The sequence below is a fragment of the Varanus komodoensis genome, unplaced genomic scaffold (assembly GCF_004798865.1).
Source record: "Varanus komodoensis strain SLA01 unplaced genomic scaffold, ASM479886v1 scaffold56, whole genome shotgun sequence".
NCBI lineage: Eukaryota > Metazoa > Chordata > Lepidosauria > Squamata > Varanidae > Varanus > Varanus komodoensis.
This window is the reverse complement of record NW_025336169.1, coordinates 4,542,288-4,672,432: the sequence shown is the minus strand read 5'-3', so window position 1 is coordinate 4,672,432 and position 130,145 is coordinate 4,542,288. Positions and strand designations below refer to the sequence as shown.

The 130,145-nt window shown below is 53.7% G+C and overlaps 6 protein-coding genes across 6 annotated transcripts in view; 3 read left to right on the top strand and 3 right to left on the bottom strand.

Annotated features, from left to right (window-relative positions):
* Window positions 1–1,283: 1,283 nt before the first annotated feature.
* On the top strand, window positions 1,284–9,729 carry RNF215 (ring finger protein 215). The gene is made up of 9 exons (XM_044449016.1): window positions 1,284–1,407; window positions 2,477–2,548; window positions 2,679–2,764; window positions 3,239–3,293; window positions 5,138–5,242; window positions 5,977–6,093; window positions 6,183–6,320; window positions 7,456–7,558; window positions 9,150–9,729. The coding sequence occupies exons 1-9, from the start codon at window positions 1,288–1,290 to the stop codon at window positions 9,170–9,172; spliced, it is 819 nt and encodes a 272-aa protein (XP_044304951.1). The 5' UTR covers window positions 1,284–1,287; the 3' UTR covers window positions 9,173–9,729.
* A 2,221-nt stretch (window positions 9,730–11,950) lies between these two features.
* Window positions 11,951–20,139, bottom strand: LOC123032781 (coiled-coil domain-containing protein 157-like). Its single transcript, XM_044448893.1, has 9 exons — window positions 20,059–20,139; window positions 18,412–19,011; window positions 16,593–16,680; window positions 15,652–15,842; window positions 15,032–15,208; window positions 13,723–13,891; window positions 13,193–13,332; window positions 12,425–12,504; window positions 11,951–12,316 (listed from the first exon to the last, which is right to left on the bottom strand). Exons 1-9 carry the CDS (start codon window positions 20,137–20,139, stop codon window positions 12,022–12,024), a joined length of 1,821 nt encoding a protein of 606 aa, XP_044304828.1. The 3' UTR covers window positions 11,951–12,021.
* Window positions 20,140–21,338: 1,199 nt separating this feature from the next.
* Window positions 21,339–22,304, bottom strand: LOC123032801 (coiled-coil domain-containing protein 157-like). The gene is made up of 2 exons (XM_044448940.1): window positions 22,244–22,304; window positions 21,339–21,650 (listed from the first exon to the last, which is right to left on the bottom strand). Exon 2 carries the CDS (start codon window positions 21,588–21,590, stop codon window positions 21,339–21,341), a length of 252 nt encoding a protein of 83 aa, XP_044304875.1. The 5' UTR covers window positions 21,591–21,650; window positions 22,244–22,304.
* A 2,665-nt stretch (window positions 22,305–24,969) lies between these two features.
* SF3A1 (splicing factor 3a subunit 1) lies at window positions 24,970–41,639 on the top strand. The gene is made up of 17 exons (XM_044448934.1): window positions 24,970–25,110; window positions 27,789–27,901; window positions 28,090–28,294; window positions 28,433–28,690; window positions 29,623–29,697; window positions 31,402–31,552; window positions 32,230–32,423; window positions 33,506–33,623; window positions 33,731–33,916; window positions 34,887–35,008; window positions 35,202–35,444; window positions 35,553–35,763; window positions 37,001–37,030; window positions 38,851–39,005; window positions 39,274–39,375; window positions 40,213–40,284; window positions 40,607–41,639. Exons 1-17 carry the CDS (start codon window positions 25,048–25,050, stop codon window positions 40,706–40,708), a joined length of 2,400 nt encoding a protein of 799 aa, XP_044304869.1. The 5' UTR covers window positions 24,970–25,047; the 3' UTR covers window positions 40,709–41,639.
* Window positions 41,640–58,432: 16,793 nt separating this feature from the next.
* On the top strand, window positions 58,433–122,654 carry EMID1 (EMI domain containing 1). Its single transcript, XM_044448892.1, has 15 exons — window positions 58,433–58,581; window positions 73,650–73,763; window positions 76,432–76,535; window positions 88,322–88,393; window positions 92,589–92,650; window positions 93,731–93,875; window positions 98,710–98,817; window positions 104,472–104,609; window positions 105,487–105,567; window positions 107,072–107,115; window positions 107,827–107,889; window positions 109,441–109,485; window positions 110,181–110,225; window positions 121,213–121,303; window positions 122,474–122,654. Exons 1-15 carry the CDS (start codon window positions 58,433–58,435, stop codon window positions 122,611–122,613), a joined length of 1,401 nt encoding a protein of 466 aa, XP_044304827.1. The 3' UTR covers window positions 122,614–122,654.
* Window positions 122,655–127,554: 4,900 nt separating this feature from the next.
* Window positions 127,555–130,145, bottom strand: part of RHBDD3 (rhomboid domain containing 3) — a 7,995-nt gene continuing 5,404 nt past the window's right edge. The window contains exons 5-7 of the mRNA XM_044449015.1: window positions 128,833–129,150; window positions 128,491–128,670; window positions 127,555–127,706 (exon numbers count right to left, since the gene is read on the bottom strand). Coding sequence (XP_044304950.1) covers window positions 127,640–127,706; window positions 128,491–128,670; window positions 128,833–129,150 — 565 coding nt within the window. The 3' untranslated portion in view covers window positions 127,555–127,639. The remainder of the gene's footprint in view (window positions 127,707–128,490; window positions 128,671–128,832; window positions 129,151–130,145) is intronic.

Below are 130,145 nucleotides of genomic sequence, written 5' to 3'. Positions count from 1 at the left end.
GTGGGACCTTATTTTGGCCCTACCCGGGCACTCCAAAAGGATGGCCTGGAGTCTTGCCCCCAATCAGGTGGGTTCCTCCCCCCAAAAAGCAAATAAATCTCCCCCCTTGCACATCCCCCTCCACCAAAGAAAGAACAGGTCTGCTGGAGGGTGCTGGGGTGTCCCCTCTCTAGGAGGTCCCCTTCTCCCACATCATTAATCAGAGGAAAGCCGTTTAGTCTCTTTCTACCCCTCCGCCTTCTTTTCCCTTCTCTGCTCCCAAACCTTCTCTCCAGCTGGTAGGACCTCACTTCTCCCTCTTTCCCACCAAAAATCAGATGGTTGCCCAGGGGTCTGCAATTGAGGTCAATTGGTGGGGTTCCCCCCAAAATCCTTGACCCCAGAAATCAAGTGACAACTTTAATGTCTATCTGAATCTCCTCTTATAGAGGGGATCCCCTTTATTTTTTCCACCAAAAATCACAGAACAGCCCCCTCCACAGGCATCTCCTTTTGGGCCTGCAACAATGAGCTGTTCAAGTTATCCAGACCCAATCCTGACCCTGAGGGCATGATTCCCCCTTGCGCTCCCTGCCAAAAACCAAGCAGCTATCCCTTACCCGCTGAATCTGCCCCCCCCCCCCATCCAGAGGGTTTCCCACTCGGACAGCAGCCTTCTTGTTCCTTTGCCAGTCAAGTGACCTCAGCCCTCTTACCCCCCTTTTTCCTTTCCTGGGATGTACCCTGTTTTTCAGCCTTTCCCTGAAAATTACTGAGCTGGGGATTTTGTGTGCACCGCAAAAATGACTCCCAGCCCTTCTCAAGAGCTCTATAAGAGTATGGAACAACCCTCCTCATTTCACCCAGAAGTCCCCGGGGGGAAGGGTCCATCCCCTTCTCTGTCTGCAAGTCAGTTACTTTGAGATGGGGGGCACTCATCCTTAGAAGGGAACCCCCATGGATGGTATGTTAGCTGTGGAATGTTGGGGGTTATTGGAATTTATCTGTCCAAACATTCATAGGACTGGGATCTAACAAATTCTAACAGAATCGGATCGCGCCAGATTATGTTTATGAATAGCTGCATTGTATCTTTCAACCAGCATTGGTTCCTAAAGCAGAAATGATAAGAGCCGACTGCAAAGCTTCTGGCAGAAACGCAGAGTAACTTGAGGGGCAGTCCAGCCCTGCTTTCTGGGCCTGGGCCAGTAGCAAGAACTCGGGTTGAAGGCTCTGGAGTCGGCAAGGCAGCATGCGCTGTGGGTGGAGTCAGCTACAGATGCCGCCACTCTCTTTTAGGTGGGGGATATGGATCCCGAGCTTGAAGATGATGACAGCTGGATCGGCGTCGTCCCAGTTGGGGAGGAACAGGCCGAGATTGCGAGGGGCAACAAAGAAGAGTCCTTCACCACTGCTGTGGTCAACAAGGTACATCCACTGCGGGACACAAGCAGCACGTCCCTCCAGCAAGAACACCACGTCCGGGGCTTGGAGGGCTTGGCAGGGCATGGCAGAACTAGAGGTGAAGGCGAATTCAGACGAGCAGGCAAGGGTCAGATACCAGGCAAGGCAAGGCAAGGCCGACCAGAGGCAAAGGCAGGGTCAGCAACAGACAGGAGTCAAGACAGTGTAAAACTGGAGATGGAAGGCACCTCAGGGGCCTGAGAACCCTTTTACAGAGCCACCTCTAACTCCCAGCTGATCTGCAGGATTGCACTGGAAGCACCTACAGATCTGACGGCAGTCCTGCAAGTACTTGCAGTGTGGGCCAGGCTGCCATCTGCATCACTGGGGCAACAGCTGCATCACCTTGCTTACTCTAGCTGTGTCTCCCGCACTTTCTCCTGGCCCAGCGTTCTGCTTTGGGGCTGGTTCAGCTGCTTGAGGCACCTGCTTGGGTGAAGGATCCGCCATAAAATGAGATCACACCACGGTGATTCTTGCACCTCCTTTCTGAAGTTGGTTCAGCCATCAGTCCTCAGGAGCATCATGCCCTAGGAGTGCCATCACTTGTGCAGCCAGGAGGAGGAATAGGGAGGTACCAGCACGCTTGGAGGAGCCCCCAGGGCGGCAAGGACACAGACACATTTTCAGGGTGAAAACATCCCAAAGGGGAACCCTCGGTGAGGACACTGCAGTCTCAGAAGGACCCTGGGAGATTGAGGGGCACTGCAGTCAGACGCATCCCGAGGGCCTAACCTCTGAGTAAGCATGCTTTGGATCAGGCTGCTGATGCTGCCCACGGGGAAGGAGCAGTGATCAGCATCCAGCTCTGCAGCCATAGCACTTGTCCTGCAAGAAGGCTGTGCAGACCTCGGAAGGAGAAGCAAGGGGCACGCTTCCTCCCCCACCCGCAAGAGCCGTGGCTCGGGCGCGGCCTTCCCCAACTAGGGCCACACTCGAGTTGCGTTGGGCGACGGCTCTCGGCATAGCCTGCCAGCGCCGCCTGAGTGGGCAGGGCTGCCTTGACGCCTCTCTGTGGTTTCCTCTTGCGCAGATGAAGCGGGCCCTGGTTCTGGGAGCCTCAGCTCTGCTCATCCTCGCCCTGAATCAGAACACGATCCGAGAGGTAAGCTCTGTTGCTCTTGCACCTTGCACCTCTGTCGCAGGGGGCCAAGGAGCTGTTGTGAGCCCTGGTGGTCTGGAGGAGCAGGACCTTCAGCCCTGCTGATTGACCCTTTCTCCCCCCCCCCCGGCAGCTGGACGTCTCCCAGGTTCTTTCAAAGCCTGTGATTGTCGTCCAGACTTCTGAAAATGTTACCAAGCTTCTTGGAGCACTGCTGCGGTGAGTCCGGCTGGGAACGCAGCAGGTGGGCTGAGGGGGGTCAGGTCCACCCTGTACTTGCATCTGGGAAGTTGGAAGCATTTATACCTTCTCGACTTGGAGCTTTTCTAACCTGGCTTAACAAAGAAAGTTGGGCCCTGTCAGGTACAAGTCAGTTGACCAAGAAAGCGGCATTGTAAGCTGCCCTAGACTCGCCTAGGGTATTAGCCCGTTCAGCATGGCTTTGCCTGCTTGGACTGGAAGGGGCTCTGGGGCCTTTCAGACAAAGAAGTGTCCCCCCCTCCTCTGCTTCCTGATAGTTACTTGCTGAATGCGGCTCCGCCCTTGAGCCACCAGCCTCTGGCCATGCCCTGTTCTGGGCTGCTTGGGGACTGTGGTGGTGGGATCCCATTGCCGAGAGAGCGTCCTCACTGGCCTCCGTCCTCATTTCTTCACTGATGGCTCTGATCATTCTCAATTTCCTTGTGCTGGCAGGGGTCTTCAGGCCACAGCCAAGATTACGTACCAAGCAGTGCTGCTGGAGAACGTGGTATGTACTAGCCGGGCAAGGATGCAGGAAGTGGCCTTATCCTTGAGCTGGGCGCCAAATTCACTTTTGAAGATGCTCTCAGGAGGCGCAGTTCAGTGGTGGGGAGGGCAGGGGAGCAAGGAAAAAGATTAGCAGAGCTTTATGCTAAAGGTCTTCCTGCTGGAGGGAAGTCTTGGGAGAGGCATGGCTGCCCGTTAGAATTTAATTTAATTTTAATTTAATAAAACATTTTTATCCCTTCTTTTCACAAACATCTCAAGATGGCTTACAGAGTATAAAATCAAAACAATAAAAAATAGAACCCATAATATAATAAATAGCAATAAATAGATCATGATAAATACAATAATTACTAACAGGATAACATTAAACCAATCATAAAAGAGAATAAATCATAAGCATGAAAAAATAAATAACAATGGATAAAATAATAAAGTAAATAAAATGAAATAAAATAAAATGTGACTGTTAAGTTTTATAATCTAAAAACTCTAATTCTTAAAATGTCATTTAAATAAAAAGGATTTAACCTGGTGCCAAAAAGAATATAGGCTCGGTGCCAGGAGCACATTCCACAGTCTGGGCGCCACCGCAGAGATGGGTGCATAGTCCTGGCAATCACTGAGTAATGGGGTGGTCAGTGGAAAAGGGCGAGTCCAGGAGCCCCCCTGAGGGCCAGGTCTGGGATCCCCATTGAGCTGAACATCGGCACCCCTGAGGCGCAGCGAGTTTGGTCTGCCTTCCTCTCGCTGCTTTGGTGGTGTCCAGACGGCCTTAGAGCCACGTCGTCGTCTGCACCTTCTCTCGCTCGCACCATTGTGCGCACTCCCACGCATGCACTCGCACGGGAATAGCCCTGGGATTACTGCAGCCCTGGCAGGGCGGCCAAACGCTGCCCCTGCCTTGCCTGCCCTCTGGCCTCAGAAACAGAGGGGCCAGGCGGTCAGCAGCCTCTCCTGCTCAGCCCATCCGCCCAGGCCTGGCCTGCCTGTGAGACGCCTGGGTGTTCCGGTATTCCCCCTGCTGCTGCAGCAGGGCTGTTGGACCCCCTCCTCCCCTCACTCATTTGTGGCTCTGGAGGGTGGCCGGGCTCCTCAGAGGGGCTGTGGGTGCTTTCTTTCGATGCGAGATGGCAACAGATGAGACTGGGGAGAAGCTTCTGGGTTGGCCCCATGCAGGAGAGACGGCACGATGGGTGTGCATGCCTGGACACTTTGGGGGAGGGACTGGCATGCCCTGAGAATGCAGGAGCCTCAGTGCAGCAGCCCAGAAAGTCCAGCCCAAAAGCTACGGGACCACCAAGGGGTTGGCAGCTGGGAAAGGAGGGAGTGGCCACCCAGGGCTCCCTGGAGGCCCACACTGAAATTCCCGGAGTACCAGGTCTGGCCTTGGGCCTGAGGGTCCCGAGGCTTGTCTTCAGCCTTGTGCCGTATGCTATGTGCTGTCCTCTGGGAGTGGTGCTATGCACTGCATTGGTGTGCTCCCTGGGGCGTTACTGAGAGGACAATGCCTGACCTGCTGGGGAAGGTTATTAAAGGGCCCAGAGGCTGGGGGCAGAGTGTAAAACCGTTGGACCAGCCTTGGAGGGGTGCTGGGTATGTTTGCTGCAAGGGGGTTTGGAACCACCCTGGGAGCGGCTGGTCTCCAGCCACAGGCAGACAGGATAGCTAACGGGTACTCCAAGTGGTTACGGCCACTAGTCCAGAAAAAGGTCTTGGAACACTCCATTGTATTTGTGTCCATGTGGAGTCTCAAATCAGACCTCCTGCAAGTGAATTTCCTTCCTGCATTTCGGTGACTGGACTTTAGCCTAACCCCCCCCCCCCCCGTGTTTTCTCTTTAAGGGGGTGACGCTGACTCTGTGGTCCACGTGTGGCCTCTCCCGGGGTGGCCTGTATGGAGAGTGGCAGGGAGTCATTTGTACTGGAGAGAATAGCTCCCGAGTCCAGGTTTGTGAAGAAGCCAGGTGGTCTGCTAACAAAGCTTTAGCCCATAGCTGAATTGGTGGGTTGCAGGCAATGCTGCAGAGGCCTGCGATGGTCTCACTTCCCCTTCACCCTGGAAGCACAATCATGCTCTGTGTGTGTGGTGTGTGTGTAATTGTGATTAAAATAATTATCACGGTGCTGCTTCATCTGCTCTGATGCAGTGTCTGAGCTTGTCTGCTCAACAAATGTGAATTTGGTTCAAAACTGCTTTCAGTATAGTTCCTTTTCTCAAAAGATCCCTGGGAACGCCAGTTTTTTCAGGGCGATAAAATGCTGCTAAGAGGTCTCATTTAATCAAACCACAGGTTCAGAGCATCTTGTCTGAGAGACCTGTTTAAATTTAAAGGTTCTTTGAAAGGCATGTACTGCTCTTTGGAGTAGGGCTTACACCACATGGAGCGGGCACTGGACTGGCATCCACAAAATGGAAGTGACTGAGAAGCACAGCATGGCTACCAGTTAAGAGGAGGAACAATTGCATGATTAGCTGTCTTGTAAGGAAATGGGATCCTTTTTTAAAAGGCAGTTTGGCAGCTCGCCTTGAGCTGCAGTGATTACTTTGGCAGACTTGATGCCAGCATCTGTCCATCAGCCTCCCTGAGAAACAATATGCCAGTGGCAGCTTGGGCAGTGAACTCTCTCGGGCCTGGGTGGTGCCACATGGGCCACGCAGCTCATGGGGGCTCTTCTTGCAGAAGTATCTCCAGCAGCTGTGGAATGCCATCCTGCTCATCGCCTTGGTCCTGTGCACAGGCGTCATCATGCAGGCGCAGCGGCAGTCCCGGCACAGCCGGCGGGACCAGGAATCCGAGGTGGGTCCCCTCTCCGCCCTGCCTCTCCCTTGCTCACCCCTGGCGTGAAGATTGAAGGTGGGGGCTAATCCTGGACTCACCTCCCACAGCTGGATCTCAAGCAGCACATTGCGCAGAGGCTGTCTGCTCTGAAAACCCGGCGCTACCACCCTGGCAAGCCACCCCGGAGCTGGGCTCATGAGATCGACAGCTGTGCCATCTGCTTGGACCGATTCCACAAGAATCAGGTACATAGCGCTTGCCACAGAGTGAGTGAGTGAGTGAGTGAGTGAGTGAGTGAGTGAGTGAGTGAGTGACGGAAAGGGGCACGATTAATGCAGGCAGGGCCCTGTGTCCTTCATGCTTGGTCAGTATCTGTAAAGCATGTCAGGAGTTCTGGGCCTCAGTTCAGAGGCAGTTGGGTGATCATGCCAGACCTGGTGTGTGTGCCAGCACCCACACCGTGTGGGCTCGCCTTACCACCAGGGCTGCAACTTGTAATGCAGGAGTGCACAACCTGCAGCCCCCAAGGTCTTTGCCACGGAGGCGCCCTGGCCTCTCCCCGCCCAAATTCTGCCTCCCCCTGATGATGTCCCTGCTGCCTGTTCTCGCCCCTTTTCTCCAGAAGGCCTCTTAGCAATCACTTTTCCCTTGCTCCTGCCAGCAGCAAAGCATCTATATGAGGAATACGGTTGTGTGTATGCGGCCCTCACGGCCAGAGAGGTTGTGTGCTCCTGCTTTAATTAAAGGCACAGTCCCAGCATTTCTGGCTGGAGCATGCTGGGGGACTCATAGGATGATCTTCCTAAGCATACAGAGGATCACACTGTAAAAGTTTCTGATTAGATGAACTGGTGCTGCTGACTGGTCAGGTAGCAGAGCAGCCCCCCCCCCCGGCTTTAATGCAAAAGCAGTGGGGCAACTCCTTGCCTTCTCTCGGGGGAGGGGGAAGGCCTCTTCCACAGTGAAGCCCTTCTGCTGCTTATCCATGCTTACATAATATTCCAATAAAGAAATTAATTGCCAACTCACACAGGGAAGCAACAGAAATTTCTTTAATGAGGTAACAGCCCTGTTGAACATGCATCATGCTGCTGTGCCACGCGGAGGTTATTCCCTCTTGCAAATTTGGAAGCAGAAGTGAGAGGAGGTGTGAGCGCCTTGGCTCTCTCCCGCCCCCCTTCATGTGGGGCCAAGTTGTTTGAAGTGGAAAGGGGATCCAGAAGCTTTGCCCTGCAGCAGTGGGATCAAAGGTGCTCACTGTGAGGGAACAGGCTGCCTGCCTGCCTGCCTGCTCAGGAGGCCCTGTGCCGGCCTCAGGTGCTCTGCTTGAAAGCCAAAGCCGCCTCTTGCCTGCTGAGTCTGTCTCAACCTGCTTGACAGTGTCTCCGAGTGCTGCCATGCCTGCATGAATTTCACCGGGACTGTGTGGACCCGTGGCTGCTGCTCCAGCAGACCTGCCCCCTCTGCAAACACAACATTCTAGGTAAGTCCCCCACCCGCTGCAAGGCCAGCCGTTCCTGTCCCGGATTGGAATGTTAACTCAGCTGTTCCCCATCCCGCTCTGAATTTGTGGGGCCAAAGCCACAGCTGGGAGAGGGGCTTCCTCGAGGCTTGAAGAGCCTCTTTCTGATTTCCTTTGCTTGAGGAAACCCTGGCAGCTGCAAAAGCCTGTGGGGCAGCCACAGAAGCTTCCAGCCGAGGGCTTGCCTGCGAGGCGAGCGCAGAGGGGGTCTGCGAGGCAGGCTTAGTCACTGCCATAGGCCGCCTGGCATCCAGTCTGTTTTCAAAGTGTGAGTCTATCCACAAATGTAAAAACCTCTCTCATATGCCTTATTAGCTTTTCCGCAAGTTGTTGATTGCTCAGTTAGAGGGGAGGCAGGACAGAGCTGTACAAAATTATATGTGGTGTGGAGAAAGACAATAAGGCGGCATCCCCTCTGCTTCATAATATTAGAACCCACCGGGGTCATCCCAGGAAGCTGCTTGGTGGGGGAGTCAGGACAGAGGAAAGGCAGACCTTCCTCCCACAGTGCAGAGCCCAGCTCCATTTCCAGGAGATGGGATGATGGCCACCAATTTGGAGGGCTTTAAAAGGGGACTGGGACCATTCCTGGAGGAGGGGGCTACCGGCGGGTACCCGTCCCGATGGCTCTATGCTACCTGCATATCAGAGGCAGTATGCTTCTGTACGGCAGACCAGTTGCTGGGGAACATGGACACAAGGGTACTCTTGCGCTCATGTCCTGCTTGTGGGATCTTACACAGAGCCGCCTGACTATGGGGCAGCATATAAATGCAATTAGCCCACCCTACTGACAGATGACTGGCTGCTGTGAGAACAGAGCCCTGAACCAGCTGGATCTTGCTCTGCTCCAGCCTGGCCCTTCTCGTGTCCTGCTATTCCCAGAGCAACCTTCCCAGCCTGGTGCTTTCCTGGCATTTTGGACTACAGTTCCCTGAATTAGCTCTGCTGGCTAAGCTTGATGGGATTTGGTGTCCAGATAGCACTAAGTTGTGAAAGTCTGCCCCAGGAGTTACTCTGGCTATGGGGGGTGCCCAGGAGGGTCCCACATCTGCGTCATCTGCCCTGGCTGCTCCTTTTGCTGGCCTGTTGCCAGAACGTGAGGGCAGAAAGCGCCAGTTGGCTACTTTCTGTTATCCTTTCTGTCATTTCTCTACTTCCCAAGTTTTTCTTAGGAAGAAAAGGCTACTCTCTTCTGGGGTGGAGGACACTCCAGTTCATTGGCATGTGCCTGTTGCACTGGTTTCCCCCTTTGAATTGCTGCTTCCACTGCGAAGGGAAGGGGGAAACCAGTGCAAGAAGCACTTCACTCTTCAAAGAGTACTCTTTAAAAAGATAGCAAGCATATTTATCTCGCAGCAAAAGGGAACTCTGCATGCTCTCAGGTACTTGCCCTTAGATCTGAATTTCCCTTTCTGCCCTTCTGTGAGCTGTCCATGTCTGCCATGGCTTTTCCCCCACTAGAGACCCAGGCCTTCTCCCCCATCCCCTGTGGATCACTGCCCTCCCCCGCCTTTCTAATACAATCTCCCTCATCTGCTTTGCTTTCCAGGCACCTGTTGCCAAGACAGCTAGCCAGAGGGTGGCCTGTCCTTGAGGATGGACCTTCCTGTGCCCCAGGGGAGAGACTAGGCTCTGCCACGTCTTGTGCTGCCTCGGGTTGCTCGGGCCGAAGAGAAGAAACGTACTTGGCCCTTCGGGCTCCCCCTGGTGGGAACTGGGTGTCTGTAAAATAGTGTGTACGTCTGTCCTTGGGCCTGCCTGAGTGTCTGCACATTGAACTGAATCCATTATCGCCCTTTTGGTGCATCTACCGGAACCCCTGTGCAGGTTTAACATAGGCTGGGGGAAGTGCTCCGACCTGGTGGCCTGGCTGTTTGCAAGGGAGCAGGCCTGGCTGTTTGTACCTTCACAACCGTCATTTGTTTTGACACCATGAGGTGGAGAGCAGCGCTGCTCTTGAGAGCTGGTGGGAGGGAACCAAAATGCTTGCTTATTTATACTAACTTATTAGAAGGGCTGAAGGCGACTGCAGGGGCTGAGCAATGGCTGCCGAGCTGCCACAGAACCCATCCAAGAGAGGGCCCGGCATGGAAAGCCACCTGTACTAATAAAAACAAAGCAAAGAGAAACCTGTGTGAGTTTTCCTGCTCCATCCCACCTTGGGGTGCCATGTGGCTTCCTGTCTCAGGCCTGGAAGAGTCTGATGAGGCAGCCAGCCCCCAGGCCTGCTGATGAACTGCAGGAGGCAGCAGGAATCCCAACAGGGACACACACCTGAAAGGATGGAGTTCCGCGTTGGGGCTCCTGCTTCAATTAATGCTGGGTTTTTAACACAGAAGCCTCAAGGACCTGGCCTGCCACCTCCCCCTGGAGCAGGGATTGAGACCCTGGGGTGCAGGCCAGGCAAGCCCGCTCAGCACCACAGCCATGCCCCCTGAGCAGCATCGGCTTTGGCCATTCTTCCCCCACTCCACTTCTAAAATGTTGACATGGTGGTTTTGTTAGGGCTTATTTACTGGTGCGCAGAGTGTCAGAAATGGTCTGGTAATGCCGGTTCCTCTCGCCTCCCGCTCCACTGGAATGCAGCCATCAGGCGCTCTGAGGGGAAGGCCTCGGGCAGAAAGCGGCTCCTGACCCCAGCTGCCCGTGCCTCTGCCAAGAGCATCAGAGGAGTCCCTGCTTCAGATTATGATTTGATGGCACAACGTTTCAGCTGGGCTACACAGAGAAACGGCCCCCACACCTTTTGCCAGCTGAGGTGCATCGGGCACATCATAAGATGGAAAGACTCCCTGGAGAAGCGCATCATGCTAGGGAAAGTTGGAGGAGGAGGAGGAAGACCAAATATGAGAAGGATCCATTCCACAGAGGAAGCCGCAAGCTTGAGTTGACAAGTGCTGAACAGGGCCATCTGGGATGGCATATTGGCAGATGCCCATCCACAGGGCCTGCACAAGTCAAAGACAGCTGGATGGCACATGACACCACAATACACCTTAAGGAATTACTCACCTCAGAGCAGCTTCCCTGCACAAGTTTCCATCCTGGGCATGCTTCCTGCCAGGAATGTTAGCCCAAACAGTGGCTAGCACACCATAGGCTCAACTTTCAGCTGGTGCAGAGGACGGATTATGTTGTCACCTTGCAGCAGGTGTGATTGATGATCTCAGTAGACTGATGCGCATGCAGGAGAGGCTGATGAGGAGGGTGGGCCAGATCAGAGGACCCTCCTCTGAAGAGGGTCTGGGACCATCGATGAGGCACAGCACATCCATAGCTGCTTTCAGGAATTCCTGGCATAGAACCTTCACAGTGGTGGCTCCAGTTCTTGAATGCTTGGAGCCTTTCCTGTCCCTCCTCGTTTTTAAAGCAGCAGGCAACGTCCGGTCTGTCTGGAGCAGCACGGCATGTGTCTGTGTACCTCTACAGCTTACGTCTATCACTGATGTCATGGGTGCACTACATGTAGCTTCTGTTCGCATGCACACTTTGAATCACTGCCTGCCGCCCTGCTGTCCTAAGGCTTTCCTTGTATTAGTCTGACATCGTTCTCATGGCGATGCGGCTGGCTAGATGGGAAGAACGGGCTGAGTGCAACCCTCTCTGCATTCGTGAGAGACCGAAGTAGGAAAACGGGGAAGCCGGGATTCTCTTAATGCCGCCATTTCAATTTACTCTTGCTTTGGGGAAAAGAACGTTTGTCCAGCGTCTACCCAGTGTTACACAAGGGTTCCCTGCCTTCGTCACCCTAAGATGAGTGGGCCTGTTCCATTCTCCACATGGGGGGAGAACAGTATAATGGCATTGCCATTCTGCCTAAGAAAAGGAGAGTCCTGGGCTGTGTGCTACGAAGTCACAGGACCATACAAAAGGTATGTGAATGGCAGGGTAGGGAGAAAGAGGTCCCAGCAGCCCCAGGCCGCAGGATGTGTTGCCGAGGAGTGCATCTCCCTGTGATGAGATCTGTTTACACTCAGAACCCCTTGCCCCTGCCTCATCCGTGCACAGGAGCGGGTGCAAATCTGACTGGGTACTGGGAAAAACTGCTCTCTTCCCCTTCCAACCTCTGCTCCTCTGGTACTTGCAAACTGCAGTGGGATTGTAGCAAAACGATAGAGTGGTGACGAGGGAGGAGTTGTTTTGGCATGCTATGTTATGACACACTGTGCTGCTCAGAGCAGGTCAGGTTGAGGCCCTGATGAATTTCTCCCAGTTCAAGAGCTGCAAGTACCTACCCAAAAGCCTTTGCAGCTCAGAGATGCTTTGCCAGCTGACCTCAGCAGCTGTGCTGAACTAGTGGTGGCAGGCTGCTCCCATGCAGTCCAATTACTGGGCTTCTCTTTGCCACCAAAACCACTCCCGCATGGTGGAATCCCAGTGAGGACCTTGGCAACCTTCTGCATTTATTCCTCTCGGGGCTTTTATTTCTGGTGGTTCCGGGTGCAATGGGTCGGGTGGCCCAGGGCCATGTCTCTCCCTTTTGTCCTGATGTAGAGGTTGGTAGCTGTATCCTCACAGGCAAAGGTGAATGCAACTTTCTGGGCAGCCCCTCTGGAAGGTGACTTTGGCTGCTGGCTACTTGGAGCCCTTCGGGAGGCAGAGCTGTGTCCGCCAGTGCTGTGGCCACTCTGAGCTCTGTTGTGGGTTGCGCTTCCCTTACTGGAATTGGTGGAAGGCCTCGGCACAGTTCCCGGGAAACTAGTTCCCACAGAATGCCTGTAAAAGGAGCAAGGCCACAAAGCAAATGAAGAATGGGCCATCTCCATTCCTGCCCCATCCGTACATCTTTCCTGCACCATGGATACCATAAACTGGCCTCCTCACCCTGCGGAGTGGTGCATCCCCTGCTCTTCATTACCAGATTTTGCAGTAGCCGGCATCCACAACTGCGTAGGCAACACAAGCTGGGGAAAGAAGAACGCCCTGTTAGACTCAAGCATCCTAGAGAGGGGAGGGACCGCCTCTGTTGACACTGCCAAGCCCTGCAAACAGCAGTAACCACTTTTCCCGTTGAGGCACATATCCGGGAAGGAAGCCAAGGCACAGGAAGACCGACCAAACTGCAGGAGTTTGCTGTTTTCAGTACTGTGACACCACGGGGTTTTCCTACCTGGGAATTTAATGGGTGACCAGGGGCCTCATTACATAAAAGCATCTTGGTGGTACCCAACCGCTCTCTAGCTTCTGGGATAGCACACACATCAGGGAGGGGTGGAGCACAAAGTCAAGCCCAGAAAAGGTTGAATTTGGACAGCAAGAAGAGAGTGGCAGAATGCTGAGCAGCATCCTGGGGAGAACAAGTTCTTTTGGTTTGTCTGATCCAGGTGCGGTGGTTTTGCTTATCTACTGTAAGAGCCAGATCACACCTACAAGGTAAGTATTCTTGCAAATAAACGTACCTCCAAAAGAGGTCACCAGCTTGTTTCCTTTTAATGTATTCTCACATTTGTTTTACTGCATTCTTTTCTATTATGTTGTCCTGAGATGTTCAGCTATAGGGTACCTGGCTTGGGCCTTGCTTCTGTATCCGAAGTGCCTGCCTGTTGCCTCAGGACATGCCCTTCAGGTGTCCCCTGGGAATGCCTCTCATACCTTTGGGGCCTCCTGCTGTGCTGTCTCCTTCATTTTGGCCACCGCGGTCCGCAGACGAGAGTTCTCTTCCTCCAGAATGCTGATGCGAATATTGTTGGCCTGGAGCTGCTTCCCCATGTCCTCCAGGATGTCTCCAGTACCTGCAAAGAAACACAAGGGAGCTGCACGTATGGAAGCATCAGGGCAGCACGGAAGTTGAGGCCCGTTCTTTGCCCCAAGGCAGCCACCCCACAACTGCCGCCCTTTCAAGTCCGACATGTGGCTGCCCCCGCCTCTCCCCACTCCAAGCAGAAAGAGGGCCTTGCTCAGCTCTGGCAGAAAGCCTGGGGTTACCACTGTTCCCATTTCACAGATGAGGTGCTTAGATGAATGAAGAGTTCTGCCCATAGCCTCAGTGAGTCCATGGCTGTGGAGTGACTTGCATCCAGGCCCATGAGTTCAGGGGCCCATTTCCCACTCCCCCCTCCCGGTTGTTCACACCGGCACATGCCCTGACAGTGGTGCCCCTCCCCTCAGCTCCCGGTCCTTACCTCTGAACTGTGCCTCAACAGGGATGTGAAGGTCTGGGAAGGACACCAAGAGCCTCTCCCGCTCCTTCATCTCCTGTACCAGCTCGCCCAGCTCGGAGATGGTCCTTTGCAGGTCTGATGTAGACTGCTCTAAGCTCAGCTTCTCCTGCCGCATCCTCTCCGTAAGAGTCTGTGTTGAGATGGGAGTGCAGTTCAGGATGCTACAGCCACGGATCAGAATGACAGTACTGCCAAAAGTTTGCTCACAAGCCCTTAGGGGCAAGGAAGAAGTCGATCAAACTTTCATTAACTGCAGAGTGGTCCATATAGACCTAGGCTGTGCTTCTGCAGGGTGTAAGTTAGGGGCTTGCATGATGGGGTGCTCCATGCAAAAACAGCGCCTTGCAGATAGAACACTAGCTTGCTGGTGTGGACAGAAATTGGGCTGAAAGGTCCTCTCTGGCATCCAATTGTCTATATGAAGCAATTTGGGGGGTGGGAGGGCCAGTCCAGGCATTTCACCTGTTTGTGAGAAGTAGTTCTAATAGCTAATCAAGTCCAATATAGAAAGGAGGGACTCCAACCGCACCAGCAAAACGCTGTTTTGAGCAAAGAGTGCGGGGCAATTGGCTCATTTTCATCAGTCGAGTCTTGGCATCTACCCCTTCAGTTGGGATCCCCGTGCTTCAGTTTTCCCATTTGTACAATGGGCGAACACACACATGAAGCCAGGTGCTGGCACTGCCTTCCTGCGGTTTCTGCCCTTGCTGTGAACAAGTGGATTCCTGGCCCCCATTCTCTCTCCCTGCACCATCCCAGGATTTGAAGGGAGACCGTGGGGTCAACAAGGAGGGTGTGCTGAATTACCCTGGGCACCTGGGGAGAGGTGAGCGAACCGGGATGCTGAAGCTCCCTTGGACCATGGTCCTTGCTGTAAGGCTTGGTTTGGCTCACTCCCCTTCTCATTCGTCGCCCGCACTCTGGCTCATTCAAATGAGAAAAGTTGCACATTTTTCACCTGTGGCCCATTCTGAGAAAAGGTTTCAAGCACAGGCCATGACACGCGAAATGCTGAAGAGAAGTTTAACAAACCCTCTTTATGAGCGGAATGGTGAACAAACATGTTACTGCATGTGGGCCAGACTCCAGCAGGATGATTAGGGGCCAGGCAAAACTGGTCCAGAGGCCGGGAACAGTCTGCAGGCAGCCTGTGGCTCCTTGATGCAATCAAGTTTAGGTCATCTTCCCACATGGCGAGGTGCAGCCTGGACTGCCCTTGCGGCACGACCACAGGAGGGGCACGGAGTGCCTGCTCCACCTCTGCACTGACCTGCTGGGCTTCCAGCTGGATGTGGATGTCCCGCTGCTCGCCCTGGACCTTCTCCAGGTGCTCCTTCATTATGTACTGCTTTTCTTCCTCCTCGGCCAGGCTGCTCCTCAGCTGCTCACATTCCTGGTCCAGAAGATCCAGCTGCTGCATTAAGCCTCTTTGCTTGGCCTGGAGAGACTGCAGGAGGAGGCGGGAGTCATCGCCTGGGTGAAGTGTACACACGGCTGTTCGCTTCAACTGGCTGAGCAGCCAGTGCTCCTTGCACTTGGGGGAACTCAGCCCTGCAACACAACACACCAGCCCCAGTACGGAGCCTCCGCAGAGAGGGCAACCTCAGCATCAGGCCACGGGGGCTCTGGGAGAGCTCCAGTGGTGTTTGGGCAGCTCTTCAAGGATGACTAGTGTGGCTCAGAGTTGGTCTCTACTGCTCCTATTAGCTTTTGCTCCTGTCGTCATCTGTCACTATTTTCATCTTTCTTTTTCTTAAGTGCATTGTGAGCCACCTTGGAGATTTAAATCAACATTTGGAACGTGAATGGTTTTATAAGTGCATACATAAGGGAACAAAAGCACCTCTTGGCCAAAGGCAAGAGGGCGGCCTGAGGGCGGCCTGGCCCTACCTCTTTGTGCCGGAGCATGCTCTCCACCCTGGCCTTCTCCTTGTCACGCTCGGCGAGGGCCCAGTTCAGCTGCTGCTTGGCACTCTCCAGCTGGCTAGCCAGGACCTCCACTTGGTCGTTCAGCCTGGCCATCTCACTCCTGTCCACCATCTTCACCTTCATCTCCTCCAGCAGATCACTTTTGGCCTGCTCTGTAGAATGCACAACAGATCAAGGGTTTGGCCTGGACATGTGGTGGGGGGCAGGCTGTCAGGCAGGGGAAAGGGTGCTTCAGTAATGCCCCGAGTGCTCAGGTCCGTGCAAAAGTCAGTGGCAAAAATGAGATGGCCACAATCCAGTGCAGCTGTCGCCTAGGTGTTAGACCTGGGGGTGGGCGGAAGCAGAAGGATTTGTGCCTTTGGCATACAGAGCTAGTAGACAAGTCTGCTTAGGGCAGAAGCCTATGCTATGCATGTTAAGCAGAAAGAAGTCCTACCGCTCCAAGCGTTCCCAGCTTGCCACGCTCGCCTTTGCCATCTCGTGGACAAAGGAGGCAGCCTTCCACCACGCTGGCCCATTGAAGATCCACCTTAAAGTATTTCTCTAGCACCTTGTACTCAAGTCTCCCTGCATTTCATTTTCATGTGTCACATCTCTATACCACCCAATAGCCAAAGCTCTCTGGCTGGGTCACAAAAATTAAGCACTTAAAATGCAACATGAGCGACAATTATACAGTCTTTAAGATACAAAATAATGTAAACAGTTGGGAAAAGTCAGGAACAGTTACTAAAATACGCATACCTAATCAACAGACATTAAAAAGCTTCATCATGTGCCATCCAGTGCCTGGGAACAGAGGAAAGGCTCAACCTGGCACTGAAAAAACAAGATTGTGGGGGCCTGGTGGGCATATGGGGGCAGCATGGGGCCCTCTCCCCTGTCCCCTCCTTTGTTCTCACCCAGCTCTTGGATGGTGGCTTCCTGCAACCGGAGCCTCTCTTTCAAGGTGGAGACTTCCTTCTCCAAGGAAACAGCTCCTAGAAGAAGTCAAGCAACACACTGCTCTGTGTGAGTGGTCAGTCCTGCCCAAGCAGCTAACAGAGGAGGGGAAGGGTCTGTGGCGCCTTGAAGAGGAAGAGCAGTTGTGGTGGGGGTCTTTGAGGGAGAGGCAAAGAGCAGGGGGTTCTGGTTATAGGAGGGAAAAGCAATGGCAAAGGGAGTCATTCTGAGCAAATTCTGGGGGAGAAAAAATCCCATGAGTTACAGCCCTTCATGTCTGGAGGCTGCCCCACTGGGGACAAACCGCGGCAGGGGGCTGGCTGTTGGCTGCAGGGCCTCCTCATGAGCCCTCAGAGGCCTCTGGCTGGCCCAAGCTGGCTCCAAGTTCATGACAGCCCATGCACAGGTCAGCCTGCAAGGGCCCCCTGCCTCAGTGACTCTACCCTCTCATGCCAGGAACGGCTCCTTCCCGCCCACCCCACCCTTTGTTTGGCCAGCAGAGTGCCAGCAAGCGAGACAGCTGTAGAACTGCCTTCTCCCACTTCTCGTCACCTCTATGGTCCAGCAGCACAAGCAACGGAGGGACAAGTGGTTGCAACAGGAAAGCGAGGGGCCGCTGCAGGGCGTCTTTTCGGTGGGCCCCCCCTTACGGTGTGGGCTCCTGGCAAGCACCCGGCCATGCTAGCCCTGGGCTGGCTGATCCATCCACGTTGTGGCCAAAATGATACAAGGAAGGCTTGGGCTTGGATCAGTCATAGGAGGGCTCACAACAGTGTCCCTCAACGATGGGTGATGCCTCATGAAGGGGTGGGACTCGCTCTTGGACAGCCGGGAAGACAGCAGTTCTCGGATGCCTCCCAAGCGACACGCCTCAGTGGGGAGGAGATCCTGGCAGCCTAAGCACAGCAGAGGGCAGGCAGAACACTGCCCAATCGCTCCCTCTGCCCTCCACTGGATTCCTGTCTCCCTCCAAGTTCCGAGGGTTACAGGGGGCCATGTTGGATGGTGCCCCTCAACTGATTTATTGTTTTAACTGCCCCACTCCATCTGGAACAGCTTAAAAGCAGCAGCAACTATACCTGCTCCTATCACAGCCACGTCTCTTCGAGGAGGAAGGAATTTGGGGCAAGATGCTTTCATGCAACCAGAGTGCAATCAGTGCCAGGGGTATGGGCCTAAGTGGAACCCACAATTCACCCGATTTCAGGTGAACGACGTCCTCCCCAGCATCCTCAAATCAGTAGCTAAGCAGGGGGTCACAAATGGTTGGGGGTCACCCCCCCGACAACCTGAGCACTGGCTACAGCTAGCATGCGCAGAAGCACCATGTGATCAAGGAAGCAGGCCGGGAGAGCAGAGTCTTTTTCAACCCAGCCCCCAAATTCCATTTCAGAAAACTGCCCAAGAGCCACAGCAGTGGAGCCAAAGGCAAAAGGGGGCGGGGCCAAAAAAGTCCATGCAGGGGGAGGGGTGCGGCCACCTGGGAAGCCCAGAGGACCCAGGGCCCGCCGTCCCCAACTCTGGCCTCAGCGACAGGGAAGCAACCCTAACAGACCGGCCCATTGTTCCGTGAGACAGAGATGCCTCCCTGTTGGGTGTGTTGAGACAGGGCCCTGGCATCCAACACCCGGGAGAGCCTGGCTCAGAGAATGGGGGGGGGAGATATTCACTGTTCTGGAGGCCCTCCTTGTCCTTCTCTAGCACAGACACCAGCTGCAGGGTCTCTGTCCTCTTCTTTTCAAACAGCAGCTCTGCTTCCACCCTCCGCTGCTCCTGGGCCTCTCTCTCCTTCTGAAGGTGGCTGTGGAAGGTTTCCAGTTGTCCCTTCAGCTCCTCCTTCTGTTTGTTGGAGCATTCCAGCTCCTCCTTCAAAGGGTTAATGAGCTCCACCAGGGTCCAGAGGTGTTTATTGATCCGGGAGAGGTCCTTGCTCTGCTCGGACGCCCAGTAGCTGAGGTCCATAGCCGTGAGGGGTTTGTGCCCAAGGCTCTGCTCGACCATCTCCAGGAATCTGCTCAGAGAGGAGGGGAGGTTCTGGCTGCTGCAGACGGTGATAATGGCATTGCCCACTTCCCGCAGGCTGGCCTGGGCCTCCTTGCATGCATCACAGGGCATCAGAGATGACTCGATCGCCTGAGCGTGGATGCTCTGGTTGCTGCCTCTGCAGACTGACTTTGCCTCAGAGAGGTTACTGTACGGCAGTCTGCTGCTGGCCGACAAAGTTAAGGGGGAAGCTTGGACGCTTGGTAATGACACACCCAGCTCAGAATGCTCGGAGGTGGAAAGCCCAGAGGAGCAGCTTTTCAAATGCTCAGTTTCGGCTTTTGCTGCCTGAAAGGAACCTCCCAGGCTGGAAGCATCTTCTTTATTGTGCTTTTTCTAGGCATGAAAGAGAAAGGGAGGCATAAGCTGTCTCTGCCTAGGCTATTGGTTTGGGAGGTAACTGTGCTACTGGGTAGGGAGGGAATGGCATATTCCACGATTACACAATACCAGCCTTCCTCAACCTGGTGCCCTGCAGATGCATCAGCCTGCAGCTCTCCTAATTTCCATTTGATTTGGCCATTGGGAGTTGCAGCCCAGCACCTCTGGACGGCTGTGGGGTAGCTAAGGCAATTTACATCTTGTCTGTATTTTCGGTTTCTCATTCAAGCAAGATTATGGTGACCAGTGCTTGTAAGTGACAGCACCTCTCCTGCGCACTGATTTCCACAGAACGGGATCAAAAGCCTGCATGCCTGCCAGGTAGCTAAGGGACAGGAAGGAAGAGAACAGCATGCGGGAAAGCCGGCAGCAGCCCTGTGTTGGGCCTGCCCAGCATTGCAAAGACAGGTTTTCTTTTTCAGAGGCTTCCTGCAGTGTCACAGAAAGTACTAAGTAAAAGATCCTAAACAATTTTGGAGAGTAGTTTTTAGGCCATGTGGCTTTTATGTAAGAAAGGGTTTTTTTTAAAGCTATGGGCAGCTCCTAAAGGAGGGGACCTTTCTCTGGAATCTCAGGAAGGTGAAGCACAGTTATTTAGGCACAGATGCGACTCTCTCTCTCTCTCTCTCTCTCTCTCTCTCTCTCTCTCTCTCTCTCTCTGTGTGTGTGTGTGTGTGTGTGTGTGTCTATGTGTGATTGGAGTGCCTCCCTGTCCTTGAAATGAAGGTAAACCTGAAACACCTCAACACCTGGCTCTGCAGCCCCCATGTTTCAACAGAAGCCTCCCCTTGTGTGGTTTATCCCACAAGGCAAGGATCCCTTGGGATCATCTCCTCGGCTTGCAACCTGTAGACATCTAGGAGAGAAGCTGCAAGGGGGTGTGTACAGGAGTGGGGGAAGCAAAGCTTCTCTGGCTGCACATGACCAGAGGAAAGCTTGCGTGGTGAGGTGCTTGGAAGATGGTGACCTCCCTGCCCGCCCGCCTGCCCACCCACAGCTTACCTCAGCCACTAGCTGCTGATGGAGGATGCCCACTTTCAGCATGCTGCTCCAGAACTTCCTCACCGCCAGCCCAAGGGACATGCAAGGCCTTTTTGCCCTGGATTGGGGCATGACTTGTTCGCCGGTTAGGTTTTCCATGTATCCTGTGAAGCTCTGAAGCAGCAACAACAGCCTTTGCAGGGCAGAAAGGAAAACCCATTCTCATTGCAAAGTTTCTACCCTGCTTTCCCACCCAAAAGGAAGCCCAAAGCAACAAACAGTGACACACTGAGACAGATGAAATCATATAAAAACATGCAATTCAGTGGAAAAACAATAAATACTTCAGTAACCTATCCTTAAAATTTCAACTAAATACAGTGGTACCTCAGCTCAAGAACACCTCAGTTCACGACCAAATCGGGTCATGAACAGAAATTTCTGAAAAAAATTGCCTGGGGTCTTGAACTCCGCATTGGGTGACGATTGTTATCATGCCTGCCTTCCCCCCAGTGCACCCTCAGTCGCGCCCACCTCCCCCCTGAGCGCCCACGATCATGCCTGCCTCCTCCCCTCAGCGCTCCTGCTTCAAATTTTTGTGATTTAAAAAAAATGGTTACAGAATGGATTAACCTTATTTACACTGAACCTTATGGGGAAATTTAACTTGGCTCACAACAAATTTGGGTCATGACCAAAGTCCTGGAATGGATTAAGTTCGTGAGCCAAGGTACCACTGTACTTTCAGGAGGAAAAATAAGAATTTAATTCATAAACGATTTATAATTCATAAATGTTAGACCAATAAATTGGGCACAGATTTCAGTGAGTAACAAACCATATGAAGCAATATGGTAGAGCCGGTGGAGCAAGGAGGGCCAGGGTCTGATATAAAGAACTGGCCATGCAATTTGCCAGAAATAACAAGCCCCCTCCAAACTACTCACACAACTGCCAAACTGCACCCAGGGGTCTGAAGACTGCTGGGTCAAACAGGTATGCCCAGGTAACAACTCTTGCCTCCTGAGGTAACCAAAGTTTCTAAATGCTCATCCTAGTCAGTCCTCAATATAATGGACCCCAGAAATATAGCCCACAGCACAATCCAATGTATGTTTAAACAAATGTTAGCCCCAATGAGTTCACTGGGACTTACTCTCAGGTAAGTGTATTGTTTACATTATTTATTTGTTATTTGTAAATCTCAATCAAATCTCTAAGCAGTTCTAAGTGAAGGTGAGATTGTTGTCCTAGAGAGGTTAAAAACAGCTCTGAAGATGATGGAGGAACAAAGTGTACCCTCACCTGTCAATCACAAGTTCCAGGAGAACCACATGGGAATGCTGGGTGAATTCTGGGTCATTCTCTGCAAAGTCGTAATGCTCCAGCAAGGCCACTAAGTCCAGGTCGCAAGACACCTTATCAGGAAACTTCCAGGAAGGATAGCGCACAGCTCCAGCCTGAGAGAACACGCTGACGACTGTCCCTTGCAGATCAGTGATGTCCTTCCGTAAGCTTTCCATGCAGTTGCGATTAACCAGCAAACTCACCATGTTGCCACCCCGATGTCATTCCCCAACTGGCAACACACCCAGGTCTTAGGACAGATGTTCCTGGGGTGGGGGTGGGGGCAAGGAGAAAGCACCAGGTGCAGAAACAGTTACACATTCATCACGTGTTCCTAAAAAGCATATCTTTGCCCTACTGCTTTGCAGCACTGAGGATTCCTGACCTGTGTCTGCTGCCAAGCAATGGTTCCAATAAACTGGCATCCCTGTAGCAGGAGTGCAGAACCTCAGCTCTGGGGGTCAAATCCAGCCCTCTGTGTAACCCCGAAGATTAATTGCATGGGTTGCATTTTTATACTGCCCAACCAAAGTTCTCTAGGCAGCTTACAAAAATACCTGCCTCTTTCTGCATTTAAAAAGAGCTTTAAACTACAATTTGCTTGTTTTCTGTTCCACCCTTTCTGCCACTGGAAAAAAAGCTTCAACAAAATGGAATTTGCCCCCTCCCACCCCAACTTGAAAAAGGTTCAGCAGCCAGCATTACACTTGACCATGTACATAAGTCAACCTTCCCCAACCTGGTTCCCCTCAGATGTGTTGGATTACAGCTATGGTGACTAGGGCCAATAGAAACTGAAGTCTACAATATCTGGCAAACACCAGGTTGGGGAAGACTGGGCTAGAATTACACTACTCACAGTTAATATTTTGGAACTTTGTATTATCTCCTGATGTTCTCCCAAGCCAGTCCCAGCTCACTTTGACGTATGATTTCTGGCTGTAATCACACATTTCATGTTCTTTGATTTGAATGCACCTGGAGGGAATCAGGTGAGGGAAGGCTGCTATAAGCTGTAGACTTATTTTATATTGTTATTTCTAGTATTTTAATTTTATGTTGTGAGCCGCCCCGAGGCTTCGGCGAATGGGGCGGCATAGAAATGTTTTAATAAAAATAAATAAATAAATAAATAAATAAGATGTGAAGTGCTGGGCATGCTGGGAGCTGTTGGCCTTTTTTCTATATCTGAATTTGCATTGGACTGTGCCTGTAAGGTACCTGAGATGTGCTTCCTAATGGCTATCTGAAAATACATATAGTCAACGTATTTACACCCTAATAATTGTGTTCAGGATTGCAGCCTTAATAGCTCATCTCTTAAAATGCACTCCAGCATTTGCCTCAAAATATTCGAATTGCTACTGTGTAATAAAAGCAGCCGGTCTGGTCCTGTATATATTTTCCTAGGAAGCACTCAGCAGCATCAGGAAAAACTCATTCTCAGGAAAAAGGACATAGGAGAAATGGTGTATATGGGATCATTTTACTAAAATGCCAAGTTGGCATTGCAATAGCCAACAGCTTAATTTTATTGTACACTTACAGATTTATAATATGCCTGACTTTGTTGTTGTAGTTTATAGTTTTAAGTTTTACCTTGCAATAATAATAATAATAATATTTTTAAATTATATTAATATCCTGCCTGTTCCCTCCTCCTGCAAGGAACCCAAGGCAGCATGCAAGAGCCGCCTTTTCTCCACTGATCCTGACAACCACCCTGGGGCAGGCCGTGGACTGCCCGGTGCCACCCGGAGAGCATCATGGCCGAATGAGGACTTGAGCCTCCTGAAGGTCTCCTCAGCACTCTGACCACCGCAGCACACCGGATCCCTCGTGCCCTTGCTGGCGGCAGGCAACAGTAAGGGAGAGGAGGAGAGCACTCTGCACATGCTCCGAGGCACTCTTCCTTCAGTGCCTACGAAGCGGCTACTTTGAGGCTCGGACGCCGAGCACCGGCCCCGATTGACGGCGGCCTCCACTAATGGGGCTGCTGGGGAGGGGGGAGGAAAGTGGGCCCGGGCTCGGAAAGGGGCAGCCCCGGAGGGCGCTGGCAAAGGCAGGGACGAGCTGCTCGGGTTCCAGCCGCAGGGAACGTGCCGAGCCCCCTCTCAGAGCGGACGCGGGGCAGACCCACCTGCCCTGGAGACTCCGCTGCCGGCGCCCGGCGCTTCGCGGTTTCCAGGCCTCGTTGCCGTGGCAACCCGAACACTGTCTAGGCCCCGCCCCTAGGATTACGCCCCGCCCATCAATCGCCATAGAAATAGGAAAGGTTATCCGTTGCACGCGCATAACATCAAAGTCTTGCAGTGCTTAGCAAAAAGCAAGGCTCGCCAACCTGTTTCCTGGGGGGGGGGGAATCCCAAATCTCCATTTAGGCGGGGAGGAGGGTTGGTCCAATCGATTTGCCACCAGTGGGTGGCCAAGCTTTCAAGTTCCCCAGAATGCTTTATCAGGCTAGACAGAGGGAGTTGTGAAGAACTGTGAAGAATTGTGAAGAACACAACAAGTGTTGTGGCATTTTGGTTATTCTCTAGGAAAGTGTTGCCCAGATTCGGACTGCAAAGGTTAAAAGAACAATCCTGGGAGTAAGATGCACTGAACTCAATGCGAGTTAGTGCTGGTGAGACATGCATAAGATTGCAGGGTAAACGCACAATTCTATGCATGTGTAGACAGGGCTTAGCTTGATTGCAAGATAGGCATAATTATTCATAAATTCAATTAATTGTATTAGCCACAATCCTATATTGAAGACAGATTAAAGGTGCGATCCTATGCATGAATACACGAAATAAGCCCTGCAACAGCCCGCCTCAGGCAGATCCATGGTGGCGAACCCACGTTGGAGATGTTGTTCAGGACCGTGGATAGCTCAGCAACTCCGGATAAAAGCGTCAATGGGTAAGGAGCCCCATTGCCATAGGAGTCACCCGCTTCTTCAGAGCTTTTTGCATTGGAGAGGCAATCCTAGATATACAGACGGAGTCAGCGTGGTGCAGTGGTTAAGAGCTCGAGTCTAGGACTCGGACGATCCGCGTTCTGGTCCCCGCTTGGCCATGGTGCCAACTGGGAGACTTGGGGCCAGTCAGAGCTTCTCAGCTCAATCTACCTCACCGGGTCGTTGTTGTGGAGATCAGGTTGAGAGCAGGAGGAGTATGATGCAAGGCGCTTTGCGTTCGCGATAAGGAAAAAACGGGATAGAAATCTAATAAACATAAATGAACACACCAACTTTCATACCAGCGAGCGGTCCCTTTAACTGTCTTCCAGGAAAACACCAGGAAAGCAAGATCGCTTCGCAGGAGTGGATAACCTGATCAGGTCATTGCTGGTTGTTTTTAACGTTTCGATTTGTAAGCACACAAATAATCGTTGGGAGCCCGAAAGTGATAGCGGGGATTCTGACTGTATTTGACTGAACTCTATAGGAAAAATATGCGGACCGCCCATCCCGGCGTCTCGACCGCGCTGCGCTCAATGCGGGCCTAGCTGGAAGCGCGCGCATGCGTTCCTGGGGTTGCCTCCTCCGTTTGCCCCACCCCTGGGGGCGTAGCCGCTCCGTATGCGCGCGCATGCCCTTCGGCGCCGCCATTTTGTCGCTGAGCTCCGTGTTTTGTCTGGCGCAGCGGATCGTCAACGCCAAGCGAAAGAGGCACCATGCCGGCGGGGCCCGTGCAGGCGATGGCGCCTGCCCAGCCAGCGCCACCTGAAGCGAAGCAGGTACTTTTCCTTCGTACTCCTGCAACAAAGAACCCCTCTCCCGCGCCCTAATTTTCCGGTCATCTCCTCTCCCCCTCCTGCTTTGACGTTTGAGGCCTTGACGAGGGAGCCTCTCTGTCCCAGAGGATTTGCAGGACGAGCGGTGTCTGTTGGGAGTTGTAGTCTGTAGCATCGCGGTGCGTGGCTGAAATGGAAGGGAAGTTGCTTTGGCCGGAGGCGAGCTCTTGAGTGGGCTATTTGTGGCCCTGCAGATGTTTTGGCCTACATTTCCCATCCTCTTTCACCATGGGCCAGGGAGCCTCTAAGGCTGCTGGGAGTTGTAGGCCAAAGCCTCTTGATTGATAGGAGAGGCTAGGGCTGCTGTGTGTTGGTCATCAGTTGCCCACCTCGGCTATAGGGACAGAAGTCAGTCCACGGTGGGAAACTCGTGGCCTTCCAGAGCTGGTATTCTTATCTTCCCTGCCCATTGGCCATTCTGACTGGGGGTGATGGGAGTTGGGGTCTAGCACCTCTTTTGGGCATATAGAAGCATAAAATGAGGTTTTAATCAAGATTTTTCTCATAGCTGATTAAAAAATTAAGTTATATGAGAATTCTTTATGTATGTGAGCGATTTTAAAAGGTATTTGTGAGGTTTAAATTTCTGTAAACTGCCCAAAGAGTTTCAACTGTGGGAGGGTATGGATGCACGAGGAATAAAATGAAAGAACATCTGGAAGGCACTGGAATCCCATTCCTGGTTTAGTTCACCTCTGTCTCTTGCCTCTTGATTAGGGGAGGGGAGGCATCTAGTACCCCTTATGTGCAAAGGTGGGCAGCTTGTGGCACTTTAAATAGGCTTACAGCTTTCACTCGCCCCTAGCCAGTATAGCCAACAGTAAGGGCTGATGAACCAGAGTGTAGTCACAAGCTTCCCACCTCTGCTCCAAGGTGTGTACTTGCATATTTGGATCTGCTGGATGGTCCTTCCAGTTGCTGGTCTTTAACTTAAGCTAGCCTCACCCAGCTTGGTATCTTCCAGATGTGCTGAACAGAACTGCCATCAACCCCAGCAGTTGTAGTTCAATGCCTCTGAAAGGCAGCAGGCTGAAAAAGGCTGATCTAAACAAATGGCCATTTTGCCAAATTCCACTATAAAAGAAGGTCACATGGTCATTGCGTGTGCATAATATGGATGTTATCATACATGTAGCATCATGCATGCTATATGTATGTTGGATCACTAACAATGTTTTTATAGTTCTTTAGGACATTCAGCGTGCTTCAGATACTATATAATAGGTTAGCTTGTTATTCTCTGAGGTTGTAGAATACCTGAGCAATAAGGATTGAAGTGGAGTGAGATTTTGTGATAAGCAGCTCCATTTCTTATTCAGTGAGTGTTATCTGACCACTGCTGTTTGACAGCCTTCCTATCTAGTTTCTGGAGATGAAGGTGGAAACTTGATAAAGTTTTGGTCCTGAGTTACTGTGGAGCTCCAGATGCTTCTCGACCATCCGCAAACCATTCCCCTGCTTTCTTCCCCCGAGAAGCATCCATGCAGTTGCTCTGGGCTTCTGCAGTGCCCGGTTTGGTTGATCCCTGCTCCCCTGCCCAGCTTCAAACCTGGAGGGCAAGTGTAGAATGGGATTCTTGTAACCAAAGCTAGCCGGAATTTGTGGGCCCTTGAATAGAAATAAATACTAAGTACATAGAATTAGCCATAGGTTTACAAATATTGGCAGGCTTATGGGTCCAACCAAGCATTTGTTGTCACCAGAATCCCTTCACAAAGAGAGGCACACGAAGTCAGGGAAAAGTCCCCTGCTCCTTTCCCCTCCCCTAAGCTTGGTGCAGGGAAGCAAGGGAGGGGGAGTCTGTTCCAAGCTGGAAGGGGATGGGTATGTATCAGTTCATGCCACCTGTGCTTTCCCCAGCATCATGTTGGAGGATCGATAAGCACAGATCCAGAGTAAATCCTACTCTTCAGCTGGACTGTAAGGAGAGGGAGAGGGCAGGGGCCACCCTCTCTGAAAGTCCAAGCTTTGTGGGAAGTGTCATCCTTGTCCTGCTTTCCGTTACTCGATTCCTGCCATTGTATGGTGAAAGGGCAAGCAGTATTCTTGAACCTTGAAATTCTGGGGAGCACAGCCTCTTTCGCTCAGCAGGCTACCTGCTGCGATGGATCAGGGCTGTCCTTGCCCACGCGGACACATGCTCACTTGCCAGTCCTCGTTGGTAGTGGCAGCAGAGAAGCAGCGGTCTGTATAAAGGAGAGGGAGTGGAGAGTAGGGGAAGCGGGGAGGGTATGGCAATGGCAGAATGCATAAGGGCAGGCCACTCGGGGGCTGTAGCTTATGCACCCCTGCTATAAAGTGCAGCGGTAATAAAAAGCACTTGACTGTTCAAAGAACTTGGCAAGGCAATCTTGCAATCTTTTGAACAGCTTTGTATGGGAGACTAGTATTACTCCCACATTATAGGCATGCCACTGATTGAAACTGAGGCAGTGGAGAGTTTTGAAGGAGAGATTCGGATTTGTAGTAGTCTGTAAGTTGCCATGTTATACCATCTCTCTCCCAACAGAACAGAGTGTTTGCACTGTTGAGGATCCATGCATGTTTATTAGCCTCCAAATTGATTTTCAAAGGCCTTTGGTATGCACTTTCATGTCTTGCTGTGTTAATTCTCATTGCAGCCAGAAGATGAACCAAAAGAAGAAACAACACCAGCCAAGCCTGTTGTGGGAATTATATACCCCCCACCAGAGGTTAGGAATATTGTGGATAAGACAGCCAGCTTTGTGGCCAGGTGAGAGAAACTGGAGACTGGGTTCCAGGATTATCTTGCTCTTGCAGAGCTGGAGGTTGATCCTAGCAACTTCAGAATGTACAGCTGGTCAAATGCGTTAAAGGGACACAGGCAATGCAAGTCTTTAATGGTTTTTCAGGAATTGCTTGATTTGCTGTGGTGCTGATGAGTGTTGTATAACTTTCCAGAAACGGTCCTGAATTTGAAGCTCGTATCCGTCAGAATGAGATAAATAACCCCAAATTCAACTTCTTGAACCCCAATGATCCTTACCATGCCTACTACCGACACAAAGTCAATGAGTTCAAGGAAGGGAAGGCCCAGGAGCCTTCGGCTGCCATTCCTAAAGTCATGCAGGCACAGCAGAGCGCACAGCAGCAGCTTCCGCAAAAGGTAAACAGTCCGTCTCTCCCCTGTGTGGTTGTCATCATCTTCTTGTTTTCAGCTGAGCCTTCCTCTGCCTGCAGGAACCAGAGAAAGGCTAGTGCTGCAAGACATCAAGCAGAGCGTGACTGTCTGTTCCTTCTCTAGGTACAGGCACAGGTGATCCAGGAAACGGTTGTTCCCAAGGAGCCCCCTCCGGAGTTTGAGTTCATTGCAGACCCTCCCTCCATCTCTGCCTTTGACTTGGATGTGGTTAAACTGACGGCCCAGTTTGTTGCTCGCAATGGCAGGCAGTTCCTCACCCAGCTGATGCAGAAAGAGCAGCGGAACTACCAGTTTGACTTCCTGCGCCCTCAGCACAGCCTCTTCAACTACTTCACCAAGCTAGTGGAACAGTACACTAAGGTACTGCCTGAGTGTTTTGCTTTACAGTAAGGCAAGTTATAGGCTTTGGGGAGCCCCTTCGTGCCCATGGGTTAAAAAGAGATGCTTGGAGGGATGTTGAGGGGAAAGTATGCACATTCCAGACTTGAAAATGCTTTTGCTCTGATGGCCCATTTTTTCACCAAAATAAAAATCTGTGCCTTAATGTATAGTGGAGAGTGGAGGCTTTGGTTCTCACATGTTATTAGACTACAGCTCCTGTAATCTCCGAACATTGGCCAAGCCATCTGAAGCTGATGGGATTCAGAGTCCAACAACATCTGGAAGGCCCCAAGTTCTCCACTCATGGGATATAGACAATAGTTGAGATGGTAGCAAAATAATTCTACTTCCATTCAGGGTTAGTAGAAGTGTGATTGCATGCCTGCCTGATAGGACCCATCCTTGCAAACTGGAACTGCTATCCATTGTCATTTGTGATAAATGGTTGCCGTCTGTACATGGGTACTATACTCAGCACAGTTTCCAGTTACAAACAGTGCTTTTGTTCTTTGCGCAGAAAATGCAGTATGACCATATTGGCTTTCATTTACAAAACGAGGTTTCCAGCCCTTACGGCTATGAATAGATATTGCCTGCTGAACCTCACAGGATGGCCGAACAAGGTGCCCAGTTTGCAGCTCCAGTGCCTTGCTTATTTCATTGCTTGTTTCTGTGCCTTGCAAAATCAGCATAAATTTTACAAAATAATCGATGTAAAGGACACTTGATCAATTTGCATAGTTTTTACAAGCTGCATGATTTTCTTGGCACAGTGCTGGGTGAAGAAGTGTTTTAAAGCATGGAATACATACAGCTCATGGGAATAGCTTCTAATAGCTTCTATAGAAATATGAAGAAAATGCTACTTAGAACTGATTCCTCAGTGATGCCTTGAAAAATCTGTTCTTCAGATCTTGATTCCACCAAAGGGCTTAATTATCAAACTAAAGAAGGAGGCAGAAAATCCCAAAGAAGTCTTGGATCAGGTAACTATGGATATATTATAATAATTTTTGCTAGGATTTTGAGCTCTCCATTATCCCCTCATGAGCTTTTGTCTCATAGTAGTGGCTTACAAATCTAACACCAGAAGGTGCAAACAGTGCCAGTCTGTGTATCTGTTTAGAAGTAAGGCCCACTGGGTTCACAGCACTCACTTCCAGGCAGGTGTGTGTTGTGTTGCAGCCTCAAAATATTCCATCAGTTACATGGTTGTATTTTTTTTGTATCTGTTATTTGATAATTCATCATTTTCAAAGAATACTTTAATTGTCAAACTCTGAACCGAGATTTTGTTTGTTTGTTTGTTTGTTTAAAACTTTTCTAGACCGTCCCATTACTGAAGTCTCGGAACACTTTAACAATACAAAATGTAAAAAAAATTAAAACACAGCGTCCTAAAAATTCAACTAATAATAAAATCCCAATTAAAACAGCCAGGTCTTAAAACATTGGGAAAATAAAAAGATTCACAGATTTGAGCTGGCTTTTGCAGCCCACCTGTGGCTGCTACTGGCCCTGTGTCCTCCCTGTCAAGCTGAGTTTTGGAGGCACTCAAAACAGTCATAGAGTTGCTGAGCTGGAAGGGATCACCTTGGTGGCCAAACGGGCCCCCACTTTGCTCAGTGCACAATCTGAGGCGCAGGACGTGGCTGCAGTATTGCTAGCTTAGGGTGCCTCAGCCTCAGCTTCAATATCTGCCAGCTCCTGAAGCAACCCATTCCACTGCTGACCAGCTCTGTTAGGAAGTTTGTGCTGATGCTTTGCAGAAATCTGCTTGCTTGCAATATCTGGCCTCGGTTCCAGTCCTGCCCCCAGCAAGTAGTAGCTCTGTCTTCTGTGTGGTAGCCCCCGAGAGCTAGCCAAGGATTGCTTACTCCGAGGTCTTCCTCAGCCCTGCTGCTAGAACTCTTTTAAGTAATATGCCTGGGACTCCACCTGGGACCATCTCTGTATAATGCACAGGCTCTGTCTTTGGACTAAGCGTTCTCATAAATATTTATGTGAGGTAATGACTGTTTAGATATTTGAAGTCTCTCACATCTCCAGGCAAAAGCTTTTTTTCTTTTTAGTCTTTTGCTTTCTTAGCTGCCCCCCTGCTTCTCCTGTGCCTGTAGAAGGACTGGGGCCCCTTAAGACTTTATGAGGGGCTTCAGAGCTCCCTGGGCAGCAGGTCTCTTGCATTTGAGTGCTTCCAACGTCCAGCATGAGCCCTGAGGAGTCTCCATTTACCCCTTTTTAGATTAAAACAAAAAGATGCACTTGCCAGACCTGTTCAAGGTCCTTCCTGAGTGAATTGTTCCCATTTCCTCTGCTGTTGCCTGGAAGTGGTTTAGTATCCGGCTACAGATCTTTGCCTTGGGAAATCAAGATTAAAAGTTGTCAAGACATTCTTATGGAAACTGGAATAGGAAATGATACTTTGGGGCTATTGATTTGATTTAACCAAGCCTCCAAGAATTCTTGATCTTGACATTTCTAACATACAATAGAAATGTACAGATGTCAGACCAATTATTAAATTCCAGGTAATTAACTCAAAGTGCAGGCATGCTAGAGGTGTGCCATACTCTTCCAATCTATTTCCTGTGAGAAGCTGAAATGTTTAATTGTCTCACTAGTGTCAAATTACACTATGACTTAAAGAACAAATATGGTCTTGTTTTATAACTGCTTGATGCATCGTGCAGGCCTGCTACAGAGTGGAGTGGGCCAAATTTCAGGAGCGAGAGCGGAAGAAGGAAGAAGAGGAAAAGGAGCGAGAGCGTGTTGCTTATGCCCAGATTGATTGGCATGATTTTGTGGTGGTGGAAACAGTGGACTTCCAGCCCTCTGAGCAAGGTTGATTTAATTACGCTGTTTAAACGTATGACTTGATCAATGCAAAATCAAAATATTGTGTGTATATTGGATGGGAAAACCTCCACGATTACCCAAAGGATAGAACAGTTAGTCTATTATCCTCAAAAGCAGCAGCCCATAGCTCTCGGTTTCATCTAGCTTTTGAACAGGTGGGTGTGCAGTGTGAATTCTGCTGCAGCCAAGTCCCTAGTTTTCTTCAGAAATAGATGCAAAGAAAAGGAAGTGGGTGGCTTGCAAGCAAGATGTCAGATCAGGTCCAGTTCTTGCTGATCAGCTCTGCTGACAGAAGTGAACTCCCCTGAGTCCTCCTTCCTGTCACAGCTCCTCCAGCTTCCGGCAAGCACTACAGAAGGATTCAGGAGACCCTCTGAAATGAGGTTGTTTGTGGTGGATGTGAGAAGGGAGGATCCCCCCAACCATGCAGAAGGAGCTTCTGCAGGCAGAGCCCTTTCTCTTGCTTAAGGCAGGTCCTGGATCCAACCCCTAGTTTTAAACCCTGTGATGCTCATAAGATAAGACTAAATAGACATTTTCCAGTCACTGACCTTTAACAAAGTATTTGGTCTGAAGAAGCTGTGCAGTGCCACAGGCTACAGTGGCAGCCAGCTCTGTTCTGTGATGATGCTGGAGCTGATCTTTTTTCTGCTCTGCTGTAGGGAACTTTCCTCCTCCAACCACCCCGGAGGAGCTGGGAGCTCGAATTCTGATCCAGGAGCGCTATGAGAAGTTTGGTGAAAGTGAAGAAGTAGAAATGGAGGTGGAGTCAGACGATGAAGATGAGAAGCAAGAAAAGACGGAGGAGGCCCCATCACAGTTAGACCAGGATACCCAAGTGCAGGACATGGATGAAGTGAGTAGTTAGCTTGAGTGAAAGTTCCATCTGTGGCAAAGCTTGAAGTTTATTCTCTCTTTTTATTCAGCACAATAATTTTGGTAAGCACCTGGTTCTTAGGCTTCTTGACTAGTGTCCTTGGACCTCCCTGTGCTTCTGGTCCGGAAGGTCAAGTCTATGGGATAATTCCAAGAAGATTGCTGTGCGGAGAAGGCCCAGAAACTTCTTGGAGCATCTTGCAGTTTGCCCACACATTCAAAGGGGCTGAAAAAGCTGAAAACCTGTTTGCTCAGATCCCTCTGCATTTAGCCTACATCCATGCCACACATCTGTATTTCAGTTAGTTAGCCACATTGGTCAGGATTCAACCTTTCACAAGAAATTAGTAGTCCTGCTTAAGCCAGATATGTTTCTTACCAAGCAGGTTGAATCAAGAACTAAAGAGGAAGAAGCCCCTCTGCCTTCCCCTCAGTATTGTGCTGCTAAACTTGCCTGAGTGTTCGGGATGTGTGTGGTGCTGTTCTCTTCTGACCCCCCAGAAAGCAGTTGGGTGATCTCTGAGCCCAAGGCCAGTCCTTTCCACCAGCCTTCCCCAGAAGGAAGCTCATGTTTCTCCTTGCACAAAGCACTTTAGCCTGGCTTGGGTTTGGGATTGGTACACTAGCTGCATTTTCTTCAGTCTTGGGACCAAGGGAGTGCATGTGTCCCTTCCATTGCCTTAAGCGAGGCTTGCTGCTATGAGCAAGCTGATGCTGGTCATGGGAAAACCTCACCAGGCCGTGTTTACGATCTGTGATTTTAGCTGGGGTTGGCAGAAGTTCCTTCCAGTCCCTTAAGCATGAAGAAACGGGAAGGGTAATGCCTGCATCAGCATGTGCTGCTTGCTTGTCCATCAAGGCCCCGTGTGTCAAATAGGAGTGCTGTAGCATTATGTAAGTGTAGTTGGGACTAGAGCGGCAGTAACCCAAGGAGAAAGCGCAGCAATTGACTGATGGTCCGAAACTTGGCTCACTATCAGTTGCAGCATAGAATCAACATCAGTGATTCTAAGCTGGCGTGAACACCCCCAACTTGACGATCTTTCACTTTTCAAATTGAAGGGCTCTGATGAAGAAGATGAGAGCCAGAAAGTTCCACCCCCTCCAGAAACTCCGATGCCACCCCCTCTTCCTCCTACTCCAGATCAAGTCATTGTCAGGAAAGATTACGATCCTAAAGGTAAGCTTGGGGCTACCAACAGATGGTGTGTTTTTTACTTGGACATACTTACATTAGATGTCCTGTGGCCAGATAAAGCATTTCTAACCATGTGACTTCTTCCCCAGCTTCTAAGCCTTTGCCACCAACCCCAGCCCCTGATGAATACCTTGTCTCCCCCATCACCGGGGAGAAAATTCCTGCCAGCAAAATGCAAGAGCACATGCGAATTGGGCTTCTGGATCCCCGCTGGCTGGAGCAAAGGGATCGCTCTCTCCGGGAGAAGCAGACCGATGATGAAGTTTATGCCCCAGGTCAGTCCAGTGAGGCTCTTAGTGGTGGTTATTGGCACAATCTCTTCCTCTGCTCTCTTTGATCTCCTTATATATTTAATATTTGATGGAATTAATGAAGGTGGACACTTTGATTGCTTTTAAAGTGCTGTTCTTAAGTTGCTAGAGATAGATTCCTTACCTGTGAAATAGATAGACCTATACTTTGTTTCACGTGAGTTTGGGAGGACAGCTGTGTGCTGTGTTGCATTTCATGGGCCTGTATTTATAATGTATATTTTCTTCTCCAAATGGAGACATTCAGAGTATCTGACAAAGGTAAATCCAGGAATAAGAAAGCAATGAAAGCAACTAAGTAGCACTCCAGGACTAAAAACTAGCCTAAAATACCAATAGGGTGAGAATTCAGAACCTGTAGTCTAAACATCATAAAATTCACAGTCTGTGTGAAAAGAGACAGCCTCGCATGCTGGAGGCAAAGAAGAAGTCTTCTGAAACCAGCAGGGTGATGTTGAAGGAAGGCTGCTGCATGTGCTGCTGCCAGCAATACTTGCAAAGACAGGCGGCTGCCATCAGTAAAGTTGAGCAGGTGGGCAGATTTGGCAAACACGCACCGCCCATCAAATAAGTCATCACTAGTAAGTTCAGAAAATGTGCTTGGTGACATGAAGCCCAGAAAGTGGTCCAAGGGTACAGGGCACAGTTCTGTTGCTGAAGTTCGCTGCTCTGTTCGCTGCCCTGGATGAGAGACCACCTGGGCACCAGACAAGTTGCTCTGAGCTCTCTGGCGGCAAAACTGGGTATACAAGTGTAGCAGAAGTTCCTGGAAATGCCAAACTGGGCCTGGCCAAGAGATGAACGCAAAGTGTTCGGCTTTTTCATGTCTCCATTTTAGTGTGGTTATATATGGTTTGGACATTTGAATGGCAATCCATTTTTAAGGCTAAAACCTGGTAAATTGCTTTTTTCCATTCTGTTTGTGCCTGTTTAGGCTTGGATATTGAAAGCAGCTTGAAGCAACTGGCTGAGCGCCGTACTGATATTTTTGGTGTGGAAGAGACAGCCATTGGGAAAAAGATTGGGGAAGAGGAGATCCAGAAGCCAGAAGAAAAGGTATGGTCAGAGCCAAACTGAACTAGCTTATCTGTAAAAAGCTCAGAGCCTCAGCCGTTGGGCAGTACAGAATTGAATGAATGAAATGAATACACTTGTGCTGTTGCCAATGTTAAGGGATGGTAGCCTTCTCTGAGTTTGTGGTCCTTGCTATAGACAAGGCACTCAGATTGTCTGTTTTCTGTTCGATTAGGTGACCTGGGATGGCCACTCCGGCAGCATGGCCCGAACGCAGCAGGCAGCTCAGGCCAACATTACCCTGCAAGAACAGATTGAGGCAATCCATAAGGCCAAGGGGCTGGTGCCAGAGGACGACACAAAGGAGAAGATTGGTCCAAGTAAACCCAATGAGATTCCCCAGCCGCCGCCTCCTTCCTCAGCCCCAAACATCCCAACAAGCGCACCACCGATTGCATCTGTGCCCCGTCCTCCCTCGGTAAGCGCGGCTCTTTCCATGAAATTCTCCCGCTTCTTCGGAAATGTCATTTGCTCCTGCCCCAGAGGCGTATGTTGCTCTTAACTCTGCAAACGCTCTGCCTTCCAGATGCCACCTCCTGTGCGCACAACCGTCGTCAGCGCTGTCCCAGTCATGCCTCGTCCCCCCATGACTTCCGTGGTTCGTCTGCCGCCAGGCTCCGTCATTGCCGCTCCCATGCCGCCCATTATACACGCCCCTCGGATCAGTGTGGTGCCAATGCCACCCTCAGCCCCACCCATTATGGCTCCACGGCCCCCTCCCATGATCGTGCCGACAGGTCAGTGTCGCATCCGGTCTCTTCCGCCTTGCCATAGTTCTTGGGAGACCAGCAGCCCTCCAGAAGTGCTCGTGGTCTTGTCAGTGGTTCATTTTCGTTGGCCAGTCCTGACTGCCCTATTCAGAATGAAGAGATGTTACATTTTATGTGCAAACCATCAGGAATCTTCACACAGAAAAGTAATTTCTTCAGTGCAATTAGGCCCTTAGATTCCATCGCATGAATCCTGTTTGGCTTCACCTGAAGTTTCATCCTTGTGTTTGCTGAGTGGGTGCTGCCAGTTGTATCGATTAGCGATGCCACTGGTTGGGATACAATGCTATAATGGCCCCTAGTTCTGCCCCGGCTGTCCTTTGTGGCCACCTACTGTTCCATCTTTTTTAGATCTGCAGTTGCTCTAGCCTGAGGTTTGGGCATGTAACAGCATTCATACATGCGTCTCATTTGCCCCAAAGGTTCAGATCCTAGGAAAAATAGGAAAGACACAGTGCCTAGTGGCAGAACTCTTCCTACTTCTTTCTGTTCAGTTGTCATCCCTACCCCCAGCTCTCCCAGTAAACTTGCCATTTCCTCTTCATCCAGTTCACCCGCTGGGTTGCCTCCTTGTTCCCACTCCTACACAGAAGGTTAACTTTGTATAATCAAGCCATTGCCTTCCCTGGCCCTCTCCCGCACAGTCCTTTTTCCTCAGAGGCTTCAGGAAGACTGGTTCAATTTTCTTCTGGTTCAGTAGCCTTCCTCCTGAAGTAACTGATTATCCTGGTCCAGAGGGGGAGCATAGACTCAACCAGAAGAGGTCTTGCATTATGTGATAGTTCTTCAGGATTTTTGGTTGACCCTGAAGAGACGAGTACCAGATGTTCATTCTTGCAGTAGTGCTGGCTTTCTGGTTCACACAGAAAACTTGAATTGTAAGGGGGGGTTTCTCGTGTTTATACCACAAATGCATTCATGTAAAATAGGTATGGACAAACAGGTGCTGTCTCCGCATTTGACCTCAATTAAATCAGTCAGGTGTTGTGACAGCTCGTGTTTTAAGCATTAAGTTATGCTATGTTTGCCAGCATTATAGTATGTACCCAGGCATTATGTAGGACAGATTAATGGCCTGGGACCCATGTGCTATCTTCATATAATTTGACTTTTAAACGTGACCTCTGAACAGGTGTTACTTGATTATCATAGGTTGCAGTTGAGCAAAGCCATTGACTAATTTCATTTAATTGTCACAATATAGGATACAGACAGGGACCAGTCAGCAGTCCAGGTAACTTTTTAAGTGTCGTTGTGACCTTGGAGGTAAACTTGGCTAATCACTAACCTTCAAGTCCAGCTCTGATTTGCATGCATTCACTTCTCTTGTCTGTCCAGAGTGGTGTCAGGAGGATCCTGGCTGTGGTGTTTGTCTGTTTGTAAATAACTCTGACCTTGTAGACTTCCTGGCTTGACTGTCGCCGCTCTTCAGAGACTTCGTGGCTGCATGCTAGCTTGAGTGCCAGTGTTCAGATACAGCCCCGGTTGTCAGAGAAGCGCAGCCCAGAAATAAGAAATGCTGTAAGAGCCACATGCCTTTCCTTGCTTTTCAGCTGCATTGCAACACTGTGGTCGTTGTGACGCACCTGTAAGCCCAGCTTACCTAGCCAGCAAGGTCCAGCAGCTGCGTGTGTGGAGGTGACTCTACTTTCCACGATTCAGGCAAAGAGCTCAAGATCACTCCTGAGTTGGTTCAGATCCCTGGCTGTCACATGCTGGCGCTTTTGTCTTAAGAGTCTTGTAATGCTCTTTCTTCTAAATACTCACCTCCCCCCAGTAATTCCAAGCCAAAAATGTCCAGTGGAGTTGATGAAAAAAGGGGGACCAATAACCTACACGATTTTCAAACCAAGCATTTGAAACCCAGGCAATATAAAGTGTGAGGAGATGCATATGCTACATGCTTAGATGCATACTTAAAAACATAATGTGTGAATGAAAAGCATGTCTGAATACAAGTACAGTTGTCAGGGACTCGGGATTGGCTGCCGCTCCACATGCACCTGTAGAATGAGGACCCATAAAGAAATAGAGGCATCCTGGCAGTGTGTGTGTGTGTACATCACAAGCACAAGAATAGCACCAGCCCTTCCTCGAGGTGACTGCAGAGCTGAGGAGAAACCAAGGAGGGCTCATCTGTATAATCCAGGATAGCAGTTCATACACATCCGTCTCCCCGTGTATTTAACCTTTGTTTTATTGCTACAAAGCAGTGGTTCCCACATGCCCAAACTCTTCATTTGAAGCATCAAAGCTTAGACTTCGAGCAGGCACGATATCCTGGCTTCTGCAATGCTTGGACAGGAAAGGAATGCAACTTTCCTGAGCTTTTAGCATAACTAATCTCATTTTAACACAGCTTTTTGCCTTGGAGTTACAACTGATAACTTCCCCTTTCTTGTGTCTTTCTTTCCTTAATGGCAGGGGTGTCAAATGTAGCTCCTTCTGAAAAGAGCTGGAACCCACCTCACTGGGACCTGTGGCCAGGAACTGCCTTTAGGGCTCGGTAGCTGCCACCACCCGGAGGCCATCATGGTCATTAGTCCCTCCGGAGGAATTACTCTGGTTGCTTGTACAAAGCAGCTCCTTTCTTTGCACTGTTCTTTATTTTTCCCCTTCACATTTAAATTCTGCTAAAAGACCGAGTAGGTGTTCCTCGCTTTCTCCTCACAGCAGCCACCTGGCAGGGGTAATAATGTGACTGGGCAGGAATGCAAAGCTGTATCCTCCTGATAGGAGCCAACTCCTTCCAGTAAATGACACTGGTTCACTTTGTCTGCCACTTTTGTTCACCGCTCCTTCAGGCTGCCCTCATTCAGGCATAATCCTTGGGGCGAAGGGAATTCCCAGCCCTCTTAGCTGCTCCAACCTCTGTGAACTCACAGTGAGCAATGCCATGGTTGCACTCAATTGGGATGCCCTCACAGGTTATGCAAAACAGCTTTCAAGCAGAAATGGTGCTGGTGCGCCACTGAGCTGTTCCTACACTTGACACCTGCTGCTTTAGGGTCTGGCCTTCCTGTTCCCAAGACTTAATATTTTCCACGGCTTCAGCCTTTGTTCCAGCACCCCCTGTAGCTCCAGTCAGCGCTCCGGCACCTCTGCCTCCGGTTCACCCTCCACCCCCCATGGATGACGAGCCGGCCTCTAAGAAACTCAAGTCCGAAGACAGCCTCATACCAGAGGAGGAGTTCTTGCGCAGAAACAAGGTGCACCATTACCAGCCAGAAATGCCCAGGGTTGCCTTCTGTGTGGTCTTTCCATTTCACGGGGGCTGGTGCTATTCATGGTGCCTTTGCAGTCAGGTGCAGGCTCGCTCTGATGCTCCCCACGTGCAATTAGAATACGTGATTTTACGGAGAAAGGGGGTTTGAGGGGTGGGGGAAGCAAAGGGTTGCTGTTGCATTCGGCCTTTGTTGTGTCCTCTGATTTACCTTTTCTTCCATTGTGTGTCCCCCATTGTCCTTATTTCCTTAGGGTCCAGTCACAGTCAAAGTCCAAGTTCCCAACATGCAAGACAAGACAGAGTGGAAGCTGAATGGCCAGGTGCTGGTGTTCACCCTCCCGCTCCCTGACCAGGTATGTGGCCCAGACGTATCCTAAGCCACGGCGGGGGGGGGGGGGGGGGGGCAAATTCTAGATTCTCAGGAGCTGTTTTGATCTTTAGACAGAGATCTGGGGCCAGCATTGCTGTTTTCTGCTCATCTGGAGAGGTCAGGCTACAGCAATGAAGTGGGCACCATTTGCCAACAAAGCAGGAGCGCACATGTTCCTGTGTCACATTACATACAGTTGTGTAATGACACACAAAGAGGTACTGCTAAAGCGCGGTTTATCTCTTTCTCTCAGTATTTTTCTAGCAAAGGAAGTGTTGGTTTGACATGCCCTGATGTAAAATGCCTGGCGGCCACAAGCCAAATTCCTACCCTTTGCTGTAGTGCTAATAAACAACATTTGCTAGTTCTTTGCTAGGATTTTTCTGCATACTGGTTATAAGCATTGCAGGGTGGTTTGCACTGCTCGGGAATGTCCCTTTCATTTGAGAAAGTACCATTTGTTCTCTTGCTTGGGCTGAGGATTTTTTTCCCTCACACAGGAAAAGCAGAAATGGAATTATTTGTCTTTCTTTTTTCTCCTAACGGTATTCTGATAGTAGATCTAATATGCAATGGAATCCCCAGGATCAATTGAATTCCTCAAAATTTGCTTGCATGAAGTTTGCTTAATGGGCCATTGTTTTAAAATGGCCTAGAAGAGGCTGAGAGTTGTAGCATGACTCACCTGGAGGGCACCAAACTGGGGAAGGCGATTCCCCCCCTTACCATCCGCCGGGCACTGTTTCTCCCACATGAGGCCACTCAGGTCCCTGGCATACTGACTCTTTTGCTGAAAGTGCATTTTTCCTGTGATTCCTAGGTCTCTGTTATAAAGGTGAAAATCCACGAGGCCACCGGAATGCCGGCAGGAAAGCAGAAGCTCCAGTACGAGGTGAGTTTGAGCTCGGGGTATTGCCGTTCCATTTGCTTAGGTGCTGCAGGGCCCTTGTGGGACGATCCCTCAGCTCCTCCTCCCACACCTCGCTTTCCATTACTTCGCTCTCGGGGGCTAAGATCCGGCCCTGGACTGTACCCGTTTGCTTAGCTTGCCCAAGTTTCCTAGCAATTTCTTGACCAGCTTCCTCCCTTGGGTGTTAAAGTGGAGGACCTGTGGGTGTTTTGGAGCAGAGTGGTTTGTGCTGTGGGGTGCATCCTTTCCCTTGCGAAGTTAGCGGTGCAGTGGGTAGCACTGATAGCCTGTCACTGTGTTGCAGGGCATCTTCATCAAGGATTCCAACTCCTTGGCATACTACAACATGACCAGTGGGTCTGTGATCCACTTAGCACTCAAAGAAAGAGGAGGCCGGAAGAAGTAGGAGCCTTCAGCCAGCAGCCTTCCTCCACAGTGACGCAAGGCCAACGGCTCCTGGGCAGTGTATGCATGGCGTTCCCCCTGGGGCTGCGTTTTCGGCCCCTACTTCTACCTGGTGGTCTTGAAGGCTGGATCAAGTTACTTCTGCTCCTGCAGTGGCTGTGGGATTTTTGAACCGACTGTGTTTTGATTTTAGCATCTCCTGTTATATTCGCAATGCCACGAGCACTGTCTCTTTGCTAGCATTCCTTTCAGTGGTCCTCTGTTTAATTTCCTGTAGTAGCGGTTTGCCTAGCGAAGATCTAACTGAGTCATGTTTCAACTTTCAGAGAAGCTTGCTAGCATACAAAGAATTTTACCTGTTGGTTGGAACATTTCAGTGAACTCTCTTGTTAGAAATAACTAGTCTAATAAACCTGTTTATGATTTTTTTCCACATGAAGTTCATAAGCTAACCTCTGTTTGGTAACTGATTGTTTGAGGGTGGCCTGGCTGTAAAGAGGGAAAGGGGAGGCATTTCTAGGTGAGGCAGTTAATTATCGGCCTTCTGACTGGGATGAGCAGTGCTCCAGAGCATAGTGAAGGAAAACAAAAACACCTATCTGTGGTCAGGATTCAGGCGCCGCTATTGAATTTTCAGTTTCTCCCCACACACAGCAGGCTTCCTTTGGAGCAGCTGTCCATCATGCTGCCTTGCATACGGCTTTTATGACTCCTGTGTTTCAAAAAGAGCCAGCTGCAGCGTACCGAGGCCATGCTCATTGTGGGAAAAGCAGTCCTGTTTCTTAGCTTGTGACCTTCATTCTTCAGATCAGGCTGAATGTCATCAGCTAAGATCCTCAGAAGCTTGTCTTCCTTTTCAGAAGAAATGTGACCTTCTTGCCTGGCTTTCCCATTTTTGATGACTGATCAAATAAATGCAAATGTGAAAAGTGTAGCATGTTCAGTTATATTTCAGAATATTGAAATAACTTGAAATCAACATTTGCCTGTCACTTGAAGTCTTTCAATCCAAAGAATGTTTCACATGTAGACAAAAGATGGATGAATTCCTGAAGAGGACAGTAGATGAAGGCTGCAGTCTTGGGCCTTACCTGGGAGTGAGCCTCCTGAGTGGAGGTGCCCAGATGGCCAGAGGCAGTTCTTTAACCCTGCATCTTCCATATTGAACTCTTGCTTGTGAATACATGGGTGCAGTTTTCCAAGGTAGACCTTGCAATGTTGAAAATTAGAGAGTTTGGATAGCCGTCGGTAACATTTGGGGGGTGGCAGTGTGGAGCTGGAGCATTTGAGTGCAGGTCACACAGTCACATCTGAAACAATTCATTGCCCACTGATGGGCCAGGGCTTGCTTTTAAGGAGGGGAGATGTCTCGGCAGTAGCATTACCCCATGGCACATATCTAGGGGTCCTCAGATGCAATTAATGGTGAGTCCTGGGTCTACAAATGCTGTATGTGGCTTCCATAAAGGTTGTATGATGTCTATCCAACCTTTGGCACCTCTTTCGGACCCCGTATCCCTGCTTTCTGAACAGGAGAGAGCTGCTCCTTGCCCTGCTGCCTTGTCCCAGGAAAAGGGAAATGGCCGCTCTTGCTTCCCCCAGTTCTCACTTCCCTGCCCTCTTGTGCAGACTCAGCCAGCTCTGCAATCCCGCCCCATTCTGTGGGCTGAGGCGATTTCCTTGTGGCGGCTGCTGGTGTCCCAGATCGAGCCATGCTGTCTCACTGGCTTACTGTGCACTGAAGGCTAATGAGTGGCTGCGGGAAGAGCGAGAGCCTCGGTGGGCCGAGTGGGCTGCATTCCAGGCCCCAAAGAATGAAGAGAGTGCAGTTTGTGGAGGCTCACATCACGTTTTTATCTGGCACTTAGAACAGACGTTGCTGATGCACAGAAGTGTGCTGTGCTGGGGGAATGGAAGAAACTCCAAAGTGAGGTTGCTGCTGAAGCCACCTGGGATCTTTTCAGTCTGGAAAGTTTGGCAGTGGATTCCAGTCTTTCCCAAGGCTGCCTTGAAGCCACGTCTTGTTCCTTCTCAGCCATTGCCACAGAATTTGGACTTCTTAATTACTTGCAGTTCCTTCCTCTCCTGGGATGCTACCAAAATCAAAACGTTACTGTGCTGGCTGGGACATCCAAAGCCAGACAGTCTGCTCAGGCAGGAGCTCTTTGCCCAACTCTGGGTCCCTGAGACCTCTCTGGAAACCTGATGCTGGGGGACTGAACCATCAACGTGCCAAGCGTGGATTTTGTCATTCTGCTGGCCTCTGGTTTTCCTTTTGAAAAGGAGGGATTTGCCAAACAAATGTGAGAGGCCAATAAGAAACAAACAGCAAACATCACTGATTAAGTCTTCTCTTTACTCGATCTTCCTGGTCCAACACTGGGCAACTTTACAGGATGGTTGTGCCCCCCCCCCTTCACTCTTGCTGCTCCCACCCTGCGGAATTCCATGGGGTGGCATTTGCCTCTCCAAAAATACTGATTTGTCTTCCCAAAAACTCCACCAGGGCCAAATTTAGATCTGCTTCCAAACAAGCTTATTTGGAAGATACTGCAGTGTTCTGTAGCTGTTTGCCTTTGATTTTTGGCAAACTCATTGTTTTTGATGACAGTCCAGCAGGGCCTGCACTAGGGTACACGCTGCCTGCACCTTCTCTGGCCCAAAGATCCACCAACTCTGGTGTTTCTGGAGTCAGCCAGTTGATCTCTACAACTCCGCGAGCAGGGTGGAAACATGCGAAAAAGGCATGCTTTTGCGTTTTAGCTGTTCATTGCTTTTTAGGTGGAACTGCAGCAAATGCTGTTATACATTTTTTTAATCCTGTGCATGTTTGGAAAAGGCCTACAACTCTCAAGCATGCCCCAGGTGTTTTTCTGTCTAAACATGTATAGGATTGTGCTTTAAATCTTTCTTTCACTTCCTTATAGATCACCTTTCAATGTCCTGCTTCATTTCTCCACTTCTGACAGATACTTAGCAGAATCATGGAATAGTAGGGTTGGAAGGGGCCAGGAAGGCCATCGGGTCTACCCCCCACCCCCATTCCAGGACACCAGTATACGCCATCCCAGTCAGATGACTGGATGAACCATCTGAGATGGCCTTGGTGGTGGTGGTGGTGTCTAGACTGGAATCCTTTACATGCTTCAGATACCAGCTGAAGATTTGCCCACTCAGAGTGCTTATGGAGTATTTGTTGACCTTCCCTGTTTCACCTGAGTTTCTCTTCCTGTGGTATTGTTAAACTGACTGTTCATTTCTTATATTTAATATCCTGCCTTCCACAAGAGAAAACTCAAGGCAATGTGAAGTTTGGATTGAAGCATTCTGGGATTTTTTCCCCGTCTAAAGATTCATTGGACTGTACCCTAAAACACTCTACTTTTTGGCATTAGCCAAGTTTGGCCATTCCTGAGCTATTTTATTAAGGGTTGCAAATCCCTAAAATGTAAGAAGCATAATACCCCACCCTCTGATATTGGAAGTAGTGCCATCAGGTCCCAGTGGCACCACTCACTAGTTTTAAACCCTGAATTTAATGCCCCAACATTTTTCCTGTTCCCCACACCACTCCTTTGCATGCATTACAACGACTTCTGCGTTCCTGATAGCAACAACAGCCACAGCAAGCAAGACTGCTGTTTGTCAAGCTGGATTAAAAGGACAAATACCCTAACCTGTGCAGTTCTGCAGTTTAAGCTCACAAACAGTTGCATCATCACGAATCCAAGGGAAAATGGTATTTGCTTCCTTTGCTCTACTGCTGTTCATTCCCGAGTAGTATGTTAAGCCTTTTGTGGCCGAAGAAGACGCAGAATATTTTTAAGACCGGGAGAAGGAGGCGGGAGAGCTACAACAGGTGGCATGAGCCTCAGTGGGTCCTGAGTTGCTCCTCCTGGGGCTGTAGGGACCCAAGTCCTCATATTTCCAGAACTGCTTTGTCTTTTGCTTGTAGCTGATCCCCATGTAGATGCTCTGGCATGCCTCCTCCTGCCTCATGCATCCCAGACCTGTATTTGAAAGAGCATAACCAAAAGAGCAGCCTACTGAGATGATTAGTGGGGGATCTTTAGGCTACATATTTCAACTGATTTTATTAAACTGTTTTGGCCTCCAGTGCAAGGGAGAACAGGTGGGTATGAGCAAGAACGGTGGGGCTTCCCAGGCAGCCCCACCAGGCTGGGTGCTTTCTGCACGGTTAGGCTTTTGGCTGTGTGCCCACAGTGTCAGTGCTGTGAGTTGTGGATTCTCCCCACCTTTCCCAATTAGCAAATCACTGAAGATAAACATCTGAAGCAGATGCCTATCTGCGCACCAACATCCGCCAGGGAAAGGCTCCTGTGTTTAACAGTAAGAATTAGAAGCACCCTCTGACTGCAAAATTATGTTTTCAGTGGAAGGAAAACTCCAGGCAAAGCCCTCAAGCAGGACCTCAGCATCGCTCCTACGTGCCTGTGCCAGGATGTGCTGAGAGGACTGGAGGCAAACATATAGCTATTCTTCACATGTGAACTTTGCATAGACTCAGAGGAAAATAAGCTGCCTAGGGTGAGTCAGAACCTCAGGCCACCTAGCCCAGGTTTGTCAACACGGGCTGGCAGCAGCAGTCCAGATTTTCAGGCAGGATAGCTTTTCCCCGCCATATCTGCAGGTGCTGGGGATTGAAATGGGAAACTTCTGCATACCAGCAGGTGCTCTCTCACATACCTATGCCCCCCCCGCAATGCAGTGTGCATGATCCCATTTCCTAACATCCATCTCAATGTTCTTACCTCGGTAAATTCCTGCCTCCTTTGAGGAGGCCCAGGTACCTTTAGAGCAGGTGTCTCAAACTCAACTTACCTGGAGGCTGCTGGAAGTAGAGTCTGGGTGAGGCTGGGCCGCGTCAAGTATCCCACCACCACGGTGGTGGGGGGCCGCTCATCCCGTGGCCGGCCCGGGCACTGCCGGCGCTTTGGAGGCCGCAGGGCCCCTCTCCTGTGCCCCACCCATCCCGGCAATTGGCCCGCGGGCCGCGCGTTTGAGACCCCTGCTTTAGAAGGTTTGCTATGAGATGTTGCAAGTATTCCATGGCTGGCCTTTGTGGCTCTCCAGAAGTTAAATCTCAGCAGTAGTGAGAGATACATGCAAGCTGTCCTGAGGGCACATGCATGAACACCACAGTTCAAAGGCATCCTTTGCAGACAGTCTAGTGCTTTTTTAGGGGCACTGATAAAGCAAATATAGCTTTGCACAGGACTAGGAGAGAAGAGCCTCTGAAGAGCTGGATTCAACCCAAAGGCTGGATTCAATTTTTAAAAATTCACAGGGGTCACTTTCCCGTGCTGGGCAGGACGGAAGTGGAAAGGAGTGGGAACAATAATACCATCACATTTTAGTTTACACCTTTGCCTGCCAGTAATTAAGCCTGGAAGAGACATTTCAGCCTTTTAGAATAAAGGAAAAGGGCACCTAACTCAGGAAACCACAACAGAGGGCACGGCTACCTGGATTAGGCCCCCAGGCCTGAAGTTACCCATGCCTGGAATAAGTGTATAATAAATTTCTCTTCCATCTGTTGGACTTTGGATGGTGTGCCTTTGGATGAGAAGGGACAGAAAGGGGACAAAGGAATGGTCCCTTCTCCCAGGTCAATTTGCCACTTTTTTTCATTTTTGTACTGGCCAGAATGACCGCTTTCTGGGCAGTTCACAATTCATAAAGTGCAGTGCACCAAATACAATAAAATCAGCACAAAAACAACATACAGTTTTCCCGCTTTTTATCTTTCTGTTACATGTATAGTCCACCTTTCATCTGTCATGGAACACAAGATGGTCTCCCACTGGCCAAATCCAGACCTGCTAGTTTCAGCAAAGTGGCAGCCTGGGATGCAACGTACAACATGAAAAACAAAACCAACATTATTTCACAAACTAGTTTCAGAACAACTATGGTGCCAAAAATGAATACACATTTTAAGAAAGGAAAAAACTGCATTAGAATGGGCGTACTCAATACATACTGATAACAAAAGATGAATACAAGTTGCGTTGACTTCTGCAATTCCAGGAGGCACCCAGAGCAGTTAGCGTCAGCGTCCAGGCACTTCTGGTTATGGTGAACTGTCGCTTGGGCAGCGCTGACCAAAGTATCCACTCACATTGCTGTGCGTGCCATTCCAATTTCTTCCCGAAATGCTGCCATCTTTTGAGCGAACATACTACCACACATTGCTACCGTAATTCAATTCAACTTCAACAAGTAATACATAGGTAACATCTCGTAAAATGTGTACATTGGCACCCCCAGTATGCCTGTTAAATGCAGCTGACATAAGCGCCTCACCATATGGTTGTGTCCTTGGGAGAAGAGGTGGTCTCTCTCAGCCTGATGCCAAAGAGAGAACATAGTGGGGGGGTTTCAGATAATTTCATAGATGGGAGGGGGCCACCGCAGAAAAGGCCCTCTTGCCACCCTCCCAGGCAGACTTGGCGCGTCCAGGTGGGCCCAGGCTGGGAGCGGCACTGCAGCCCATTCATTGCAGGTTTGCCTGTTTTGACTGGCAACCGTTCTCTGGGCTTCCAGCCACAGGGAGGCCCTGGCCAGGGATGGAGCACAACGCGTCCCTCCCGCATCAGAGCAGCTCTTCCCCTTCTGATGCCTCCTCCGCACTTGACAAGTGACTGCCCACACAGAGCAAATGATGCCAAGAAGGCATGGTCCTTGCGGATCCTCGCCCATGGGTGCCCCGAGGAACCTCGGGACCTGCGAAGCATCCTGGGGGAGTGTGGGACTGGGCCTCGAGAGATGCGGTTCCAGCTGCCACTCAGACGTGCAAGGTCACCAGGTGGCTTTGAGCAGGCCATGGCCCCTCAGGCCAACCTACCTCACAAGGCTGGATAAAACAGAGAGGAGGAGAACCTTGTAAGCTGCCTTGGGCCCCTGGCAAGAGGAAGACAGGTGGGGTATAAAGGTGACATCACATGAAGCGCGTCACAACGGATCTGCCTCATTCACACACCAAAGAGGGCTTTGGAGCAGGTGGGCGTGCTGGGGACAGGGATGGTGGTGACTCCTGTGTTTACCCCTTGCAGCTTTTACCCTGAACCTTATCAGCTTTAGCCATGGCAGTTCACTTTTTTGGGGGGTGGAATTCAGCGCTCTGGATAATTCTTACTAAGCTCAGAGTAAAAGCTGCAATGTGTAAGAACCCCCATTGCTGTCGCTGTCTCCGGCTCCTTTGGGGAGGATCTGGTTTTTACAACCAAATGAACTGAACATTGATGAGCAGAGTTGACCCCTCCCTGATCCCCCCCCTTTCATTTTAGGTGTTTTTACTTCTGCCTGGCAGTCCCGGCTACATCCTGGTAACAGATTGGACTGAGAGTAAACCACCCACAGAGATGGAGAGCGAGGAAGCAAGATAGGGGCGGGTTTGGGATCCTCCATCCCCACACCTTTGGAAGCAAAAAGGCCCTTCCCTCCTCTTCCACCTGCTTTAAGTAAAAATGCAGCAGGTGAGTGGACGACCGAGGTGCCCGCCCCCATCTCCTTTGGCTGGAGTGGGCATTGCAAAGGTCTCTCGAGGGCTGGCGTCCCCTTAGGCAGCCTTTTGCGAGCCCAGTCCTCTTCCGTTTGGAGGAGTGTAAGGTCCAAGGCCTGGCTTGCGGCAAAGCATCCCTGAGGCAGGGCAGCTCGGGGTCTTTGGAGCTGCCCACCTGCAGTTGGCACACAGACCGGAGGCGCAGCAGGCATGCGCACTTCCCCACTATGGTGATCCAGGTTGTATTTCATGTTGAACAATAGCCATTGTTTCTAAATGTGCATCTATACATATAAATGAGCCTAGGCATCGTTTTTGCAAATCGAGCCTTTTTTGGTGATGCTTGAGTGGCCACCCGCTCTCTCCTGAGTTGCAGGGGAACACCCCCAACAGAAACTTGGCAGCCATTCCCAACTGTCACGAAGAACTGCGGCTAAGCTTCCAAAGGTTCCTAGGGCTCCCTGGAATGCAGTTTGGAAACCACAGAGCTGATGAATGCATCAGATACACACACAAAAACCCATTAAGGTTCCCCTCCTCAGTTCCATGAATGCACCCTTTGACTTTCTGCAAGGTTCTTTACTCCTCTTCACTGGCAATAAATTGTCACCGTCGTGCAACATTGCGTTCCGCCAACATATGGAATTCGTCTCAGCTCAGCCATTCGTCTGCAACTAATTTGGAGCACAATAGAATTGGGTATGGTTTCCCCCCTTTTCTTTTCTTTTCTTTTCTTTTCTTTTCTTTTCTTTTCTTTTCTTTTCCTCTCTTATATCCAGTCATCCATAATAAACACCATCTGCTTTCAGTTGCCTTTTACAACCATCTGTATGAGATATATTGAAAAGAAGACGACAAAGGGCCAGCTTTATGACCCCGCACTTTCTTCTGTATACGGGGTTCCATTCTTCCAAATACCTCCTCAGAATGGGTGTGTGAGAATTTGCTCCTTTATGGGCAGAAAAAACAGGATATATAAATATGGCACATGATCCAGCCTGAGTTGAAGTTCTTCTGTCTGCTTACCCCAAACATACATACAAGGAAGTACATTCTACTGAAAGCAGGGGATTAATTCTAAGTGAGGCTGCATAGGATTTCACTGTACATCTCGATCACACCTAGCTTTTCCCATGCAAGGAAAGGAGACAAATGCAACCCAAACTAATGCATTTCTGCTTGGATGTGAGTGCAAGGAAGGCCTTACTCTCAGGTAAGGCTGCACGGGACTGCAGCTTCAGAACAGGCACAGGCAACAAGCTGCCGCCTGGGCCAAGCAAGGGCCTTGTCATGGAGGATCACTCCCAGCCTCCCCAACTCACCAGGTGGAGTTTGGCAGTTGTGGCCCACTAGGCTGCTTTGGACTGCAACTCCCAGCATCCCCCAGCATCAGCTATATGGGTAAGGGGTTGATGGGAGTTGCAGGCCAAAACTTCAGGAGGGGCATAGGTGGCCGCTCTTACCTCAGTGCGAGGCAGAAGAAGGATTTTCCCCATCGTATCTAGAGAGCTTTGTGAAGTCCCTCAGCCGGCAGAAAGAGAGGCTTGGGTCCCAATCAGAGCAAGGCAGAACTTGCCCCGGAAGCCAGAGTGAAAAGCTGAAGCTGCTACACTCTGGGCACCTTATGAGAAGACGCCTCGCTGCAAAGGAGAGCCGTGCCAGGGATGGTGGGGCAGAAACAGGAGGACCAGCCCTGGGACGGTTCGGCTCCATGGAGGGAGCCCCAGCCTCCAGTTTCCAAACGCTGAGCAGGGCTGTCGAGGGTGGGACACTGGGGAGCATTCCTTCATGGGCCTGCCTCCCCTGGGGGTGACTTGACCGCACCTAGCAACAACAAAACTTGCGGGCAGTCCTGCAGAGTGACAGTGCGGCCTAGTGAGCACCGCATGCGAATATGTGAACCTGAGGGCCTCCCAGGGTCTTGCACAATGCGTGGGGTTCCAAAACCAGCATGTTGATGGGGAAAGTGCCCAGAGGACAGACGACCCCCTCACTTCAGTCCAGCACCCGGAGAACTTGGCAACAATCAAAATGGCTTCTGTCCCTCACCTGCCTCATGACTGGCTGCTTCTGGACACCGGCATCCTGCCTCTGAATTTCCCACATGGCCTTTTAAAAGCTGCCATCTGAATGGGGACAGAGTTACAAGATCATGTAACACTTTTCTGAGAAGAAGAGTGTTTTTATACCCTCGGGGCTGGTTCTTCCTCACGAGCTGAGCAGCTGGCACTCCCGGCAGGCCAGTATTTTGCAGTGACACCCCAAGAAGCAAAAGAAGCCCCCTGTCACAACAGCCCTGTCAGGTTGGTCGTGCTGAGAAATAACAATAGTGAACGGCGCAAGGGCTCATGGACTTGTTTTGGGTTGTGTAATTGCAGCAGCTTTCAAAAGCTTCCTGGGAAAAACAGGGCTGGAGGAATTTTAGTTTGAGGAAGGCCTCTAAGACATGGTGGAGGTTGGGCACGGCACCCGCTCTTGGCAATTGGTTCAGGAGAGAAAAGACAGAAATGGCAAATCTCAGCCAGTCAGTCACCCCACAGCTGCACCTGTTAAATATCAATGTGACAGCTGGAGTGGGAAGAACCACAGGAGCCCAGCCAAAATAAAAGGTGGCCACTAAGTCATGGGTGGGCAGACCCCCAAGCCTGGTGCAAAATAAAGTCACGATTTGAGAATTCTGAGCCTGGGAATTTGGTGAGTGTCAGAAATGAGCAGCGCTCTCAGTTCTTCTGCACAGAAATCTCCTGGCTACACCAAACTGTCTTCATTGCAGAGGGCAATTTCAAGACATTTTGTGGCTGCCGTTGGGAATAAGCTGGGAGGCAGAAATGGTTGGTGACCTCCTGCAAGGATCCCAGAGCGAGACCTCTGCAGATGCTGCACCGGCCCAGCTGTCCAAAGACAGAAATTCGGTAAGGGCAGGTGTGGAAACCTCCTTTGGCTGGACGTGAGCCCATCTTGCAGTAATCCCAAAGCTTGGGACAGGCACACAGCCAGAAATGTGTGTGTGTTGTGTGTGGAACCTGTAGGTACATTTAGAGGGGTGAGGTCTGTGGGAGGGGGCCCTACATGTCTTGGATTGCTTGCTGAGATTATCTGCTCCATTAAGCTAATTCTTGCACGCTTGTTTGGTTCAGTTTCCAGTCAGCTGCCAAATTCTCATCCCCAAATCAGGCTACTTCTGGTTGCAGCACAATCCCCCCTCGTGGAAATGGCAGAAGGTGCCCCGTTCTGGGGCCAATGCCAGAGGTCTCTCAGCACAGACGAACACCTGCGCTATCGCCAAGCGCGATCTGGCTGGGTCGGGATGAAGTTATGTGCTCCGAGAGGGGAGGCACCGTCTCTCACCCCTCGCCGACTGGAGTCACATCTTTCTCCGTGATCCTTCTTACTCTATCTTCTTTGGAAGGCTGCTGGAGAACAGATGCTAATAACATTCAGAGGAAAAGGTTGCCAATGTTTTGAATATGTGAAGCTGTCTTTGGTGTCTGCTCACTGCAGAATGCAAACGCAAACCTCCACACTCCTCGTGCCATGCAGCCAGGGAATGTTCAGTAGCTAATAGCCGCCAGCCAGCCATGTTAATTTAAGTATGCCTTTTCCAATGTTAATTCAACTTGGTCTCTTCCAAACATCCACACCAACTAAAGACTTACTTGTTGCAATTAATTTTTACCAAAGCTTAGTGGAAAAAGTTGGCATCTCCTCACTGGATGGTCTTAGCAATACTATCAGACTAGCTCCTTTTTTCCTCGGCCAGTTGCCGGAAGATGAGAGATCCAGAATGCTAAGAAAGGCACCTGTGGTAGGAAGGGTGGGCACAGTGCTCCTCTTTGTAGGCCAATTCTTCCTGTGTGTAAGCATCTCTGCGACAGGCATTGTCTGCAGATACATCTGCTCACACCACAGCTGGGTCTGCACCAGGCCTTCCACACACTCCCGTTTCTGTCATGCCCTGCGCACGTGGATTCCATGGTTTGCATCTGCCAACAGTCGCATCTGCCCAATTTCTCCCTTGCTATTGTGTCCCCCTCCAAAATCCAGTGAGTGATATTTTTCTGCCTCTTGTGCTGCATGAACTTTTCCAGTAGGAAAAAGCAACACACGATTCCTACACACAACCAGGAGGAATGGCTGAAACGGCAGCTGGACAGCCTCCCTGTCGTGGCTCCATCTCCGGCATCTCCTTCTACCTTGTCCTGCCCTTCACCTTCCCTCTCTGCAACCCCTTCGTCAGGGTGCAATTTGGTGCACCTGTTGGGGGGGCGGGGGGGGCACAGGAATCTCTGGAGTTCCAGCACTGCTCTGGCAGCCACGTGCCTGTCCCGCCCACCTCGCAGCTGCCGTGGAAAGTACCTCCCGGCCTCCCTGAGGGTGCAGCTGTGGTGAGGGGGGAAGGGGGTGCCCCAAGGCACGGAAGGGAGCGGCCACAGCTGTCTCCCCACACTCATTCCTGCCTGGTGTCCCCACGGCCTTCTCTCCCTGGCCGGCCACCCAGATACAACATGTGGCTGGAGAGGTGGTGATGTCAGGCACATGCCACTATGCCTTGCCCTGGTCCTTGGAGCACCTGCGAGCTCAGAGGCTCCTGTGCTTGGAGGGTGGGGGCCCGGGGGGGCCCCCAGTGACCTCTGTGCTGCCTTGCCCATGAGTTTGTTTCTTGTGCTCGCCACTAGGGGGCAGTGTCTCTCTTTCAATGAGCGCTCCTGGCACACTCTTAATAAGGACCCCAAATTCCCTATTGCTGCTGCAGAATGAGATGCCCTCCAGATGTCGTTGAACCGCAAGACCCACCATCCCCAAAGCCCATCATTCCCAGGGATCATCTAGCGGTTTCCCATTTTGTGCATCCCCCCCGGATTTTAAAAGATTGAAACTCCTCTCCTAGGACTGAATGACTAGCAGGAAGAGCTATAAGCTGAAATTCCCTGAGTTACTCTGCCCCTCTTGCCTTTGGCCTTACCCCCCACAGGAGAGGGGCCCCCGAGAGCTTGCCTGGACCCTTGGCTGAAAGGGTCCCCCACCCCTGCTCTCCTGATCTTGAGACCAGGGTCTTTTCCAGTCCTGCTTGGAGGCTCAGGAAGGAGCAGCGGCTGCGAGCCACCCTGGGCCGGTCATCCAATGCTCAGGAAAGCCGTGATGCTCCAGAGGTTGGGTCCTGTGCTCAGCGTAACATTCTGCACCACTGTTCGCCCTGCAGCCAGAACTGGGGGAGCGCGGTGGGTAGGTGGCATCACCGCCTGGCTGTGTGGCGAGCTCGGTGTTCCCTCCCCAGCAAGACAGACTCCCCAGCACTTCTTGTAAGCACATTCATTCTACAAAGAAGTCTCTGAGCATACACAAAGGGAGATATTGAGCCCTCTCCGTCCCTTTCACTCACAGCGCCGCTTATGAACCCTTCTGGGCCTGTCTCAGGAAGGAGGGGTGCCGTGGAACTGGGTGGGTTCGCATTCCTCACCCTGAGCCCTAGCTGAGCCAGCCTGCAGCCGTGGCACAGCTGCTTGGGTCCACCTGCTCGGGAGGCTGGAGGTCTCCCTCCGAGAGACCACCCATCTCCAAATCCCCTCCAGCTGGATGTTGCTCTTCCTCATTCCCATGGGAGGGTGGACTGGGCCTCGTGGCTGCCCTTGAACTAATCTCAGCTTGAGCAGACACAGACGGGTACCGAGAAACCATTACAACAACGGTCCCGTTATCAGAGCTCGCGTTCTCAGCCTTGTCTGGGTCAACCAACTCCCCACTGTTCTCGGACTCGGAGCTATCAGTCCCACCAAAACAGCCAGCTTTTCGTGCGCACCTGGGAATCCCGCCAGGTGGAGGAGGCCAGGTGGTGGCAGAAGGAAAGTAGGGCTGGGGCCACAAGTGGGTGGGGCCCGCAGCCCAGCAGGGGCCCCAGGCTGAGACCCTCAGCGGCTCCTCCTCTTCCCCATCGCATTCTGCTTGTTCGCCTTCCCCTCACGCCAGTCCAGGCATAGGGGGCTGCGAAGGGGGAGCTGGCAGTGTGGCTTTTACCTAGTTCCCTGGGCCTCTGCCTGGCAGTGCTGGTCACGGTGAGAATGAGGAGATGATCTTGGTGAGAGGCACAGCCATGGTGGGGTGTCTTGGGAAGGGCCCTCAAAATCTTTCAGACAGCACTGGGGAAAAGCGTAGCCGGAGAGAGGGGAGGCGAAGGACTCCTGGGCCCAGCAGAGCTTTCGTTTAGGGCAGCAACCCCTGGCCCTCCATGAGGGCGAACCTATTTGGGGGATGTTGCTCAGGACCACGGACAGCTCCTACAGAGCTCAGAGGAACAGCTGCAATGGACAGCAATCCCCAGAGATGAGGCACCACCACCATCCCCTGGCCCGGAGGCGTCCTCAGTCCACGGCTTTTGTCCCAAATGCTTGGGAGGCAACATGCTACGTCTCAAGTCGATGGAAGCCACATGTAGGCAACCGAGTGCAGAGAGCCAGGAAGGCTCTTGGAGCCGTTACAAAGCAGAGCAATGAATGAGGCTTGGCTTGGCTTCCAGCAACATTCCTGTTGGCTCTCCCCCCCACCCCCCGTCCCCAAGAACAGATAAAGATGTTCTTGTTCCCACTGGGATGGGACGAAGGGCGCAAGGAAAGCAAAACAAAGTGGGCTTCTAGGATGCCCAGGAAGAGGGCTTCCCCAGATGGGCAGGGACAGCGCTAGGTACGAAAAAGAACTGGGACACAGGACCAAAATGAGCATAATGCACAAAAAGGTGCTCTGAAGCCTCTTTTTGTGCGCGTCCTTAAAGGGCTCTGTCTCCAAGGGACCCCCTTCTTTGAGGCACGTGATGTACAGGCGGGCGGGGAGAGCGCTGGATTCCAGGGGGAGAGCCTCCGGCAGAGAGATCCGCGTGGGGAGGGCAGCAGCAGGTGGGGCCGAAGGCTTGCTCGCTTGTGCAAGGGGGCAAGAGGCAAGGGAAATCCCCAGGACCCCGGGCCATTTTTCCAGCAGGTGCTGATGGACAGCAGGCTGGGGGGCCACCAAAACAGGATTGGGGCTCCCCACTGCCTCTGCCGAAGAACATACAGCTCACATCACATGGGGCTGGGCAAAGGCGCTTTCCTGCCTGACTTGGAGCACCAAATGGCACCTCCTTGCACGCACACACAATCCAATCCAAACGGCGTAAGTAACCAAAGCCCCCCAAGTTATTCCTTTCTTGATATTACTAAGAATGTCACTAACATGAATGATGTTTAGTAATTTATTTACTTGCTATTTATATTTATGGATCCTTTACATCCAGGACATTTCTAAAAGTTGCAGAAAAAATAGACTCTCTACATAGGAGATATTTTATCTTCCTAGAAATGCCAGTTGGAAGAGGGATGCATTTTTTCAAGGGGTCCCCCGAGACTGTAGAAGGCGTGGTGTCTGCTGGGAGTTCCAGGAGTTGCCGGGAGTTCCAGACAGTGAGTGCTGCGACCCTGCAGGCCCCATTCCAAGACATGAGCAGAAATCCCACAGAAAACCCTCCCAGTTCCTTCACCTGGTAGTAAAGATACTCTAGTAACAGATTAGGGGCTGGATTCTGCACATTTGCCCAGAAAAAGTCCTAAATTCCCCGCATGCTGCAACCAGCATGGTAGGACTGCCTCCTGCCTCCTTATGCACAGGACTATGTCAGGAACAAGCACTTGCTGTGCATGACACCCACGTCTCATGCTTCTGCTCCCCCCCCCGCCCGTTCCCCACTCTGGCAGACAGCAAGGCAGCTCTGGATCTCTGCAGGGCCGCCGCCTCTTCTTTCTACTGCTGCCACGACTGACTCTGTGCGCCGTTTCCAGCGCTGCCCGGGGTGATGCACACTTAGGAAGCGGGTTGCTGATCCCACGCACTGCTCCGTCCCTGGAGCACACTGGGCACAAAGGATGCTTGGCGCACCAGCCCCTTGCTGCACGCCCCGAATCCCGAGTCCTCCCCACAGGCGTGGGCCAGTGCTGACTCAAGCATCCCCGAGGAGTGGGAGAGCTTGTCCGTTCTGCCCACAGCCACATCCAACCCCTCTTTTAAAAGTCAGTCCCCAGGGAGCTTCGGCTGCGTGGCAGAATAGAAAGAGAACCATAATAATAAGTTGCAGTGTTCAAGAAGTAAACAACAGAGACTCCTTACCCAATTTGGATCAGGAACGTGGCTGGGGAAGTGAGGGGGCTTCAGGCTTTGCTTCAGTCCAGAGCAAGACTGGGGGCCATGCCTGCTATTTGCATTTGTATTGCTAGGAAAGCTTCCAGGGGTGCAAATGAGAACTTTATTTCCAATGCAAACAGCAGGGGTGGGCGCGTGCATGCGTGCGTGCGTGCGTGCGTATGTGTGTGTGTGTGTGTGTGTGTGTGAGAGAGAGAGGGAGGGAGGGAGGGAGGGAGGGAGGAGGAAGAGGAGAGATCTGAGTCAGAACTGCAGGAGGTCAAAGGGTTAAAACCCCTCTCTTAAATCTGGCTGTAAGTGGAGAAAGTCTAGGTGGGGCAGAGAAGAGGGCTCTGCAACCCCCCCCTTCTGTTCAAGATGGCCTCCTCCACGCTGTAGTTTGTGCATCATTTGGTTTGGAAACTGCACTTCGTCCAAAGCACAAACGCTAGATTACTGGGACTGGGCAGTTAACCATCTTACCAACACTTACACCATTTCCAGGCCCAATTTCAAATATTTAGCTTTTCAGACCTTCAATCAACTTGACCCCCTAGGTTACCTGAAGGATCACCTTTCCCCACGTACATTATCCAAACCTTGGCCTACCCACAGCACCTTCACAAAAAGAAGTGAGGCAGGCAAGCATAAGGGGAAGCTGTGGCACAGCCGTTCCGTGGACCAGCCTTCCAAGCAGCTTGCCTGGCACCCCTCCCTGTGATCTTTCTGGCGCCCGATGAAAACCCTTTGTTCACTGGGGCCTTTTCATTAACTTATGTATTCTAGGTCTCTCCATTTAAAAATCCTTGTTTTTAATTCTGAGGTTACACTTTGATTGGTTTGCTCTTGGGTGCTGCTTTGGCTCCTATGGTATTACATTCCCTTAGGCATCTAAATTGTTTTTGTCTGTAAGCCACCTAGAGAACTCTGCACTATGGGGTAGCCCACAAATGCTGTAAACTTAGTGGCATAAAAAAATGAACACTCCCTGCCCTGGGGAAGACACAGAGAGGCGATGCCACATTCTGGCAAGCTGCTGGTCCGTTCCATGGGACTTGTGCAGGGGATCCTCCTGCCAGGGGGTGCCCCTTCTGAGCAGCTGTCTGCCACCCCATGCTTTGCTCTTTGTGGCACCCTCCCACCTCACCAGGACGGGGCCGTTGCTCGGGCAGCGAGGCTATGCTTGCATGCAAAGGTCCCAGACTCAAATCCAGGCTGGGCATAAAAATGTCCTGCCCAACACCCTGGAGAGCTGAAGCACTTGGCCAGGAAAGCGGGTGGCCTGGCCAGCTCCAAGGCGGGTCCCGGTGTCCCCAGAGGGAGACAACCCCAGGGCTCGGTCTTCAAGAGGCACGGGGTGGGGGCCTACCGAGGACTGCGCGCGTGATCCATTTTCCCGCCGCACAAGGCCGAGAGGCGCAAGGGCCCTTTCCAGGGCTTGACCCGAACGTGCAGGCGCGCACGAAAGGGAGGCGAGCGGAGCGGAGCGGGAGCGCCCTTGCGAAGCCTCCCGGCTGGTCGGGGGCTCTCAGTCCCGCGGAGGGGGCAGGGCAGCCGGGCGGCGCACCTGGAGCAAGCCGCAGGCGGGATGGCAGGCCCAGCAGCCGGGCGGACGCTTCCCGACGGGAGGCCCAGCCCGCGCCCCGTGCAGGGACTGGGCCCCTGGGCACCGGGAGCGCGCGCCCCTCCCTTGGGGCCGCCTCGAGCGCTCGCAGCCGGGCCCCCGCCGAGGAGAGGGGCGCCCGCCCGCAGCCCACTCGGGGCCGCGCGCCGGCTGGGCCCCCGGCCCCCGCCCGCCTCCCCGCTCGCTGGCAGCACGCGGCGCCGCTCGCCCGGCCTCCCTCCTCCGGCTGAAGCGCGGATTTATTCCGGCTGCGCTGGCCCGGAGCCACCAGCCCGCCCGCCGCCCGCCCCCTCGCCAAGCGCGGACTGGGCTCTCCCGCCGCTCCGGCTGCTCTCGGCGAGGCTGCCCCGAGCCGTGCGTCCCTCGGCACGGCCGGCGAGACGCGGCGACCTGGGCGCCGGGGCCCCGAGGCAGCGCGCGGCTGCCCGCGGAGGCGCATGGCGAGCGCGGGGGGGCGCGGCCGGCCCGGGGGCCTGCGAGCCGCGCTCCGGCTCTGGCTCTGGCTGTGGGGCTGCTGCTGCTGCGGGCTGCCCGGCGGGGCCGGCGGCACCTGGAGCCACGCGGGGCTCCAGTTCGCCAGTCGCAGGTAGGCGCGGGCGCGGAGGGGGCGCGTCTGGCGCGGGGGCGCCCGGGAGCCCCAGGCTCTGCCCCGGTACCCTGCGCCTGAGCGGGGAGGCTCCACTCGCGCAGGGCGCCGTCCCCGGCTGGCTCCGCGGGGCAGGGGGGCCCCGCCGCGCCCCCGCGCGTGAGTGCAGGGCCTTTCCCGCCCGCACGTGCGGGGGATTGCGCTTTGGGGGAGGGCTGTCGCCGTCCCTGAGCACGGGCCGCGGGCGCTGGGGCTGATGGGAGCTGTGGTGCCCCGGGCTGGAAAAGCAGCCGCAGTTGCGGTCTCCTCACGAGTTCTGCGGGGTCCAGCCGAGGGGTGTTTGCGCCCAGCGTCGTGTGGCTAAGGGGCCTCCGGGACGCCCGCTGTCATTTGTCCCTGGAGTATCTGGAGGCCACGCGAGTTTCATGCGTCGCGCGACCCACTCGCGGCCTCTGAAGTACAAGTTTTATTTAGCTGTTATAGCAAGCGTGCCTTATCTGCAGGCCGTCCCCAGATGTGGGACGCTTTCCCCGGAGAGGCCCCCTTGGCACCACTGTCTTGCCATTTTGATGCCAGGCAAAGGCCCTTTTATTTTCTGACTCCGCTTGCAAGAATGTTTAACTTCTGCTTGCTTTGTTTTGAATATCTTTCATGCTGCATTTTAAAATCATTTCCCCCATGCTTTTGGCAGCTCATTTTTTAAAAAAATCACTTTATAAAGGTTTTTAAAAAGTTTTGTCACTGGTTTTTATTGTTTGTTATTGTATTATGTATGTCCCCATTAGAGTTTTGGCAGTGGGTAGCTGACACAGCATTGGATTGAATGAATTGCAGTGGACAGATTCATCCAGCAGAAATTTGTATAAACTTTTGAAAACTGCCTAAAATAGTGGTTGTCATGGGATCCCATGGCAGTGAGTTCCATAAGTTAGCCCTGAATGCAAGACTTCATCTGTGTGTAAACTTTAGCCATGCCTTTATACTTACGATCCAGTGAATTAAAGAATAGTAATTCTCCTTTACGGAATTGGCCCTCAGAGATCGGGGCTGAGTGTCAGGATGAATTAATCCCAGAGTAAGAGATTTGTCTTGGGAACACATTGGGAAAGCTAAGTGCCTTTTGGGGAGGGAGGCTCTGTGCAGGCAGCCATTCCAGTGGAACTTTTCTGGGCATGGAGATGGGAATGCAGAACGATGTGGGACACTGCAGTGGTTGACTTCCCTCTGCCATGCTATGTGTCTGCAGCTGTGAAAGGTGGCAGGTGGAAAGCGCGGCTGCCCTGTCTGTCATGCCTCCCTTAGGTAACTAGCATCGCCCAGTGGTTAGTGCATGGAATCAGCTTTTGGAAATGCTCTTCTCATTTCAGGCTTGCCACTGATTATGTGACAGATGAAGTGCTTGTTTCAAGATCAAATCCTCGATCAGCCCTAAGGCATCTTGGATAGGTGTAAACGAGCAGTAGCTAGTCCACTTAAGGTGCTCCCTTATGCATGATTGAAGAGAAGTAAGCCCAGCGGCTCCCCGCCTGCTGGTTGTAGAATGTTGGAAGTCATGGGAGTTATCCTGGTCTAAATGTGGCCAGGACTATGCCCTTGGGCTTACCTTACAAGGTTGTTGTGTGGATGGAGCGAGAGAAGAAAGAAGGCAAGCAGTCTGAATGTGTGCAGCATGACCTTCACGAAAGAACTGGGGAATTGGGCTTCTTCCCGTCTGGGAAAGAGCAGCTTGCCTCCGATCTAAAGAGCTTATGGTGGGAATGGAGCTTGAGGTGCCTTAAGCCCTGGGAATTTCTCTCCCCTGCAAGAGCTACATTACCATGTCAAAATTGGGAAAGGCCTGCTTCCCTCTGTCTGTCCTTGGCATGGAAATATCTTGATTGTGCGTTGGAGTTCATGCATTGCATGGTTCTGAGGGTTGCAACAGTTTTCCCTGTTCCCTGCCAGCAGATAACAGATGCATCTGATAAATTGGCATCCAATCCATGAAAGTTTCTCCCACAATCATTCAAGTGACATGAGACTTTTTGTTGTTTTAGTCTGGCTTTCCCCATTCAGATGCCCTTTAGCTGTTTAGACTGCAAGTCCTATCAGCCTGTGGCAGCTTGGCCAATGGCCAGTGAATACTGCCTGGGTGTGGAATAGAGACTCCGTGCACTGAATGCAGCCTGCTGGAGGTTGTCCATCTGGCCCACAAACTCTGTCCACCGCTATTTTTGAAACGTGTTTGGAGATTAGAGGTGATCTAAGGCTCTGAAGTACGCTTTTATCTCCCATCCCTGAGCTCTCTGCACTTTGCAGGCTTGGAAACTGTTGCATGGAATTCTAGTGAAACTCAGCAGAAAGAACATTATGACTGCAAAACAGTGTTCCTCACCCTTCCAGATGTGTTGGACTACAAGTCCCATCATTTCCATCCAGGATGGCCAGAACTGATATGGCTGGCTTGCACCTGAATTAACATGTATCAAGAAGCTGACTTGGTTTGCAAGATCAAATTAGTCCATGGCCTGTTGTCGGGTTATCTGAGGGTTGGTTTCCCCTCTAGCAAGCCAAGCCACACCTTGGTGGGTAGTTACGGAAATGGTAGCTGGCACGTACCACAGACTAAAACAAGCCACTGTGGTATGGTGGTTTGTGTGAATGAGGGCTAGTGACCTGTGGCTTGTATTGAGATTCTGGATTTTTATCCCCACGCATGGATTAACTTTCCGATGGCAGGCTGTTTGGCAACATTCCTTTTGATTGGTCACTGTAATTGGTTTCTATCCATCCAAGTGTCAATGCAGTTATAATTATCTATTTTTCTTATATACCATTACCCTCTGATTGGCCTATTCCTGATTGTTACCTTTACAGTATTGTATTTATCGTTTACCATCTGTCTCTCTTTCAGTCTATCTCTCTGTGATTGATAGACAGAAGGACAAACGGACAGCTCGCCATTCCGTGCATCTGATGAAGTGCTCTTTGGTCCAGGACAGGCCTTGCCAGAACAAATGTGTTCAAAGTGCCGCAGGGCTCTTTGCTGTTTCCGCGAGCAGCCACTTTTGCTCCCGCTCTGTGATAGTCAAAAGACAGCGTCTTTTCAGTACCGTTTGGACGCCTTCTGAAAATCAGACTGTCTTGCCCACCCCAAAAATGCTTCCAGAGTTTCTGTTAATAAAGGGATAATTTGTAAAAGTGAGAATTCGGTTGCTTCTTGAGGCTGCAATCGCACGACCCCTGAAATAACCTCATGGGCCCCTTTTTGCAGGCGGAGCGGATGTGTTTCCGCCAAAGGAGCAGGAAGGCTGTGCTGCTTAGCTTACTCTCTTGGAGGCATCGTGCTCATGTAAGCCCGTTGCTGGGGAGCATGGGCAGGAGGTGTTATTACGGTGATACCCTGCTGGTGGGATCCCACGGGAGCACAGACCTGGCCTGGATGGCCTTGATGTTCCAGCAGGGCCCCATCTGATGCAGCCTGGTGTCCCTGCAACAGCAGGGGCTGGACCCAGTGGCCTTCATGGCTCCTTCCAAGTCTTCTATTCGATGATTCTGTGATGCATCTAGTCCTCATTTCTTCTGGCCTCTCTGTTCCTGTCGTGGATGCATTGAGTCTTCCATCACTGCACCCCTGGGCTAAGAAAAGTCTTGGCTGCCCGTGCGCTACACAAGCAGAATACAGAGAGGATCCACCTGTGAGACCATCTTTACTCACAGGCCTGCTGCCTTTTAAAAAAATTTTTGGTAATGGATTGAGTCCCTGATGTATTTAATAGTGGCATGCCAGGCAGATATTCTGCATGTGTAGCCTCTTTTAACCCCCCCCCCCCCCAACCTCTGTCCCTTCCCCCGTATTCCTCTTCATGCTTGGAGTCCTTTCTCGAAAAACAGTGCTTCTTCCTGTGTGGCTGCGCCTTGCCTTCTGCGAGCCGGTCCTGCCAGACATTTTTGAATTCTGCTCCTGTGAGCCCCGTTGGCACGTTTAATGGTCAGGAATGCTGGAAGGGGTGTTCCCAGAGGCCCAGACTGTCAACCCAGGTGGGCCAAGCTGAGTGTTTCTTCCTTCTGCGGTTGGGCAGCTCCCCTATCCAGAAAACAGCAGATTCTCTGTCCAGAAAAAAGGTGGCCGTCCTATCAGAAGCACGAAGGTTGCCAACTGATCAAAACCCAAGCTCCTGGCCTGCTGCAGTTCTTTTCAAAAGCTGAAGGGAGCTGATCAAAGCATCTTGCTGCCCTGAGGGAGGCATGATCCCCTCCATGCGCTTGCAGGTCGGGCTGGAGAGGCAGAGCAGCAGGGGGCTGGCTGAAAATTGAGCCCCCCTGGCAGTGACTGGGGCTTGCTTGCTTGCTTGCGATGCTGGGAGTGCCTTGTTCATCTACCAAAGCGAGCCTGTTTTCATTCTTCTAGGACAGACTAAATTGCCATGTTGGTGGAAGCCCAAGGCAAAATCCAGGCTCCTTTGTGACTCGTATTTTTGTGGAGCGAATCCCAGCACAAGGGTCCTTCCAAGGGCTTTGTAGGCCCATTGGCTGGCACTGGGTGAAGCGAGCGCCTGCCTCTAAAGCCTTTGGCTCCAGGTTGGAAAGAGGGAGCAGTCGTCCTCGCCATAATTGGGAGGAAAAGGAAGCACACGGTTTCCTCCTCTTTGAATGGAAGGCCGTTTCTAATTATAGGCGTGGCATTTGTGACCGGGGGGGAGAACGGGTGGGCCGGCCCGGTCCCTGCGAGGGGGCAGTGCATGAATCAGGCCGAGGCAAAACCCCAGGTGAGGCCACGCTGCGTTCCGAACTGGGCAGCCCAAATGCAGCCATGCGCCACGTCGGTTCATTAGCTCATTGCAAGAGACCTGTGCCCACCCGTCAGTCAGTTTCCAGATGATGCTGGCCCAGCATGCATCATGCTCTGCTGCAAGACACCTTAGACCCCTTTTCCACCTGCTGCTGTCTTAGAAAGGTGCAACGCAGAATTGTCATGGTTAGCAGAAGCACCTGCATAGGGCAAACAGGATGCATAATGCATGCACAGGGCCATCGCTCTGATTTTTGCCCACACATCCTCTAATGCCGAAAGTACAGCTCTCTGCACCATATACCCTGAATGCAACGAGTGCTTGGTGCAGTTGGCACATCTTCTCAGCTTTCCCCTCCTCTCCTCTGATGGCCAGGTTTGCACAATCACCGGGAAAGTCTTGTGGCGTACGACCGTGTGTGCCAGTTGTATACCAGGAGGTATGTCTGATTACCTTGCGGTGTGCAGGTTGTCCTGTCATCCAGATCTGCTGAGGTTCATCACAGGGCTTGGCTTCCGAACCGCCCCAGAACTCTACCACAAGCCATGGGTTCTGGGTAGGTTTCAAAGCAACCTGCACTGATTGCAGGGACCCAGCCACCAGCTTCCTTTGTGGCACTTTCTGGATGGGACCAGAACTTGCCCTTTCATTGTGTAAAGTCACAGTAGTACGTGTAGTCATGATTTTAAAAGGAAGCCCTTCAGTCTGGATCATTAATTCCTGCTGTTCAGTTGGATGACGAGCTCTGTGTAACCCAGAAGCTTGTGCAGTGCTTCAGCAGTAGAAAGTGGCTTATTTCTGTCGGCATCCCCCTTTTCTCCCTTAACTGTAGCTGTGCCACACATTATGTGGCTGTGGTGTTTGCTGTCGGTACTCCACTTTTGTACTTGTGCTTGCCATAGCTAATGTGTCAAGTGTGCAGGATGCCTACTCAGTCATGCACGCGCAGGGATCCGTGTTTGGTCCATGCATGCGCACACAGCTATTTCATGCCATCTGTCAACAGTTTGCACTCTGTGCGTTAAGGGTGGGAAACTCCAGGGCATTCCCCAGTGTGAAACCCTCCGGGACTGGGAATTGTAGCCCAGCATGCAGCGGCAGGCATGTCATGAGTGGAGCTGGCTGGAGCTGGGGGTCAGACTAGATGGCCCAGGAGGCCCCTTCTGACTCGCTCTGTTTTATGGCTCTATATTTCTGCATCTGGGGGCTGCCAGAAAGCTGGCCTGGGGCTGCAATGGAGCCGGCACCAGGTGGGCAAAGGGGTGCTCTGGCGGAAAAGCTCTGTGGCTTGGCTTCAGTGGCAGGAGCGGCCCCCCTCTGGGCTTTGCTGGCACAGCCTTGGCATTTCTTTCTGCAGATGAGAGTGTGCAGCCCATGGAGGGGACGTCCCTCTGCCAGTGCGACTGGCTCAGCTTCCTGGCTGCGGACACACCTGTGCGTGATTCATGCAGCCGCGCTTGTGTCAGCGCCCGGGGCAGCGGCATGTTCCTGGGCAGGGCGGCGGCGGGGTCTCTTTGGGAAATCCTGCCTCCGGGAGGCCATCCATTTCGGCAGCATCAGCAGCCGGCCGGGCCAGATGACGTGACTCCCGAGACTAGGCAGTCTGCCTGCAAGCGTCATGGGAACCGTGACTGGGGAGGTCGCACAGCTGGGAGCAGAGAGCATGGCGCCTCGTGGCAGGCTCTTGCTTTGCGCCGCTCGCTCGCTCGGTCGCTCGCTGGCCCCCGTCCTGCGGTGGGCAGGGATCATCACCCGGTGCTGAGTGCTCGACAGCGCTTCCAGAGGCCGGCCCTCCAGCCCCCTAGGCCGGCCAGCCGCTCCCCCACAGGCCGGCACATCAGGCCCAAAAGAGGCCAGATTATGGGGGGAGGCGAGGCATAAAGAGGCTTTTGTGCTGGACTCGAGCGCCCACCGCAGTGTGGGGTACGGCGTGGCCCTGCTCCAGCGGGCTGGTGGGATGCAGCTGGTGCTGCCCAGGAAGCAACAGGAATGTTAGCGGGGGGGGTCACCCCAGTGCTGGAGGAGGGGGCATGCTGGGCCGGGAGGAGGCAGCTTCACCAGCCTTCAACATCTTCGTTCTGCTGGGGGGCTTGCAACCCCTCCGCTCCTCTGAGTGTGCGCGTGTGAAATCTTTGCACTCAGACTGCTCCTTTTGCAGCCCAGCACCCGTGTGGGTTGAATTAATGCGGGATGCTGCTCAGGCACTCCGGCTGCCGCAAGGTGCCTCTCCTGCAGCGCATGGGCTCGCCAGGAGCTTCTCCTGCACAGACTTCGTCAGGAGCTGGGAGTGGGGCTCTCGCACAGCTCTTGTTTCCGCTGTACTCAGAACTGAGTCAGGCCAGCCCAGGGGGTCTCCGGGGAGTGGCGGGGGGGGGGTAGGAAAAATTATCTTGTAGGGCAGTGGGATTGGAGCTCAGCAGCACGTTACCAGGAAAGCACAGCTCAGTCACATTTGGTTTCAAAACCTCTTTAAAAGGAAGGGATTATTGAAAAGGAAGGAAGGAAAGAAATCAGATCGCTTCTAAACCCTTGGCAATTATTTAACACTTCCGTAATAGAAGCTAAGCCGGGGCGTGTGCTGCAGGGAGCCAGTGCGTTGTCACCGGGGCCTGACCGGGGGTCCTGGCTTCATCGCTCCGTGAGCTCAGTGGGAGACCCTCAGCCGGCCACTCCCAGCTTAGCCAACCTTGCAGGGCCGATGCACAGATGGAGTGACAGTGTGTCTCATGAGTTTCAGCATAGGCAGTTCCAAACTAATGCATATATTTGGCACTGGGAGCAGAATCCCCTAAGCTTATGCATGTGCTGATGTGGTTTCAATGGGCAAAAATAGATCTCAGTCTCACCATGGACAATTTGTTGAAAAGAACACAGGACTCGGACCCCGGAGATCCAGGTTCTAGTCCCTGCTCAGCCGGGAAGCTAACTGGGGGACTTTGGGCTAGGCAGTTTCTCAGCCCAGCCCACCTCACAGGGCTGTTGTTGTAGGGATAAGATGAGAGCAGCAGGAAGAGAAGGATGTCAGTGGCTCTGAGTTCATTGTAAGAAAACAGGTGGCACATAAATTAATAAATATATGATGACAAAGATGTCTAAAATGATGCATGCTATGGAGAATGTCAATAAAGCAACATTTTTCTCCTCTTTTAAGCAGTGCCCTATTGTGAGCCTGTTGCATGGAAATGAATGGGCTCTGGATTCAGGGTGCATAAGAGAAAATTACTTCTTCTCCCAACACATTAATCTGTGGAATCTCCACCCCAAGATCTGGAAATCCTGGTGTGCAGACGCCAGGCATCTTGTCTGCACACGGCTCCCCTGGGCCGGCGGCTGCAGCTGCCAGCAGACCCTGTTCTGCACGTGCCCAGCCTGCATGGCTTACAATGGCAGAAGAGCCCCAGGCCTTGCATGCGACGCCAGCCTCACCTGCGAAATGGGTATAATATGTAGCAGTACAATTGTGGAAAGAGAGCGGACTCTTCCCCTCAGTTCGGTGGTGCAGAGAAAGTCACAGGTTCAGTCCGTGGCATCGCTTAGTGGCCCCCACTGCTGAATTTTCTTCAAAATAAGGAGCATGGGCATCATCCTGGGAACATGAATCTGCTGCTGCCAGTGCACGGCTAAATTTCTGGGGCGGATTTGCCAGCCGTGGGTTCGCACCCGAGCTGTTTCCTTGCAGACTGGAACTCGCCCATCCTTGAGTTAAAGGGAGCAATGGCAGGCAAGTGGAAAACCGCTCCTTCTCCCCGAGGCGCTGCCACGCAGAGGCCAGTGTTGCAGGGCTTCAGGGGAAGATGCTCGGGGCAGGGGGGGTGAAGGGCACCCCTCAGGCCACGGCCAATCCACTCAGGACCACAGCCGCCACAGCCGCTTGCTTTGGGAGTGGATGGAGCCCTCCGGTCGGCGGTCCTTCTTGATCACGGCTGTGCCGGGCTGCATGTGCCTCTCGTGCCTCCTGGCACGGCGCAGGGACCGCTGGGGCCGTGGCGGCTCGCCCAGCTCGGCTGAGCTCCAGGGCATGTTCCTCGGCTGGATTTGGCCCTGCAGCCTTGCCTTTGATCCCTGCTCCGCAATTAGCTCCTGTTGGGTTGCTGAGCCTCTGAGGTTGTGTGTGTTTGTAGGTGTGGGGAACAAATCCTAGTCTTTGTTAAGCCGCCTTGTGCTGAGGCCAAGGAAGGAAAATTAAGCCTTCAGCTGGAATTAAGTAGAGGCGGTTCATCTGGGTGTGTCTGGCTTCCCCAACACAGTGCCCTGCAGGTGTGTTGGACTGCAAGTTCTATCATCCCCAGCCAGCAGGGGCATCGGGTTGGCTGGGAGCTGTGTGTGTGAGAGAGCGAGCGAGCGAGCGCGCGCACAAGTCAGTAAAGCCTTTGTCAGGAACAACTTTTTTCCCTCCTCCCAGAATGACCATTTTTGGAATGTTTATGTCTTAAAATAAGTGCTGTCATTAGCGGTTGTTCGTCTGCTTAAAAGAGAGCGAGAGAGAGAAACCCTTCCTGCCTCTTCTGGATGGGTCTTGCCTGATTTCTCATGCTCTCTGCCCACTCTGGGAGCAAAACAGACGCAACATTGTTCAAGAAGTTCAGGGAACAGTCGCAAGTGAGTTTCGCCAGAAGATTGCCTTCAGCTCCCCGCCTTTCCCCTCCCTCGGCCACACTTATCTCAGAGGGAGAAGGCGGCTGGGAGCTGTAGGGCTTCCTTTCTGTTTCAACCTGCACGGGGTCAAACCCTTCAGAAGGACTTGGAAGAACCCCGACGGCCCCTCCAATATGCCACAGCACAACCCTTCACACAACATTCACGTGCACACAAGGGAGAGGCCAGATGGATGCATTCTCTGCCATCCCTACAAAGTATATCATGCGAAGCTTATGATGAAATAGACCCTCTTGGGTCAGTCGGGCTTATGTTTAAGTATTTATTTATTTATATTGCGATGTATATCCTGCCTTTTTCCTACAAAGAGCTCAAGGCAGCTTACATCATTCTCCTCCTCCATCTTATCCCCACAACAACCCTGTGAGGTAGGTTGGGCTGAGAGTCTGTGACTGGCCCAAAGTCACCCAGTTGGCTCCATGGCTGAGCGGGGACTCGAGCCCAGATCCTCTGAGTCCCAGTCCCAGCTCTTAACCACTATACCACACTGTTAATAGTCGCATTCCCCCAACCCTTCATCCCCAACCATTGGCCATGTTGATTTGGGGCTGATAGAAATTGTCACCCAAAACATCTGGAGGGCACCAACTTGGGAGGGCTGGTCTGGGGGGATTGCATCCTTAAATGCGAGGAAGCAGGGAAAGGCAGCTTAAACCGGAAGCCATCCAGAGGGACAGCGGTTTTAAAGGCATCCCTGTGAAAAGCAGGTTCGCACGGCTCTTTCGGCCAGATTCCGTTTTGCAGTCACTTTGTGGACTGCACTGCACCGGGGAAGGCAAAAGTGAGTGGAGCAAAACTATTTTAAAATGACAGTAAAGTTTAGTTTAAATATCTTGCCCTGCCTTACCAAGCTTTAGGAGAGGGAATTCAGCCATTTAGAACAGGGAAAAAATGCAGATATTCTCCAGAAGGGGAAACACCCCCCCCCCCCAAATACTGTTTGGGGGGGAAGCAGATGTGGCCAGGAAAAGCGGGGTGGCCACGGGGTGTGTAGGCAGCCGTTCCAGTTGAGGACTGTCCCTTCTGAAGGGGGACACGTGGCTTCTCTGCTGCTTCAACTGCAGCCATTCCCAGGCTGAGCTCACATGGCCCAGTGACCCCTACCTTGGTAGCTTCCCAGCTGGGTTACTAAAATGTACAGTATGTGAGTCTGCCCTTGAAGAGGACTGGGAAGCTTTTGTTTGCACAGAAGTCACCTCGGTGGGGTTTGTTCACGTCACTCCAGTGTTAAAAGAATGGGATAGGCTGCCCGTTTGGTTCCAGGCCCGATTCAAAGTGCTTTGCTTTTAAAATTCTCAGTCGTTTGGTTCCCAAATATGTGGAGCAGTGGCTCTCCGAGGCAGCCTGTCCGTGTCTTAATATATTCTGTTCAGCCCCTGTTCCAAGCCCCTTTCTTATCAGAAGCGTGCTATGAAACCGGAACAGAGAGAGTCTTTCAGTGGCAGCAGCCTGGACCACGCCTTGCAGAGAGAAGCCCAGTGCCTGGTTTAGAGTCCTTTCAGCACCTGGTTGCCGAGTTTTTATTTCCCCAGGAGTCACATTTGTAGATCCCTCAGTCCTCCTGGTTTACATTTGCCATCTTTTATTTTGGTCGCCTGATGTTAAGTGTGTAAAGTTTTGAATACTTTATGGTCTGCACTGGTCTGCCTGGTCCTGGATTCTGGTTTGATGAAGGGCCGTTTTGAAAAGTTTTAAATAAAGCAAGGGAAATGAAAATAAAAATTTGGGCTGCTGCTGTCAGGGTCTTGTACCAGGAATTTGTATCAGGGCTGACCCAACGTGTGCCAAAGGACATGATGGTGCCTTCCTCCATTCCCTGTCCAGAAGCCAGCAAGAATTACCATTGAATCCACGTGGGGCAGCAGGCCAATTTGGGGGGTGCAGCACGGCACATCAGGGGGCGGCAGGGTGCTGGGCACCCGGGCCTCACTCAGTCTAACGGTAAGTGGGAAACTGTTGGAGAATGGTGGCTTAGCGTGTTTGCTGTTCCGGGGGAACCCCTAATTCTGGCATTCAGAAAGGCCAGCTCAATGCAGCCAAAGACCCACCGTGCATTCCTAGTACAGTCACTTTCTCAACATGGGAAAAAACTGGAGCGTAGAAAGGTGGGAGAGATAAATGTTTCATCCATCTCGAGGCCTGTCCTTGGGCTTCGGGAAAAGGAGCAGAGACAACCTGTCTGAGATTTGAAAAGCAAAAACAAAACACATTCCAAGGGCTGTGGAAGGATGTGGCTGACTGGAGGAGTTTCTGGTTATCACCAAAAAACAGGAGGATCTTGACCTGGCAGCCTCCAGCAGGGCCAAATGAGAAGGAAAATATTTCCCCTCAAGGACACTGAACTTGGGTATAGAGCGACTTGAGAAAGTTTAAGCAAGCCCGCAGTGGAATTTCATTGGTCCTCTGTGATGTGACTGGAGCATTTTGTTCTTTCTTATCTATGTATTGGTGAAATTGGGTATGGACGTAAAAGCCATCTTTGTGTTCAGATATGTTTTTATATTTTGAATAAAGGAAATGCACTGTGAATGTCCGGTGCATCTTTGTTTTGGTGGGATTGGCTTTGAGAAGATCCCGATAGTATTTTGGAAGTGGATCCATTTAGGTGAGAGCCTGGCATGAAATCCGCTCGCCAGGTTGCACACGCTTCGGCAGCATCAGAAGTTCACGATACCTCATCGCTTGCAGGCTTAGTGGGAGAAACTTGCCATCTCGTGCTGGAGTCCAAGGACTCGAATGTGTGTGTGTGTGTGTGTGTGTGTGTGCGTGCGCGTGCATGCGTGCGTGTAATGCCAGACAGACGGCCAGGGTAGCACTGCTGGGTCATGTGAACCCCCCACGGGGTTAGCGAGTGTTTCCTTTCTCCTTCCCTCCAGCCGGGGATTTATGGCTCTGGCATGGAAAATCACAGACCTCTCAAGATCGGGACTTGGCACCAGGATCCCGAGCTGGAGGGAATTTCCCTTCCTGTTTGCTCTCCAGAATGCTTAATCACCTCTCCAGGGCCCTTTCCAGCCTTTTCAAGTTCTCTGCCTGCCCTGCCTCCCCATGTTACGCTGGCTCGCTCGGGGCTCCTTCCTTGCACAGGGCGGGGAGAGGCAGTGTGGTTCAGTGGTGGCAGGAAGGACATCCAGCAGCCTGGCTGTTTAGCTCCTTGGGTGTCTCTCACTCCTGCGAGAGATGGAGTCAGGAAGCCTGTGTGGGCCGCTTTTGGCTACGTAGCACTGATCCAGCGGTTCCCCCACACGGGACACGCAGGGCCCTGGCTGCCTCGGGGGATGCCAAGTATTTCTGAGCCCTGTTTTCTTTCTATTGGGGAAAAATGTCTCAAATGGTAAGGACCAGATCAGAGGATGCACTCTGCGTCCTGGCCAGGATGGTGGTGGAGGGTGGTGGTGGGAGCTGTGCCCTCACCCACAGGATGTGCTGCCCCGTTCCCCTCTGCCAGCCCTGCAGGAGCGCATGCATGCGGGGCTCCTTGCGAGCCAATGCCACTTGCATGTTCCGGTGCGCAGCCTGAAACTGGCAGACCAGCAGCGCGACTCTGTGTGGGAGCTGAGCTGTGGGAAGGCTTGCACCGTGGGAGCTGAGCTGTGGGAAGGCTTGCACCGAGAGCTGTAGGCAGCCTTGGGGTGTCTTGCCCCGCTGCCTATGCGCTGGGACAGCATGGCGGCATGCCGGGTCTGTGGGAAAGAGCCACGCACATTCACCCCCCTCCCTGCGTTGGGAAAAGTCAGGGGGAATGGGTTGCCCCGCACGACCTTGCGCCTCTGTCCTGGGGGTGCACCAAGGCCGCCCACTTGTGCATCAGCAAAAATGGGGGCCAAAGAGGACACCAAATTGACAAAAAGAGACAAAACAAGTTTGCCTTCTGTGTTTTGTCTCTTTAGATTGTAAGCCTGGCAACTGGGGCTGTCTTCTTCTTGTTTTAATTGAACTGATTTGTGGAGCCACCATGGCAAAGGCCCTGCCCCTTCTGCTCACTAGCCTAACTGCTCTTGGCAGCAGAAAAGTAAGCTCGCCCTCAGCTGATGGTATCGGAGTGTGAGCCGTCTGGTGGGGGAGAAGGCTTGCGTCCAACACACATGCCCATGCTGAAGGTTCTTCGGTGATCCCTTATTCCTTCCCCCTGCCCTCTTTACTCCGGCCTCTGCTCGTTTCCTTTCTTCTGTCATTTCCTTTCCGTTGAATTTCAGACTTTAAACTCCATGTGGTCACAGCCTGTCATTTTGCAATCTGCAAAGCACACTGACTGAGCTGTATAAGAAAATGAATAAGAAACGGGGTGATCGTGGGTGGGTGGCAAGTATGAGGCAGGGTCTTCTTGGTTGTGGCACCACACCTGTAGAACCACCACTACCCATTGAAGGGCATTTCTGTACCAGGAGAAGATGCTGCTTTTCATGCAGGTTGTAACAAGATTAAGACTTTCATCTGGCAGCTGTTTAAAACTGGACTTTTTGCTTCCATTTTTAATCTCAGCTTTAATAGTTGTTGAATCTTTGTGCTTGCAGCGTATAATTACTGTGAAGAAATGAATTGGCTGGCATGTTTCTTGGGAGTTGCCTCAGAGATCACACTTGTGGGGAGAGTGACAAATGGTTTCCAACAGGGTTTTGAAGTTGGGCGGTCAATGGCAAGGAGGAATAGGGGCTTCTGTGGGGTGAGGGATCAAGAGCCACTGGCCGGAGCTTGGCCATCCCACCTTCCCCCCAAGGCAGCCCGGTGGTTCGGCAATCGTCACTAAGAAGGACCTGAGAGGAGTCTTGGCAGGTCCGTCCTCCCCCTCCTCAAGGGGTCCGCCAGGACAAAGTATTTTTATTTATTTATTTATTTAAAGTTTTTATATGCCGTCCCCTTGCTACATAGCCTCGGGACGGCTCACAAAAGTAACAAATAAAACAATAACAATTACAATTAAAACCTGGAAACACACTGGCTGCATCATAAAATATATAAATATTAAACATGATTAAAATACTGTTTGACTAAAAAGGTCTTGGCCTGGCGCCAAAAAACAAATAAAGACGGCGCCAGGTGGACCTCTCTGGGGAGCGCATTCCACCCTGCAAGGAAGGGCAGGCAGGGCTCTCTGCTGGGGCTGGGGGCAGCATCAACTGCCCCGCCCCCCCAAGTCTTGCTTGCAGTTCCCAACCAGGCCCTCACCTTGCAGGAATGCCTCCAGCTGCATGAAAGCTGTTTTGAGGAAGGTGGGGGTTGCCAGGCTATGTCTCTGAGGCCGGTTTTCTTTGAATGCAGGCAGCCTCTCTCCCTCCCACCCGATTGTCAGAACTGTATAAAATTCAGAACTGTTTAAATTAAACCAGTGTGCCTGCACGTTCTTGCTTTCCTTCTCCCTCCTCTTTGCCTTTCCTTCTGTGCCGTGCCTTTCTCGATCGTAAGCCTGGTGGCAAGAGCTGTCGTTGCTGTTGTTTTAATTAAACTCTGAGTTGTGTGGGAACTTTTCCAACTGATGAGCAGGGTATGAATGCTTTAAATACTCAGAAATATAAATATAACAGAGGCCTATCTGGTCCAGTATCCTGTTTTGCCATGCAGCCAACCCCAAGCGGAGTGTGGACATGGCAGAATCCCTCCTGGGGTGCCCTCCTGCAGCATCCTGTGCCTTTTTTCTTTCAGGAACTGGTGCTCGTACAGTGTCACCAGGACTGTTTCCTGCCACGTCCAGAATGGCACCTACCTCCAGAGAGTTTTCCAGAGCTGCCGGTGGCCCATGGGCTGCACTGGAGGCAGGTGAGGAAGCAAGCGAACGTCTCAGATTCCCTTCTTTCTCCCTCATGTTTGGTCTCAGGTCTGGGCATTTGCCCTCAGACGGCCCCTGCCTCATCTCTCCTCCTTTATGGTCTTGGCAGAGGCTGTGATGTGCAGGACATGGCAAAGAGCCAGTCGTGGCCACCAGCCTCCTAAATTCCTTCACCACGGCTGAGTTCCGACAACATGACTGCCCACACTCAAGGATTAAGTGTGGGTTGAACATGGCTGCCACTGAACCAGGGGTTGTTGTCAAAATGTACATTGTTGTATTGTTTCTACCCAGCTGCACTAACAAACCTGGTTTGTTAACCAGGAGCAACCCATAATCCACCACCCAGCAACAAACCATGGTTTCTCTTCATGGGTTGTTTGTGGGTAATTCAGCTGGGTTCGGATAACATGATAACAGCAACCAAAGGTTTGGCACTGACCAGAACTCGATCTGTACGCAAGCCTTGGAAAGGCGCCCTGGATGCATTGTGGGGGAATTAACATGGAGGACGCACTGCTGCAGGCTTCTGTGCTGCTGCCCCCAGTCTCCATGGGGGGAGGGGGATTTGCAGTTGGGAGAGGGTCTCCATCATCTGGGCAGTGGGGGGATTGGTGCAGCTACAGGCCCTGCTTTTACCGGGGTTGCCGAGGACCTTCTGGTTCCCATGGCAACGGAGGAACAAGTACTTTGGAAGTTTGCTCCCTCCCCACCCCAGGCATAAGAGGAGGCTCCTGGCACACCGCTTCCCTCTGCCCCCGCTTCCCGCTTCCCAAACACTTCACACACGTGGGGTGCAATTACTCCTCGGTTGCCAAGGAAACCACGGCCAGGCAACGGTACCCAAGCCCCCCCCCCCCGAACTTCTCCTGCTGCACATCAGAGCGCGAGGCTGGCAGGCGGGTTAGAAAGGCGACCTATTTATACCCTGCCTTTTTCTCTCCTGCAGGGAAGCCAAGGCAGCTCACAAAGGCTTCCTCTCCCGTTTATCCTCGCGACGACCCTGTGAGGGAGGGTCGGCTGAGAGTCAGGGAGTTGTCAGAGGCGCCCGTGAGCCTCATGGCCACGGGAAAGAAACCTGGACCTCCCCGGCCAGGACCTAGCCCACTGCACCACACTGGCTGCCAGGAATGTCTGGAAAAACTTTCTACCCCGCTACCACTCTTCTCTAGAAATGGAAAGTTTTCCCTGCCCAAAGCTCGTCTCAGAGGGATTCTGAAATAGCGTGAGGTCTTCCATGGTGGCTTTCCCACAGCGGGCTGGGTGTGCAGACCCGAGACAAAGGACCTCCAGAGGTTGCCTGGACTGCCCCTGGAATCTCACTGGGATGCTGGCGAGGGGGTGCCCCCTCTGCCTCACCTGAGGGCAGCAGGAGGGCCCAGGCCCACCTTCTCAACACCCTCCAGGTGTGTGGGACTAAAATTCCTAGCATCCCCATCCAGCGCAGCAAGGCTGCTTTCGGAGGCGCAGGAGTGTCTCTGCGGCATACAGGGGTCTGTGCTTCATGGAGGGGGGTGCTCTGCCCCCGGATCCTTGCCGCCCCCTGCCTGACACTGAGTCTGGCCCTGCAGATTGGAAATGGTATCGGCACATTTCTGCCACCCTGCTTCATCCTCGGAAGCCGCCACCCACCCAGCCCCCAGCCCCTTTCCTTATCTCTGTGGGAGCGACTGCGAGTGCCCTCAGGAAAGCTCCATCTCCCATGGTCCCCTGTGCAGGGTGATGGTCAGGAGCGGTGGGGAGGCGAAGAGCGCAGGTCTGGGACCTGGCAGTCCACTCAGCTATAGAGCCAACTGGGTGACTCTCGGCCCAGCCTACCTCACAGGGTTGTTGTGGTGGGATATGATGGAGAGGAGGAGAATGTTGTCAGCCACTTTGAGTTCTTTGTAAGAAAAAAAGGTGGGATATAAATGAAACCAATAAATAGAGATGGTTTTTTGAGCCCCCAACTTTTCCTGCACGTGGAGCGTATGAAAGCCAATATCAATCATGCCTGCAAGAAAGCGACCCGAGCTGCATACAATGCCGTGAACATAGCTGGGTCCGTTTCTGGAAGGAGGACCGCAGCTGTTCATTCTGGGCGGCCTTCCTGAAATGGGTGGCAGCATGGAAGAAACATTTCGGATGTTGTCTGAAGGGTGTGTTGATACATAACTTCTTTCTGAGATGGAAAAGATGCACACAAACATTTAGGTGCCTGCGAAGCCGAGCCGTTTTCCTTTTGCCAGTGCTGTACTCCCACGGGGCTTTCCAGCCCTTTGGCTCTGCATGACACCTCACTCCACTTTGGTGCCCGTCACAGAATCCCAGGATAGCAGAGTTGGAAGGGGCCCTGAAGGCCATCAGTCCAACCCCCTGCTGTTGCAGGACACCAGGTGACACCATCCCGCTCAGAGGGCTGCCCAATTTCTCCTTGAATGTCTCCAGTGTGGAAGAGCCCACCGCCTACCTAAGCAAATGGTTACTTTGTCATACCGCTCTAATAGTGAGGAAATCCCCCCATCCCTTCTGAACTTCCCTTCACAGCCTCACACTCCCCTTCCCTTCCCTTCCCTTCCCTTCCCTTCCCTTCCCTTCCCTTCCCACTGGTTCCCCATGCTAAATGCTCCTGCAGTTCTGATCTCCTGAATTACTTATTTCTGCTTTCCTCCCCTCCAGCTATAGAACAATCGTCAGACCAACCTACAAGCAGGCATACAAAACTGTCACAGCTCTGGAGTGGAAATGTTGCCCAGGACACACAGGGGCAAACTGCGAGGCAGGTATGGGGCGGCAAATGGAGGCAGGGGCACTGCGGAGGGGTCCATGGTGCTAGTTGCTACTGCCACAGGGTGGGCAGGAAAGGGGCAGAGCAGTTGTATTTTGCTGGGGATGCTGTGTTTGGAATGTGTTGGTACATATTCCTCACATCTCACAAGTGCATAATGGTGGTGTTGTTTATATGGCATTTATACAGTTCATGGTGCTTTGTGGAGATGCAGAAACAAAGAACAGGTCCCTGCCCCAAGGAGATTACACTCTAACAATGGGGAGAGAGAATGGAAGGACAGGTGAGGTGAGGTGAGGTGGGTCTACCTAGTGCCACCTGTCGCCTGACTTTCAGAGACACTGTGCCACACTCCCTTTTCAGTGCTATGCAAGAAAACCTCTGGCTTTATTTCAGCGGAAAAAGCAAATTTTCTGGTCGCTTTAGTTACTATGGGCCAGAGTCAGTGGAATCTGAGAATATGCATCATTAAGCATCATGTCCAGTGATGAGGAGTTTGAGTTGGCTTGTATGTCCCCTCGGTCCAGCAGTTCACCTCACTGCAGAGGTAACACAACTTGGCTTGGAAATTAAAGATGATGTGAACAGATCCGGTGTAAAAAGAGAGCACACTTTTTACATTGTGTCAGTCTGCCTTTAAAAAATTAATGTGTATGATGTGATGAGAGCTGAATGAGGAGAAGCTGGGACATGCCTAGATCCCAGATTCTGAATGGCAACTTTTTCTGTGGCAGAGGAAGTTCAATGTCCGTGTTGTTTCGGTTTAAGGAAGCAGTGACTCAGGGTGGGAGCCAGAACGATGCACTCATCCCCTCCCCTCCCCTCCCTTCCCATGCCCTACCCTCAAAGCCAGGAAGGATACAAGGCTGGCCAGGGAGTCCCAGCTGGTGAGGCCAGTCGGGCGCTGGGTGCGCACAGTCCTCCTGGCGAAAACGGGAGAAAGACAGAGCCAAAACCCAAAAGGGAGGCAGAATTGTAGAATCATAGAAGAATAGAGTTGGAATAGGCCATGAAGGCCATCGAGTCCACCCCCTGCTGTTGCAGGACACCAGTTACACCATCCCACTCAGATGGCTGCCCAGTTTCTCCTTGAATGTCTCTAGTGTGGGAGTGCCCCCCACCTCTCCAGGCAGCTGGTCCCACTGTTGTATTGCTCCGACAGTGAGGAAGCTTTTCCTGATGCCCAGACTGATTCTGGATTGTTGCAACTTGAATGGATTATTCTGTGTCCTACACTCTGGCATCAGCCAGAAGAGACCTTGACCTTCCTCTTTGTGACAGCCTTTGAGGTACTTCTAGAGGGAGCTCATGTCCCCCCTCAGTCTTCTCTTCTCAAGGCTGAACACACCCAGTTCTCTCAGTCTCTCCTCCAGGGCAGTGTTTCCAAACCCCGGATCATTTTTGTTGCCCTCCGCTGGACCCTTTTAATTTACCTGCAGAACCGAAGGCTCGCGTGAGGCCTCTGTAGGGACAAGTGGATGTTGTCCTCTGAGGCCCGGGGACACCCACCCCGTGCCCAGACGCGTGTGTTGGCCGCGTGAGATTCCTTGGTGACTGGGGTTCAGAAGCACTCGTGCTGTTAGCAGAGCCTGCCAAAACACGTTCCCAGACTACACATTGATGCAGTGGTATCGGTGCCAGGTTTGGAAGGCGCTTGGGCCTGCCCCCCCCCCCATGAGCCTGCCTTCCCCCCACCAGGCTTGCCATCCGCTCTTCCCCCTTTTCTCGTCCTGGGTACCACTTGCTTGCTCGGCAGGCAGAGAGGCGGCAGCACCTGCTCTGCCTTCTCTCCCTCTCCATAGTCGGTGTCAGGATGAGCAGCAGATGAAGGTGCTGGTTGCAGTGGAGGAAAGGAAGAACAACTTCTGGGGGGCCCCCGCTTGGGACTGGGCCCCCAGTGGGCACCCACAATCTCTCTTTTTGACAGAGCCCCACAGAGGCCTCCCGAATCCTAAGCTGTAAAGGTTGCCAAAGGGGATGTGGATCACACAGCTCTTCTTGGCCTTCTTCTAAAGAGCAAGTTTCTAGCCCTCAAGGTTGCAAATATATGCTTGAAAGTTCTGGGTCCTATCTGCTGAAGTCCCACAGACCTGGCATGGCTGTGAATGTGGTGAGGACCAAGAGCTGATTCTTCCTGGCCTTGACTGGACCTCTGCAGCGGTCACTGAGAGTCCCCTTTTGAGGAAGAAGCAAAGAACTTGTCGCGATGACCTTGCAGCTTCGTCCTCGAAAGCCCTGTGAGGTTGCTTTCCTCCCTCCTTGTCCAGCAGAAGAAAGAGAGCAAGCATGGCCAAGGGTGCAAGAAGGTTTTGCTCACTCTGCATGTTGAAGTCGGCCGCCCGTATATCCCCAGCTAATGTGCAGATTGAAGCGCAGTTATCAGTTGTGCAGGCCGGGAGTATTCCTTGCACTTCCCTGAATTGGCAAAAGCAAAAATAAAATGCACCACACTGTTTATTTTAAGATAAAATAGTTTAGAAATATGCACTTCGAGAGAAAATCCTTTCTAAAATGTGTATTCAGTGATATCATACATTCCAAAATACATATTTTAAATATTAATGTTCATGTAGATTACAAAATCGAGATTAGTGTGAAAGTGAGAAGTGAATTGCTTTAAGAGTATCCACCTGAAAAACTGACAGGAACTGCAAGCTGACTGGTTGGTCTGTCCATCCCTAAACATGGAATGATGGCTTGTGATAAGATGCAAGCAACTGCTTTTGCTTTGTATAATGTGTGGAGGCTGCAGAATTCTGCCTTAGAAAAGAACGGGAACATCTGGTGTGTGTGCGCGCGTGCGTGTGTGTGTGTGTGAAGTGTTTAATGCATGGGCAGAGAAGCTGCAGCTCTACCGAAGTTCTACCTCCTCCTCGCATTCCACCAATCCTGGCAATGCCTTTCCAGAACGGAATGGCGTGCCCGGCAAGTGACTCGCTCCGTGGCCAGCTGGTGCCAGGGGCGCTGCTAGGCTTGGACCGGTGGGGTCCTGGCCCTGAATCGATTTATTCTATGGCAGCCCGAGTGTCCACTGCTGCTAATGGATCTTTTTCTTGGCTGGACTGAGGTGCAGGGGGGCGATTTCTGGGGCTCTTCCTATCCCACTTGCTGTGGCACATCCCCTGGAAGTCTTCCCTGCATTAATTACTGTCTAAAAAGTCCAGTGGTATGGGATGGTCTGAATCAGGTTGCAAATTAGTTGAAGACTTACTTCATTGAGATGATTTGGATGAAAAATTAAAGGGCTGGTTTGCTTCTTGTGAAACTTAAGCCCTTGTAATTATTTGCAAATTTGCATAGATGGGTATCATTGATCACCTGCAGATTTTCTGCAAAGCCATGTCAAAGGCCCTGGGTCCCAAATCTTTTACCTGTCCAGCATTGCCCCTGGGCAAGATGCTGTCGGCGGCATAACATTTTCTTTGAGTTTCCCTTTTAATTTTGTTTGCAAAGGTTGCAAAGGCTTTGCGAGGGGGAGGGCAAACCAGCCGTGTCAGGGAATGGTGTGTGTGGGGGGAGCTGCTTGCTGCTTGGCAGTGGGGCGGACGTCCCTGGCCAAGGGGGCCGCTGGGCTGGACTCCATGCAGGGGGAGAGCAGAGCAGAGCAGAGGGCTCGCGGGAGGCTGCACACATAATAGGAGGCAGCCAGCCAGGAAGTCAGAAACGATTCGTAATAAAAAAGGACACCTGGTGTGAAATCCCATTATTGTGAAATCGTACCCCGTAGATGGATACTGCCTGTATTGTGCTTGGCAGGACACAGTGGGAAATGTGAGAGGACTTTGGCCGCAGCCGAGGGGCTGGTGTGGGGTGAGTGTGGGGTGGGAGAGAGAGGGAGAAGTGGGGCAGCTTGCATGGGGAAAGGTGGAGGGAGGTGTTGGCGGGAGAGAAGCAGGAGGAGAGATTAACCGAAAGAGCTGGGTCAAGAGTGCTTTTTCATGCATGAAGCCAAAATTCCCCCTCCTGCGCTGACTTTGGCCACGTCAGTGCTGCACGGGAGGTGGAAGGGAGACGCTTCCAAAGGAGCGTCTTCTATGGCAGCCTTCCCCAATCGGCATCCTTCTGATGGTGCACTGCAGTCCTGCTGTCTGGGGATGATGGGGGCAGTAGTCCAGCATACTTGGGGGCTGCTGCACCGGGGAAAGCTGTTCTCCCCAACGTGCATTTTTCTGCTCTTGGTGAACTCTTCCCATCCGCGTTCGTGACATTCCTTCCCAGCCGTCCCGCACGGGAGAAGCAGAGCAAACCGCCGTGGCAGAAGGGAAGTTTGGACGCTCAGCACTGGTGCGTGAGGCACGGCAGATGTGACTGTCCTGATCTGCAAAACAGTCCCTTGGGGGTCCTAGTTAGGGTTTGGTTGCTTGTGTGGATGGTTTGGGATTGAGGACAGCCATGGGAAAAGACCCAGTGCAACAGTGTGCAGGCCGGATGCTTCCCAACGAATTTAGGCGTCCGCTTTGGGATGCTGCAGTGTGATGTTTCGGTTTGAGACATTTTATAAGGAATAATAATGGAAAAGCCTCCTTCATTTAAGGGTTCTTTGAAATGCATTGGGAACCCAGCCAAGGTGTGCAGCTCTCTTTGGGTTTGACAGATCCTGCCCCGGGGCAGCCTGGGGGTGGAGTGGATTACAGGCGCCATTGAGAGCCTGGCATCCAGTGGGGGGGGGGGTCAAAGCTGGGCCTAGACCTCTGGGTCATGATTCACCAATTGGAAGCCCCTCCACTCATTCCAGGGAGATTTGCACAATGAGAGTTGCCTGGCAGAGGGTTCCCCGTGCTGATTTATGGCCCCAGATATCTTGCCGCCTGTGGTGAAAAACAATTCCATGTGAAGCCAACTAGACTGGAAGGCTAATCTTTCTGCAAAGCTGGCACTGGGAGAGCATCCCGACTGGGCAGGTCTCGGGGGTGCTGGCTGGGCTGCGTGGCACGTACAGCTCTTTCCCCCGAGGCTGCCTCGCTGCTCTGCCTCGTGCGGCCAGCCGAAGGCCACTGCTCGGTGGCAGCGGTGGCAGCAGCCACGCAAGCAAAGTGCCACGTCCTCGCCCCTCGGTCAGCGAGGCTATCCCCACAGCAAGGGCTCAGGGAGAGGTGAGGGACCAGGCTCCCCCCAGCTGTGCCCACGTTTCCTCACATGGCAGAAGAACACCGGGAGGGTCGTGCTTCGCCGCACCAAAGGGCTACGAAAAGATCTGTTCAGGGGTTGGCCCTAAGCGTTCTCCGATTCGGCAGCCTCATTTCCAGCGACTCCTGCCCTCCCTTCTGTTGTCAGACCGTGTCCAGGTGGAAATCCTTGCCAACCGCCTGCTGATCATCTGGAGGAACATGGTGGACCCCAGTCTGTCTTCCTGCCTGGTCGGGGTAGAGCCCCTTTCAGCCAGAGGCCAAATCACGTTTAGGAGACGCATCCAGAGGTCCCATACCGGCGGTGGTGGGGGTGGAGGCATGCAGAAGCGGGTGGGGGTAGCCAAAGGCGACCGGGATGGGGCCCACATGCTGGAATACGAGGAGGCAGCATCTCCTCCTGCTCTGAATGGGAGGAAATGCATTAAGCAGGAGACCAGCAGCAGACGGGCAAGAGAGGGAGGCCCGGGGGAAGAGGGCATGGCCATCTGGAGGACCCCAGAAGGCTGGACTGGGACCTCGGGAGCCCCAGACCTGAGGCTTGACACCCCTGTTATAGTGCATATCCCAGTCCGCACACGTGTGGCCTGCTCGAGAGACGCCAGGGTGCATCTCTCTCCTGAAATATTGGAGTCCTTGCAATTATTTACAAAAACAAAATGGGGAGCGGGACATCAGCCGTAAGAGAAGAGCCGGCGCCTGGGTGTGGAGCCCTCCCCCTCCCCAGTGACAGCCGGCTTCCCGACCCCTGAGCTCGCCCTGCAGCGCCTTCCCCCAGACCCAGCTGCCCCCGCCCCCTTTCCCTGCAACGGTCCTCGTGCTTGCTGGGGTCATCGGGCTCATCCATAGCCAGAAGGGGGATCCCTGCTCAGTCCCGTTCGTGCCCCAAGGAGTGGCTGCTGGAGCAGAGAGAGACTTTCCCTGAAGTTTGGGGGGGGTGGCTGCTGGTACCCCGACGTTGGTGGCCTGCACCTCCTGCCAGCTGCAGCCAAAGTAACCAAGGGCGAGGGATGATGGGAGTGGCTGTCCAGCCATACCTGGAGGGCCACAAGTCGCCACCAAGTGTGCCACCTTTCTAAGAATGGTCCTTCTGAAAAACCCTCTCCCCCTCTCGTTGCTGCTTGCCCCGTACCATCTCCTGAAATAAGCTAGACATGCTGCCTTTGATGCTGTGGCAGAGCCTTCCGGACCTGCTGCTCTCTGGGCGTTTGGAACCACAACTCCCGTTGGCCAGGCCTCCACTTGCCTGGCTTGCCAAGTTTGATCCAAACAAGCACGCTGACCGCCGGCTTCCTTCTGCCTCCGTCCAGAGCAAATATTTACAAGGCCGACGTCAACTAGAGTGCAGATTGCAGGGGAGCGAGAGGTTGTTGCCCCGAGATCTGGAGAGCGGTGGAGAGATGCACCGTCCCTTCTTGGCTCGGACTTTGCGGATGGCCGGACCTGCCTTGCAGAGAGAGGATGGTGGGAGAAAGGGAGCACGGAAGGCGTGATGACAGCCTGGGGCAGCGCAGAGAGCGAGTGGCGACAACATGACCCAGGCTGAGCTTAAGGAAAAATTCCCCCGCCAAGGTTCCCAGATCGCAGGTGCGTCCTGGCACATGTGGTTCTGGTGGGCCTCCTCGGTGAAGGTGGCAATGTGTGGCAGACGCACAGGGATCCGCAGAGAACGTGGGTCTCCAAAGCGCCGGTGTTTGGGCAAGCGGAAAGTCACCATCTGCGCAGAAAAGGCAGGCACCTGTGGCCCCAATTTTCCTGCAGAACTACAAAAGATAATGTTTTTGGTTGTAAGCCGTCCAGAGATGCATAGTGATTGGATGGGGATGAAATATCCCCAGTACATACATACATACATACATACATACATACATACATACATACATTTAGGAGGGAAATGCTTTGTAGGGCACCCCACTCCCCAATACCAGCCCAGTGTGGTTTGAGCATGCTCTTTGGGGAAGGAATACTGACTTTTTGGGTGGGTGGGAGAGGAAACATTTGGGATCGAGGTGGTAAATGGAACGTTACATCATTCCTGATTCTGAAAAAGCATGCTTAAACTTTTATCTTGGAAGAAAAAGCAGCCCTGCTCTGTAGCCCTGATCTGGACTAGGAGCAGATGCTGTGCTGGATTCTCCCTCCCCACATCACCAGTTTGCTCCCCCAGTCTGCTTTTTCATAAAAATAGAGAGGCCCTTAAAAGAAACACCCCAAACATCCTGTTTGTCGCTGAGTTAGTGGCCATCAGCACTTCCTGTCATTGTGTGCCAAAATTTGAGCGTGCTTAACCAAAAGGTACCCTCATCCTTCTGCCCCACTCCTCCCCCTCCCCCAGACAGCACTTGGGCCATTCCGAAGAATTCCACTGTCCGGATCATGTGGGTGAGTCGGAGCCCATTTCCTCTAGCTCCTCCAGGTGGTCTCTGTCCTTTTAGGGGTCCAGGGACTTGCATCCCCCGTTGGGCAGCACAGTGAAGGGTGGCTGAGTGCCCACTGGCTGTCTTCCCACCCTCAGCCAAATGGATGGCTTTGCGGGGTGAGCTTGCGTTTGGTTTCCAGAGGCCGAAGGACCGGACGCTATGACACTCGCCCAGCGATACGAAACAGTGGCTTCAGTCTCCTGAGGAGATCTGTTGAACTCAAAGTGGCTTACTTCTGAGTAAGCACACATAGGATTGTAATGTGTATAATATTCAGTATTCCATAAAACAGAATGTAGCAAATTCTGTTTTATGGAACACTGAATATTATACAGGCTTGGCTTGGCTGTTTTGTATTATGTGCAATTGAGTGGTCCTGTATTTTCAAAACTGCTTTCTTTCAGGCATCCTTTAAAATTCAGAGCCCCCAAATATATGAGTTGATTTGCAGGTTTGGTGGAGCTTCCTGAGTTCGGAAGCCTGCCTTCAAAACAGCCCCCAGCCTGGTTTTTTCCTCTGCTACCCTCGGGGCTTGACTGAGGCAATGACCAATGGAACAAATATTTTGCAAGGCCGTCCAGGGTCTTTATCTCCCTCTCCCATTCCAGTGTTATCGGGACTCTTCCTCCTAACAATAATATTATTATTATCTTTTTGTGTGTACTGTATTCAACAACCTTCACCAAGGGGTTGTTTCAGCCCCTCTTGCCCAACCTGGAATGCCAGTGCTGTTTTTGTGAGCTCAGAGAAGTCTTGCTCTACATTTCTGTTCTCTTTAGCCCAGTAAAGCGAGCTGAAATTAGCGTGCCTTTTCTTTTAAGTGAACTTGACCATGTTCTGGCCTGTGCAATGAGTCGATGCAACTTTGATATCCCTAAAACCCGTTCAGAAACAGTCTCCGGAGCTGCCGGCGGGATTGCCAGATGTATTTGAAAAATAGCCGGGGAGCCGTGGGCCGAGGCAGGGAGTGAACGCCGTGGGGGAAGCGTGGGCCGAGTTGTGCTGGCCGGGGCCCGCACAAACCCTCCTCTTGCTCAATGGAGGGCCTTGTGCTTTTTTCCTGGGCCAGGGTGTGTGCGTGTGGGTGCGCAGGCAGCACTGGCTCTGGGTCCAGAGGGCGCTTCAAGGCATCCCACGGTCCCCGCTGCTAGCACCAGCCTCCCTTGCTCGTCCGCCCTCGTCACTGGTTCCACTTGACGGCAGAGGGCCGGTGGGCTGGCCAGCATCTTCTCCCCACATCCTCATCCCTGCCACTGGCTGGGGAAGGGCAGCCTCTGGAGGCTCTTGTCTTTGACCCCCAGCAGGTGCCCAGCCATCCCTCTGCAGAGCGCCTGCATGGCGTGGTGGCTAAGAGCACAGGGCTGGGACTCAGGAGGTCCGGGTTCGAGTCCCCGCTCAGCCCTGGAGCTCAGTGGGTGACTTTGGGCCAGTCACAGCCTCTCAGCCCAGCCTGCCTCACAGGGCTGTTGTTGCAGGGGTAAGATTGGGAGCAGCAGGAGGAGAAGGCTTCCTCAGAGGGAAACAGGCGGGATAGAAATATAATAAATAAATGAATACCATTGTTGGTGACCCGGGGGGTGGGGGGAGAATCTTTTTGAGCGTTTGCTGCATTGACGCGAGCTGTTTTTGTTGAGCTGCTTGGCTGTTTTGTTAAGCTGTTTGGATAGGAAGCACCTGCCAGGTGTGGGGCACATTTGCGAGAAAACCTAGTTGATGGGAGGGAAGGGGAAAAATACAGGGGGGAAAAGCAAAAACCTGGCTCATACTTTCACACACATAAACACACAGATGCTGAACACAACAGGAAAATACCTCAATTGTAGGCGGAATACCCGGCCCTTAGCAAGACTCATTGCTGGTCAGGACTGCAAGATCGCAGTGCTGTGCTTCAGGAGTGAAATCACAATGCAGCCTCCTGCTTGAAACTTTCCCTGTTAAAACATGCCAGCAACTGTTTAAAGGTTTTTCTGCTCCTAGGGCAGTTTATAGGTTCTCGTAACATAGCTCACGACAACTACAGACCTGCCCCGAAAGCTTCCCTTGCGTGTTCCGTGCAGCTCCTTTCCCTCCGCAGGGCTTTCAGGGAGCTTCCCGGGGGGCCCAGCCCCCACCCCATGGGGCTCGGTTTGCCCGGCCCGCGTGCCGCTAGGTGTGGGCCCAAAGATCGGTGCCTGCAGTGCCAAGGGATCACTGAGGCGCAGGGAGGGGCGATTCTGCACGAGGCTGCTGTGGCAGGCTATCTCGTTTTGCGTGCAGTGTTGCTCCTGTGCTAAACCCTTGCCAGTCTGTCACAGACCATCCAAAAGCCATGCACGTGTCCAGAATGGCTGTCTGACAGCCCTGGAGCAAGATATAACCGGTGATCTGAGTCTGCAAAAGGAAACGGAGCTGATTTGGGGGGCTTGGTGCCCACACCCCTGCAGGAAGTCCGTGGCCGACCTGAGTCTCGTCTCTAGTGGGGCGCGGCCTCATTCGAAAGCCTCCATTACCAGGCTGCTGAGATTTCTTTTGGTGGCAGCGTCTTGACAATTAGGAGTTTTTATTCTTGCGGGGCCTTGTGGAAAGGAGTCTCGCAGACTCAAGACAATTCAGAAACGGAGGCGTGGTGGAAATGAATTGCCCTTGTGACCGCGTTTGGTCACCACCTCTGTGGGACAGCTTAGGGAAGGTTTCTTCGATGCAGATTTGATGGCTGCGGTGGGGTCCCTTTGTGAAGGGTTGTTCTGCTGCTTTCGGAACCCATTTGGGTGCGAATCCTGCCAAAAGATGGGTCTGGCTGTAGAAATGTGCTTGAACATTAAGTCGGTAGTACAAGAAGCCATTCCGATAGGACAGAAGCCAGCTAACACGGATGCTTTGCTTTTTATATGACCTCTTTTTGGATAACAAATGCTACTTCTTGGACAGTCTTGATCAGTGAGACATTTTCCTATTGGAGAAGGGGGGTTCTCATGCCAAAGACCCCCCAGTTTAAAAAATGCCTTGGTTATCTCATTCTGTTTGCTGCGATCTTGCCTCGTCCGCAGCTCTTTTGCCTCCAGATTGGCTGCCTCATAGAATGTTGTATGGGATGCACCTTGATTGAATATGGATGTTAAACAGGTAGTAGATAACCTGTGTCCCTCCAGTTGGTTTGCCATACTGTTCTCATGATCTTTCACCGTGGGATTTGCTGATGGAAGTTGCAGGCCAGAACATCTGGATGGCCACAAATCCCGCCCCCCCCCCCATTAAGCCTTGCATATTTCACCCTGCAATTCACTCTATATCTGCCGAGGTCAAATTCAGACCTCCTTCCCCAGCAGGCGTGGCTATATCCTGTAGTTTTGATTATTAACTTTCCTTCTAGCACTAAAATCTTTTAATATCTTTCGATGTTTTATCATGTTGATATTTTAATGGTAGTATTTTTTTGCTTTTGGCTTTCCTGTTATTCCAAACTGCCCTAAGGGCATTTGCCAGTTGGGTAGTAAGAAAGAAACAGCACCCTCTTATGCACACCAGCTTCAGCTAAATCCAAACCCTGGTTAAGAATCATGGTTCTTCGGGGGAATCTGGCTGGTTTTGCAGAGGTTCCGGTGGAAGAGGGCACTGAGCAGAGGCTGCATCAGGCGAGGAGCTGCCAGAGTTTGAGTTCAGCACAGCTGAAGCAAAGGCAGTGAGGTCTGGGCAGAAGGCCAGCCGGTTGGTGGACAGGAGTGCAGCACAAACGGGCTCGAGGCCGGAGGGAGCTTTATGCTGGGATCGGATACCAGGTGGGACGGGTGAGGCAGGCTGGCGGGGACGCCAGGGGGCTCTGTGCCGCTGCCCGAGGCATGGAGCTTCCCAGAGGGAGGATGTTTCCCGGAATGGTTTACCTCCAGTGGGCCAATGAGCACAGCACCCAGAGCCACGGCACCCCCATTCTGTGGCACAGCTTCCCCCAGCCTGGCGCCCCCCAGATGTGCTGAACTGCAAGTCCCTCATTCCTCAGCCAGCTGAGCTGGGCTGATGGGAGCCGTAGTCCAACATACCTAGCAGGCACCCGGGTGCTGTAGAGCATAGCCTGAGGGTTGGTGGTGGAAGGGAGAAGTCGCCTGCGACTGTCCACTCGCTGCAGGCCCCGATTCGAGACCTGCCTCCCTCGGTGCCTTCGGGTTCTTTAGCCGGCTCTGTCCTTTAGAGCCTGGCTGTGGAAGGTCTTGGTAGGCCGCGCCCTAAACAATCCTCTCTCCCTTGGCCTTTTCTTTTTCCAGAGACTGTCAGTTACCCGGAACCTCAGGATGTCTCTCTACGCAGACTCCCCGTCCGACCTGCGACTTATTCCAGTAAGGTTTTCATGTGGGGGGGGGGGGCAGGTAAGGCAAGCGTCCTGCTTCTTCTGATTAGCTCGGCTCCCAGGTGCACAGTTGCGTCCGTCATAATGGCTTCCTTTATTTAACTCGCTTCCTGGCTGGGACCTCGCACTCCCAAGGTGTCTGCAATCGTTTAAAACACCAGTAGTTCCAGAACGAGAAGACAGTGACCAAAAGAAGGCAGTGACCAAAGCACCTAATCCCGCAATGAACGTGCTCCGTGCTCAAACATCGCAAGCCTCATCGCATGCAAGTGTAGGCAGAAAAAGGGCCCACACCTCCCACTGTGCCCCAGCCCAGTTGCCAGCCTTTCTTTCTGTCTAAATTTGCATAGGTTTGCAAATGTAAATCACATTTTAGCGCCCTCAATAATCAGAGCACCAGGCGAAGAAAATGAAATGCCTGCTGAAAGGGGAAGGGCTTAACTGGCTGGACACGCGCAGGGAAGATGGGAGGCAGATCTGGGGAACGGCGTTCCACGCACGGAAGGTCCTTCCCGGTAACCGCCATTGTCTGTGATGGCACCAGAGAAGACGCCGCGGAGGTTACCTTGGCCACTGGGCAGCAACATGTGGGAGAAGGCAGGTGTTTGTCAAGAGCACAAGCAGCAAATGCTTGCACATCTTTGGCATATCTGAATGCCAAAAACATTGTCCTATCGAGGAAACTTTTGTTAGCCTCCACGCAATTCATTATTTGGTGCAAAGACAGACACACAGGTCTGAGCTGAGGGCATTGCAGGGCTGGGTGAACCATTTGTTTTCTGTCTATGCTTGCTCACCAGCCTGTGCTATCCCATTTTTTAATTAATCTGATTTTTTAAAAAATCAAACAAAAATCTGCATTAAAGTAAGGACTAGTTTAGATATAACATTAATCCTGGTGTATGTTACATGGCTGAGCCTGGCCTTCCTTTGGGCTCTTCTGTCCTGCCCTCTCAAGCTCAGCCTTGAGAAGTTCAGAAATGTTTGCTTCCACTTTTGGTAAACCACTGCATGCCATGTAGTCTGAATCTGGAAAAATAGTCGTTGAATCATAGAATTACAGAGTTGGGAGGGGCCTAAAAGGCCATCTAGTCCACCTTATCTTAACTTGGTTAGCAGAAACATGCCAGCTTCAAACCATAGGATAGTATCGAGTGAGACTTAAGTTACTCCTAACTAAAGGCCTGTTCATTTCAATAGGTCTGCTTTGCATGGGATTGGCATTGGATACAACCCATAGTTTGGAAGATGGCTTGTCCTCAGTAAGCCTAGTTATGACTAACCACAGTTTAGGGTTCAGATGACACAGGTACCTGCTGCTAATCTAAAACTGAAGTGGACATTTCCAATTTAATTCTCATGGGCATACCAGAGGAGGAGAGGGCAGTACCTTGTCCTGGGGCATTGTACAACATGCAACCCCCTTTGTGGTTACACTTTAAAAAATCAGCCATCTGGTACTCCATATTGTTCCTGGGATTGTTATAGATCTCAGTGTTTCTACAGTTGAGGAAACCCTACACTTTCCACAGGGGGAGTGACCCTTAAAAGCATGACCACCTAAGGCTCTGATGCTGTGACTCCCCACTCATCCGCTTGTCTCTTGGACTTTGTTTACACTTCTGGGCAAACATGCAGTCATCCCTCCAAAGAAGAGTATATTCTAAAGAGTACCAGCATTTCCAAACGACTCCTTTGATCTTCCCATCAAGTGCTCCTGATGCTCTCTCCTTATTTACTTAGGTTTTTTGCACATTCAGTTGGAAGAAAACTGATTCTTTTTTTTTTATTTGCTTCACCTAGTGCTTGTTTTAAGATCTTACAAGGGTATTTTCTGTCATGCATTTGTTACATTGCAAGCTTAGCCTGTCCCAAGAAATCTGGAATGCACCTACAAGTTCTCCGAATTCTCCATACTTGGGAGTATGGGAGATTTTTCATTAAAATGTACAAGATGATAACTCGTGCATTTGAGAAAGGAATTCATATCTGTTGCTTTCTTACTCATAAGCATTTGTAAATACACTTAATTGTTCCTTATTTGAATATTCAATAAATGCATTTTAGCTCTGTCACATGCCAAGCCAAATTATGTTTGGAATTTCTAAATCTGCCTCAAGCAAGATTTCTGCCCCTTTCCGAATATAAAAAGTATCCTCCAAATATACTTTGCCCATATCCTATGGGCTTCCTGTAAGACTTACTCTCGCTCAATGTGAATGTGCAAACCAATTCATGAAAAGGTTAGCCAATTCCAGGGCAAAATTGGCCGCATCGGGAATTCTCCAGAAGATCTGATCCATACAAGTAAGTCAAGGAAGTTCTTCTTTAGTAGTATTTCTGCTAAAGGACAGCTGGACACCACCTTTTGGCCTGGGGGCTGGACTGTGCCTCATCAAGAGTGGATGCCATCAGGTCCCCTCGTTTTTCTCCCGCACCGAGAAAGGGACTTGTCCGGCCGCACTTACTCACAGGAGCCAGATCCTGCACATGCCCGCTGCGTCTCGCTGCTTCCTGCCCTGCGCATGCCCAGCTGGGGCACAAGCAGGAGCACAGCCCGGTGCGGGGGAATCACCCTTTCCTCCGTTGCTCCCGGCCAGACTGGTCCAGCAGTCATTGTACCTCCATTCAGAAACTGTGCAGTGTGTCTTAAATAATGAATTAATAGATATCCCTAGAGATTCAAAATTCGCATCACCATCCGAGATAATCCTGGATCAGGATGAGGGGCCTGATGGATCACAATTCCATTCGTATTACGTTACATCAGTTAATTACATCAATAACTCTTTTTTATTTCAGATGAAACGATGGCATTCTTTCATCTGCTTTGGACAGGAATCCATATGTCGATTTCAAACTATGCCCCCTCTTTAATAATGGGCAGAGTTTCCTTTTTCCTACATGGTGTAGGGTCAGAATGGCAAGGTTTTCTCAGCTGCAAAGGTGCGGCGAGGCCACTCCCATCACAAGTGGAGTGCCAGGTCTGCCTTCATGGCTGGTGTGTAACAAGCAGTCATAAATGTGTTTATCTGTTTTTATTGGCTGTGTCAGCTGATGTTCCCACTGCTTGCCATTCAGCGTAGAACAGGCTGCAGGCACCTGAAGATCTTAGAAAACTTCTGTAAAGCCGCAATCTTGTTATGAGCCCACGGGGGGTAGAGGTGAGAGTGAGGGACTGGGACTCCGGACATCCGGGTTCAAGTCCCCACTCAGCCATGGAGCTCCTTGGGTGACTCTGGGCCAGTTGCAGCCTCTCAGCCCAGCCTGCCTCACAAGGTTGTTGTTCTGAAGATAAAATGGGGAGAAAGAGAAGGCTTGTATGAAGCCCTCTTGGCTCCTTGCAGAACAAGGGAGAGAGAAGGAGAGAGATTTAAAAAGTCCACAATGCCCGTTTCAAAAGAGATTGCAGTGCTCAGCCAATCAGGAGCAGAGATTCACCGTGTGTCACGAGGCCTCTGGCCCACTCTGGTCACTTGAATACTCCCTGAGCACTCAGACTAGCTGTGTGTTTCCTCCAAGATCATAGGAAACAGCTGTTTGGGCAGCACTGAAGTGCATGGTTTTGGCTATGGTAAAGGAACCCGAGAGCCACTCTCCCCACATCCCTCTGGACTCGGGCAGCGCTGGCTCAAGAGGGTTTTTATGGCCGGCCCTTGCCAGAGCCTTAACAGAATTGGTTCTGGGGCAAGACGTTAATCCCCCCACTGTGGGAATCACACTGAGCTGGCCCGGTGAGCTCGTCCGCTGCGTGAGCTGAGAAATGCACACGCCACGGCTCTGCTGTTTTGTGAGGCTGCCACAATATTGCAATCGGAGATTGTGGAAGGGCCACCGGGCTGTTGCTGCGCGGTCAGGACAGCCTTTGGAGGCCAGGGTGGGCCCGGACATCTCGCTGAGCCACCAAGCCCAGTTGCAGCCCACGGGGTGTGTCCGCCTCTCGCTGCCATCCCAGGCCGCAAAAATGGGGTGGTGCCGGCCACGAGGTCGATGCAGATCTTTCTGCTTAGCCCTTTGCTGCATTTCAGGGCCATGCCTGTCCCCAAAGGGGAATTAAAACATGCCTACACAGCCTCTTCATGCTGCACATGCACTTCTGCAGTTTCCCTCTGGACCATCCCTGACTGCTGCTTTTAAAGTCCTGGAGCCACTTTTCACATGCTGCTGCCTCTTTTGGCCCGTAGGTTGTTTAAATTGCAGCAGATTCTCAGAGCTGTTGGAGCGACTCAACTTCCTGGAAGCCAAGGTCAGGATCTCTTCTTATTTTTGGAAGGGGAGGGGGCAGCAGTCTCAGCAAGGGTGCTCTGCCTGGTAAAGCTGTCCTGCCCCTCGAGAGGAAGCCGCTGGAATGGGGCCAGTCAAGAGGCACTTCCCCTTCCTTTAAGAAGGCTTCCTGGCCAGCTGAGCAGCCAGGCACTGCTCTGTAGCTACTGCTGCTGGGAGCAGCCCGATTCCAACCGCCACCTGGGAAGGGACTCCTGGCCCTGAAAAGTTCCTCCAGGGCAGACCAAGACTCACAGGGTTATTGCCCAGTCCCTGAAGCAGCGGCTTTCACAAGGCAGCTCGGTGAACTCGGTAACCCAGGCGTGAACGGCCGTGTGCAAAAAGAAGACAAGGATACTAGAAAAATAGCTTTCAGCTTGAAAAAGCCGACACGTTTCGGCCCAGATTCGGGGCGGGGGGAGCCTTTCTCAGGAGTATCTTTAAAAACATCTTCAGAGAACTTTGGAATATGTATGTATGTATGTATGTTCAAACCCTGGTAGGTAAGAAAATGATTGAAAGCAGGTAAAGCCTGCATGGAGGGGTCTCCTGGTGGCCAGGCAGGTGCTTGGATGCAGCCCCTGGTGGTCCTACTGGCGTGTTGTCCCTGATGCTCCAGGGAGCTGTGGGGCAACAGAGCGGAGTCAGAAACTCCGCAGGGCCTGGGGCAGGATCCCAGGGTTCTCTGGAGCCTCGGGGAGTCATCCCTGCAGCAGGGCATCTTGGTAGCTGTGAGATTGGCTGACACCCCCAAATCCACCTCTTCCGCAGAGGCCTCCCTGGCTTGGCTTGGCCAGGAGCCCGGCAGGTTCATGCATGGCGCACCATCCCAGGTGGAAAGTGGCAGAGAGTCCGGGACCCCCTGAGGACTACCCTTGTGTTCATTGCCATGGGTGGGGCGCGCTCGCAGAGCTTTGCACCGCGTGGTCCCTTTGCACAGCCGTGACACAGCTTTCCTTCAGGGGTTTCCACCACCAGGTTTCTTGGATTGGTTGTGAACATCTGTCTTTTCCCTGCCTTGCGGAGCATCTGCATTTCTGGAAACGTTCACTCTTGCCTTCAGGTAGCAACCATTTCGACCGCGGAGTTCATCCCCTCTGCAATACCCAGCGGACAACTCCCTCTTAAAGGAGGTACCTCTCCCGATTCCTTAGCACTATGGGGCTCTCTACCCGCCCAAGGAAGCCCCGGAGATGAGAACACCAAAAGTAAGTGAAGGGAGGAGATGGCTGGGTTTGCCGGTGGGTGTGCGGGTGGGGAAATGAACAGCTGGGAAGCTGAACTTCTAAAGGTCTGCCTAGCTAGCTGGTGTTCCTAGCTCTGTCTCTCACCATCATCTAAAGACCAGCACGTGGGAATGCCAAATAACTCTTGCTTGGTGGAGGCACCTGGTGTCGGAGGTCCTTCCTCATTGGCTTCCCTTTCTGCTATGTTCTGGTCAAGGCCAGCCTCCTCTGGCCTGCTGCCCTTTTGTCCCGTTGTCCTGCCCTTTGCGTTCTGTGTGTTTTGTTCTGGTCATTAGCTGCATTGGGGGACCCATCGGGACAGAGGGAAACATGCTTGGATGCATAAGACCAGAATGGACCAAGACACCAGCTGTTTGGACAGTTGGATGCCTGGATGCTAAACTTGAGGAAAGGCAAGGAAGCATCTTGAGGGAATGCCCTGTGTCCTCTCCAAGTGTCCCGAAAGGAAGGCGTTGGGGGCGGACGAGGCCCGGCCTTCTTCTCATGAAGGAGGCTGATCCTGACACTGAATCTTTACACCTTTCCTCTAAAAGCAGCCTTCCCCAAGTTGAGAATGTCCAGATGTTCTGGATTACAGTTCCCAACACCCCCAGGCCCGATGGTCCTGTCTGTGCTTGATTGCAGTGGTAATCTAGCACGTTTTAAAAGCAAGCGAAAAGTAAAGCAGGGAAGCATGGGGGGAGCTGAGGGTCTCAGAAAGCAGCCCTCCATAGCATTTCTGCGCTCCAGCCACATCGTGATTTGCACCAGCTTAGCTCCGGTGAGAAAAGCTTTGCCGGTTTGCCAGAAGTGTGGGGAAGCCCATGGGGGTGGGCTCTTGTCGTCCCAGGATTGAGAGAGGGTCCGGGGCGCTTTGCTTGTGCCTGTCAACTCCAGCCAGCCCCTCCGCCTGCCCGCCTGCCCCGTCCAAGTCCCGTGCCAGGATTGCATCAGGGCTGGTGAGAAGCACACCAGGCCAAGGGGCCGCAATTGAAAGCAGCTGGGGCCATCCCGGAGCTGGCTGGCAGCGGCTCCAACTTGGGCTGAAGCTTTCTGCAGCTGGAAGGGTTTATCGGGCCTTTCCTTGCTCTGATGGAACATGTGTTTCTGGTTTGGTGGGTGAGGGGAGGGGAGGGGTGGGGAGGGAGCAATTAACGAAGGAGGGCGCCTGCTCCTGCCTGATTGGAAGGGAGATGCGGGCAGGACTGGAGCAGCTGCTAAGGGCCGCGCATTGCGGGGGGAGAGGTGGTCCCTGCGCGGAATGCGGACAGCGCCTCCCATTCCCCAGCTGTTCGTCACGGACCTCAGAAAAGGTGTCGTGAGCTCTGCACACGGTGCTTGATCAGCAGGCGCTGCTCCCCAGCCGCGTTTCCCCAGGCACAGAACGTGATGCCCGTGCAGAGCTCTGGGTGCCAGAATTGGATCCTGGGGAGCTTCGGAGGCGCTTCGCAACCGAGCCCAGTTGACGGTGCTCGTGTGGGTGAGGCCGCAGAGTCAGGGCTCTGGCACAGCGACGTGTTGTGCCAGCACGTCACATGTTGAGATCACAGACCCCCATGTCTGCCAGGGAAACCTGGAGACCCTTGGAAATGCACTTACAGAAGTTTGCAATTTACAGACTGGATTTCTTTCCTTCTTTAAGGACAGTTTTTCTAACCCTCATGATTCTCAGGGGAGAGATGGAGCCAGCAGGCAGTATTCAGGGAGAGGGAACCTGAACAGTCCTGATAAAAGCTCTCAGCTGCCATTCTTCCATGCTCTATCCACTATCCAAGGGGGAACTGCAGCAAAATGTTGCAGTGTGTTGTCACTCACTCACATGGGGCCAGCCAGCTGGCCCCTATCCTCCTCCAGGACAGTCTAAGCTGTCAGAGGCTCAAACAAGGCCATTTGCTCTCCGGATCAACTTTTCCGTTCTATTTTTCCAAATGGCACTCAACTTGGGATGGGCAAAGCTATCCGTTTCATTTTCTTCTTCAGAATGTTTTATTCCCCAGTCCTTTGCAATCATTTGTGACGTTCGCAAAGATGGGAAAGCTCTTATTATAAAAATGAGCTGGGTAAAATGGTCACACTTCTGCACTGGCCACATGAAGCAATTGCCACTATTCCCCAAAACCATCTGTAGCTGTTAGAGGTATGGAACCTGTCAGAGAAAAAATGGTGTTCGCTGTAATTCAGCCATCACAGAAAAGGTTAAATACATGCGGCTCCAGAGCCAGGTGTTTGAGAGCTAAGTGCTCAGATCTTTGATAGGATGGACAAAACTTCCCAGATTTGCTTTTCTCCCACCTTTTCATTTTTAAACTCTTTCCAGCCTATCCATGAAGACATGGGCAAGTTTTTCAAAGACAAGGTTCTCACGCAGCCTTATACTGAACGTTTTCTTATCCAGCCACAGTGAAAGATAAGGTTCGATTACCATGATGGGGCTGCCATTAACGTGCCTGGATCTAGCCGGGTTCTTATGGTATAATAAGAGTCAGAATTCAGTGGCTCAGGGCAGGGAAGCCCAAAGGCCAAGGCTTTCATTCTCCCGCACCTTGTGCATTTACTTGCACGTGCTGATGGCTCCCTCCTGTTTTCCTTGGATCTGGTTTTGGCTGCGGTCTGGCGGCCATGCAGGTGCTGCGTTCAGTGCTGGGGAGAGCGATGAGCCAAGGACCTGAGACAATTTCCTGTATTGGATATTCCAAATTATTGGCCAGCCGTGGTTGGGACTAGGGTTCGGTGATGCGCTCGGTGGCCCTGAGCCAACAGGACCTGCCTGAGTTTTCTTGGGCACGCAAAGTGATGCATGAACCTCCTCGTTTTCACTGTCGTGGTGAATTGTACCCTGAGCAAATCCACGCCCAGTCCGCTTGTCTCCTCGTAACGTTCCAAGGATGTGCCGTGCAAATCGGCAGCTTCCACCTGTGCGGCCCACCGGCGCTCGGGCAGCTTCCACCCAGCCCAGCCTGCACAGGGCCTCCGGTGCGCTCCCTGCAGGCACCGCGGCTCCTGCAGACACGTCTTTTGCCCCTGCCCAGTTTCCTGCCCCTTGAGATAGTTAATGTTGCTTGGTTTAAAAAAGCATGGTAATGAGAAGGCTAGCACACTGCCGTACGAGGGCTGCCTCCCAGGGATGTGTTTGCCTGGGGTCAAAGCGGTGGCTTTGGGTTTACGCTTAGACCGCATCCTTACGCTCTTGGGCAAGTCATTCCCCTGTAGTCTCACCCATTCACCACTTACGAATGGGCTGCCCGCCTCTCCCCACAGCAGCCCTTCTGAGAGAGTGCCCACAGCACTCCCTCGCAGCTCTAAATGTATCCGCCAGCCCCACATGCTGGACAACCTGTGTGGGGCTCCCACTGAGGGTCACTTCTCCGTGTTCTGCAAGTTCTCCAGGTCCCAGGGAGAGACCGAGGACAGCCACCCCAGGGCGGGATGGTATGTACCCAGGCGGGCCTCCTTATGTCCTAGCAGGCATGGCGCTTCACGAGCCCAGCCCTGTGCTGCTGGAAGACGAGGTGTTTTTGCGGGGGCGTTTCCAGGTGTACGAGGCCAGCCGCCGACACCCGGCGCCATTTCCACGAAGCTGCGCTTCCTGATCCCCCCGAGAGGCTGGATTAGCCCTCTCCCACCTCCTTTCCTTCAGAGCTGTTGGAATGCAACCCCATTCCCTCAGCCAGCATGGACAGGAGGACCAGTGTGGGACCTCAGGCAGACTGGATTTTGCCCCCTGGCTTTTAAAAATGGGCAAGTGGGGAGGGATCCTGCATGTGCCCGATCGCCCAGTCCGCCCGCACAGTGGCCGCGGGCCTGTTCTCTGCCCCAGGTAAAGCTTCCAACACATCCTGGGCGTTGCCAGGCGAGGGAAGGCCAGGTGCCCTGCCAAGGAGCAGGCCCTCCCGCTGGGTGGATGTGGCCACGGCCACGACTGCGTGGCTCCTAGAACAAGATGCAGGCCAGCTCCACAGGCCCGGGGGTTGGTCCAGGGAGCCGGCGATGGGCCGTGGGTCTCAGCAGCCCTCTGTGCAGCCTGGGCAGCCCCTCGGGGCATGCGCAGAAAGCCTCCCCTTCGCTGCCACCCCACCCGTCCTTGTCCTCACACAGAGTGGAAGGGCATGTGGGGGTCGGCAGCAGCAGGGTCTGGGGGGGAGCCGTCGGCCCGGCCAGGCTGGGTGCAGCCGACCTCAGGCACCGTCTCCCCAGTGCCGGCAGCACGCACACGTTCGGCTGGCCGGCTCAGCCACGCTCCGTGGCACAAGGCCCTGCTTGGGCTGCAGCCTTCGCCTGAGTGCTGGCCACTGGCCCGGAAGCGCCTGCGCTCTTGGCGCCCAGTGCAGAGCCCCCAGGCCTTTCCCTCAGGGCTTTCGAGCCACCTGGGCAAGCACAGAGCCTCTCGGTGCCAGGCCAGCCTTGCTCTCCCGGCATGCCTGGGAGTGCCCTCCTGCCTCCTCCTTCCCGGTGGCCCAAGGCGGGTGGAGCCTGAGTCACGTGAAGCGCAGGGCAGAGGCCTGAGGGCAGGGCAGGGCAGGGCAGGGCTCTGGCCATCCCACTTCGCCTGGGCAGGTTGCTCGGACTGACTTGCGCAGGCAGGTGCGGCAGCGCCTGCCAGGCACACACCATGGGGAAGGCAGGCGTGTAAGAAGTCCTGGTTCCAGCCAGGGTGCCTCAAAGTAATGGGGGGCGGCGGGCAGGGGGAGAGCACGGTCCCCGCTGCTGGTGCCCCACTTTAACTCGAGCCCATACATGTCTGCCCACTGCCACGGACGCCCTTTCACCCACATGATCCGGAGCAGGCGTGACTTCCCTCTTTCTCTCTCCACTTCAGGGAAGCTGGCCTCACAAGGACCTCCAGGCCCCATGGGCCCAAAAGGAGAGGCTGGCATCCGGGGCCCCTCAGGGATTCCTGGGGTCAAAGGTCCTGCCGGACCACAAGGTAAGCCTCCACCCTGGCAGGGACTGCAGCTGGACAGCGGTGCCTCACATCGCCCTTGTCTTAGCACTGCTAACAGATCAGCAGTAAAAGCGTCCCTGCTTACAATGTAAAAGACATGACATAGGAGGAAAGCAGAGTGGGGACGAAAGAGAAAAAAGAATAGTAAGTCTTTCAGCAGGAGCGATGCGAGGGCCTACCTCCTCCCCCCGTCTAATTAGGGCAGCCTGATAGAACTTTCTTTCCTGATACAGTCTGGATTTCTGCATTTGTTTTCACAAGACACTTTGGGCCACAGTGAGTGACTGGCCCAGAGTCACCCAGCAAGCTTCAAGATCTGCTAGCACTGGAGCCGGGTCTCCCCAATCCCCACACTGGCTCTCCAAATTGTGCTGCTTTTACCTAAAAGAAAAGGCACCGGATTGGGGCCTTGATCTGGATTAGGGCCCCAGGCCAGTTTCCTGCTGAAAATGGTTGCTCCCCCCCACCCCATCTCAGTTGCTTTCAGCCCTCCAACGTTCGACGTGTTATATTCTGTATTTGAGCAGTAAGGGCATAGAAGGAGACACCCAGTGTTTGTGCAGTCAGGGAATGTGTGGAGGGGTATCTGGCAGTGTCCGGAGTAGGAGACTGAACCAGGTCAGGAGCACGTAGGCACTCTTTTTTGAAAAAGAGCTGAATAGCAGGACATGTAGTTTTGCCCTTAACAGCCTCTTTCCCAGAAACTCAGTCCGCAATCCTATTTGTGTTTAGACCAGAAAAGTGCTGCTAGTCCTCCTATTTTCACAACTCTTCTATAGCAGTAATAGCAAAATGGTACAACTTCCAGGTGTCAGAGAACTGAGTGATAAGTGAAAAATAATAAGTTGAAGTTTAAAGAGACAGATAAAATAGAGAGACGCATCTATAGTTACAGAACTATTTGGAGTGCTGCAGCTTGAGCTGTCTTCTCCGAGGCCATTTTTCCTCAATGGAAAAACATCCTAAACTCCCAGCATGCCCTAGCCGGCCATGCAGGGTAGGAACTGTTGGCATTGTAAGACTTTCGTCTGCCTAAACATGCAGGACTGCAACCTTAGTTCTGTTGGCCTCTCAGAGATGGCACAGGGACAGGAAGAAATTGGTCCGATAGGTTCAAACCAGTGCCCAAACTGAAACTCCATCCCCTTCTGAAATCTGCACGTCTCTGAGTGTTGCAATGGAATAAAAATGCATGTAAAATTTGTGTGTTAGGGAAATACACACACCCGCATTTGTATATTTATGAAAGTAACAGTAAAAATGCCGTATATGTACACATGCATTGTTGCTGGCAGATACAAGCTGCGTGCAAAATGGAATGTGTACTGGCAAAACAAAACAATTACCAGAGATTCTCAGTTCAGAACAAACTGAATTTAAGGATGGATGAACCAGAAGCTGAAAGGGGGAGCTTCCTCCGTCAGGCAGATATTCCAGGCAGTTGCCCTCTGGGGTGAGGATCCGTGCTGAGCAGCCTGCAGGAACTCTTCCCTCTGGGCTGGTGAGCGGAGGCCCCAAGTTCCTCTGGTGGGAATTCCCAAAACTGCTTTCCCATGTGGAAACCGGTCGGGACCACGAGGCGACTTTGGTGCACCAAAAGACCCACCTGCGCAGGAGTCACCCTGCCTGTCTCTGTATGACTGTGTGGTCTTTGTAAAATCCTTTGTGTGTGTGATTGTGTGGCCTCTCCTCGTTTGTCTTACACTTTAGACACGATGGATGCAGCGGTGCAGGGGGAGAGGGAACATGGGAGTGGGGGGAAGCAGTTTGGGGGCTTTTTTCAGGACAGAAGGACGCCATCAGAACCCCACTTGCTCTGGCAAGTCAGTGAGTTGATAACGAGGCTTTCAAGCTGTGTTTCTGACTGCTCAACAGAAGTCAGGACATGAGGACAATAACTGAGCAGAGACTGAACGCGCCTTCACTCCTTTTCCTTGACTGAGGTCCCTGCTTGCCAGTGCAGCTGAAATGGCAACACCTCTTCCCAAGACCGGGGTGCTTCACGTTCCTGATTGAAAGCAGAAGGCTGCACTGCAGCTTTTGGTGAAGTCCGACGTGTTTTCCAAGTTGAATCTATGTTGGCTTTCCCCAATCTGGTGCCCTCCAGATGTGCTGGATGATCACTCCCAGCATATCCCAGTCATCTGGCACATCGGGGAGGCTCCAGGTTGCAGAAGGCTGGTCTGTGGAGTTGGAAGGGAGCATGTGGTAGGCATGTTGTGAGCAGAGCCAGCCAGAGCCGGGGGTCAGACTAGATGGCCTGGGAGGCCCCTTCTGAGTCGCTGTTTCGATGTATCCCTGGGTTCAGCGGAGTTTTCTCCTGGACAACTGGCACAGGAGCGCTGTCGCGCTGCAACAGAATGGCTCAGACACTGCTCACGAGGGGGGGGGGTGCATGTGTGCGTGTGCTTCCCACTCCACCGGTGGATGGAACGGGACTGCCCAGGGCCGGTGGATAGTGGGTGGCCATCATTCCAGGTTGCCTGTCTTCTGTTTAGTTTGGAGTCAGGCTCATTCCAGAAACACCAGGCAGAGAAGGGAGCCCCTCTGGAGCTCTCCTCCTCTGTAAAAGCCAACCTTTTGGGGCAGAAGAATGACGCGTGCCTCCAATTTTAATTCAGGGAGGAAAAGCCTGCCTCCGCTATCAAATTCTGGATGCCTGAGGCCTTCAGTTGACGAGCGCCAAGACTACACTGGGGATGAGTCCCTGTAGCTTTGGGTTTGCGGGGTGGGTGGGGGACACATGAGGGCATCCCCATGCAAATTGGGCCAGGGAGTCGAGCTCGCAGGGGGGCTGGAATTGCTTTTGGCAGGGAGGCTGCCACCTCCGTGGGCCTGCTTAGCATTTATTGGGTTTGGAAGCCATCCCAAAGAAAGTCGCCTCCGGCCCTTTGGAGGTCTACACGAACCAGCCAGCCCAGCCCCTTCCCTTCCCTTCCCCTCCCCTCCCCTCCCCTCCCCCAAGTCCCCCCCCCTGCCCGCCCACTCTCCTCCCGAATCCCCACTCCTTTGTTGTAGACCTCCCTGGGCTGGAGGGGGATGAGCAGGAAGGGCCGCCTCTGCCAGATCCCACCCCTCCCTGCGCCCTCCTGCCTTTAGCTGCAAGGGGGACGGGGCCAACACTGCCTCTTTCCCCCTGGTAAGCCTGGAGCGTTTAACAAGCAGCGCAGGCCGGATCCAAGGCATCCAGGCCAAGCTCCCGCTTCCCCAAGTGCCCGGCCACACGCGGCCTCCTTCCCCTCCGCTGCTCTCCAGCGCCGCCTGAGCTGCCTCGGAACACGCCTGCTGGCCCTTGAGGAAGAGTCCATCTGCCTCGAGCTCATGCGTTGCAGATGACCCTTCCTTTTTGCTCCCCTGCAGTCCTCCCGCCCACAGAAGTTCCGCTTTGGGTCATCTTGGGTCAGGCTGCAGAACGAGGAGCCGCCGCTGCTCCTCTTGCCGAGTGGGGAGCCAGCGTGTGCTGCCGGCAGGTGCCCCACGTCGGCAGGGCTGTCGCTGCCTCCCGCCTGAGAGGATCTGCTCCTGCGCAGGAGGTGGGAGCTGATTCGGCCCCCTGCCGCCCTGGCCGGGGAGGTCCACTCTCAGGCAGTGGCTCTGGCTGGCTGGGCCTCCCCTCAGGGCTCCGCCTGGCCCCTTCCTGAGCCCGGGGCTCTTGCCTGCTCTGAGGTAGGAACTGGGGACCATGGAGCAGTGTGGCACTGCTAAATGCCCCCGGCCCTGTTCAGGCAGGAGGCCTCGGCCAGCGACTGTGGGGTGGATCAGGCGCCCGGAGACAGGGTGGGGCAGCGCTGTGGGGTGGATCAGGCGCCCGGAGACAGGCTGCCCCATCAGCTCTCCTGTTCCGCCCTGAGTGTGGGCCTGGGACTCCAGCAATCTGCCTTCTGGTTCCTGCTCAGCCATGGAGCCAACCGGGTGACTCTGGGTCAGTCACAGGTTCTCAGCCCGGCCTGCCTCTCAGGGTTGTTGTTGTGAGATCAAAAAGAGGAGGAGGTTTATGTAAGCTGCCTTGAGCTCCTTGGAAGGACAAAAGGTGCGATATAAACATAGTAAATTAATAGAGATTGCTGTTTGCGCAAGCATTTGCTGCCATTGGAGAGAACCATGTCCTGTGATGGTGCCCCCTGGCGGTGCTGCCGGGGGGGGGGGAGATGGGGAGGAGGAGCCCAGCAGCCATGATGCGTGTGATCGCCTCTCAGGCGCCTTGTGGGTGCTGGCCCCGGACCACCGTGGCGCTTGGCCGGCAGCAGGGGCCGCCGTGTGACCTCCCCCCCCCCGCCATGCCGCTTATCCCCTTTGTGTGGCAGCCCTAGCTCCACCCCAGGCAACGTGTGAAGGCCACGTCCTGGGCATGCGCCTTGGAAATCTGGTGGGAGCCTTGTCCCACTGGGTTGTCTCTTAGAAAATCAAGATGAACTGTATTCCCATCGGATGCAGTTCAGTTGCACGAAGCCTTTGGGGGCCATTTCTTCATGCTTGCCTGGTCTGCGGCGACGGCCTTAAACCAGGCGCCCTGTGGCCCCGGGGGTGTTTTGGCCTGCAGCCTCCACTGGCGGCAGGGCCCATCGCGAGGGTGCCGGGAGTGCGTCTCCAAGGGCCAGCTCCTGCCTTAGCAGCCTCCCACAACTGGTGGCTGGGAATGCTGGGAGTGACGTGCCCCGCTCTTGGGGGCGTTTAAGAGGTTCACAGGCCCAGCAGCTGCCCAAGGAAGCAGGATGCAAATGCGGCCGAAAAATCTTGTGTCTTCTTTTCGTGCGGCAGAATCTGGGCCCTTCCTGCAGTGCCTCGGGTGCGTTTGGACAGTCCTGGACGGTTAGCCTGTATTACCAGGGGGTGATCCTGGGGCTGCTGCAGCGAGAGATCCAAAGGGCCCTGCCGTTCTCGGGTACGGGAAGGGCAGCTGCTGGGACTGGCTGTCTTCTAGCCAGTTTTCAGAGTCCTTGCTCCACCCATTGTTACTTTCCTTTCCCTTGTTTGTTTCTTCCGAGAGGCACAAAGCAGCAACCTGAGCATCCCTTCGCTTCCATTTTACCCTCACAACAGCCCTGTGAGGCAGGCTGGGGCTGCAGATCCCTGATTGGACCACAGTCGCTCAAGTGAGCTTTCTGGCCAGGTGGGCAGTGCCTGGAACGCCCCCTTGGAGCCTCCTCGTGCCCCCTTTGGCCTCTCCAGGCTTCCATGCGCACCCACAAATGATGGAAACCCCATGCCCTGGTACCCTTAGCTTTGCAATACAAAAAGCAACACCCTCGTTTCCCATACATTATGCAAAGATGTGCAGTTTCTCAAAGTGTGCGCAGGGGGTCCCGACTTCACCCAGCGCTGCCAGGACAAGGGATGGGGGGCTGCCTCAGAGCCTCTTGTCCCCTCCCCCGGCTTCTGAGCTTTCTGCCAGGTCCTTCCACACACTTTCAAGCAGCTCTTCCCAAGAGGAAGGGCCTATTGCTTGCTTTTATTTTCATCATTCCAAAATGAAACCTGGGAGTCTCAGGGAGCTGGAAGCTTTGCCTGCAAAGCCGCGACGGATCCTAGCGTCCTCCCTCTGTGGTTCACTGAGGCCGCTCTTTGCCCTGGGCAGAGCCCCCAAACAGTGGCAGCTGCTCCTGCTCTTCACCTGTCCTTTTCATATTTTTGCCCAGGTCCTCCTGGCCCCCCGGGTCCTCCCGGAAGAGATGGCGCAAGAGGGTTACCTGGGGAGAAGGGCCCCCCTGGACCACCGGGGCCTCCAGGCCCACCGGCCCCAGTGGGACCAAAGGTGGCACCGATCCCCGATCAGGGTAAGTGAGGGGCATCCCAAAGGCTGGCTTGTTCAGACCCTTTAACTGTTTGGGTTTATGGTGAGTTTTGCTCCCCCACAGGTGGGCGGGTGGCTGAGGGGCTGCAAGTGGGGGATTCTGAGCTGCTCTCGGAGGGGACGGGTTCCTGTGATGGGCAGGGACAGAGACAAGCAGGGTGCCCTCAAAATACAGAGACAGCAGCCTGTGGTGCGTTCGAGGGCCCTGGGGCAAGACGCCCCTGGTGGCCCTCTCCCCAGTGCATCGCAGCACCACGGTCTCCTCCTCTTCCTCAGGGGACCACTGGCTTGCCTGGCAGGCAGAGTGCCACAGAGCATGGAGGCCGTGGCATCCCGCACCTTCCCACCACCGCTGGTCTCAGCACGAGGCAGGCTGACCAGCAGTTAGTCCAGCAAGAGAGGAGGAGCAACTCCGGGGGCCCGTGCTGGTGCCCAGCCGTACCTGCTGTTGGCATCGGCTCTGAGCTTTGCCTCCCTGGACAAGCACGTGTGTTCTCCGTCCTTCACGAGGATCCCAAAGCTCGCCAGCTGGAGCTGACTGCACCACACTGGCCCAGGCCGCGGCTGAGGGACAGGAGCACGGCTCCTGAGTTGCTACAGATCAGGGACCGAGCAAGCCTGACATAGCCGTGAAAAGGCTCTGTCTGCTGCTGCTGCTGCTGCTGCTGCTACAGACTGTCTTGCAAAGCCCCCGGCAGCCTTGTGCTTGATCCTCGTCACCCCCGCCAAGACGGAGGTGCAGGCTGGCCGCGGTGGAAGTCAGCATCTCTTCCTTGGGAGCCTGTGCTGCAGGGTGGCCTTGCTTCACGCTCAGGCTCGTGTCCTCCCCCGCACCTGATCTTGCCCTCTCTGTGTTGCAGGGGACCCCCTCCTGTCCAACACCTTCACTGAAACGGGCCTCACCGGGCCTGCTGGACCTCCTGGGCTCCCCGGACTGACCGGTACGTCTCTTCTTTAGCCATGCACTGACCCTTCCTTGGAAAAAGAGAAAATGAGGGTTTGTGCAGTGTGTATGAGCAGGAGCGGATCAATGTGTGAGAAATGCTTCTCTGCCTCTCCAAACCCGCAGAGTGTCGTGCCGTCCCATGAAACCAGTTGGCAGCTGACTTAAGATTGTGAGCTTATGGCATTTATTACTGCAAGGCAGCAGCTGTGACCGTTTTAGTTTTACCAGTTAGACAAATCTGTGGAAGAAAGAGATCTTATCACAGCCTCACTCAGCTTGGTGCGCTCCCAGCATTTCTTACCGTTTTCTGTGCTGGCTGGGGCTGATGGGAGTTGAAGTCCAAGTGTCTCGGGGCGGGAAGGCTGGCTCATCAGCACCTTTGGACCGCTGCAGCGCTCTCGCCCTCTTCCTGCCACCTCTCCCTTCTCTCCCCTCCTGTCTCCCCTCCTTCCTCAGGCTGCTGGGGAAAGCGTGTGACCGGACGGCTTGCAGGGGCTTTGAAGGGTGGCTTGGTGGCCCGTGCAGCCCCGTGGCTGCAGGGTGGCCTGCTGGCGGCTTCATTGGGCCTCCCGAGCGCAGTGGCGCGCTCTGTTCTTAAGCATGCCAGCGCCTTCTGTGCCCGAAAGGGTCTGCAAAGGAAGGTGCCTGACCGCCGGCCGGTGTCCTTGCCGGGCCCTGGAGCCCAGCAGACTGCTTCATGCGGCAGTGGGCGCTGCCTTTCTGGGGAGCTGCCCGGGCAGGTGCCTCCTGGGGCAGCCCCGGAGGAGCCGCCTGCCAGTCGATCCACCACAGAGGGCTGTGCTGCCTTCCCCCTGCACAGCTGGGGTTCGACTGGCCTCTGGTGGTGCTTTGGGTAATTGCGCTTCCCGTAGCGGAAAAGTCGTGGCCAGGTGCAGGGATGTGTGGAGCTTCCGTGGGATGCGAGAAAATTCCTGCCTGGATTTCCTCGGAGGTGCTTGGATGGGTCCCGTGAGTTCACAATGCTGCAACGAACGATACCATTCTCTTCACGGGTTGTTCCAAGCACGGAGTCACCGTGAGGACTAGGAACCTCTGGTTTGCTTTTTCTCTGGAACTAAAGGAGAGCAGGAGCCCTCCCCAGAATGCCCTGCCGCCTCTCCCTTCTGCGCTGTTTCTGTGCTCTCCCAGGACTGCAGAAAGCCCAAGAGACCCTCAGCTCCTGGCCCAGGTGGCCCGGACTCTGTGCCAGTTGCGGAGCTTGAGGCATCCTCTCAGCGCCCCCTCCCCAAATGCCCCCTCCGTGGTTGTGGTTTCATTTGCTGCTCCTCTGGGGCCATTCTGCCCGGCTCCTGTGGAGGAGCGCCGAAGGCACGGAGGGGTCATGTCTGTTTCTCCTCGCCCCCCGTGCCACTCCCTTCTTGGAGAAAGCAGGCTTGCTTGTATCCTGGGCCCCAGCCCAGCCCTTGCAGGCGCAGCTGTCTCGCCTGCTGGCCAGAAGAGTTGCTGAGCGGCACCCGAAAGCGTCTCTCTCCTTCTAGGGCCCCCGGGGCCGGCTGGAGCACCTGGTCCACCAGGACAGGACGTAAGTACGCCACTCCTCCGGCGAGGGAGCGATATTTCCAGGGGAGGCGGGGCATGGAGTGTAAATTTGTCTGGGTGGCACGTGAAGGCAAGCCCACCAAGGCTGCACTCCCTGAACCTGCGTGTGAACTCAGGTGCAGAGAGACTGTGGTTTTCTCATTGTCCCAAATAACTTGCAGAGCACGGGGAGAAACGCACACGTGTTAGGAAAATGCGCGCGCCTGGTGGGTGAGATATGGGGCTGAGGAGCTACGTGATGCACGGCTGGGGGCAAAAACCCCACGAGGTGTGGCTCGAGGTGCAAGCCTGCAGGGGGGCCCCGGGCTCGGTGGCAGAACACGAGCTGTGCCTGCAGAAGACCCTGGAGTTAGTTCCCAGCACCCGGCTTCAGCTCTTACTGAGCTTCCTGAGTCGCGTTCCCTGCACTCGGCTCCAGGCAGTTCTTTCTCTGTTCTGCATGAGCCAGGTGGATTTCTTGGGCAGCCCCACAGACGAGCCCCTGCAGCAGTCCCCAGTGGTGCTGCTCAAAGAATCTGGATCCCCATGGCCCCGGTTGGGGCCTGGCGCATGGCGGCCGCATATGTGGCCGCACGGAGAGCATGCCCTTCGGAGCAGGGCTCAGCAGCAGGAGTTGTCAGCCCTGCTGCCAAGTGGGAGGGCAGGTGGGGCGGGAGGAAAGGCGGCTTGTTAATGAGGTTGCGGTTCGTTTCAGGGAAGCCCCGGAATGCCCGGTGCTGACGGTGCGGCTGGCACCCCTGGGGAAAAAGGCGAGAGAGTGAGTACCCACCTGCCGCCCCCGCCCTTCACCAGGCCCCAGAGGACCCCTGGGGGACCCAGTCCCTGGAAGGGCCCAACTGGGCAGGCACGGGGTCCCTGGAGCCTAGGCGGGTTACGCCCACCACCTTTGGGCTGGCATCCAGGAGAAGGGAGTGGGGCCATGTGAATGGAAAGGGGCAAAGCTTTATTCAGAGGGATGAAGGCAGGGTCGGGGTTTGCTCTCTCCATCTCTCAGGCCCTGCCGGGGCCCTTCGGGGGCCATCACAGACGCTTGCCCTTGGCCCCTTAAAAAAAGGAAAACCAGCCTGCCTAGGAGTGCAGGTGGCCCAGTCGAGCCTCCGTGTGATTTCCAACAGTGCTCCAGGTGGGGAGGCACCATGTCGGTCGCATGCTGTGCCTTGGCGCACAGCGACAGAGGATGCGAGGTGGGAAACAGGAGTCGTGCTGCGCTCTGGCCTCTGGGGCTGCTCAGGGGCCCCTCCAGAGCGCCGCTGCTGACCCAAGCCTGGCCACCAAGGGAGCCTGCCGGGTGCCCCAAGAGAGGAGACGGCTCTTTGCATCTGGCTGCCATGCACGTGAAGCCGGCCCTGGCTGAGGAGCGGCGTCCCCCCAGCCCTCTGTGGCCTTCAGCGAATCAAGCTTGCAGGGCTCTTGGGAATTCTTTGCAACCCGTCTAAAAGAGCAGACAGACAGACGGGGGGACAGACAGAAAACGACCTCTCCTCTTTTTATTTTACACAGGGTTCTCTGTCCAGTGGCCTGAAGGTTCTTCTCAGTAGTCAGAATCAGCCAGGCCATCTTGGCAGACAGCCCCTTTCTATCTTCCTGCAACAGGGGTGGGGAACCCCAGGCCTGTGGGCCACTTCTGGCCTGCCTAGCTCTCGGTCTCTGCCACCTCCTCTGCCCCCACCCCTTCGGCCAGCCAGCAGGTGCCTTCCTGACCTTTGGACATTTCCCTGTTTTAAAAGGCTGAAAGGCCTCCCTGATTAGCAGCATCAAGGCCTCAGTGTGAAACAGCCTCAACATCTCTGCCTTAGCACCTTCACAGCTTCCTGGCGCTGCAGGTTTCCGATTCGGGTGCACTCCCTGCCCCACAAGATTGTCGGAAGAAACGGCTTCTCTTGCTCTTACGGCCTTGCAACAGCAATGTGCAGAGCAGGTATCGCTCGTGCTGCTGCCTTGCCTTAAAAGCATAGCTGCAGCGGTCACATGCAAGTTGGCAACCCACATCTGCCATGCAACCCAGGTCAGGAGCCCCAGCTGCTTCAGCTGGAGTAGGAGAAGCTGTCCCCAGAGCTTGCTTTCCGAGCCAGAGCACCTTAAGGAGCAGACGTCTCCCTCCAGGCTGGGATCCAGCCCTCGCACGGGCTCTCATGTCCGTCGGTGTAGCCAGAAGGGCCAGGGCAGGCTCCGGGCCGCTCATGCCAGCAGGCCGGGCTGCCGAGCAGAGGCGGAAGAGGCTTTAGCCAGGCGCCCGCAGTCCAGGGAGCGAATCGGGGCACCCGGCAGAGTCTCACCTTTGCTTCTCTCATCTTCACCTCTCTTGTAGGGGCCACAGGGGTATCCTGGCCGCAGAGGTCTGGACGGAGAGCGGGTAAGTGGGTGGGGTGGTGGAGAAGACGTACTCTTTGAGGAAAGACCAGAGGTGCCCGGGCTGCCTGCGGCAAGCCCAGCCCTAACTGGCACCTTCTCTTGGGCCTTTTGAGAAAGGTGACCTTCCGGGGGGAACCTTTCCCTTGGGACGCCGTCTGCCAGGTCCCTGCCCCAGCGGAGCCTTAACCCTGCTGCTTGCGGGGCGGGCAGTCTCTCCTGTACCTCCTGGAGAGAGGGACAGTTCTGCTGCTCCAGAGCCCCTCCCACCTTGGGCCTTGCATGCTGAGCGGCATAACTTCTGCACGGTCCTCCCAGCCGGTTGCGCTGGCCTGCAGTTCCCATCAACCCCAGCCAGCCAATGGCCTGGGGCCCTCAAGCACATCTGGAGGCCAGTGTGCCCGGGAAAACTGCGATAGCATGTGGAATGGCCAGATGCTGATCGAATGATCAAAATGCGGGACGCCGCTTCCTCGCCAGCCCTGTTCACCTGTCTCTTCTTTACCCCTTCTTCTGTGCCCCTTCTGTACCCCTTTTCTGAGGGAGATGCCCTTGAGATGTGGCACCCCCGGCAGCCACCGAATTTGCCCTAAACGGTCCCCTGGCCGGGCTGAGCTCCGCCATTCCCATCGCTCCCTGTAACAGGAGGAGCAGGAGTGCCGGCTTCGTCCCCTAACACCTTCTCTTGCTCGGTTGCAGGGTGATCCGGGCCCCAAAGGTGAACCAGGAGAGAAGGGCACCTGGGTAAGCTCTGGGCAGTAGCAGCCCCCATGTGTCTCCCCCTCCCCACTTCAGCCTCCCCCCCTCCGTGGTTCTCAACCCCGCCATGCCCTGGGACCAGCTGACCTTGCAAGAAGCACCCCCCCAGGCCAGAAGGCACTCGCTTTGTTCAGCCATGGGCCTGGCTGGCTCTCCCAGGGGTGGGGGGCATAAAAGGGGTGGATCAACAGGCCCCTCCCCATCCCTTGAGGCCCCTCCAGGTCAGCCTGTTGCAACTGGAACTGCAAGAGTGCCTGGGGCATTTGGAACACTAGTGGAGACTGAAGTGTCAGACACTGTATTGATCCGAGCACATGACAACCCCCTCCTCCAAAATTATCCAAATTCTGGGCTAAATTTAGTGGTCCGCCCCAGGAGCATTGACCTTCAGGTCTGTGGCCAAAGCTGCCCCTCTGGGGTGCCCCAGGGGGCCACGTCCCGAGCCACTGCCCCCGCCCTCACTTTTTCCTGGCTGCCACTCACTGGCGATTTCCTGGACTTGTGCCACTCCCCCCCCCCCGAAAGTTGAGTCGCCTTTCCTAGGAGTACGTTCCCAGCAAGAGTTCATTCCCATTGTGCAGCCCCACTGCTCCTGCCCTTGATCCACCGCCCCCACTCCAGGGAGATTTGTGGGGTGGGGGTATGGATTATGCGAATGAAGTCCCTTTGCAGAGACTTTTCCACCTTCCATTCTCCTCTTGCAAACTCTAGAGAGAGGGCAGGTGCCTCTGTAACTGCCCGGACACAGTGCACATTTTAAGCCTCATGACACGGCCAAAAGGACTAGAAACCCTCTTTTTAAAAAACCAAAGCAGAATAGCTAGGGGATACTAAATGCCACATTTTGCATGGTGCCAAGGAAAACCGAGCACAGCGCTCCTGAAGCCGGCAGGCCGGAGCTCTGGGTTGGGAAGTGTGGGGCTCTTGCTGGCAGGCACAGAGGAGAGCCTGAACTTACCGATGCTTTTAAGAGCCGCTTGATGATCGGAAGTCCCCAGGCTGTGGAAAGCGTCACAGTTCAAGCTTGGGGTGTCTTGTCTTCTTGGCCACTTGGCTTCCCTAGTCTCAGCCTCTTTTGTAAGAGCTCTCCCCTCCTAGCTCTTTCAGGTGGTGCTCCGCCTCGCTGGCCCTCTTGAAATACGGCCAGTGCTTGGGCTGACCGTGTCTCTGGGGCGAAGACTGCAACCTGCTCCTTTTCCTTGACAGGACCCCTGCCCTTTGATGCCTGCACGGCAGGCAGGGATTCAACAGGCGTTGTTATGCATTTGTGCCGGCTCGTGTCTCAAGTCAGAGCCTGCTGGGGAAAAGGGCACCCAACCGATGGCGGGATGCCTCTTGCCCAAAGGAGTAGTCCCTGTTGCATGGGGGCTTCCCTCCCCCCCGCAGGGGGAGTCAGATTCAAGGGCTGCCGTCTTCCACCCTCTCCGACGAGAGCTGGCCCAGGGATCCCTCTCGCTGCGGCTCCCTGAATGGGCACACAGCCTGGGCCGAGCTCGTCCTCAGGGGGCTGCTCTTCCGCCGGGACAGGGCTGTGATGGGGAGAGGGAGGGCTCGGGGGCAGAAGGCCCCGGGTTCGGTCCTCGCCGCCACTGGCCCAAGGGATCTGGGTGGAGGAAAGTCCTCTCGCTGTCCCAGCACGCCGGAGACGCTGCCAGTCCAAGCCCGGGAGCTCTGCTGCCATTGGGCCTGGCTACCTTCCCGCACTAACCAGATGCTTGGCCCGTCTTGCCCAGTATTGTCCATGCTGATGGGTTGTTGCACTCTGGGGTTTTTTCCCAGGCCCCCGAGACCCCAGAAATTGCACCCGTTGCCCCTTCAGGGCACTACCAGCGAGCCACGGCTCTTCCTCAAACGCAAAGGGACACTTCATGCATTCGTGACTGGCTGTAGCTGCCATCCGGGACATGGCTGTGAGCAGGAGTGCAGGCCAGAAGGCCCAGAGCGGTGGCAACAGGAGGGGAAGCGCCTGGGTGGGGATTTCTGGGTACTCCTGCCTTGGGCGGTGAGGCGGGCGCCATCACCGTGCCCTTCTTGGCCCTGCGACAAAAGCCCACCTTGCCCCAGGAGGCCTTTCCTTGTGCACCAGGCCTGGCCTGGCGTTGTTGGCTTTCAGAATGCTGCCGACGTGTTGTTGTCTCAGCCTCATACCGTCCTCTGCTCTAGAATCCGCGTGGATGTGGAGCTGCCCAAAATGCTGCAAGGGGATGGGTGAACAGCAGGCCGGGCGCGACAGACACGCGCCTCAAGCTGCCCTCTGGGAGGCTCTGCAAACCATCGCACGCCCCTGGCATGGGAATGCGCGGCACACACCGCTTTTGGGGGGGGGGTGAGAGAGAACCGTGGGCCATGAGTCCCTTGCAGCCCAGGCATGCGTGAGCCATCCCTGGGGACCTCCTGCCTCCTGCCCACCTGCCCGCCTCCTGAAGGTGCCCCTGGCCCAGAGCTGCTGGGGCTCGCAAGGGCGGTGGGTAGCAGCACCCAGGAGGGGAACTGGGCCGCAGTGCCGTGAGAGTAACCCTGGGCAGATGCTGCTGGGCTTGCGTCTGAGTAGACGGCTAGGACGTGCACTGTGCGCTCAGCAGGGCTGCCAGAGTGAGGGATGCAATTCGCTCGCACAGAAACCAGGGTGGAGCCGTTGGGTGCACTTGTCTGGGGACTCTCTCTGCCTCTGTCTGTCTGTCTGTCCGTCCGTCCGTCCTCAGACCCACTCTTCCATTCTGCACTGGGGAGGTGTCTGGCACCCAGCACTCCTGCGTCCTGCCTTTCCCCCTGGAGGAAGGACCGATTTTGTAGGGTGCTTCTCCACCCACACAGGCCGCTGTGTTTGATTTTGCAGATGACCAAGGGGAGAATTTCCTGTAGGGCAAAAGTAGAGCTTCGAAAAGAGACTAAGAGAGCCTCAGCTATGGGGTGGTATAAAATTAATTAATTTATTTATTAACCTTGCTTGACAGACATCCTTTCCATTTAACAGACAGTCGTTCGTCCCCCCTCCCCCCCACTTTTGCCAACTTTCAGACTAGGCAGAAATTGGCCAGACGATGGCTCTAAGAGTGAAGAAGACAAATACTTTCTACTAATGCCCGAATTTCCATGAGGCCGGCGTTCTCCAGTATGGCACCCTCCACATAGGCTGGACTGCAGCCCCCATAATTCCTCTGCTAGCTGGAGGATTATGGGATCTGGATGGTGCCTTGTTCAGCATAATGGAAAGTTCCTCCAGACTCCCAAAAGGAAGAAAATCTCTGCACAGAGAAAACCAGCCGGTCAGGCAGGCTAGAATTCTTGTTTTCTGTGTGGAGGGAATATTCCGCGTGATCCCTCCTTCCGGCTGTCATCTGAGATGACAGGGGAGGCCTGTCATGTGAAGCGCCGACAGGCATTGATACAGCACGATTGATTGTTCTAGGCTAGTCTCCCCTACGGATGCCAGTGGGGGCAGAGACAGCTGACCGGAACTGTGGGGCCACGGAATGGGGAAGGGACAGTGGGGCTCGTGCCCCCTTTGCTCACTTAAAATTGTTCTCCAGCCCCTGGTGCTGCGACACCCTGCAGAGTAGAGCTGGTGTGTCTCGTCCAGGTTGCTGCGTGGCCTCTCCACAGCAGGGACCAGTTTTTGGGCTAGTGGAGGGTGCTGGCCCAGCTCCAGTTTGGGGAGCCCTGTGCTCGCTGCTGGTTTTCTCAGGAGGCCCAAAGAACCATGCTCTTGCATCCCGCCCAGCTGCCCTTCCATGAGACCATGGTCCACAGTGAGGATGGATATGTTTTGGGAGGGGTGCTTTCTCCCTGGGAATTGGTGGTGGTGGTGAAGCTGACACAAGAACGAGCACGTGGAAAACAGAAGCCTTGTGTGAGTTTTCAGAGTGCCTCCGGAAGCCAGCTGGAGAACGTGGGCTTCTCTTGTCTAGAGATGCACCGAGTCGCATCCTCAGCCTCACATATAATTTGGCCCTAAGATGGAGTTTGCCACCTGCAGTTTTTCCGAGTACTTTTATTTATACTTTTCCAAAAAACCCGCTGCCCCGCCCATTAAGGGATACCCTTTTAATCCATTGGAAGGACTTGACTCTTGTTTAATCGCATCATCAAACCGACTGCGCATCTCAGCCCTGCTCAGACTCCTCGCTTTGGGAGGTGAATGCCACATTCCGCCCTGGGCTGGATCGCTGGGTGCCCCACAGCTCTCCCGGACAGCGGGATTATCCAGAAGTTTCACTACGGCACTCATCCTGCCCAGCCAGTGCGGCTGGTATCTGCTGCCGAGGAAGCCCATTCCGGGGCGCTGTGACCCCTGCATCATCTCAGCGCTCCGTGGGGCAGCACTTAATGGCCAGCCGTGCCGAGGGACTGGAAATGGGCACTTTTGCAGGGGCGCAGGGTCGGAAGGCCTCCTGGGGAAGGTTCTTTTCGCAGCAGAAGTGCGAGGTGCCGGCCATGCCACTTTGCTCCCTTCCTTGTGTGTTTGTGCTTGTCCGGCGGGTGATCAGCTGCAGGAATCGGGTTGCTCTGCCTCTTTCCCCCCCCATCTGTACCACCCATGGCATCGCTACATTCCGCCCCACCGCCGCAACTAACCCCACGCATGTGCCTCGCACCCTTTCTGCCTGCACACCTGCCTTGCCGATTCCGTGGGGATGGAGACCAAGGCCATGCCGCCTCGTCACCCTCCCAGGCTGCCGCGCTTGGGGCTCAAGGGCTCCCTGTCCTCCTCTGCTTTGGAAGTGGAGGACCGCGTGGTGCCTTTCAGGGGGTGGAGTTTGTTCCCAGCACTGCCATCTTCTGGTGCTCAGTTTCTTCTTTAAGAAAAGCCCATCCTGCCACCTATTATGTTCCATATCACTCATCATTTTCGAGGCTCTGTGGGTGTTTTTGAAAGAGTATCAAATTAACATTCCGCAGCGAGGAAAGCAAAATTCTGAGACCTACATAAGTGAAGCTGACTGAGGAACACTGGGATGTTGACGCTCTGGGGAAAAGAGGCTTTTCCATTTTTGCTACAGCCCATCATTTACACGCATTCTGTGCTTCTGGAAGCGTGAAGTGATGTGTGACGTGGGCAGCCCATCCCAGCCTTCTGGAAGTCATCTCCAGCAATCCCTCCCGTTGCTGCATTTGCAACCGTTGCCAAGGAACGCAGCCTTATCTCCACAAACACAAGGTCCAGCAACATGCATTTTAGAAAGAAGGCCAAGGCTCTCAGGAGGTCCACTGCTGCACACAGGGCTCATGATGTGCTTACCCCACCCCTGCTGAGGAATCACAGGCTGTGCACAGTCCAGCTGGCACGGCTTTGGGGCAGCCGTTTCCCTGTCCCGCTATTTTTTGTGTAGTGGGGGCATTTGGGAATGCTTCTCCCATGAGCCTCTGCATCCCTCTTGAAGTGGAACAGCTCTGTCACCTCAGAGGAGGAGGAACATGCTGCAGTTCCAGCCTGCCACCTGGATTTTTTCCTGCATCTTCTCTTTTCGCTGCCCTCAGCCCCTTTTGCCAAGTCGGATGAGAACATTAGCATGCCCTGCCGAGTCGAAATGAGCACCCACACCGCAGTTAGGCTGCCGTTTGCCCACTGATGACACGCTCTTGTTACATGTCAGAGATGATGCGGAAGTGGCGGGGGTGGGGGGCGGTCCCGCAACTTTGGGCAACCAGCAGTGGTGTAGTGGAGGCAGGGCTTGCAAGGACGAGGCCTGGGACTTTCTGACTTGCAGGGGTGAGGCTGCCATCTGCCATCCCTCTTAAACTCTCCTGCGCCCTTCAAAACCCCTGCTCCCGGAGGACTGGTGAAGTCCCAAAGGACTGGACTGGGGAATTACAGAGCAGTCAGCCTGACAGCGACCTGTGGAAAATTTCTGGAGCAGCGAGTAAAGTGCTCAGTCTCCAGGTACACTGGCACTGCCGCAGCCGTCGCTGAGAGCCGGCATGGACTTGTCAAGAGCAAGTCCTGCCAGACTAATCCTATTGCATTGTTTTTAATCCGGTAGCTTTCTTAGCAGATTGCTGTGAGTTCAGCACAGCATTTAACAAAGTGCTCTGTGATATTCTGATGGTTAGGATATCAGCTAGTTAAACTTGGGCTGGGTGACTCTACTGCCAGGTGGACCTGTAGCTGGCTGGAGAAATACACTGGAGAAGGGCTCCTCCATGGTCCCGCATCCAGCTGGAGGGAGGTATTGAGTGGGGCGCTGGAGGGCCTCGTCCAGGGCCCTGCACTCTTCGCCATTTTTATTAGTGGCTCAGAGGAAGAGGTGTGTGTGTGGGGAATATTTCTCCAATTCATAGATGACACAACTGGGCAGGACAGCTAATGCTTTGGAAGGCAGAAATAGAATACAAAACAACCTTGATAGGTTAGAAAACGAGGCAGAAAATAACAATGACATTTAACAGGTGCAAAGTTCACTTAGGAAAGAAAACCCAAATGCTTGCTTATAAGAAAGGAGGTAACTGGCTTGACCAGACACATGTGGAAAGGACCTCAGAGCTGATCCCATGGTGAATATGAATTAGCTGTGTGTGATGTGGTTGCCAAAAGGGAAATGAAATTGTGGGTTGCATCAGTGGAAATGCAGTTTCTGTGTCCCGGGAAGGCTGCACTGGTCCAGCCTCACTGTGTCCATTTCTGGACGCCTCACTTCAAAGGGATTCAGTGCAGCTGGAATGAGTTCAGAGAAGGGCAGCAGAGATGATCGGGGGACCAGGACCAAAGAGCGAGTTGTGGAGAAGACTGAGCTGGCCCACAACATCCTGCAAGGCTGCGAAGGACTGTGGTGGAGCCGGTTCTTGGCATCCAGCGCCGCAGGACACTAAACGGTGTGCTTAAGGCAGAGCCGGGGGAACCCCGGGAGAAGCTTCCGCGGTGCAGTGCTGGTGGAGCAGCTGGAGCTTTCCGGTTGTGACTGTGCAGCCATCTGCCAGGGATGCCTTCACCAGGACTCCTGCGGTGAGCAAAGGATTGGCCACGGAGGGAAGCGAGGCCGTGGCGGCTGGTGAGCTGCCCAGCTGCGTGACTGCCTTTGTCCAGCAGGAATTGTAATGTCCCAGCCTGGCGGGGGCGGCTGGCCTGGGTCACGCACGGACTGCCCTGGAGCCATAGAGCCAGGCTTCTGGGTTTTGTCGCGCAGGCCCTCCAGCCACCCCTCCAGGTCCAAATGGTGGGACGCCCCGTGCCTGGCAGAGGCATGTGTGGGGAGGGGAAATTAGCTGAGAGCAGTCTTCTGCCGCCATGGGCCCTCCTGACCATGGTGGACCACAATACCCATCAGCCTCAGCCTGCGGAGCATTGCACATACTGCTGGGGGACAGTGGGCATTGTGGGTGGAAGGCGGAGCCATGCTGAGAAGACCAGCTGGTGTCCATCCAGCCTCCCCCAGCTCTCCTGCACGCCCCGCCGTACTGGACCTCACCTTTGGCCCAGAGAGGGGGCAGCTGGCACTCCGCAAGGGCTCGGACTCGCCCCGCAGGTGCTGAGCGGCAGCCGCATGGTCTCCGTCTCAGTGGCATCGGCAAGGGCAGGGGGAGGCCAGAGCGCCTCCAGGCGGGATGCTGCGGCGGCGGCGGCGGCAGAGACTGTGTTGACAGGGGGTGGACTATGTGGCCTCTGCAGTCCTTCCAGCTCTAGTTTCACGAGGGACAGCCAGTATGAGCGCGGCGCCGGTTTTAGGAGCGGAGGGGGCTTGGCCAGCATGCCCTTCCTGTCCCCCTGCTAGCTGAGTGTGCCCCCCAGCCCTGGCCATGCCCACTTCCCCGCAAGCTCCGCCCTCCGGACGCCTGCCTGCTCGACCCTGGCAGGGCTGAAAATGCATGGCACTTGCTAAGCCACTCTCTTGCAAGGACGGGTCTCCTTGTCTTCCTAATTGCACTCGCGTGCCTTGCACAGCCGCAGGGGCCGGGCGGGGGCCGCGGGTGCAACAAGCGGGGGGGGGCGGTATGGAGGGAAGGCTGACGCCCCCGCCCCCCTGCTCCTTGCACCCCTCGCGCCTGTGTGCGTGCGTGCGCGCGCGCGTGCCCTTCACCGCTGTGTCTGTCTCTTTCGTCCGCAGGGGGAGGGGTTGCACCAGCTTCGAGAGGCTTTGAAGATTTTAGCTGAGAGGGTTTTAATCTTGGAAACAATGATTGGGCTGCATGGTGAGTAGTGGCAGAGAGGAAGAGAGTGTCTCCCAGGCAGGAGGGTGCAGGGCCGGTGGGATCCAGCACCGTGCAGGATGGGCTGGGCATAGCCTGCCAGGGGACCTCTGCAAGGGGTGGGCTGCCCCCCCACAGCGGGCCACCGTCTGTGGCTACCGGCTCTGTGGGGTGGACTAGGGCTGGAATTGGGGCGGGGTGGAGGTGTCTGTAGTGGCATCGTGGCCAGACGGCTGAGCTGTGCTCACCTGCTAGCCACCCCCGGCCGCCCACATGGCCAGCAGAGGGGGAGGGCGGCAGCCCCCTCATTCCCCGCCGGCTCAGCCACCGGGCTGGGGAAGGCCAGGCCCAAGGACCCAGAGGCTGGTTCCCTGGGGCTGCCACCGGGGAAAGCAGGGTCTTGCAACCCCCCCACCTCCATGCCGATTGGAACGGCCGGCTGGGCCTGCTCCACAGCCGCAGGTCAGCTGCGCCCACATTACATTGGCAGTGGAAGCAAGGCCGAGGGGGGCAACAAGCCTTCCCCCACCGGGTCAGATTTTCTTACCCTGGGATTGCTTAGCGGCCCCACCTTCACACGGGCTGCCTGGCATCCTTTCCCAGTCCGTGCTTTTTACGATTAGGCTACCAGAACCAGCACATAGCCACATTTTCCGCTGCAGGAGCTGCCTTTTCAGATCCGGCTTGGCATCCAAAAACATGAGATCTGGAAATGCCCCTTAATTTAATCTTCTTCTTTTTGGTTGGGGCGGGGGGGGTGGAGAAGTGTTACGAAATCTGATTTCAGGTGTGGGCAGATTACAGGGCAGTGGCCCGTCCTGAGCGTATGCAAGATGCCGCACATGCTCGGGGACACTAAACTGGGGAAAGCAATGCGGTGGCTTTTTTGTGGCTGTCGTTATGAGGGTAGCCATGGTGTGCTTGGCATTTGCTGAGAAGGGACTTCTGAGGGCAGCAGAGGGAACCATGGCTGGTTTGCACTCAGACTCTTGACACAGCGATCCTAGTAGCGTTTACTCAGAAGTAAGTCCCATCAAGTCCTAGCAGGTTTACTCCCAGGTAAGTGTGCAAGCGATCGCAGCCTAACGGCTAACCAAAACCACAGCCATTACAAGCAATATAAGGAGTATTTGAAGAGCATCGTTTTATGGTGGACTGCAGCTCTCATCATCCCCAGGCATCATAGCCATTGTGGTTTATGGGGATTGTAGCCCAAAACATCTGGAGGGCCCCAGATGTGGAAGGCTCCTTTGTCCTGTGTTTGCTCCACGCTTTTCCCATGGAGCTTTCAGCACTGTAAATCGAGGAGGGTGGACAACCCGTATGTCTCCAGAACTTGGGGAAGTGGGAAGCTCTTGAAACAGGGAATCTTTAACCCAAGAAGTCCGGCTCTGGTTCAGTGTGTGACCTGCAGCCTTTCAGGCTGAGGCTGTGCCAACTTCAGCTTGTGGGATCTACTGTGCTTTTTACTGGCTCTCTCCTTTCCCTGAGATCCACCAACCAGTACCTGGTGGAAAAGAGTAGAATTAAATGGTGGGCATGTTGTGAGCCGAGCCGGCTGGTGCCGGAGGTCAGACGAGATGGCCCGGGATGCCCCTTCTGACTCGTTCTGTTTCTATGTTACGAAATAATTCTCTGCCCCAGCACATGTTTGGAGAACTGGATGGAGCTCATAGTCCTTCCAGACAAATTCCAGTCCTGGTTATCTGTCCCCCCTCCCACACTTTCTTCTTTTTAATGGCATGATTTAGGATCGGGGAGTGTCATGCAGGGATCTGCCAGTAGGGCCACTCCGCCTTCTGTGCTTCCCCGTTCTGGGCGATTCCAGGCACAGGGAGACCTGGGGCAGGGGAACCTTGCTGGGCCCTGAGCCTTGCCCACCTCGTGCTCCCTTCGAGATCCAGCCTGTTGGGGAGGTCGGGGGGGGGGAACCTTTCTAGAGTTGCCCACTCCCCCAGACTGGCAGCCGCTTCACTTACTCTGTTTGGTGCTGGAGACTGCACAAAACCCAAGAATTTCCTTGCTGAATCAAAGCACGAGTTCACCTCCCAGTGTTCTCTTTCTAGGAACGGCTAAGAAACTCACAGTCACAACACAAAGGACTCGCTCTTGCATTTGTCCCCCAGTCTCTGGCATTTAAAGACATATGTCTCTTGAATGCAGAGTCTGCTGCGATAGACGTCTCATCTGTGCCTCTTGTCAGTTAGCCCCCCCCCCCCCGCCCCTCACAGTGCCTGGTTAACCTTTCCCCAGCCTGGACCCTACCAGATCTGTTGGACCACAATTCCCAGTACCCCTCAGTTAGCCATGGGACATGTAGATCAGTACATCTGGGGTCACCAGGTCAGGGAAGCTGTCCTCCACTGATGTTTTGTGGGGTGTCGGATGCCCACAACCGCAGTCTGGTGGGTGTTTCTGTGCACCCATTCTCTGTTTGATGGCAAAGGGCTGCAAGGACTTGTGCCAGTTGCACCGGATGCCTCAGCACCGTCTCTCTCCTAGCAGAGGAGTCTTCCCTGAGCTAAGAGATTCCCCCGCGATTGTTCTACACATGCCTCTTCCTGTTGATAGTGGAAAGGGAGCAAAAGGCAACCTCACCCCACCCCTTCTTTTCTCGGTGGACGGAGCTAGGCGTCTGACAGGTTGGAAAGCCTCAAGCTTCTTTCTTTGGGGAAAGAAGAGGCCAGAGGGGTGGGCAGTTGTGTCCAGTTTCTCGCCCCTTCCAGGACCCCAGAATCCCCCCCACACCCACACCCCTCAGAAGGGCCTGGGCGTTCTGGTTCCCCCGCCCCTCCTCTCCCTGTGTGGGGCGTGAATGAATTTGCACTCTGCTCTTCTCAATCTCCACCAGGCCATTAGCTTACAAAGCTTCCTAGAGCAGCAGGCCCAGCTGGAGCTCCTGGCTAGGAGGGTCACCTTGCTGGAAGCTATCATCTGGCCAGGTAACAAGCCACGAGGCTTCCCCCTCCTCTTCCCCCTCTCTGTCCTTCCTCCGCATGATGCATCCGCTGGCCCAGAGACCCCACGGCAAGGAGATCCCCGCTGCAGCCGCGGGCCTTCCCTTCTCTCCGTGCCCAGAACTTTGCATGCCCCGTCCACAGCGGCCAGCGTTCCCCTACGCTCCCGGAGGAGGCATTCCTTGGGGGATTCTAGCATGGTTTGGCCCCTCCTGACCCATGACTGCCCTCGCGTGGGGGTGGGGGGAGACTTAATGGGGAGGAGACCCTCTGACCTCAGAACTTGCGGGGAAAGGGGCATGCCTGGCTCTCTCCCCTCCGCCTGAGTGCCAAGGCAAACCTTCCAGCTCCCCTGACAGGTGGCAGGACAACGGGACGAAGATGTGCAGGTTTGCAAAATGGCCGGAACCAGGTGCAGCCTTCCCCCGCTGCTCCCCGGCCCAACACAGGCTCCTAGAGCAGCTGTTAAAATGCTGTAATAAGACAGTTCCTGCCCACCAGCTGACAATCCGAAGGACATGACGCAAGAGGAAATTGGGCTGTCTGGGTGTGGGACCGTGTGGCCTCCCACTCGGCACATCTGGGGGGTTGCAGATTGGGGTGGGGACAGGAGCCCATGGCCTTCCAGATGTTGCCAGAGAATAATTACCATGGTCCCAAACTTGTCTGGACTGGGGGTTGAGCTCCCACAACACCTGGAAGGCGGCTCATTCCCGGGCCTTGCTGCAAGCCAGATCCATCCTGGCACCCTTCCCTTCTGCTGGCTGTGGGGAGGCTGGCCCTGCTCCGAATGGCCCTCTCCTTAGCCAGACTTTGCAGCCTGAATGTGTGATGCAATTGAGTGTTCTGCGCTTGAACAACCAAGGACAGGAGAAACAAGTCACTTCCCGTGGGGGAGGGGGTAGAGGGGGAAGACTCTTCACAATCCCTAAGTAGCATCTGGGTCTTGTTCAGCAGAGCCCACTTAACAAAATCCATCCACACTTCCCCATCATGAGGACCAAAAAAGTCATGAGGACCAGAAACGTGTTCTTAAAACAAAAGCAAGCACACACATGTCCAGGCACACACGTGCGCAGGGGGGCGAAACCAGTTTCTTGGGCTGCCAGGGTCTAGGACAGGCCCTGACGCCGCTTTTCCCTCCTCCGTTGCTAGAACCGGAACCAGGATCTGGCCTCGAACCCGTCTCGGCGAGCACGCCCAGCTACGGTCGTGGCAAGCGTGGCGGCAGCCCGGGCGCCCGCAAGGTGATCGTGCAGCGCTTCTCGCAGAGGGGCAAGGACACGCGGAAGTGACGAGGGCCGCCCGCCCGGCCAGCGTGGGACGCGGAGGAGGCGAGCCCGCCTGCGCTCGCAGAGGCCCCCGCGCCGCCCCCCGCGCCGGACTGCCGCGTGGAGGAGCGCGGGGAGGTGTGTGGGCCGCGTGCTGGGGGGGGGGAGGGCGCTCGCTTGCTGGCAGCCCCGCTTCGTATTTATTTGCGCCTTTCCTGCCGAGGGCCTGGAGCGGCCTGCGCGCCTGGCCTCTCTCGCCTTTAGCTGTGGCCCCCCCGGGCGGGGCCCCGGCTCGCTTCGCGGTTGCTTGGTTGTGCTGCGGGGGAGGGGGGCTGTCCGTCCCACGGTGCTATTGGACAGGGACGGGCTTTCCCTTGCTTCTGCCAGGCAGCCGCTGCTCACTCGCACGGCCTGTAACTTGCTGATGCTTAACAAACCCGGTTGGGATAGTTCACCTCTTGCTGTCTTCAAAGCAGCTGCGCGCGCCCGCTGAGCTGCGCCTCTTTCCCCAGCGCCCGGCCCGCTGTTCGCTGGCGGGCGCGGGCGCCTTTCTGCCGCCCCTCCCACTATGCCCCAGCTGGGAAAGGCGTCGCTGCGCCTCCTCCTGCTCGGTTCCGCAGGACCAGCCTGCCCGCTGCATCAGGTCACGCCCCCCATGCCACCCCGCCCCCCAGGGCAGCCAGCCTGGTGCCCCCAGAGACCCCCAGGCAAGGCCTCCAAGGCACAAGCTCCAGAGGCGCTGCGCCCAGGGGCTGGCAGGTTACCATGCCCGTCTAGGGGCTGGTATGTGCCCTAACCTTTCGCCTGGGGGCTGCTTCAAGGGGATCCACCCAGGCCCCCGCTCTTTTCCAGGCCCCTTTTCATGGGGTGCTTTCTGCATGCCCTTTCCTGGTGCTGCAAAGTCCCTTTGGAGATGCAGCCCCTGGAAATGCACCGGTGCAGCTGTACACCATTGGGCTGCATGACCCCATGACGATGCTGAGGGTCCTCGTCAAAGCCTTTCCCAATGCTCCTGGCCGGAGAATTTACCTCTTCACACCTGCCTCCCCAGTTTCACTGACTTCTCGACCACAGTCCCTGGATCCTGTCCCTTTGATAGCCCCTGGAATGCCAAAGTCAGTGTCAGGCACTGACTGGCCAATGCCAACGCCTTCCCTGACTGGCAGGAGGGACGTGCCACCCCTTTGCCACCCCCAGTGTGGCCAGAGGCATTTTGCTGCACCAAATGGCACCTCCTCCTATCCCGGCCCGGCCCGGCCTTCACGGCTGGGCAAAAGGGGTTAAGGCTCCCTCCATGCAGGCGTCACCTCCTACCTTCATTGGTTCCCCTAAACTTTGCTTGCCGATACAGCCTGCCTCACATTGCTACATGGTAGGGCTGGCCCGGAGCTCCCACAACCGTGCTTTTTAATTCATTTTTCTGATTGTAGGAGGCCTAGATCCCTTTTGTGTTTCTAGTTTGCGGGGAGGCACTGCTTGTTCCTGCTACCCAGTACCGAGTTGCCATTTTGAGGATTGGTCTTCTCTCTTGGTTAAAAAAATAAATCATAGGCCATCCGCTTCCCCCATCGGTTGCACCTGCACTCATTGACTCTGGTTAAAAGCAAGTTGGATAGATGAGTCGCGCCTGCCCGTTTGCTCATCCTCAGCCCCGTCCCTCCACCGGGCAGGGGCAGGATTAAATGCGGTGCAACTTCAGCATTGAGACTGCCTTCCCCCGCACAGAAACGCATGCAGTCTGGAGAGTGGGATTTTGCCCTCTCGGGTCCTGGGCCGCAGCTCTGGCTCGGCACATGTGCTGCGCATGCTGAAGCTGCCTGGCTGAGTCTTCAACACGTCTTGCTAGAGCTGGGAAAGGCGGGAGCGAGCCTTTTCGACTCGCTGAGCTTAGCCTCTTCTGCTTCTAGCAGCGGAAGGAGCTTTCACCCAGCAACCCGGGAGCTGCGGTGCCCACTCCTGCACCATGTTTAATGGGTAAACGGCCAGGTCACATCCAGGTAGTCTGAGCTGTGTGCCTGGATGCCTGCTTGTCTTGTCGAGAAGGCAGTTCCCAGCCATCCTTGGAGAAGCTCAGGGCCAGGGCCAGGGCGTGGTTGGGTGCTTGCTCGTGGCTCCCACTGAGAGTGGCTCTGCTTCCCCAGAGCCCCCCACTTGCTCACCTGCCCCTTGCTTCGGACTGGGCAGTGGTGGCAGTGAGGAGGTGGGTCAGCTTGACAGGGACCTGTCTAGCAAGCCAGTGTTGCCATGATGGGAGAGGCAGAGGGACAGTTGGCGACCAGGGCAGGGGGGAGTGGGACTCTCCAAGGGGGGGCCAGGGAAGCGGCCTTGTCCAAGGGCCCTCAGAACCTCAGAGCTGGCCCTGCGAATACAGATGGTGCCAACCTGTATCATCTTCACAACAGCCCTGTGAGGGAGGTTGTACTTTCCCAGGCCTTCACAGCTGCGTGGGGATTTGAACTCAGGGCTCCCCAAAGAGGACCTGGGCCAGGGCTCTATCTGCACCGTCCCTCCTGGTGTGGAGCATGCGGCAGGCCTGGTCCAGAAGGCCGCACAGGCCAGAGTGGGCCACGAAGAGCACTTTCCTGGCATCACTGGTTGACAGAACAGGTGGCTCTTCAGTGGCTCCCTTGCCTGTGGCTGATCCATCGGTGTGAGAAAACCAGCACGCCAATAAGGGAGGACACCCAAGGGACCATCTGGAGGCAAAACTTCCTTTGATTTTTCCTTCAAAAGAAGGACAATTGGTTTTAATTTTGTAAAAGATTCTCGCCATTCTGGGCCAGCTCTCGCATTCAGCAGTGGCAGCGGGGCGGGGGAAGCCTCTCCCAGGCACGCAGGCGAGCTGTGCAGGCAGGTGAAGTCGCAGCTGCTTGGTGTGCCAGGCTGAGGGGGTGCTGGCCACAGAAAGTTTTCCCAGCTAGACCCTCAGCAGCTGAAAGCATCAGCGCAACTGGTTCCCCTCCTCCTGAAAGCTGGAGATGCCGGCCTGGGTGGCCAGCGCTGCGTCATCGGCCAGCCACTGTTGCCTCGCGGGGAAATGTACGGCATCCGAGTCCGTTTGCACGAGCTGTGATCAGATCTATGGATGCCAAGCTGGTGATGTTATGCGACAGGGCCGAATCCTAGCAGCAACTCTTGCATCAAAGCTGTGGACCACAGATGCAGTGAGGAACAAGTAGAAAACCAACATGCCCATGGAGGGAGGGGGTGCCATTTGGTTGAGGGTCCACAGCCCTGCGTGCGTGGAAATCTGCCAGTCCGTTTGGGGCTGAAGCAGATCTGCCAGGGAGAAAGAGGAAAGAGTTGCTCTTCTATAATTTACTCCCTGGGACTTTGGCTGAGAAGAGTGGATGGCTCCATCAGGATCAATAAAGCTTCATGGAACACTGGCCTCTGTTTTGATCAACGAGAGACTGCAGTGGGCTAGGCTGATGTGCTTTGCTGCAGCTTCTTAAATGCCTGTATCTGCTCCAATGGCTATGTGGGCTGGGGATAATGGGACCTACAATCCAATACATCTGAAAGGTGCCAGGTTTGGAAGCGTGATCTATGGGTTATGTGTAAGGTGAGAGAGAGTATCAGCATCCCACAGAAGTCCTGCTCCATAATTGTGAAAACCTTGCCCCAGACTCTGGGTTGTGCATCGAACAAACCTGTAGGCTGTTCCCACCTGAGCAGGAGAGGGGCCTTTCCCCGCAGCTGCGTGGTGTAGGGTGCAGAAACGCCGCCCCAGTGCCCTGGTTTCCCCAGCTCCCTCCCCCATGGGTCATGTGATGGTACCCAGCTTCAGTACAGCCGTCCCCTATTCTCGGAGCACAAACGCTCACCGAAGGCTTTGCTACTGACGGTAGGAAGTTGGATGCTGCAATATGCTGCAACCTTTTGACCTTGGGATCAAAAAGGGATTGGGATGCCCTTGACCTTCAGCTCTGCCCAACACCCCAAAAGTCTCTCTGACGTTGAATCTTGCTCTAGAGCCAGGTGAGTTTCTGCTCCTGGCCTGACAGGCATGTGTGCCATGGGGGACCAGGCCGCTGAGCAAGGAGACGCGACGGAAAGCGTTTGCAGCAGCTCTCTGTCAGAGACAGGCCTGGCTGGTGCGAGTGTTCCTGTCGCCTCCTTCCACAACTCGCTGTTCAGTCTGAATGAACAGCAAGCCTGGGTGAAGCAGTCTGTGGGAACACTCTTGAGACATTACAGCACAAACCAGTGAAACCGATGCTGGAAATCTGGGCCAGGAGCCTGCTGTCTGCATCACTGTAAAAGTGCTGGGCTTGATCTCTGCCCTTTTGCAGACACTGATTTTTTGGAGAAAAAGCGGAATGTCTCTGGAAGGATACAGGAAAGAGGGGCTGAGGGGACCCACAAAAGAGGGGCAGGGAGCCATGCAGGCCTCGGAGGATGCTGTCTTGCAGGCACACGGCGTACCTCGTCCTATGGAGGGGTGGGCAGCTGAAGAAAAGCACCTGCCCTTGCTGCTAAAAAGCTCAGAAACTCCCCAGAAGTTCCATGATGTGCAAGCAGGAAGGCAGCTTGGATTCCACAATGCTTGCCCACTGACTTTAGAATGCAAATGCCCAAGCCCACCCATCACCTGTCCATCACCCAGCCTATCATGATGTCAGAGCAGGCAAGCCAATGGCAGGAGAGACCAGTAGCACAGAACATTCCCTGGGCTCACTAGAATATAGGAGCAGGATATCACCAGGCGGGGGGAGGAGAACATCAGGGTGAAAATGACCGTAAGAGTGAAGAGGTTCCAGAGTACAAGGAGGCAGCCGTTCCGCCAATTCCAGAGACACACACCTGCCATTTCTGTGATCTCCATGCAGAACAGATGCAGGGTCTTGTAAGCCTCCTAGCAATTTAGGAAACGGGGTGGGTACAAGAACAAAGTGGATTTAATTTGCATGCCACCTTTGCAAAGGTACGGATGTGGCAGTAAGTAGAAACTGTGTTAACAAATGAGGAGAGAATTGGATTTTTATTCCAGATTAACGTGGAACAAAACAGCCCCCTGATCTTCTCCCAAAGAGCCACAGCCCAAATATCAGCTGCTCCTCGTCCACACCTTTTGTGCTCTCTGAGCAAGGCTGCTATGCCTGTATGTGTTTGCACTGCGAGGAAAGATACTTCAATTAGCAAAAAACACAGTACATAATCCAATACCCAGAAAATGGAGCCCACCCACCCCACTTCTAGAGCCCGGCTGGTTTCTTCAGCCTCTGTGCTACGAGGAGCATCTGGCTTTGAGAGATGTTTCATTCAAAGTAGCTGATTCTTCTACCTGTCCAGCATTTTTGAAGGAAATGAAACACTGATTTTCTCCAGGTAGTTTGTTGCACACTCCTATGTAGGTAAGCCGCAGTCTAGACCTCTGGAAAATCATGAGACAGAACAGGTATCCCCAGAAAGCCACAATGCTGGATATGATAATGTTTGAGGACCAGTCTGCACCTGTGCACATCTCTTAAAAGTGGTTTGGGACCGAGGGATGCCCTGAAGAGGATGCTGCTGCTGGTGGGCCCAGGTCTGCCTGCTCATACCCCAGTCGGCAGCACACTGAATGTGTGCAGGTACATCAAACCATAAAATTCTGTCTCATGCACAAGGGTCTGCACCCCTGCCCCTGCCACATGAGCGCACAAATGTAGTTCTGCTGCATTCACTCATGCAGGGCACAGGAAAGACTGCATTCAGAAAACCTGCTGAGGAGAGGGGCCCGGCCCTCTGTTGGAACGCTGGTCCAGCTTCACACTTGCCCGCCTTCCCGCTTCATTCTTCTCCACTTCCGCCCACAAAGAGCTGCCTCAGCTCTGGGTGCAGCTGGTTTCCTGCCCAGATCCTGTGCGCAGCCTTGGAAATCCAGGGGACCACTGCTGCCGCACTCTTTTCACTTACTGGCTGGGACCTGGCGTGGCACCCTTGGGACGCTCGGACCGGCTCGCCGCTGTCACCACGGCCTGATCCCCAACGTGGTCTCCAATCAACAGAGAGACGGCGCCCTCTACGTGGCCCGTGGCTGCCAGGGCCACCACGGCCCGTTTGGTAGGGAAGCCCATTTTCTGAAGCTGCTGAAGCCTGCAAAGGGAGCGGGGAGGATGACGCAGAAGGTGGGCATCATCGGGGGGGGGAGGGGGAATGTGCCTCGCTCTCCCTCTTTCAACATGCGTACACATCCCTTCCCTCCCATGGAACCTTGCTCTCCTCCCCACCCTTCCAAGATTTCTCCCAAGCTCTTACCGAAGAGAAGAAACTGAAGATTTTGAAAGCTTCACTTCTTCCTCCACCATGTCTTGCAGAGAGGCCTGGATTCCTGCTTGCAGCAGCTCTTCATTTGTCAGGGATGCTTGCAGGGCTGAGAGAGGAATGTCCAAAGCCCCGTGGTAGGCTGAGAAGGGAGCCCTGGAAGCAGAAGCCGGTGACAAGCTGGGGTCTTGACCCAGCGCTGCACTTTCTCCTCTCCAGTAAAAGGCAGAAGGTGGCATTGGCTGATGAGCCGGGCTGAAAAGGTCACCAGGAAAGAAGTCCTGGGTTTGGAGCTCTGGAGGAGGGGTAATCCTAGAAGCCGAAAGAGAAAAGGCAGCTAAGGCCATGAAATAAGTCGAGTTGGCCAATGCACACTGCAACATGCTGGGCTGAGCAGCTTGTGATTTTCAGGGTAGTTCTACGCCGGCTGTCTTGGAGCATATTCTCTGAAGGACCGCCGGCACCAGCCCAAGTGTCAGGAACAGCAGAGGTCCTTAGAACAGCAGAAGCTAGGGACAGTGCATTTTTGGTGGTGGCCCCGGGGCTCCAGAGGTGTGGGGCCACCACTGGGAGATATGTATGGCTTCCCTATTGCTGGTTTTTAAAAAGCAGGCCTAAAGTTGTCTCTGTCCTTGTGGGCAAAGCGAGCCTCTGAAGTAAGGGCAGCGTGCCCTGGAAGGCGGGTTAAACATCTCTGTAACAACCGCAAGAACGATGTTGCACGCATGATGTGCCATTGGGGGGTGGGAAGTGCTTTCGGAAGCACGCAAGGTGGCAAACGTGCCAGGACTGGCTCGAGCTGCTGCCAGCGCAATGCTAGCCAAGCAGACGATCCAAGCCAACTGTGGGGAGGCCTCTAGGACTTGCCACCAACCACGCTGGGTGGGAAGCAGCCGTCCAGCAAACTGGAGGGACACCGGGGTGGGGAAGGCTGGAGGAGACCGTGGCGGCTGCTCAGCAGCTGGTGCACATGAGGCTGCTTCCAGGTTCCAGCCCCAAAACAACAGCTGGGGAGGGGGCAGACTCACCACATCCTGGTGCGAAATGCTGTTAAAAACGGTGAGAAAGAAGGCCCCACTAGGGCTTCTCCACCTGGTGTGGTTCTAAGCATGACCTAACCGATGCCCCAGTGGGGAGCCCACAAGCAGGACGCAGACAAAATGGTTCCTCCGCCCCAGCTGCGCTCCCCTGCAGCTGCTATTCAGAGCCACGCTGCCTCCCATGTTTTCCTGTCAATTGGTCTATTCCCCCCCCCCCCCCCCCCCCCCCCCCCCCCCCCCCAGCCCAACCCCACCCTCCCCCCCCCC

Coding starts and splice junctions, on each gene's coding strand:
- RNF215 (XM_044449016.1), top strand. CDS start 1,288: ATGGATCCCGAGCTTGAAGATGATGACAGCTGGATCGGCGTCGTCCCA. Junction 2,765..3,238: donor CTTCTTGGAGCACTGCTGCG/GTGAGTCCGGCT, acceptor TTGTGCTGGCAG/GGGTCTTCAGGCCACAGCCA. Junction 5,243..5,976: donor AGAATAGCTCCCGAGTCCAG/GTTTGTGAAGAA, acceptor CTCTTCTTGCAG/AAGTATCTCCAGCAGCTGTG.
- LOC123032781 (XM_044448893.1), bottom strand. CDS start 20,139: ATGTCCCTTGGGCTGGCGGTGAGGAAGTTCTGGAGCAGCATGCTGAAA. Junction 15,843..16,592: donor AGCCACCATCCAAGAGCTGG/GTGAGAACAAAG, acceptor TGCATTCTACAG/AGCAGGCCAAAAGTGATCTG. Junction 12,505..13,192: donor CACAGCAGGAGGCCCCAAAG/GTATGAGAGGCA, acceptor TTCTTTCCCCAG/CTTGTGTTGCCTACGCAGTT.
- LOC123032801 (XM_044448940.1), bottom strand. CDS start 21,590: ATGGTGAGTTTGCTGGTTAATCGCAACTGCATGGAAAGCTTACGGAAG.
- SF3A1 (XM_044448934.1), top strand. CDS start 25,048: ATGCCGGCGGGGCCCGTGCAGGCGATGGCGCCTGCCCAGCCAGCGCCA. Junction 25,111..27,788: donor CGCCACCTGAAGCGAAGCAG/GTACTTTTCCTT, acceptor TTCTCATTGCAG/CCAGAAGATGAACCAAAAGA. Junction 39,376..40,212: donor CCCTCCCGCTCCCTGACCAG/GTATGTGGCCCA, acceptor TGTGATTCCTAG/GTCTCTGTTATAAAGGTGAA.
- EMID1 (XM_044448892.1), top strand. CDS start 58,433: ATGGCGAGCGCGGGGGGGCGCGGCCGGCCCGGGGGCCTGCGAGCCGCG. Junction 76,536..88,321: donor AGGGGCAAACTGCGAGGCAG/GTATGGGGCGGC, acceptor TTCTTTTTCCAG/AGACTGTCAGTTACCCGGAA. Junction 121,304..122,473: donor GGAAGCTATCATCTGGCCAG/GTAACAAGCCAC, acceptor CTCCGTTGCTAG/AACCGGAACCAGGATCTGGC.